Source organism: Orcinus orca, chromosome 15 (genome assembly GCF_937001465.1).
Source record: "Orcinus orca chromosome 15, mOrcOrc1.1, whole genome shotgun sequence".
Classification (NCBI taxonomy): Eukaryota; Metazoa; Chordata; class Mammalia; order Artiodactyla; family Delphinidae; genus Orcinus; species Orcinus orca.
Window position 1 is genome coordinate 62542125 of NC_064573.1, and position 136516 is coordinate 62678640.

At 58.4% G+C, this 136516-nt stretch overlaps 5 protein-coding genes and 1 long non-coding RNA gene across 25 annotated transcripts in view; 4 read left to right on the top strand and 2 right to left on the bottom strand.

Moving 5' to 3' along the window:
* Window positions 1-795: 795 nt before the first annotated feature.
* Window positions 796-36712, top strand: ARVCF (ARVCF delta catenin family member). 7 transcript variants are annotated; one of them, XM_004275993.3, is made up of 19 exons: window positions 796-848; window positions 17458-17685; window positions 25934-26092; window positions 26201-26721; window positions 27663-28162; window positions 28717-28900; window positions 29690-29807; window positions 30155-30326; window positions 30824-30841; window positions 31855-31926; window positions 33184-33311; window positions 33517-33667; window positions 33764-33962; window positions 34078-34189; window positions 34290-34380; window positions 34596-34649; window positions 34999-35084; window positions 35556-35675; window positions 36039-36712. In XM_004275993.3, exons 2-18 carry the CDS (start codon window positions 17476-17478, stop codon window positions 35661-35663), a joined length of 2883 nt encoding a protein of 960 aa, XP_004276041.1. In that variant the 5' UTR covers window positions 796-848; window positions 17458-17475; the 3' UTR covers window positions 35664-35675; window positions 36039-36712. The 7 variants fall into 7 exon arrangements, 6 of the variants coding, with proteins under 6 accessions (XP_004276041.1, XP_033295420.1, XP_033295419.1 ...); XM_033439529.2 differs by lacking the exon at window positions 35556-35675; XM_033439528.2 differs by lacking the exon at window positions 30824-30841.
* Window positions 36713-37602: 890 nt separating this feature from the next.
* COMT (catechol-O-methyltransferase) lies at window positions 37603-56138 on the bottom strand. 2 transcript variants are annotated; one of them, XM_004275994.4, is made up of 5 exons: window positions 56034-56138; window positions 43030-43318; window positions 42118-42311; window positions 41751-41882; window positions 37603-38385 (listed from the first exon to the last, which is right to left on the bottom strand). In XM_004275994.4, the coding sequence occupies exons 2-5, from the start codon at window positions 43316-43318 to the stop codon at window positions 38185-38187; spliced, it is 816 nt and encodes a 271-aa protein (XP_004276042.1). In that variant the 5' UTR covers window positions 56034-56138; the 3' UTR covers window positions 37603-38184. The 2 variants fall into 2 exon arrangements, with proteins under 2 accessions (XP_004276042.1, XP_012390762.1); XM_012535308.3 differs by having other exon boundaries at window positions 43030-43359.
* TXNRD2 (thioredoxin reductase 2) lies at window positions 56124-90656 on the top strand. 11 transcript variants are annotated; one of them, XM_033439533.2, is made up of 18 exons: window positions 56124-56222; window positions 58931-58996; window positions 63712-63768; window positions 64077-64218; window positions 64676-64750; window positions 65289-65367; window positions 65809-65871; window positions 68228-68298; window positions 73885-73904; window positions 74589-74680; window positions 76293-76467; window positions 84115-84251; window positions 86523-86618; window positions 86855-86947; window positions 88278-88349; window positions 88431-88528; window positions 89375-89593; window positions 90445-90656. In XM_033439533.2, the coding sequence occupies exons 1-17, from the start codon at window positions 56144-56146 to the stop codon at window positions 89496-89498; spliced, it is 1539 nt and encodes a 512-aa protein (XP_033295424.1). In that variant the 5' UTR covers window positions 56124-56143; the 3' UTR covers window positions 89499-89593; window positions 90445-90656. The 11 variants fall into 11 exon arrangements, with proteins under 11 accessions (XP_033295424.1, XP_033295426.1, XP_033295425.1 ...); XM_033439535.2 differs by having other exon boundaries at window positions 90449-90656; XM_033439534.2 differs by having other exon boundaries at window positions 89375-89580.
* A 5878-nt stretch (window positions 90657-96534) lies between these two features.
* LOC125961294 (uncharacterized) lies at window positions 96535-100088 on the bottom strand. The gene is made up of 2 exons (XR_007471808.1): window positions 99957-100088; window positions 96535-96851 (listed from the first exon to the last, which is right to left on the bottom strand). It is a non-coding gene; the product is annotated as an uncharacterized LOC125961294 (long non-coding RNA).
* Window positions 100089-100250: 162 nt separating this feature from the next.
* RTL10 (retrotransposon Gag like 10) lies at window positions 100251-104256 on the top strand. Its single transcript, XM_004276076.4, has 2 exons — window positions 100251-100391; window positions 101953-104256. The coding sequence occupies exon 2, from the start codon at window positions 102178-102180 to the stop codon at window positions 103318-103320; it is 1143 nt and encodes a 380-aa protein (XP_004276124.1). The 5' UTR covers window positions 100251-100391; window positions 101953-102177; the 3' UTR covers window positions 103321-104256.
* Window positions 100253-136516, top strand: part of GNB1L (G protein subunit beta 1 like) — a 44420-nt gene continuing 8156 nt past the window's right edge. The window contains exons 1-7 of one of the 3 annotated variants that reach the window (XM_049698242.1): window positions 100269-100391; window positions 118265-118349; window positions 123794-123927; window positions 124293-124418; window positions 128295-128457; window positions 131443-131541; window positions 134744-134959. In XM_049698242.1, the coding sequence (XP_049554199.1) occupies window positions 123803-123927; window positions 124293-124418; window positions 128295-128457; window positions 131443-131541; window positions 134744-134959 (729 nt within the window). In that variant the 5' untranslated portion in view covers window positions 100269-100391; window positions 118265-118349; window positions 123794-123802. Of the gene's footprint in view, window positions 100392-104193; window positions 104329-118264; window positions 118350-123793; window positions 123928-124292; window positions 124419-128294; window positions 128458-131442; window positions 131542-134743; window positions 134960-136516 lie in introns of those variants that run through there. The other 2 variants (XM_012535267.3, XM_033439555.2) reach the window with 2 other exon arrangements.

The following is a 136516-nucleotide window of genomic DNA, read 5'->3' on the forward strand; positions in this document are numbered from 1 at the left end:
GGAAAACCGCTGTTCACCGAGGGGTCCCTTTCTACCCTTGAAAAACTGCCAGCCCCACCCACTCCGGCCTCCACAGTGGGAACCCTGGGGCAATGAGAGTGGGAGAGCGCCCAGGCCCCGGAGTCAGATGGACTGGGTTGGAGCCCCGGTGACCTAAAGCTAGTGAGAACCTCTCTGAGCCTCAGTTTCCCGTCTGTAAAATGGGAGGGCAGCAGAACGCTCCCTCGCGGATAGTGGGGAATACACACAACTGACGCTGAAGGGAGGGCGTGGCGCCCAGCGCCGGGCCAACAGCAGGCGCTGGAGCAGGATACCTGGGAACTGGGGGTGGTGATAGAGGCGACCCGGCCCGAGTCCGGCGATGGGGCGTCGGGCCTGCTCCCTTCCCCGCTCGGGGCGGACGGTCCGGGGACGTCCTCCAAGGCGACCGGGAGGGGGCGACCCGCCGGAAGGGGCGGCCCGCGCCCGGGCCTCAGCCGCAGAGGTCCCGGCAGGTGCCCGGGCCTCCGCTACTCCACGAGGGGCCGTGGTCGGCAGAGACGGACAGCCGGAGCGCCCAGTGGCAAGCTGGTGTCTCCCCGCGCCCGTCCAATCGGTGCCGGCTGCCGGGCCTCCCGACCAATGGAAACACTGGCGGCGGCGGGGCGGGGCGAGGGTCGCCGCGCCGGCAGGCCCTCTTTGCGCACGGGCCGCGAGAGGGGCGGAGGGCTGCCACGGGCTGCACTGGCCTCGGGGAGTGAGTCCTGCACCGGTGCGAGCGGAGGCCCCGGGACAGTCACTTGCGCCCGACCGGGGACGCCCGTCTGGGGCGGGGGCCGCGCTGCGGCGCCGCCCACGCCGCGCTCCAGGTAGGCTCGGGCCGGGGACCGGGGTCGGGGCCGGGATCGGGGCTGCGGGATGGGCAGGGGCCCGAATCGAGGTCCGGGCAGGGGTCAAGGTCGGGGGTCCAGACCGGCTCTGCTTCACCCGCACCGAGCCCGCGCCGCGGTGCGCAAGACCCCGGACCGACGGGGGCGGGTCCCTTTGTGCGCAGCCTCGGGTCCTGCCTGACCGGCCGTGCGCTTCGGTCCGCGCGCCCCTCAGACCGCGGCCCAACATGAGCCGTGTCCTCCCCCTGCTCGACCGGGCGCCTGGAGCTGGCGCCGCTCAGCCACGGAAACTTTCCATCGGCCGGAGGGGCCCGGGGCAGGGGAACTTTCCTGGGGCGGCGCGCCGCCGGGAAGCACCGGCACGGCCGGGCCGAGGGATGTCCCGGCGCCGCGCTGCTCCCGCCGCCCAGAGGACGAGGGAGGGAACGCTGCCTGGGGTTCCTGCCCGGAGCCCCAACCTGGGTCCCCCTCCTCGCCACCCCTGCGCCCTGTCCCCTGGCTGAGGCGTGTCCCCTCCACTCGTAGTGGGACTCGGCCCAGGTTTGCCGTGGCGTTACCCTGGGCGGGCAGCCGGAGATCACCAACCTTCCTATTTTAATCTTAAATAATTAAACATTGGGTTATTACAGTATGTCACCGTTTCTAACGTCTGTATAACGTGTCCCAGTGGAAACGGAACTTGGGGACTCCAGCGGCCTTTCCCTTTAGACCCAGGCGTGTTTAGGAACAAGGAAAAGAAAAGAACTGCCCCAAGGGTTTCATTCTTTAGAATCGATTCATTTTATAACCCCTCACTCACACCCCTTTCCCGAGTCACCGAGCAGGGCACACGGCGAGTCAGGGTTTATGAACCCAGGGGGTTGGATGGTGACCGGCTTAGCACCTGTGGGGCAACCTCCCCCGTGAGGACACACACAGGGCTGCACTGGGAACCTCCACTCCCAGGTCCAGGCTGCCAGAGGTCTGCCCACCCCAAGCAGGTCCCACCTGTCCTGGGCTCAGTGTATCTGGATCTGGGACAGTGCTGGACCCACAGCAGTTCCCGAGCTGGACCTGGGGTCTGGCCACAGCGTGTGGGGCTGTGAATTGGGCACTCGTGCTTCCCCCCAGCCTTGCCTTGTCCCATCCACAGTACTCTGTCTGTTCCCTGCCGCCCCATACCCCCAACTCTGAGGTCCACAGGCACCTAGCACAGGGCTGGGCACAGAGCACTTGCTGTGCTCAGGACTCTGGTCCTGGCCTGGGGAGGAGGTCACATAAGCACAACCCGGCCAGCCGTCACCCCATTCTCCTCATGGGCAAAAGTGCCTGTTGACCAGGTGCCTCCTGTGTGAGCTGGGCCAGCCCTCAGTCCTGCCAGGTTAGAGATGCCCCCCAATCTGGGCTGTGTGCCTCCCCCAGGGTGGCCTCTCAGGGCTCCCTTTGCATCTCCCAGTTTCCATGGGGGCTGCACCTCCATCCCTCTTTGTGCTGCACAAGGATTCAGGTGGGTTCACTCCCCTTCATCCCAGGAGACAGGCCTGGGACCACGAGCAGTGGGATCCTGCACTTCCAAGAGTAGCCAAGAACTGTAGTGTAGAGGGGGGTGGGGACACCAGGCCCAACAGAGCCTCGGCCAGCCCCTAGCATGTGCCCTGGGCTGGCGTCAGCAGAGGGAGGGAGGGGGCAGAGCTGGGGTGCTGTGGGATGCCAGGGAGGCAGCGAGGGGTTCTGGGACCTTCCCCAGCAGTGGCTCGGGTTGGGGAAGACATCTGTTCCCTTGCTGCCAGCTTCCATCAAGACTAGGATGAGGCCTCAGCCACTCTGCAGGAGCCCCAGAATCAGAGAGTAACCAAGAGAGACTCAGGGTCAGGAATTCCTTCCTGGGGCTTCCCGAATGGGAGAGCTGCACAGCTCAGCCTATTTCACAGGTCGGAAAGAAGAGCCCAGAGCTGGTGGACATCTACATCACCTACAGGGCCCCCAGCCCGGGCTGTGTGTGTGTGAGGCACAGCGCTTACCACTGCCCCAGTGGACCCTGAGGGGCCAGCGGCCTCTAGCAAAGCAGCAACAAGCTGAGTGCAGCCACCAGAGGGCACCCAGGACTGCCATGGCCAGCAAGACTGGCTCCACCCAGCTTCCCCCAGAGGTGGGACCCTTCCCAAGGCACCCGCCAAGGCATCCGCTGGGAGGCTGGAGTTCTGCTTTCTCCAGGCCCCCTGTTCAGGGTGGGGAGCTGGAGAGGGGCAAGGACCCTGGGCAACTTCCTTGCCTCAGTACCCTGTGCCCTCACCGCCTCAGTACAGCAGAGGGAGGCCGAGGGCTGGGTGACGGGGTTGTTGAGCACAGGCTCCAGCAGGGACCGTGGAGGTAGGGTCCTCCTTCGGGCATGTGCCCTAGGCGCCTCCCTGGCCCCCATAGGCCATCTTGCCACTGCCCAGTGGTCCGGGCAAGGTCTCTGCGTCTGCCACTCAGCGCAGGGCTGTGCCTCTCTCTGCCTCAGTGTCCTCTGTAAAACAAGGGTGCAGCCAAAGTGGTGCCTTTTCAAGATGTGCACAGAGTGACCAGCGGCCTGGAAGGGCACGTCAGGATTTGCTGTGGTGGAGCAGGACTCCAGGCTCGAGTGCAGAGCGAGCTCTCAGTCAGGCCGGCCTGACCCTCACCCGGGCTCCTCACCACCCACTGCGGCCCTGAGCTGCCTGCCCAGCATCCCCCCAGCCTGGGCCCTGTCCCTCCGCCAGACTCGGTTTGTGCACATGGGGGCTGCCTCATGCTGTCAGACATCTGTGGTCTGTGCTGTTCTGACTCTTGGCCAGCCCTTGCAGAGGCCTCCTGCCCCAGTCGGGGACACAGCAGGCCTTTTCAAGGCTGGGGGTGGGTCCCTTGGCCCCGAGGCTCTTGGTGCAGGGTCCTTGGCCAGGACCACCTCTGAGGGATGCTAGAAAGGGCTCCCTGAGACAGGTACCCCCACCCTCTCGGCACAAATCCCATCAATGCTTCTACCTTCGTATCTCAGACCTGTCCGTCTGTCTCTCCATGGCCCCAGGGCTCTTATGAGGTTCTGTTCCCCCCACCCCCCATCTGTACAGTGCTGCTGAGATGAGGCACCCTGGGGACACAGACTCCACCTCAGGTCCCACCACCACCCTGCATCCCCAGACCCTCCCTGCCCCCCTGCTCCCACCCTCCTGCAGGAAGCTCCCTCGGGCCCCCTCCCCACCTGCAGCCCTGCAGATGCCCTCCCGCCCCCCACACTGGCATTGACTCCCGGCCCTCCTCTGCATTTGTGGAGTTATTGGCCTGCTGGAGTCCCACGAGGCGGGAACCACGTTCTTCCTGTGGCTGGATTGGGGGGAGTGTGTCCTAGGGGCAGGAAGACCTGAGTTCAAATCCTGGCCCAGCACTGCCTTGCCTGGACCTGGTTTCCCCATCTGTAAAATGGTGTCCTGGGCTGACCCCAGGCCCCTAGTGAGAGTCACCGAGATGATGGGGCACAGCCAGCACTGGGGAGAGGCTGGCGGTTATCAGGACTGATAAGAAAAGCACGTGGTTCTCCATGGAACAAGGTCTATGTGAACGTTTAAGCCAAAAGCAGACGTGCCCCAGAAGCATCACATTCTAAGCAAAAGCTGATCCCTGAGCCTCAGACCTCAGGGTGGGAGCAGCAGGTCCTGCTGTGGGTGGGGAGGGTGCAGCGGGTGGGTAGACTCCCAACCACGCCTCCCCTCCCAGGTGCTCACTCACACACATGTACACGCATGCACACACACGCCTGGCTTGAGCTCCCCGTTCTTCCTTGCCTCTGGCCCTGGCATCTTGATCTCCCCCCATGATCCCACCCTGACTTGAAGCCCCTCCCCGTGATGAAGGGGCTACTGTGAGGCAGAGAGACCCACCTGCAGGCCCGCAAATGAGCCATGTCCACAAAGGAAGGTTGGACAGAAGCTTGGAACAACCTGGTAAACACTGCAGAGCCAAGGGGAGAGAGCTTCTGCCACTGTGATCTGCCGGAGGTGGCCTCCAGCCTGTCTGTGGTGCCCTGTTTTTCATTTTTACAACACAAACACTTTGGCAACATCCCCAGACCTAGACACAAGGAGAGGGAACGTGTCCCCAGACCACTGGCCGAGACAGGAAGCTGCATGGTCCTTGGTCCAGGACTGGGAGGCTGGCTGCTGGCCTAGGAGGGACATGGATGGGGGCTGGCCTCGGGGAGCTTCAGGAGAGGCAGGCAGCCTGTGCCCCAGGGCAAGTGAGGGGGGCAGACCCCTGGGGGCCATGACCCCCTGAACAGGCCAGTGGGATCCTGGTGTGGGAGTTTATCACAGCAGAGCACACCCAAGCTCTGGAGAAGGGAGACATTATCATCGGCTCAAAATGGTCAGGGTTTTGAAAGATAGTTAACAGCATAAGAAACGCCCAGGAGGGACCATGGCAGCCGATGCAAACTGTAGACGTGACAGTCCCAGTGGGGTGGGGGTGAGAACACGCACGGTCATGTGGGAGCGAGTCTGTGTTGGAGCACCACCAGACGCCCTTGGGTCAGGGATGACAGTGTCCAGCTGGGGCTCTGGCCCCATGCAGAAGGGACTTAACCCCGCCGGTTGGCTTCACCAGGTGCCCTCTGGTTCCCTGCAGGATGTGGAGCCAGCCGGATGGGTGTCTGAACATGCTGACCTCCTCCAGGGACGTCCCCTCCTCACACGGGTGGTGGGCCGGTGGGTGTGGTCCATGGAGGGATGGACTGTGGCCTGAGTGGTGTGTGCTTCCGGCCAGCCTCAACCCGGGTGGGCACAGGGCCCTGGGCTGGACAAGGCTGGACGTGGGGCCTCCTGCCACCCCTACTTGAATTCACCGATGGCCTGGGTATGGACCACAAATACCGGCTTGAGGGACGTCTGGCTTGATGGACAAGCGTGCACTGGGGACAGCCCACCAGGACATTAGCTGGACTGGTCCACACCCTCCTTGACTTGGATGCCTGGCATGGCAGTGTCTGGTGTCGCACAGGCCGTCAGATTCGCTCCCGGCTCAGGGTAGTCCCTGCTGCACCAGGGAGGTTTGAGCTGCCAGGCAGGACAGGCAATGGGCCCACATGCTGCAGCTCCTAGAGGAGGGCACTGAGGCCGGGAGGAGGCTTTTTCTGAAAGGGCCAGATGGCCTCTGGCACACACAGCCACCCTGGGCCACCGTTGGAGTGGGGAGGGGCCGTGACTGCTGTGATCATGGCGAGGGCGCTGGTGCTGGCCCTGCTGCGTGGGCTTCTCTGCTCATCACAGCTCCAGGGGCACGAGGCATGGTGCCCAGGAAGTATAGGAGGGACGGAGGCTGAGTGGTCCCTGTGGCCCCCAGGACCCTGTGTGGTGGGAAGTGAGCCCTGCTGGTACCACTCTGTCAGTTTGCTGTGTTGCCTGATTTGCAGAGTGTGGTGGCCACTTGTGCTGCCCCAGTGCGGGAGCCCAGGCCCCAGCCCGGCCCTCTGCCCCTGCCCCGCCCAGCCCCGTCTCCGTGGGAGGCTCAGCCCACCCAGCCTGTGGATTCTCAGTGTCCCTGGGTGTCCAGCGCGGATGGCCTGGCCCAGCCAGCACCTTACTTGGGTGGTGGTGAGAAGGCAGTGGCTACAGACTCAGGAGCCTCCAGACGCCTGAGTGTCCTGTGCTGAGGGCTGTAAGACAGGAGAGGGCAGGGGACCTGCTCCTTCCTCTTGTGTTCCACAGGACCTCGGGTGTGGCAACCTGCCAGCCAGGCAGGTGGGAGGACCAAGGTCTGGCCAAGCATCTCAGTGGCCAGACTGCTGGGCCACATGGGGGCTTGTGGATTGGGATGAAGAGGCTCAGCCTGTGTCCAGGGCTTGCTGGGCCAGAGCACCAGGCCTTGGGACGTGGTGTTGCTGGTGGCACAGGTGGCATGGCATCTGGGGCTTAGGGTGGTAGGTGCTTGCCCCCACCCCCCTAAGCTTCTGATGGACCACCGTGCCTCAGATTGGCAGGCCAACCAGACACCAAATGGCAGGTAATGAGGTCTGTAGGAGGCTGCCCACCACCTCGCCTGCTGTGCCTGCCCTTGCTGCTCTTTTCCTGTCCCTGTTTCTCCCTCCTCCCTCGTGCTCCTCGTTTTCTCCCTGTTTCTCTCTGTCCCTCTCTCTCTGTCTCTTCCTGTTACCCCATCTCCTGCGCTTCTCGAGTCTGGTAACGGACTCTTCGTGTCTGCCGTAGGCACTTAGGCACAGCCTCGCGGGCACTGGTTCCACCAGCCTCACCCGGGCTGAGGGAGGCTGGGCCTCTGTGGCCGCGGCCCCTGTGGGGCCTCTTGGGGTCGCAGTTGCGCACAGAGTGGGTCCTGCCTTCATCCGTCTTTCTTCAGCCTTTTAATTTTTGCTTATGATGGCTTTCGTGTTCAAAAATTGTTCAAAGTTTTCACGTTTTGGTGGAATCTGTGGAATTCTTCCTCCTTCAATCCTTCTGTTGTTCCATGCGTTGTCTAGCACGTGGCCAGATAAACACACATCTGTCTTCTCCTGTCGGTGTTTCCAGGTCAGCGTCTACACTTGAGATTTCATCCGTCTAGAATTTACTGTGACATAAATGTGAGGCAAGGGCTGAACTGTGTTGATATGGTTGTATCTGAACAGTTTCTTGACTGATGTTTTCTATCACCAGGAACTATAAATGTGACATACCGCATCCTCAGGTTCGAGGTGCCTGTGGCCCTGTTAGAAGATCAGGTCGGGGCCTCCCCTTGACTAGTCTCTGTTCTGAAAAGTCACGTGCGGCCTCGCGCTTGCCCTGCAGATGCAAGTTGGTCCACACAGTCGGGGCCTCCTCCCCGGGACCCATGGTGTGCTGGCCTGTGCGCGTGTGCATCCCGCTCTGGTTTCCCCAGGTCTCCAGCCCCCCTGAGCCTCCTTGGTTACTGAGAACAGGTCCCTGCTGTGGGAAGGCCCCTCAGAAGCCCCCACAGTGATCTGGGCCCCTTTGCAGCATCCAGCCTGTGAATGTGTGACTCCCTGTGGCTGGGAGGGCATGGGCTGTCCCATGCCCTAGTGGCTTTGTCATGCTGTGGGGGGTGAACGGGCCTCTTCCTCTAGGGTCACGGGCTTGGCACCCCCAGGGCCTCCAGTGGCAGCACCACTGGGCCAGGCACACGCATGCCTGTTTGTGTCTCAGTTCGGGTTGGGTCGGCCGGTCCACCTGCCTCGCAAGCATCTTGCCTGCGTTGCCAGAGAGCGAGGTGCTGGCCCTCGCCTGTGGGTGGCTCTCAGCCAGGCATCCAGGGGTCTCTGTGATTGGACTCGTGGGTCATTCCCCGGGTGGGGGGGCTCAACATGAGAGGCAGGAGTGAAGACCACGGCCCCAGGGACGCCCCCAGCCCCTTCCCACTCTGGAGCACATGCTTCTCAGGAATAACATTCTACGAGGCGGAACTTGGGTTCAGACCTGGCTCTGCTCGCCCTGTGGGGCTCGCACAGGTGGCACTTCGCGCTGGCCGCTGTGTTATTGTGCGAGAGCCATGCCAGCTTCTGGCTGTGCCATTCCTTGCTCAGGGTGCCTCCCGGCTGGTGGTGTGACTGCGCTGCAGGGCCCAGGCCACCAGGAGGGACAGTGCCACGCCAGCCGTGCTGGGTGGTCTGTGCAAGCCTGAGGTGGCCACTGGCCTAGTGGCTCTTGGAGCAGCCCCTGCCCCTCAGATCACCCCTGGGGCCTCTCCCTGCCACGCCAGCCACAGTCAGCTTCTGGCTGTTCGCTGGCTTGCTGTGCTTTGTTCTGCTGCCTGGACTGGACTGTCAGGCCGCTGAGGGGCCTTTCTTCCCCAGGCCCTGGGCGTCCGTCTCCGTCCCTGCGTGACCTTCCACCAGGGCACCCAGAGTTGTCAGTTCCGCCCTGAGTTAGGTCTTGTTCTGTGGGGACACCCCCCTGCAGCTCTGATTTGGGTAGGCTGAGGCCCAGTTTCTTTCGCCCACAGGGAAGGCTGCCCATTGTCAGGTGGGGAGAAGGAGACACCCCGCCCCCCTGGCACATCTTGCCAGGTTGTCGTTTGCAATTGATGAGTTTGGTATTTCAAATATGCCTTTAGTTAAACTTTTTCTTTTCAAAATATTTTCACTCTCCGTGAAATCCTAATTAGGCCATTCATTCGTCTGAATGTACTTGCTGCTCTCTGCATTTTGCAAGATAACGAGGCTTCGAGCGGGCTGCCAGCCAGTCCTCCGGGGCCTTTGCTCTGTGCCCTGCAGGGAGAGGCTGGCGCCCTGTGACACCTGCACCCATGAGCCCTGGGCCGCAGTGCCTGCGGGACACCGAGTGTGCAGATGGGAACACTGAGGCCTGGGGTGGCAAATCGTCTCTGACAGCCCGGGAACTTTGCACGATGTTTCCTTAAGGAAGTACAGAGCTGGGTTTACTCTTTCAAGATCCCAAGTTAAGGAAGAAAGGGAAGCACCCTGTTAACAAAGCTGTCAGCTGGTCCTCGCTGTAGAAGAGCTTCTGCAAACAAGAGACGATAGCTGGGCAGCAGGGTCCTGCAGCTGACATCTGTGCATGGATAACGTCCAGCCCCTCTGGGATGTGGGCAGCTTGGTGGCAGCGTGGACCCTCCTCAGTGCCGCCTTGGGTGTGTCCGGTGCGGGCCAGGCCAGGCGGCCTCCTTCCTGCCCTGTGGAGGGACAGCAGCCTGTAGGCTGGGGCACAGAGCCCAGGGAGAGCGAGTCGTAAAGGCTAGGGTTGACATGACTGCAGTCTGCTCAGCTTCTTTCTGGGCAGAAAGCTCAGACCCCAACCCGACCCTGACAGCCCTGCTGGAGGCCTCTGTTGGGGGTGGCTCCTGGCCATTTGTGGGGTCCCTCGGGGACCTCCCGTGCCAGGGGAATTTGTTCCCAGGATCCATTTTCCACCACTCCTGTCTTCCCTCTTGACAACTTTGTGTCCTTTTCTGCCCGTTTGGCAGGTCTGCCTTGGGTTTGCATCCTGCAGCCTGGGGACAGCGTCCCGGCTGCTGTTTAGCTTCCGCCATGTTTTTCTTCAAATCCCCACAGGATCCTCATCACCCATGATCGGTCCTTCTCCTTATAGTTTGTTCCCAGCTCATCAGTTCAAGGCCATCTTTAACCTTTTGAGGGCACATCAGCTGTTCCCTGATGTTTGTGCTGGTAAACGGCAGCTCTCCTGGGTCCCCGGGGGGCAGCAGGGTCTGCCCTGGGCCCTGGGGGCTGGGGCAGGTCTGTGCAGCCTCGGCATTTCTGTCCAGGGTCCTGGCCCGGCCGTGGTCCCCACTCCTGTCACAGAGACACTTTGGTGTGGACTGAGGCTGGGCACCTTCAGGCTGTGGAGCCAGGGCAGGCCCGGCCTCACAGGTCTTGGCGGGGGCAGCCTTGCCAGGTGTTCAGGACAGGAATGCAGTCTGCCCAGAACGCTGACCCCCAGGAGCCTGAGTCCTACCTCCCCCAGCACAAGGACCTGTCAGGAGTGTCAGGTCACCTACCATCCATTTTCTGGGGCAGGTGAGGCCCCACAGGGCAGCCTGGGTGCCTCTGGGGGGGTGTGTGCATGACTTTGTGGGTGGCTGCATGCGTGAGCCTGCGGGTGGATTTAAGGAGGTCCCCAAATTGTCAGCATACCAGCTGCAGTGTTCTGCGTCCTGGCGGGGGCAGGGCACACAGACAAGTCCGATTCCCAGCAGGCTGTCATGGTATGTGGTGTGGGGGGGTGGGGAGCCAGGCAGGGACACTGTGGGGCCCAGAGTCTGCACTGGGTAGGGGTGGGGTGAAGCCCCCTGCCCAGTTCCACTGGGTCATCATTTGCATATAAAAGGCAGGACTTTGCTGTCTGATGGAGGCTGGTGGTGTCTGGACCTGTGTGCCATGGGCACTCCCGGGCTTCAGGAGCACTGAGCTGGCTCCCAGGCAGGTGAGGGGTTCTGGAGCAGAGAGACTGGCATCCAGCTCAGCTTCTGGGAGAGAATGGGAGTTCCCAGGGGCCCTGGGAGGAGCCAGTGCTGGAGGCCACACAGGACCCTGGGCAAGGGCAGACCAGAGGGGACCTGGCTCTTTGATGCTGTGGCTCAGGAGCAACGATGGAACCTCCCTCCACAGGGCATGCTCTGGTCTCTTCCCTGCACTCCCCTTTGATCCATCCAGGGCCAGGTGGCCACAGCTGCCCTGCCTCTACCCTTGGCAGCTGGAGGGTCTTCCTGACACCTGTCACCCCCTGGGCTGTGGGTACTGTGCCTGCAGGGCCTGGAGTCTCCCTGCTGGACCCCGGTGTTGTTCCCGATGAGGGAACAAGGGACCAGTTTCTCACTCTCACACTTCCCAGGGAACCTCCTTCTGGAAGCTGAGCCCCAGGCCCCATCTTCCTGGATGGCGAAGGCCCAGGCTGGGCTCTGTGGGGAGGTGGACCTGGTATTGCTGACGATAGTCTGTGCAGGCCCGTCCCACTGCCCAGAAGTGTCAGCAGCTTGCAGGAATGCTGGCGGGGAGGCAGGCGGGCGGGGTGTGGGGGCGTGAGACGGGGCCTCCGTGGGGTGCAGGGGTATCTCATCTGCTGACCACGAGGGGCACTGCCATGTCAGGGTTGGCCCCTTGGCAGCCCCCCACCCCCGGGCCCTGCGTGGATCTGTCCACAAAGGGGCAGATCTCTCCTGGGGCCTGCTGTGCCTCGTGCTGCCACCCGGGGGCTGTGACCCCCAGCCTGGGGGCTTAGTTAGCAAAGCCGCAGTGGGTCACATTGAGGTCACTTGGGGAGGGCTGCCCGGCAGGGCGCCCAGCATGTGAGGGCACTGCAACGTGCCTGGTCAGCAGTGGCCAGGGTGGCATGGGCCTGCAGACTGGGACGGGGAGGGGCTCCATGGCTGCGGTGAGCCTCCCTGACTGCGGGGCCGGGGCACAGATAGGGCAACACTCTGCGGTGGGGGCAGGGAGCTCTGCGCTCGGTCCCTGTCACTGTGCCCTGGACCCACATTGCCCTCAGGGTCCCATCTCCCAACCCCTGGAGTGAGCCCAGCCACAGCGAGGTTCCTTCTTGCCCAAACCTGTCCTGAGGTCCTGGCTGCAGCAAGGCTACCCCAGGCCACCCAGCTGGCTGGCTGTTTTCCCCCAGGGCAGGCAGGCGAAGATGGGGGGCCCTGCAGCAGGGCAAGGCAGGCCCGGATACATGGGCAGCCCCTCAGCAGGCCTGATGCCAGGCCGCGCCATCTGACCCGCTTGCCTCCTGAGGGCTCCCTGTGCCTGCTTCCCACCCAGTCCTGAGTCTGGTTTCCCGTCTGGCAGTGAGTTTCCCCACTGCCAGTGCCTCTTCCACTTATCCAGGGAGAGCACGTTTCTTGTCAAATGGTGGAAAGGCCGTGGGAAGTCCTCAGACCCCCACAGAGAGCCTCTCCTGGGGCCCTGGGGCTCATCCCAGAGACCCTTCCGTGGGCAGCTGGGCAGGTGGTGCTGGGGTGGGTGTCTCAGCCCCTAACCACCAGGCTCTCCTGCTTCATCTTTCTTGGCTCTGCAACCTTGGTGGGGGCTGGGCTGACGAGCCACGTCTTGCCCCCCAGAGACTTACTGGCCACAGGCTCCCAGGGGCTGAGCCCCCACTGCCCCTCAAAGGGGCTTTGTGCCACCACAAAGAGGCTCTGTCCCTCAGAGAAGCTTGGGTGTTACCATGGTGACAGAGGGGGCCTGGGAAGAAGGGGTCCAGCGTCTTGAGGGAGAAAGGGTGTTCCAGGCAGACGGCACTGGTGCACACAGGCCACCGGCCCTCAGCCTGACCGGACAGCTGCCCCACCTGTGCCTTCGGTGGGGGGGTGGTCCTCGGGGTCTCATGGACCCCTTGGCCCCTGGGTAGGAGCTGGGCTCCCAGGCCCCGGTGCCAGTTGGATCCGTCGGGTTTGGTCCCAGCCTGGCTGTGAGCCTCAGGCTCCGCCTCAGGAACGCCTTGGCTCCTGTGCCCACCCCAGAGCACGGTGGGGTGGGGCTCTGAGCCTGGGCCCTCAGAACTGCCCCCTCGCTGCTCTGCTCTCCCTGAGATGGAATGGGGGGTTGGGGGAGCCACCTCCCAAAGGGACCCTAGGGGAAGGTATGGAGGCAACAGGCCAGCCCACCCCACACAGTGGGGCACCTTGGGGTTCCCCAGCCTTATGCCCGGGCTCCCCTATTGTGGCCAGGCTGGAGTGGGTAGGCTGCTGGTGTAGGCAGAGGGACCACCAGCCCCAGCCCTCCCTGCCCTGCCCTTGGGGTGCCCCTGGCCTGGCTGCTGCTGTAGAGACTGTGGAGGAGGTGGGTCCTCGCTGCCCAGACCCCACACTTGGAGCCTGTCAGGCATTGCCCTCTGGCTGCAGCTGCAGCTGGAATCTGGGTCAGGTGCAGGAGGGGCAGCCTAGGGCTGGGGGACTGCTGTCCATTGCCATCCCACAGGTCCACCCAGAGAGGCAGGGAACCCGGAGACTTGGAGCAAGTGTCTGTGACCTGCCCTGGCAGGAATCTCAGACTGAGACCCTTTGGGGGCCTCTGGTGGGGGCTCCCTGTGGCTCAACCCCCCACTGAGGAGGGGCAGCAGCTGGATGCTCACCTACACCTGGCCCACCCTCCTGCCAGGGCGAGGCCTCCTCTGCCATGTCCAGCCTGTAGTTACCTGGCCGTTTCCCAGCCCTGGCCCTGGGCCCGGCCCCAGGCCCTTAGCTCCCAAGACCTCGGGCTCCGTGGGCTCCCAGAAGTGTCCCTGCCTTGACCTGGCTCCGAGCCTCCTGCATCAGCCTCCCCATAGCCCCTGGTCCTCCTGGACCACCAGTCCAGCGGCTCCTGCCCTGGGGCTGACCAGTGCTGCCAGGGACCTGGCTCTCCCTTAGCCCAGGGCGCCCCATCAGTGCAGGGCAGGAGCCCCTTGGGAAGAACCGCCCAGACCGTTCCCCCTGCACAGAGTAGTTGTACTCTGTGTGGTCAGTGGGTGCTGCTGGGTGTCCACAGGGACGGTTTGGGGGCAGGAGGAGGTCACTGAGGGGCCATCTGTGTCCACCTCCCACCTCCATGGTGTCGCGTCCAGGTGGCGATAGGGTCACCTCCTCTGCTAGGGAAACCCAGTTTCCAGGATGAATTCTGTTACAGTTCTCCCAGCTCCCTGAAAACCTAGCTGCTTCCCTCAGGTGGCGGGCGGCAACGCCCAAGCCCCTGGGGAGAGTTCCCTGGCCTCGCGCTCACTTGCCTGGCCTGCTGGGGTGGGGGAGGGGCACCTGCTTTCCCATTTCTTACTTGCCTCTCGCGAAGGCAGTAGCTCTTAGAACATGGGTACGTGCAGAACTTCGGACCTGCTGCAACCTGTGGGCCAGGAGCCCTCCACCCAGAGCACCGCTGCAGCCAACACGCCCTCTTTCCAGTGCGTGTGTATATGTGTGTGTCTGCGCGCGCGCGCGTGACCATTTCCACACTCATCCTTCGCACCTCATCTCTGGGCCACATGCCTTTTTGATGACCTTTTCCCACCTCAAGTTGGGGTTCGGTTTTTCCTACTGACTTATATAATCACCGTATAGATGAAGGATATCACTTTTCTACTGGATGTTGTGAAGACGATCCCAGTACGTTGACAGTATTTTCGTTTTCTTTGTCGTTTTCTCCTACTTCCCATATCATGGAAAATTGCAAACACAACAGTGGAGAGTAGTGTGACGTGTCCCCACGTGCCCACGCATCTTCCGCAGCAGTGGAGCCGTGTCTACATGTACAGTCCCACTTGTTGTCTGTATGAAACGCTCGCTACACTTGAAAAGCAAGCCACAACCACAGCACGTGGCACTCTTTCTGGATGTTTAGAAATGTTTCATTCTCACAAAGACAAGCTGGTCCTTTTTCCTTGGCAGTTCCTTCCACTGCTTTAAGGTCAAGAACGGACTCTTCCCATCCAAGCCCCCCCTCACCCTGCGACCCCCGCATTACACCAACTACGGGTGACCCTGTGGTCCTGGCCGTGGCACAGTGCCCGTCCTCGTGGGCTTGGCCAGAAGCTGTCCCCGTGGCTGTGGGCACCATCCAACCACAGCAGGGGCGGTAGGGTAAACATGGGCACTTGCAAGGCCTGAACAGTGCTGGGAGCATGGGGGGGACACCGTGCATTCCCAGGTGGGTGGCCTTCAGCACCCCTGCTGCCTACTTTCCTCCCCATCAAGTGGGTGGGGCCAGGGGTGTGAAAGGAGGCTCCACCCGTAGCCAGTCCCCTCCCTCCCCTTGTGAAGGTTGGGGCAGTGGGCAGTGTACCAACAAATGGCCGGCGAGGGGTCAGCACTGAAGCCCAGGCCTCCTGCCAGCCTGACCCGTAGGAAATTCCTCTAATTCCTCAACCCAGATTGGACTCTGTCCCCATAATTTCTGGAGCAGGGTTTGGCTGGACTCCTTCTGAGGAGGAGCGGCTGATTTAGCAGGAAGACGCTGAGTGTGGGCATGGTTTCGGGGGAGGGTGGGCATCTCCTCAGTTCCTCCGTGTGCCTGCACCCTCATGGGGGAGCGGGCGCTGGTCACAGTGGTGCCCCAGCGGGTTTGGGGGCCCCTTCCCAGGAGTGTTTCTCAGCCTCACCCTTGCTCACCCATTCATCCACCCAACTACCCGTCCACTCATTCCTCCTGCCCGCCTCCCATTCTCCCCCCACCCTGCTGCCTCCGTACTCACCCACCCTCCCATGCAGCCCCCTCCTGGCAGCCTCCATACGTCCCCTCACTGATCATCTGTGTCCCTTTCCACCCGGTCTCCTGCCCTTCCATCCCTCCATCCACCCAACATCCACCCACCTGGGGCCACTCCTGGGGTGCCTAGGCCTGGACACGTGTCCCAGGACAGGCTGCCTGTGTCTGCATGGCACATGTGTCCCTGTCCTCTTCCTAAATCCACCCCATGGGTGACGGGCAAGCGTGGTGAGGAGCAGCCTCCACCGAGGACTCAGGAAGCTGGTGGCTTGGTCTGGGCAGGGGCGGGAGGGGCCTGCCCAGCAGGCAGTGTGGGGCCCTCGCAGGGGAACAGAGGCTGGGAAGGCATTGGCCAGAGAGGAGAGTGAGGGTCATTGAGGTCCCGCACATGGCACTTCCCTGGCGGCCCCCAGGCCTCCCGGGACAGCAGAGGAAGCAAGTCTGGAGCCGACCTCTACCCAGGATCAGCTGGGTAAAGCATCTTTGAAGTCTCATGGTCCATCTTAAAAATTCATGCATATTTTGCCTTCCATGTTAGCACGTGGGTCTGCAGCCAGCCCACCGCCGCCGTGCTGACCACCACCTCTCCCAGTAGGAATTCAGTTCGTTGCTGTTTCATTTGTGTGACAGGTGCTGGGGAAGTGGAGCCCAGCCCTGGACCCACGCTGGTCTCTTCCCTCGATGGGCCTTGATTTCCCCAGCTGTTGCGGGTGCTGAGGGAGTCACTGTGCTGTCCTTTCACCTTGAAGTGCACCCGCACCCCTGGCCCAGCTGCCACTGGTATGGCCAAGCCCAGCGCTGACCCTTCCTTTCCAGGGCTCTGTCCTTGCAGCCGGTTCCCCGGGGGCCCATGAGCAGCAGAGCTGACCCTTCAGGGGTACTGCCAGCCATGCCCAGGCCCCATGTTGGTATGGCCTTGGCGGGCTGGCCTGGGTCAGGCTTTGTGCTGCACATGGAGCCCCCACGTGGCCTGCGCCCCACCCGCTGCCGTGCCGAGAGCCTGGGTCTGAGCACACATACTTCTGCTGCTCTTTGCCCACAAAAAGCAAACATGCTGGTCAGCCAGGGAGCAACTGGTAAGGAAAAGCGCTGGCTCTGGCTCGTCTTTGCAGCTGCCAAGCCCCCACTGCCCCCACCCGCTCCCCGGGGGCCCACAGGGGCAGCGCTGGGCTGGGGCCCGGGCAGGCCTGACTCTCTCCAGACGCTGGGCCTCAGGCGCCCAGGTCCCTGCCCTCAGCCTCCTTCGGGGTCAGGCGTCAGGCACATGGGCCACTTCTGGACACGGAATCTCAGCCAGGCTGTATGCATGGGGTAGACACCGCCCTTGCTCCCAGCCAGCGTGGCTGGGAGTGGAGGTGGGACCACTGGTCTGCAGGCCCGCGTCATCCCCGCACCTGCCTAGGTGGCCAGGCACCCAGCGGCTGCGGAGCAATTTCTCACTCCCTGCCAACTAGTGTGCCAGCTCTGCCATGCGAGCTGTGTGGCTACAGACAGGTCCCCCACCCTCTCTGGGCCCCAGCGCCCACCTCAGTGAGATGGGCCTGTGCTGGTGCCATGAGGGTGGGGTGAACTGGCATGTGCTTTGGACAGCAGAGGGCCTGGGAGGTCTGAGAGCTGGTCACACGAGCTCTTTCTTTCCTTCCCTTCCCTCCCCTTCCCTTCCCTCCCCAGCAGGCTCTGGGACACCCATGGTCCGAGGTTCTGCTGGGCCTGGCAGGAAGCAGGGAGCCCGGGTCAGAGCCCCACACACCACAGGGAGGGAGCCGGCTGCTTCCGGCCAGCCTTGGATTAATGGCTTTTAATTTAGAATTTAATCAATGTGGCTTCTCTCCAGAGAGCTGGATGCTGTGGTCTGGGAGTGAGTCATGTGATCTGTGAGTGGGGTGGGCAGGGGGCCCACGACGGCCTCTCCAGTCCCCCGCCCTGGCCCCACCCTGACTTGCTCTGCTTTGCCTGCAGTCAGCCAGCATCCTGGTCATGGAGGACTGCAACGTGCACTCGGCTGCCAGCATCCTGGCCTCAGTGAAGGAGCAGGAGGCCCGCTTCGAGCGGCTGACACGGGCATTGGAGCAGGAACGGCGCCATGTTGCCCTGCAGCTGGAGCGTGCCCAACAGCCTGGCATGGGCAGCAGTGGCGTGGGCAGTGGGCAGCCCTTGTCGATGGCCTGGCAACAGCTTGTCCTGCAGGTAACAGCCCAGGGACTCAGGAAGGGTGAAAATGGCCAAGTGGGGAAAAAAATCAAGGGGCCTAGGTGGACCACAAGCCAGCATGCAGTGGCTTATTGCACGACCTGGGGCCTCTGGGGAGGGAAAGAAAGTGGGATTCCAACCCCCTTGGGTATGCAGGGCATCATGTGACAAATGGGCAGGACACAGCCCAACCCTCAGAACAGCACTTTCCACTTGTGTGAGCCCTCAGGGCCCAGACAGCTGGGCAGGGTCTGTTCTGGGCGGCTCAGCAGTCAGCCTGGTGACACTGAGGGTTTTGCTTCCATGGAGTCTCTCTGCCTTCGTTGCCGGCATCAGTCAGTGGGTCAGCCCCGGGGGAGGCTTGAGCAGGGCTGAGGCTCTGCCTGCAGCCCAGCAGGTGACTGGCCATTGCCCCTGCTCAGCCCCAGGAGGTATAGAGCCCAGTCTGCTCTTGGCCAGGCCCTGAGAACTCTGAAGTTGGGATGTACAGTGAGGTCAGGAGGCCTCGTGGGGTCCTCCCGACACGAGCTGTGCCCCAGTACCGAACCTTCAGATGGGGCAATAGCGCCTGGCTCCTGGGGTGCTGGTGGGGGAGGAGGGAGTTTGCTGTGATTGTTGCAGTTCCTGTGATTGACTGAGATGCAGGGCAGGGCACGGGCAGAGCTCCAGGGAGCCAGACGGGCTGCTGGCTGTGGGGGCCCGGCACATATGTGCTGGCGGCTTGGGGCGGCCTGGACCTCTGTGGCTGGAGAGAAAAGGAGGGGGTTACGGGTCTTGGTGGAGACTGGCCCAGTGCGCTAGCTTCATCTAGCCTGGGCGTTTGGGGCTCAGAAGCAGTGGTCTGTGTCAGGCTGGGGGACCTGGCCAGTAACTGCCCCCAAGCCTTGATGTCCTCATCTACCAGTGGGTGATCCATACGCACGGCCCAGCATGGTCCACAGTCAGAGCTGAAGGCGCATCTTCAGTGGGCCCATACACACTGGGTAGCTGTCTTTCCAAGCCAGCTGGTGCTGACGTGGCCGCACAGCCAGTTCATGGGAGGCTGGAACTGAGGCCAGGTGGGTCTACGTATGAGGGCCACCCCTGTGGCCCCCTGGACCCCAGGCACTCCAAAGGGTGAGGCCTGCACCCCCAAATTTGGGGAGCAGAACAGCCCGCTGGGCCACACAGGGACAGTGGCAGCCCATGACCCCAAGGCCACTCTTTAGGCTCCAGGCCCTCTTTCCAGCCCTCCCAGGCCAGAAAGGGCTCTGGCCTCCAGCCCAGAGGGTGCTGCTGAAGGTCAACGCCCCTGTGGGAAGACATTCCCATAGCCTGGAGCTGCCCTGGCCTCCTGAGGGCTGCAGCCTGAAGATCAGGCCACCACCCTCCCTGCCCACTACCCCTCCCCACCCAAGGCCCTCCAAGACCTGCCCTTGGTTTTCTCTCTTGGGAGGAGATGGTTTCTCAGGCTGAGATCAGAGAGAGTGTGTTCCCAGGGCTGTGGCTGGACTAGCAGGGCTGATGGGGAGGCAGCCACATCCAGTGGGCCAGGCCTGGCAGCCTCCATGCCAAACCTGCTTCCCAGACCCATCTCAGCAGGAGGTGCCTAGTGACCCACCTGTGAGCCACGGCTGCCTGGACCTGGTCCTCAGTGTCAGAGCCCGGATCTGTGCAGCTTAGAGGCTGGTGGCAAGGCAGGTAGCTGGGGCTGGGGAGTCGAGAGTCTCGGGGTGCTGCTCCACAGTGCTGGCTGCCTGCCCTTCATCCTCTAGCAGAAAGGGTCGCCTCCTCCAGACACCTGGAGCAGGCTGGCTGGAGCAGGACTGACCCTCAAGCAATGTGTGTGTGTGTGGAGGCGGGGGACACCTTTAGGGACCTGGCCAACTTTGGGCTGGGCCAAGAGGGGGATGAGGCTAGGGCAGTAACAGATGGTGAAATTTGGGAGAAGACAGAAATGACTCACATGTAAGCATTCAGGCCAAGTTCTCTCAGGGCAGTGGTACAGTCTTCTGCTCCTGCCCCAGGTAGCTCCACGGATGGAAGTTACAGGGGTCCAGTGGTAAGGACAACTCAAGGGAAACTGAGACTCAGAGGAACATGCAGTGGACACCCAGAGTGCTTGAGCATGCTGGTTGCATGGCCTATGTGCATGGAGTGTCCTAGAAGAGGAGTGGGGTCTGGGGAGAAGCAGGTGGGAAGCAGAAAGCCAAGGCTAAGGCCCCCTCTCTTGCCCAGCCTGCTGAACCTTTGTGGGCCGGCCCAGCTCTGTTCAACCCAGAGCATAAGCCTCTCGTTCTTGGTGTGAGAGCCGTTGGCTTGCGTTTGCGGGGTATGACCCGAGAGGGCCCCAGCCCAGACCCTTCCCTGTGTCTACGCTTCCCTTTGGCCAAGCCAGACCCCCAGGGTGGCTGCACCTCCAAGCCAGGCTGCTGGGGGTGGGGAGTGCACCATAGTAGGAGAAGCCCTGATTAACCGTCCCCTCTAGCTCCCACTTCCCAATAGGTCAAAGACATGGAAGGGAGAGGATCTGAGGCCAGCTGGGCCCCACAAGCTTTCGCCCAGGGTCACCCAAGAGTTGTGCTCCCTCCCCTCCCTTTGATCTGCTCTGACACCTCTCAGAGGATGGGGGACCCCTGGACCTCTGTGACTTGATGGGGAGAACGCAAGAGAAAGTGGGTCAGTGCAGGCCCGGGTTGAGCTCTGTGGGGACGCTTACTGGGGAGGTGCTGGAGGGTTGGCAAGAGCCTGGAGCCAGATCTAGGAAACCTGAGCGACATCGCCGTCAATACTCTTATAGGCCACCATTTCACAGCTAGGGGAAACTGAGTCGCAGCCGGGATGGGCAGCTTGTGCCAGGAGGGTGGTCTTGCAGGATGCCTTAGCCACACTGGCCCCTGCATTGCCAGAACTGTTTCCTCAACTGCAGGGGTAGGGCTGTGGGCTCTTTTACTGGGGGTAAACCGAGGCCTGGGAAGGAGGACTCGGCCGGAAAATGCTACCTCCGCGGTACGGGGGTGGGGAAGCCCTGACTGACCTGACTGCAGGGGCAGAGGGCGACCCCGGCCCAAGGCTGCAGGCAAGACCCGCTCCGCGCCGGTCGGGGCGGGGCTTCGCCCCGCCCAATTGGCCGCCCGCCGCCCCTCCCCTCCCGGGTGAGACCCCAGCCGATTGGCTGCTATCCACCCCGCCCCAGCTTGGCCCCTCCCGATTGGCTGCTCGCCTCACCGTCCCGCCCCTCCCGATTGGCCGCTGGTCGCGCCTAGCCAGGTCGGCCCCGCTGGGAGCGAGTCCGCCTAACCCGAGCTGAGCGGCCGAGGCACCGCAGCTGAACCCAGTCCAGCCGCCGCCACCGCCGGCTCGCGTCCCCCGCGCCCGGCCCGATGCCGGCCGAACTCAGACAGGTTGGAGGGAACTTGGTCCCGGGAGGGGGCACTGTCCCGGGGGCCGGTGGCGGAGGGCGGGCCGCCGGCCCTCCGGGAGGACCCGCTTTTGTTCGTGGAGCCGCCGGCCGGAGGTGGCTATTGTCTGCGCCCCCGGGCCGGGGCCGGGCGGGGCGGCGAAGTGAGCGCGCCACCGGGGGTGCGGGGAGCGGGTGGAGGGGTGGGAGCGGGCGCACCCGGGCCAGCGCCCGGGACAGGTGCCTGGGACGGGGTGGTGGGCAGGGCCTTCCCGAGCAGACCCTCTGCGCAGGTGGGAGGCCGAATCTGGAGAGGGCGGCGCGACTAGGCCTACCCCAAATTCACAGGGCCCCGGCTCTGGGGGCCGCGCAGGAGCTTCGGAGCTTTAATGCAAGCCGGGTCTGCCGCGGCAGCGCACGTGGGGAGAGGGCTGGGGGACTGCCCTGCCCACGTGCGGAGGCGGAGGGGGGCTTCCTCCCAGCACCAGCATGGGGGAAGGCTCGCGGGCAGCCTGCACTCTTGCTCAGAGGGGCGGGGTCCCCTAACAGGCGGGGAAACTGAGGCAGAGTGGAGGAGCAAGAGGTAGGTCTCCTACACACCTGCTCACCTGGACAGCTAGGTGCCTGCCTGCCCCAGAGATGGAGAGGCCAGTTCAGGGGAGCTGGGGGAATGTGGGGCCACTGTGTGCCTGATGGGTGTGGGCTGGGCTTGGGAAAGCTAGGGTGGGTGATGGCCCACCTTGCCGTCGCCCACAAGCTTGCTCCCCCAGTCTGCTGGGCACCTACTGCCCCTTGGCCTCTTGGCCATTCATCCTGGGCCTGCGCCCTTGCAGGTGGACTGCTGCTGTGGAGCGGGGAGCTCCCGGTCAGCCAGGGCTGGGTTCGCCACTGTGGGCACCAAGGGAGAGGACGTCTGTAATGGCCAAGGACTTGCTCCATGGTGGGAGATGCTTGCCTGGCTTGGCCTGGACTTCATCCAGGATGGCCGCTCTGGATGGGGGGCTGGTATTCCTCCACCCCTCGGTTCATTCATCCAGCAGCAGCCGTCTCGTGCTCTCTGAGAGCCTCGACAGGGGGTTGTGGGAGCCAGGGGTGGGATCCCACCTTAATCTATCCCTTACGTGTGCTGGTGGGGCTGTGGACAGGGTGGGACAACCACCCCACATCTTGTTCTTCGTGATCCAGACCATGGGTGCTCATCTCTCAAGGGCAGACATTGCAGGTGGATCCGTGCCTCTGGGACCCCAGTCCAGCTCCCCACCAGTGGTGACTTGGCTTGTTTCCTCTGTCCCCTCCTTCCGCCATTCCCACATGCGCCCCCAGAGGCTGCTGTGGGCTTTTGCCCAGGGGTGGCCCCTCTGTGTCTTGTCCCATGTCTCAGTTTTCTGAGCCTCACACACCTTAGATCTGGTCACAAAGTCAGGACTGGCACTATCCCACCTGTCCTGTGGCCTGGACACCCCGGGTCCTTCTTGTCTTCATACAAGAAAGCTGAGCCCAGGTGTGTGACAGGGCCAGAGCCCTCCAGCTCTGGGCCTCTGGAGACCCTCTTGAGAGCAGTGGTTGGGTCCACCTTTCTGGGATACTGGTCACTCCCGCCCCTGCTTGGAGTCCTGGGCTCGGCCCCTCCCACAAGTTCACAGGAGCTCATGGGAAACTCCAGAAGTGTACAGCAGCCCCTTGCTGGTCCAGACCCAGGGCCCCTGGACCAAGTGGACCATGGATAGGAGGACCATGGGACAGATTTGGGCCCTGGGGAGAGCTGATGGGAGGCTGGACAGTCATCCCAGTGACAGAGGCAAGGATGGTGCCAGGGCAGAGGGAGGGTAAGGCAGTTGACAGGACTTGGCGGAATTTGGGGTGTGGGGGAGGCTGCAGGTGTTGTTCATGTCTAGGGTATGAGGGAAATCTGGGACTGCAGGGCTGGGGGTTCCTGAGGTGGGCCAGCCTGGGTAGGTGGCCATGGGACATGGGGCCCTAGAGCAGGGCCTTGAGGCCAGACGAGGATCCAGGCAGCCTGGTCAGCAGCCTCTGTTGAGAGCTGACTGTGTCCTGGTCAGTCAGTCTGTGACCCCATGTTCTCACCCCAAAGACATTTCAGAGGCCCAAGGCAGGGGTCGACCTTGGGCTCCTTCTACCCTAGGCCTTGGGTCCCCCACCTGCCGGCTCTGAGACTCCCATGGTAGATGCTGCATAGGTGGTTGAGGAAGTCTGGACATGCAGGTAGAAGGCAGGAGGGGATGTCGGTGCTGGGTGCTGTCGGGAGAGCCTGTGAACTGACGTGCCTGGGCCGGGGAGCTGGGATGGGTGTTCGTGCACATGTGTGTCCAGGTCCCTTTCTGCATGTGTGTGCCCAGGCGTGTGTAACGGGGGCCGGGCCTCCCTGTGATCGCCGGCTGACTCACGCTCCCGCCTCCCTGCCCACCGGGGTGAAGTCATCACCATTTTTAGCTCCCTGAGGTCATTTGCCAGTCAGGGCTCTTGGGGCCTTGGGATCCCGCTGCCGGGCTGCCCGGGCTGGGTGTTGGTGGCTGATGCTGCAGGGTTGCCAGGCCTTGTTGGGCCACTGGCTCTCCTGGACCCCCATCCCCTCTTCCCCCAATTCTGCATTGTGTCTGCAGGCTGGAGTGAGAAGCAGCAGCCAGGCCCCCCTGGCACTGAGGTCCAAGATGTGCACCCCCTGTGCCACCCTCTAGCAGCCCAAGCCTGGCCAGGGGGTAGTGGCTCTTCTCGGAGAGGGGCAAATGTATGCAAATGTATGCATACCTACTAAGGGGTTCGTACTCCTGGCAGTGTCCTGGACAACCTGGTCTCCTCCTGTCAGTCCTGCTCCCTGCACTCCCTGTTCCCTGTGCTTTGTAGCCATGGGGCCTTGCTTCTCCCCCACTTCCCCGGCTGAGCAGAGAGCTCACTGCCAGCCACACTTTTGCTCCCACAGTTGCCAAGTGCAGATGGGGCGGCCGAGGCCCCAGCAGGGGCATGCTGTCCCTGAACCTATGCTCCAGAACCGCCCCAGCTCCCCAGTGCCCTCAGAGAAGAGCCAGGCCACCCTGCCCAGCCGCATACCAGCGTGTCCCCACCCCAGGCCTCAGTTTACTTCTCTTTCCCAAGGAACAGCATCCTTCCTTCCTGGCCAGGTCCCCGACAGGCATACTACTTGCATTCTAGGACTGAGAAGGCGGCAGCCAAGGCTGTCGCCCCAGAGGGGTGACATGTGACTGAAAGCCCTTCCCTGTGGATGCCTGAAATCCCCCGTTAGCAGTTTGTGCAGTTCTGGGTAGTCCTTTCTCCTCTGTCAGGCCTCAGTTTCTCTTTTTCATAAAATCACATATTGTCCTCCGAAGCCCTGCTTCTGGGGGAGGGGGCACATTCTGTGACCTCTTCCTCTGTCACCAGAGCCTGAGGGATGCTCCCAGCAGGTTGGTGCAGGCTTCTGGGACCCCTGAAGAGGCTGCAGGGGCCCAGAACCTTAGCACTGTGTGTATTTGGGGGGACATGCATTCCTTTAGGACAGGACCCCAACCTGGGGAGACTTCACACCCGAGGCCCTCGGGAGGTAGGCCCCGAGGGCAGCCCTGGGCACCTTGCCTTGCATGCTCCTGGGCCCGGGGACGGGAGCAGAGCAGGGCTCTGGTGCCAGGCAGATGCAGGTTGAGCTGCTGGCCTTTCCTGGGCCTCAGCTCCCTGTCTGTGCAGGCTTCAGGGGCCTGGGGCCCAGGCGGGGACCCATCCCACAAGGCACGGGCCTGGGCCCTGGAGCAGGACCTGTCCTCCTCCTGACCCGGCCCTGGCTGCCCGGGAATGTGCTCCCCCGCGCCCGCCCACTGCAGCTTGGGTTTCAGCTCCTACCCGTCCTGGCCAGACGCTGATCCTGGGATGTTGGCATGGTGGGGGGGGACCCAGGTGGTCAGAGGCCTGGGGTCCCCATGCCACTCAGCATAGCAGGGGTCCAGCCCAGCTGTGCTGTGGGCTGGCCTGGCCTCTCTGAGCCTCAGTTTCCCCACTGGTGAATCTGGCCAGTAGGCCTGTGGGCTTTAGAAGAGCCTCTCTCCAGCACCATCTTGCCTGTGGGGATGTTGGCAAGGGGGGCTGAGAGCTGAGGGCCAAGGCTGGGGAGACCCGGGGGTGTGTGGGGGAGGGGACACCAGGGTTCCCATCAAGGATCAGCTGGGCCCACATTGGCCTGAATCCACCCTCTCTGGGCTCTCTGATATGACACCCAGGGCCTCAGTGAGGGGTACCAGCCACTGGCCCGAGTGAGGTAGGGCCAGGCCCTGCCCACTCAGCACCCCAAGAGTATCTGGGCCGGAAGGGGCAAGGGTATTTTGGTGTTCTGAGTGCGCAGGGCATTCTGGGAGTTGGGTATTTCTGTCCTGCGAGGGTGTCTAGCTGGCCTTGGGGATGGTGGGAGCCTCGGTGTGGCCACAGGGAGTCGGTGAACAATGCTGAAATTGCCACCCCCTGCACCCAAGGTTTCTGGGGTGGGCAGGGAGGAGGCACAGGAAAGAGCCATCCTTTAGGGAGGGCACAGGCAGGGGTGATGAGTGACGTCAGGAGAGCGTCCTGTGGGTGTTTGGGCCTCCAGGAGCTGTGGCAGCTGGGCTTACAGCTCAGACAGGGCTGCCCAAGACTGCGCCGCTGGGCCCAGGGCCTTATCCACTAGATCAGCCCGAGGAGGACCTGGGGTGGGGACCAGCCCCTCGGCTTTCAGAGGCAAGAATGTGCTGCTGTCCTCACCAGCCGGGGCTGAGACAGGCCCTGGGGCAGGGGAAGAAGGCCCTCCTGGCGTCCAGGCCAGCACGAGCTTCCTTGCCCCAGGGCTGCTGAGCACGGGGTCCTCCCACCAACACCTGCCCCCTTGCCCAGGAGCAGAGCCCAGGCAGCCAGGCCTCTTTGGCCATGATGCCGGAGGCGCCTGAGGTGCTGGAGGAGACAGTGACGGTGGAGGAGGACCCTGGCACCCCCACCTCCCATGTGTCCATCGTCACATCGGAAGATGGCACCACTCGTCGCACTGAGACCAAGGTACACCTCGCCCTGGCCTCCTGCAGGCCACCCATTATTCAGGTGGAGGGCTGAGGCCACCCTGGCCTTTCAGGCTGCCAGCCCACAGGCTGCCCCCTCACCCACCAGGTCACCAAGACAGTCAAGACGGTGACCACTCGAACAGTGCGCCAGGTGCCCGTGGGCCCTGATGGCCTCCCCCTGCTGGACAGTGGCCACCCACTGGGCCCCTTCACCGATGGCCCCCTGGACCGACACTTCCTGCTGCGCGGGGGTGGCCCGGCAGCCACTCTCTCCCGCACCTGCCTTGGCAGCGGAGGCGGCTTTCCTGACGAGCCCCGCGACGTCCCCAGCTATGGCAGCCTGTCCCGCGGGCTGGGTGTGCGGCCTCCGCGCGGAGGCCCCCTGGGCCCAGGCTCTGGTGATGGCTGCTTCACGCTGCCCAGCCGCCGGGAGGCCTTCCCCGCGGGCCCTGAGCCTGGGCCACCAGCCGGCCGCTCCCAGCCCGAGCGGTTCCAGGCAGAGCCGTATGGCTTGGAGGACGACACTCGCAGCCTGGCTGCTGAGGACGAGGGGGGCCCGGAGCTGGAGGCTGACTGTGGCACAGCCGCACGGAGGAGGCCAGACTGTGGGCGGGGCCTGCGCACCAGGTGAGCCCCCATGCGCTGTCACTGCCTCCGAGAAGCCTGCCTTCCACTCCTTGCAGAGTACCACACGGGTAGTCTCGCTGCGGTGCTGTGTTAATAACGCACACGTTAGTTTGAATTGGCCTTGGCTCTTCTCAGGGACAGCGGCAAGGGCGGGCTCTGGGCTGTGGGATTGCACTGGGCACCCTCCCTGTGGGTCTGGAGCAAGAGAATCTGGTGACGCGCCCATGCCTGCTGCCCCTGCTCCAGCCAGATGGCCCGGAAGACACAAGCCCAAGGGACCCAGGGCATTTTTCTGAGCTTGGGCCCCAGCCCCTTCCCCATCACAGGAGCACCCAGAACCCAGGCCCTCGGTCCTTCCCTTCCCTCTGCAGCCTTTGGTTCTGTCTCCCCTGCCCTCAGCTTCTCTGTCTGTCATGTGGGAACATGACCACTGCCTGGGTCTGGATTATGCTTTGTGGCCACAGGCGAGACACTCGCCCACCCCCAGCCCCAATCCCTCACCTAGGAAGTGGGTTTGACATCTTGTGCCCTGGAGAACTGGTGGCCTGAGGCCCCTCAGATGGTCCTACCAGGCTGGCTATGTGCAAGGGGTGCACTAGCCAGACATGGCCTCATGGGGAGGTGGGACCCCAGTCACAGACAGATGTTTCGTAGACACACATTTAGCTGGGAGTCAGGGAAACTGCCTGGTGATGGGAGTGAGTGAGCTCCCATCTGGGAGGGATACAAGTTCTGATGAGATTGGCTGGGGTTTGGCTCTGTCACTGGCTGTGAGTTAGTTCTTGCTGGGTCGGGTATGACCCTCAGCACCGACGATGCTCTAGGCTCAGCCCTGCCCCATGGGTTCATGGTCCCCCGGAGAATGTGTGATGGGGCCGCTTGGGGGCAAGGCCAGCCAGCAGCAGCGAGAAGACGGTCATGCACCGTGCTCACCTGCACAGGGCCTACGAGGACGTGGCGGACGATGGCGGTGAGCTGATGGAGGAGCGGCCCCCCTTCCCAGCCACGACGGCGCCCCTGGCCCAGCCAGAACATGGCAGCCTGGGCAGCCTGGACCGGGCAGTGCGGCGCTCACCCTCGGTGGACAGTGCCCGCAAGGAGCCGCGCTGGCGGGACCCCGAGCTGCCCGAGGTGCTGGCCATGCTGCGGCACCCCGTGGACCCCGTGAAGGCCAACGCGGCCGCCTACCTGCAGCACCTGTGCTTTGAGAACGAGGGTGTCAAGCGCCGCGTGCGGCAGCTGCGGGGGCTGCCGCTGCTTGTGGCCCTGCTGGACCACCCGCGGGCGGAGGTGCGGCGCCGGGCCTGTGGGGCACTGCGGAACCTCTCGTATGGCAGGGATGCTGACAACAAGGCCGCCATCCGGGACTGCGGCGGAGTGCCTGCCCTGGTGCGCCTGCTGCGGGCTGCCCGGGACAGCGAGGTCCGCGAGCTTGTCACAGGTGAGGCGCCCGGCCGCCTGCATCGCGGTTCAGTCGGGAGTCAGGCTTAGGCACTGTGTCAGGTCTCTACCGCTGGACTTGGCCGCCACAGGTGGGGCTGGCACTGGCCCCCTCCCCGCCAGCTCCCATGTCCCCACCATGACTACTCTGGGTCCTGCCTCTCTGGCCCCCCCAGCAGGGCAGTGGTGGGGACCATGGCTGGTCAGGGTCATGTGATGATCCCCTCTTGGCGTGGCCCCAGGAGCATAGTCCCACCTGCCTGGGTGGCTGGGAAGGGGTGGGGAAAAGAAGGCACATGCCAGCTCCAGGCTCCCTGCCAGCCCCTCCTATGTGTCCTGGCCTCTAGGGGGCTCCTTCCCCGCCCCGGGGAGCCCCCTCTCGGTGTGGCGTGTGCATCTCACCCACACCAGAGCAGCACCCAGGGCCTCTTGTGGCTTTTGTCACTCCTGTCTTCCGGCGTGAGCTGGGGCCCGAAGAGGGCGGGGTGGGTCCTGAGCTGGTCCTGTGGGGACAGTGCCTGTGGTCAGCACTGGCGGGTCGATGGCACCCTGCAGGCACACTCTGGAACCTGTCGTCCTACGAACCCCTGAAGATGGTCATCATTGACCACGGCCTGCAGACGCTGACCCATGAGGTCATTGTGCCACACTCGGGCTGGGAGCCAGAGCCCAACGAAGACTCCAAGCCACGGGATGCTGAGTGGACGACTGTCTTCAAGAACACATCAGGCTGCTTGAGGTGTGCATGGGGCCTTGCTCAGGTGCCCCTCGAAGCCTCCCAGGGCTGTTCCCACCCAAGGAGGCAGGAGCCAGGCACCGGAGCCTGCATGCACACCTGGGGACAGCTGTCCTAGGAATAGCCACGTCCCTGTGTCCCAGATAACATGGAAGACAGCTAGCCACCCAGGCCTCGGCGTCAGAGCCAGGTTACAGTTTCTGCCCGAGTCCCGAGAATGTGCCTGATGGGGCTGTACTCACCCCCACAGGCAGCCTCTGGATGTCTGCCACCCTCCCATGTACCCCTGCTCCATCCCTGCCCAGCTTCGACCCATCCCTGTGACACCCAGGGAAGGGGAGCTAGGATCCTCCTCTCCAGTCTGCCTCAGAGGCCTCATCCCACCTCCTTGTGACCCCTGCCCTCCCCCCACCACCCTTGGAGGCCCTGCAGAGACCCCACAGGCAGTCCTGCGTCCCCTCGGTCCTGCCTGTCCATCAGGATATGCCCCCATGGCCCTCTGGGGTCCTTAGCACAGGGTGGAGCCCTGAACTGCACAGATTCAGGCGTCTGGATCCACTTCTGTCCCTTTGCAGTTCAGCTGAGAGTCAGGGGACCCCCCACCCCACACAGATGCCAGGCCAGGGCCCCCTCCTGGGGTCTCAGCAGTCAGGCCATTGCTGCTTCACCTTCACTGCTAGCCTCTTGTCATCTGCTAGCAGCCCTAACGGCATGGCACAGAGCACGTTCTGCAGATAAGATGAGACCCCGGAGCTGGAGCTGGGGTCACAGGGCTTGCTCTTGGCCACACAGGAATGTGAGCTCAGATGGTGCAGAGGCCCGGCGGCGACTCCGTGAGTGTGAGGGGCTGGTGGACGCACTCCTGCACGCCCTGCAGTCGGCCGTGGGCAGGAAGGACACGGACAACAAGGTAGGCAGGGAGGCCCTGGCAGGCCCCAGGCAGGGTCAGTATCGCAGCCTCCCATGAAGGGTCGGGGAACGGAGCAGGAGCCCTGGACTATCCAGGCGGCACAGGGGACGGGTGTGTGGTGCAGGGCAGCAGGTGTGCCCTGAAGCCCTGGACCAGGTCCCGCGTGTGGTAGGTGCTCCCCGCTCCTTCCTCAGCCCCTCCCTGGGTTTCGCCCGAGTGGGCCCCTAACCCAGGCCTCCCCATCCTACACCCGGTCCCTTCTGCACTCACGAGCTGTGCCACCTTCCCTGGGGGAGCGGTCAGTGTCCCGTGCCCCCCAGCGGTACCCTAGCCCCCTCTCCCTGCAGTCAGTGGAGAACTGCGTGTGCATCGTGCGGAACCTCTCCTACCACGTGCACAAGGAGGTGCCGGGGGCTGACAGGTACCAGGAGGCCGAGCCCAGGCCCCCGGGCAGTGCCATGGGTGCCCAGCGCCGGAGGAGGGAGGACGCCGGCTGCTTTGGTGGCAAGAAGGCCAAAGGTGTGTGGGTGGGACTGGGGTACTGCTCTAGGACCCCCGACCCTGCCAAGCCGAAGGCCCTCCACACCCACCGGGGACACATTCAGGGAGCCAAGGAGGGTGCCCAGGACCACCTGTGCAGTGGTCCCCCCTGGCGCCCGGACCCAGGCCCTCAGCTCCAGGAAGGGCTTGGGGGCCCAAGTTTGGAAGTGCCGAGGACAGCGCCGCCTCCTGGCATTGGCAGGACACCCGAGGACCCTGGGGAGCCCAGGGGGCAGCACCCCACCTGCCTCACGCCGTCCCTACCTCGGGTGCAGCTGCCAGGGGTGTGTACACTGCCTTCACCTGCCCCACTGCGTTGGCCTTTTCTGATCCCCGTCCCACTTGTGGGCACTCAGCCCCCAAAAGTAATCGGGGTGAGAGTCCCCGTCCCTCTGCCCTACATTTCTTGGGAGGGAATGGGGGTGCTGCCCGCTCAGCCTCCTCTCCTCTCTCCTGTGCTTCCTCCGGCCGCCCAGAAGAGTGGTTCCATGAAGGTAAGTCCCTGTTTGTCCTGCTGTGCAGGCCTGGCGGGTGCAGTGGGCACCAGGGACCCCTCCCCGCCCCCATTGCTCAGGCAGCCATCTCCATGACAACTGTAGGACCTTTCATCCTTGGGAAGTCCCGATCCCAGATCCTTCTCTAGGCAGCCATCTCCATGGCAACTGTGTGGACATGACAACTGCAGGAATGTCAGCCTGGGGCTGGTTGGGAGGCCGAGGGGCTGTCCCTCTGTAACCTCAGAGCCAAGGGTGGATAGGGCCTGGCCATGTCCATTCCCAGGGGCACTGGGGAGCAGGGTCTGCCCCTCTGATGGGATGGGCCAGGTGTGGCTCAGATGGAGGGACCATGCAAATGCCCCAGGAGGCTGGGTAGGGCAGGCCCCTGATTGTCTGAACTCAGCTCTGCCTTCCAGGAAGGGGAAGGTTCCTCATCCGAGCAGGAGGGCAGCCGGGAGGTGGTGAGCTGGCTCTCACGGAGGTGTGCAGGCCGAGGCTGACGGGTGTTAGGTGGGGCTGCTGCAGGGACCTGCGAGTGGGGGGTCTCCTGGCCAGCAGAGCCCAGGGCTGGGTCCTGGCCCCAGACAGGGGCCAGTTTCCCCATGAGTGGGATTCTTGGCTCCAGCCCCGCCTCACTGTGCAGCCAGGCAAGTCCTGTCCCTGCCAGCCCTTGGCTTCCCTGTCTGCACCTCCCTGCCCCAGCCTGGGCTCCTGAACCCCTCAGTTCACCCACATGGTGGGCCCAAGGAGCCCATCGGGAGGATCTGCAGTGCAGCTCCCAGCACCCGATGGAGGATGAGTCCTGGCAGCTCAGGCAGGGCTCGGACCTCCCTAGGCCTAACTGCCACCACTGCCCTTTGGGCAGAGCTGCCTGCCTGACTCAGAGCAGTGCTCTGTTCCCAGGCCTCTTGGTGCCCAGTCTTGGATGTGGGGGTGCTGTCCTCACCCCTCCTGACACATACTTGCACCCTGCAGGGTCCACCTCACCTCCCACTGCCCTTCTGTTCCAGGGAAGAGGGATGGTGAGATGGACCGGAACTTTGACACTCTGGACCTACCCAAGCGGACTGAGGCTGCCAAAGGTGAGCAGTGGGAGGTGGAATCCAGGCCGAGGCCTGTCCAGGAGTTAAGCTTTGTACCACCAAACGGCTGAAGGGCCTTGGGGATCTCGTGGGGAAACTGAGGCCTACAGGTGTGGGGTTCCTCGGAGGACTGTGCAGTCCCTGGGCACCTGCTCAGGGCTCAGAATCAGGGTCTGTGCCACAGGTCATTTCAGGCAGGGTGTGGGCGCAGAGGCAGGGAGGAGCCAGGCACTTGCCAGGTCACATAGCACATGAGAGGCTGGCAGGGATTGGAGTGAGGCCTAGCTGGGCAGGGCCTCCTGTGCCAGCCGAGGAGCCCGGGTTCACTCCTAGGGATTTTGGAGCCCCGAGGTGCAGTCAGATCCAGTTGGGAGGCTGGGCAAGATCACCCAGGTCATGTGGGGGAGCGGTTCAAGCTTGTCGCTCCCTGTGTCCATCGGAGCCCCACTCTGTGTGGCACTTCTCTGTGCACTGGGAATCCAGCCTGGGCGAGAGAGGTCTGCCCTGCAAGCCCAGATGCCCAAGAGCAGGGTGCAGCAGCGCAGCCGTGGAGGTCTGGGGGGAAGCATCACAGGCAGAGGGACCAGCCCATGCAAATGCCCTGCAGGGGCAAGTGCTTGGAGCATTTGGGGGACAGGAGGCTGGAGTGGAGGGAGTATGGGACATGAGAACTGGAGAAGGGGTGATGACACGTGGGGCGTGCGGGGGAGGGGAGGAAATGTCCAGGGACACAGAAGCCTAAATGTGGGGGCAGACTTGGAAGGCTGCTCCGCCCTCCTCTCTGGAGCACTGTGGGGTGGCTCTGCTGCCAGGCTGGAGCCTCAATTGATGAGGAACGAGGAGTGGTTGAGTGGCTCTGACAGGGAGGGTGGGCCTTATATACGGGTGGGGGGGCTGTTGCTAGGGAGTCTGAGTCCTGTTGCTAGGGGAGCAGCTGTGGTTACTGCCTCCCTCCCCACCCCAGGCCTCCCGGAAGCTCCAGCATCAGGCAGGTCCCATTTCTTTGGCAGTGGAGTCAAGGAAGAATGACCTCGCCTAAACCCACTGCTACCTCAGAGCTTGGGTTGATTGCCTTGTGAAGTGGCAAGGCTTTTTACTCTTCGGTGGCTAAGGGGTGAACATGTTGCTGCTAAACATTCCTGATGATGCCACAGCCATCCTGGGCCACAGCTCGCCCTTCCCTGGGAGGGCTGAGGAGGGGGTAGGGGGTGATGGGGCGGCCTGGGTGACTGTGGGCTGCGGGTGCTCCGTGCGCAGGCTTCGAGCTGCTGTACCAGCCCGAGGTAGTGCGTCTCTACCTGTCCCTCCTGACGGAGAGTCGGAACTTCAACACTCTGGAGGCCGCAGCCGGTGCCCTGCAGAACCTCAGTGCCGGCAACTGGGTGGTGAGAGGCCAAGCCTGGCAGGGAGGAGGCCGAGGGAATCCCAGGAGCATTCCCGGTGGAGATGCTGGGGGAGCTGCTGGGGGAGGGCTTTGTCAGGCGGGGGAGAAGAACAGTCCAGCCGGAGGAGCGGTCAGGGCTCAGGTAGGCGAGCGTCTGGTGTGTGCGGCGCGGCCAGCACTGAGCACACCTCACACCCCCGCCGCAGTGGGCCACGTACATCCGCGCCACAGTGCGCAAGGAGCGCGGGCTGCCGGTGCTGGTGGAGCTGCTGCAGTCAGAGACCGACAAGGTGGTGCGCGCCGTCGCCATCGCCCTGCGCAACCTCTCGCTGGACCGGCGCAACAAGGACCTCATCGGTGAGGGCGGGGACGGGGGTCTGGGGCCCGGGCCACCCGCTCCTCGCGGCCCCCCTCCTGCCGGCACCGGAGTGTCCTTACAGCCCCTGCCTGCAGGGAGCTACGCCATGGCCGAGCTCGTGCGAAATGTGCGCAGCGCGCAGGCACCTGCGCGGCCCGGGGCCGGTCTGGAGGAGGACACAGTGGTGGCCGTGCTCAACACCATCCACGAGATCGTGTCTGACAGCCTGGACAACGCGCGCTCGCTGCTGCAGGCCCGCGGCGTGCCTGCGCTGGTGGCACTTGGCGCCTCCAGGTGGGTGGGTGGGGCTTAGGTGGGCAGGAGGTGCCCCCAGGTGGGCGGGGCGGGGCCTAGGTGGGGCCAGAGCAGGGCCGTCTTGGCCAGACACTGACCCCAGCCCGGACCGCAGCCAATCGGTGCGCGAGGCGAAGGCCGCATCCCACGTGCTGCAGACGGTGTGGAGTTACAAGGAGCTGCGTGGTGCTCTGCAGAGGGACGGCTGGACCAAGGCGCGCTTCCAGGTTCGGCCCACCCGGCCCTTCTCTCTCACTTCGCCCAGGCTGGGTACCCCGTGGGAGCACCCCGACCCACCCCGTCTGTTATGTGCCCTCCTCCCCCTAGTCGGGTTCTGCTAATGCCAAGGGCCCCAAGGCACCACCGAGTCCCGGAGGCTTGGACGATAGCACACTGCCGCTGGTGGACAAGAGCCTGGGTGAGTATGAGGCAGGGGTCCATCCTGAGGTTCAGGAGTGTCCTTCCACCCTGCTGAGGGGTAGAGGGAGGCCGACCTTCCTCCAGGAAGATGGCCCCCTCCCTTCCCCTCCCCAATCCTCTCCACCCGTGGTGTTCACCTTGGCACCAGGCTGAGGCCAGCCCTGGTCCCCTGCCACCGCTGCAACCAGCCAGCCACCCGCTCGTACCTTGCAGACGGTGAGAAGCCAGGCAGCCGGGACGTGATCCCCATGGAGGCACTTGGCCCAGGTGAGGGCAGGTGCAGGTACAGGCTGCTTATAGTCTGTGTGGGGAGGACATTCCGAGGAGGTGTGGTTGGAAAAAAGATTTGGTTCAGGGGTGAGGGGTGGGGCAGCCAGGGAGGGGTCACTGCCCAGCCAGGGTGTCCTGTCTGGCAGCTGAGGGGGCAGCTGGAGGGTTCTGAGTTGCTGGTGGGGAACAGGGGAGAGGCTGCAAGGCCCACCGCACGGGAGGGGCCGTGAGAAGGCCTGGCTCAGAGCGGGCTAGGTGGGGGCCCTCTCCAGAATGCATCCTGGGCTGAGAGGGAGATCCACGCCTGGTGCCTGCCTCAGAGTCCTCTCCTGCCTCCATCCCACAGATGGATACTCCGCCGTTGACCGGAGGGAGTGCAGGGCTCGAGGCAGTGAGCCTGCAGGGGAGGCCTCTGAGAAGGAATCGTTGAAAGTGAGTGGCTGTGGGCAGGTGTCCAGGGAGGTGGTGTGTCCGGGGGTCACCTGGAGAGGGGCCCAGGCAAGGTTTGGTCTGGGGCCTGGGGTGGGGCTCACCTGCAGGGCAGTTGGGCTAGGAGACCCGTTCGGGGTGTGGCCCTTCTGCCTCGGGAACCTCACGTCAGAGCCAGCCTGTGGGTGCAGGTGGTTAAAAACTCGCACCCACTGGGAGGGAGGGGGCCCGGGACAGAGGGCGCATCTGCACCCTCCTTTGCATGGTCTTGCCTCCAGGGCAGCCCCTGCCATCTGCTCTGTGCCAACCCTGCCTCTCCGAGCCCCGCTGGTTCAGCTCCCCCGGCCCTCAGGCCTCTCCTCGCGTGCACCCCGGCTCTCACCCTGCCCTGCTGACCAGCCCAGCCCCAACTCGCCAGCTCGGACTAACCTGCTCTGTTCTGCCTCTAACGCCCTCCTGCCCACCGCCCTGCAGCCCGACCCCGGCAGGAAGGTTCCTCCTCCCGGGCCCAGCAGACCCGCAGTCAGGCTGGTGGACGCCGTGGGGGACGCTAAGCCTCAGCCTGTTGACTCCTGGGTCTAGCTTGCATGCCTGGTACGTTCTTGTTCTCATCTGGTGTTCGTCCTCTGGGTGAGGGCTTCTCTCCATCCCGTCTGCCTGCCTGCCTGCTCCACTCTCCGCACGCTCCCCGCAGGGCCACCTCGAGCTCAGCAGGCCTGAAGGCCCAGCGGAGGGATGCCCAGGCTGGGGGCTGAGGGAGGGGCCCCCTGGCCTGCAGCCTGGCTCAGGCCCTGTGCCATCAGGGCCTGGAGGTCACGGGGTGAGAACAGGGGTGGTCCACACCTTCCAATGCCCCCAGCACAGGGCCCCCCGAGGACCACCCGAGGCTGCCGCCTTCACCCACGCGTCCATCGCCCTGCTACCAGGCCTGCTCAGCCTTCCCCTCTTCCTCCTCAGGGCCTGGGCCCAGCCGTTTGCTCTTAGGGTCGGATCTCGGAAGAAGGGACCTCGGGGAAAGGACCTCCAGGCGGCCTGCGCAGACCCCGCCGTGGAGCTGGGAGCCCCTGGTGGCGGGGGTAGGCAGCTCCTCTTTCCCTGGAGCTGTGGGTTCTGGACACGCCTGCCCTCCCGCCCTCGCTCCCCGCTTCTAACTCCCAGGCGAGTTAGTTTACTGATATGGTGCTGTGTGCCAGTGGGAGCCCGGTGGGGCCCAGGGCCGGGCACCTGGCTTTGCTTTGGGGCTGGCGGGGCCCCTGAGGAGCTGGGTGGGGGTGGGCCCCTGGGGCCCCGCAGCCAGGCAGGGAGGGGGCTCAGTGAAGGGAGTCTGAACCCAAGGGTGGAGGGGCTTCCCTGGGCCCTGAGTGGGGGGCGACCCACAGAGAGGCTTTGGAGGGCCCCGCCCACCCCCAGATGCCTGGAGCGCCTTCCCTGCTCGGCTCTGGCCCCTGAGTAGCGCCTCTGGGACTGACCTTTGGCAGCAGCAGTGGGGGACTGCTGTTCAGTGCCTGCTGTTTGTGACTTAAAAACAAGAAAAACACTAATGAAAACAATTAAAAACAAAACCAAAATAAGACTATGGGTAAACATCTAAATTTTTGTAAGAAAAATTAAAAATTAAAAAAAACAACAAAGGAACCTCCTGTCTTCCGAGGCTCAGCTCTCTCCGTGAGCTGCTCCCATCGTTTGCTGGGTGTCGGAGGTGGCCCTCGGTGTGTGTCTGCTGTGTCCAGCAGGGTTTCAGCTCCGAGTCCCCAGGGTTGTTTTCCCACATGCGTCCCCTTTCTACACACAAAGAGGAGTGGGCTTGGTCCTGGGTGGTTAGCTGGGTCCTGAGGCCTGGGGTGGAGTCCTGGCCAGTGGCTGGTCTTGGGCACAGGTGGGCCTCAACCAGGAGGGGTGATCCTGGGGTCTAGGACCCCACCCTCTGCTGGGGCCCAAGGGAGCCTCCGAGGTGGCCAGAGGTCCAACCACTTGGGGGCCTTGGGGCTGGAGCACCAGGTCAGAGCTGGGGGCACCTGTGGATTTAGGTGGATGCAAACCAACTCTGCTTCATCCCTTGCCAGCTGGGCACATGCAGAAGTGCTGCAGCTGGTCTGAGTCTACTCTCTCTTCCCCAAACAAGGCCGAGTGGGACTGGGGACGGTGCTTCCCCTCAGAGCCACACACGGGCCCCAAAAGGCTGGGCACTGGACAGACCACATCTGGCACTGCTGTAGGGCCGTGTCCACCTTCCCCAGCACCTGCTTGGTCAGAGATGGACCTGCAGGCTGGCTGACTGCCTTGTTCCGGTTTCCCAGGTGGGGGTCACCCCAGCCTGCAGACATCCCCATGGGGCTGTAACAGGTGCCCTCGGCCTGGCCACGGGAGCAGTACTGAGCAAGGCCGACCTCCGGCACTGCTGCGGCCAGTCTGCAGTGTTAGCATCTGGCCAAGGGGAGCAGCTTGTGTTTGGTGCAAAGCTGGAGGACGCCAGGGGAAAGCAGCAGCATCACAGTGGCTGAAAAGAAGCACTCAGTTCATCTCTTACCTAAATATTTAGATCTTTAATTTCTATTTTACCATCTTTTAAACATGATATTGGTATATAAGATTGTTAACAGATGATTTTAGTAAAGAAGTGGCATTTCATTCTTAAAAAGGAAGTGAAAGAACTCAGGAGTCCGAAGTGTGGGGTGAGTTGTTGGTTATGGTGCCATCACTGAGGCATTGCTGCCACCTGGTGACGGCAGACCTCAAGGGCAGGCTGTGTGAGTGCACAGCCCCAGTTCCCTGACTTCTGACTTCCTGAATCAGAAGACTGACGAATGCTGGGGGGTGGGGGTGGGGGTGGGGGTGTGACACTGTCATGGACACCACCTGCCTGAGCTGGCCTTTACAGTCAGATACTTTTCCAGATTTACTGTAGTGATTTTGCAAGGTGAGCTGGTCACGCTTGGGGTGGACCCACATGCAGGGGCCAGCGCGGGCAGGCCTGGGCCTCGCAGGCCTTGAGGGTGTTGCACTGAGGACAGATGCACACATTGCAGACACGGGGCAGCTAGGAGTAGGGCCACCACACCCTTCAGAATCCAGCTTGGCCAGGGAGCTGGGGCAGGGTGGGCGGTCAAGGCTGTGCAGGGCTGCCCGGGCCCTTGTAGACGACCTTCTCCATGCCATCCACCACCTGTGAGTACTCAAGGAACGAGCTGAAGTGCGTGCACTCGAAGCGGCTGTTCCCACGCACGTACTCCAGGAACTCTGGTGTCCCCGGACAGATGACGTTGTCGGCCAGCAACACTGTCCCCTTCCGCAGCAGGCCACACTCCTGCAGGGACAGACGGACGGTTGGAGGAGGTGAGGGTGGCCTAACCTTGGGTCAGCCCTGCACCAGCTCCTCACTGGCAGCAGCCACAGCAGGAAACGGCTGTGCTGGGCCGGGGTCTCCTTGCTCCTCCTGCATCCTCAGTACAGCAGGTGCTTACTAAGCACTAGCTGGAAGTGTGAGTGGAGGAGGTGACGGGGCCAGGATTGGGAAAGCCACAGTGGTGACTGAGGCCAGTGGGTCCCTTGGTCACCGGGTGCCAGGAACACGGGGCTCCTCCAGATCAGATGCCTGGTGCCCAGTGTGTGGGCTGCTGTCAGCGGTCACTGGAGGTTCAATCCGGCCTGACCAGGGTGACTGTTGGGGGGCAGAGATGGGGCACACCTCCCCACCCACCCACAAGCCTGGCCCTTGGGTCCACTCTGAGGTACCCCATTTCCACCAGCGCCTGGGCCCTGGGCAGCTGGCCAGTGTTCCGGGCCTGGGCTCTGCAGAGGGAGGAGCGGCTGGACCTCCCGGGTCCCTCTGCAGTCTCTCTAAGCTGGGGGAGGAGATGCTTAGATTACATCAAAAATCAAAAGAGGAAATACCTCGAGAGGAAATGTTTGTCTGGGGGAGGGGGTGAAGGGACAGCCCAGTTGTTCTGTTGGTAGCTCAGAGTTTTCTTTACATGATCATTAAATAAAAGTGAGGAAAAAAAAAAAAGCAATCCCAAACACAGAAAGCAAAATCAAGCAAGGGCCCCAGGCGTGTCTTAAGTTGCCAGTTGCCAGCCGGACCACAGGGACAGACGGGCACCCCCTGGTGACTTAGGAATGCGAGGTCCACTGTGCAGCCCTCGAATCTCCCTGGTGGTGGCTGCCTCCCTTCCGGCCCATGGGCTGAGGGGGAGGCCAAGGTCCCTCAGGCCAGAGTGGAAAACACAGCTGTGAGATCAGTGAGGCTGGGACAACCCATGAGCCAGAATTTGAACAAAGTACCTCTATTGAATCATGGAGCATTTCTCTTAGAAAAAGAAAAGGAACTTCCCAGCAATCTTGATGAGAAAGGGCAGCCTGGGAGCAGGCGCCCCCCCACCCCCGCCCTGCCCAGCCCCAGGAGGGCATCTCAGGTCTGGGCAGGAAACGCCCAAGGCGAGCTGGAGCTCGTTCTGAAGGACGCAGGTGGACAAGGTGGGCTCAACAAGTCAGGCGCTAAACCCACAGGTTACAGAGGAGGGATGCAAAAGCCGGGCCGCCCGCCTGGGGACAGAGCCCTGGAGAGTTCTGGCCAGAAGCCCACATCCGAGTAAGACTGTGTGCTGGCAGCAGGGAGGGAACGGCATTCAGAGGACCAGAGCCGGGTCCACTGTTCCCTGACCCCTCCCTCCTTCTGCCCAGGGTGTGGGCTGGGCTGAGACTCTGGCCACTGTGTGGCTTCTGTCTGTCTCTGGCTCTGGGGGAAGCCAGCTGCCCTGCTGGGAGGACACCCAAGCAGTCTGTGGAGAGGCCCGAGCAATGGGGGACCGAGGCCGCCTCGAAGCAGCTCCTGGTCTGAACGGCCACCTTCCCTGCCAGCCCCTCACCCCAGCCCAGGGGGAGCAGCCAGGCCCAAGAAGAGCCCAGCTGCAGGGCTTCAGAGTGCACGTTCCCAATTCACAACTTTTCTTCTTTTGAGATAATTACCAGCTTTGAACAAGTGGCACTGAGAAAACTATTAGTTTCCTAGTTACTAAGGGCAATATTTGCTGCTTTTCTATCAATGCAGGCCCCGTAATTATCACACACCCCAAAGCTGCTGAAACCTCCCCTCCCGGTGACGCAGGCCCAGCTGCTCAGTTGCCCAGATGTGCTCCCTGCAGCCGCCCCCGCTCTGGCTCGAGGGCCTCTGTGCCAGCACCCCCACTGCCACCTGTTCTCAGCCAGCACAGGTCCCCGTGCAGCTCCTGGTCTGGGTCCCCTGCACCGCCACCCCTCCCCACTCCACACAGCCAACAGGATCTCTCTGGAAGACAGGTCTAGCCTGCCCTCACCTGCCTGAAGCCCTCCTCCGTGCCCTGCCTGTGTGGTCAAGCCCTCCACACACAGCCCTGGCCCACTGCCCCCACCCTGCCCAGTCCCAGACCATCCTGCACCCTCTCACACACCCCCAGCCAGGGCTGGTTCCTTCTCGCCACGTCCAGGCACCAGGCCCACCACACCCACGCCAACACCACTGGTGCAAGGTCCTGCCTGGCCCCAGCTATGGCTCAAGCAGCCGTGCCCCCCACGCCCACAGTCCCCCTGTGCCGGGTGATGCCCGGCCTGTGGGGGAGCTGAGGTGGGCGAGCAGGGGACTGACAAGGGTCAGCCCCATGTGGCTGCCGGGCTGGAGGCCGTGGTGGGGCAGAGCGTCCCCAGCTGCTGTGTCCCCTTGACCGCCCGGGAGGGACAAGGTGGTGGTCATCAATATTGAGCTCCACTCACCTGGGTGCGAGGCAGCCCCCTGGCTACCACGTGGTGCCGGAGGAGCAGCTGGCACTGAGGCTGGACAGCCTGGGGGTGGGCACGGGGGGGGGCGGGGACGCAGGGGGCGTACAACAAGGAGTCTGGGGAGGAAGGTGGGCAGGAGACGCGTCTTTCCCTGGCCAGCACCTGCCACCCAGTCAGGAGAGCCACGTGGCCACTAGGCTGCCTCCCTCTTGCCTCCCCAGCCCAAGCCCTTGCAGCCCCAGGTGTTCACCCCTCCCAGCCACCCCGGCACAGGCTGCCCTGCAGGGATCCCCCTTCCTCCAGTCTCCACCCCACCCAGGGCCCCGCACTCCCCTCCATGTCCTAAATGCAGGCAGGCTGGCCCAAGCCTCCTGGGCCCCCAGGGCCGCCCTCGGCAGGGCCCATTCCGGCCAGGCGGGCGCAAGGCTCCTGTCAACTATGAATTGGCATTTTCCGTTGGCACTTACCATCTACCTCTACAAGGATTAAATCATTTACTGCTGCAGCTGCTGACTGTCAACACTCCCTGAAACGAGTTCAGGTAGAGAGCTAAAATAAGGCACTCTGTGCTCTGGGAAAAACTGGCAGAACAGGTCTTCAGATAGATACTTTCAGGAGAAGATTTTATGAGCCCAATTCTTGTATCTCCTTGTATCTAGAAAAACACTAAAATCCTTCATGGTGATGACTGCTCCTCGTGACTAGCAGAAACATTTGGCAAAAAAATATGCACTCGATTGCATGTACTCCCCCTTCACCAAAATCACATATATACTGACCTTCCCCCCCTACCTCTTTGGAACAGTTTCTCAGAGCTATCGGGGGTCCTGTCTCCCAGGCTGCAGCTCTCATGTAGCCCCAAATAAAACTTAACTTGCTACTCTCACATTGTGCAATTTTTTTTAAGTAGACACTCACCTCCAGGAGGAGCATGTCTGGCAGGTACCGGTCCTTCCAGTGATCGAGGAAGACCATGTCCACAGTGTCCACGTCATATTTCTTCTTCAGTTGGGGGATGATGTCCTCGGATGCCCCGACGACAACGGTCACCTGAAACAACAGACCCCCACCCGGACCCCTGAGAGTCCAAGTGGCTTCTGGGAGACAGGTTCCTGCTCTGCCCCTCCCTCTGGGGGCCTTGGGAGTCTCCTGCTCTGTGGACTGGGGCTGTGGGCCAGCTGGGTAAATGTGGCCTTGAGCCGCCGGGGTGTGGCCCAGGCCCTTCCTGCCCTCCTGGCCCCTGGAACCTGTGTCCACATCTGTCACCCTAGGAATGGTGCCGCACCCTGTCCTGCAGGCCTGCGAAGTCCACCATCTGCTGGGTGATGGCGGCGTAGTCAGGGTTGAGCTCAATGGTGAGCAGCCGGGCGCCGGGCAGCAGCAGGCGGGCCATTCGCACGGCCGAGTAGCCACAGTAGGCACCCAGCTCCAGCAGCACCGAGGGACGCTGCTCCCTCAACACAGCGTCCACGATCTGGCCTACGGAGGGGAGTGGGGTGAGCAGGCAGGGGGTGACCCACCCCAGTCCTGGCCCATCTCCTTCCTGACTGAGCAGCAGCCCCTCCCAGTGCCTGGCCCCTCAGGCCTCTGCTTTTGTACACGCTGCTCCCTCTCTTTTCCACCATTCCTCCCTGCCCCCAATTTGTCCTAACCCAGAGCTGCCCTCTGTGGAAGCCCCCAGACGTGACAGACGTGACAACCACTGTCCAGCCCCCACTCTGCCCCCAGGCTGCACTCAGAGCCTCCCTGGCTCCCTTGAGCTGGACACTGTCAGAAGGTCCAAGGGGGCTGGACAGTGGCTGTCATGTCTGTCCCCAGGGCCTGACTCCAGGGGGTGTAGTGTGGCACTTGCCTGTGCCCCAGGCTGGAGTCCAAAGGTCAGGAGGCAGCCCGGGGGGCTGGTGCCTGTGCCTGGCAGAGTCCAAGGGTCTCCATACACCGTCAGGCCCAGCCAGGACAGCCAAGGACCCACTACCCACCCTGTGCTGACACCTGGCTCTGCCTGACGGCCTGCGAGTGCAGGGCCCACGTGGAGACTCTGCTGTTGCCTCTGACTGGCGATGGCAAGGGGCCCCCTGAACAGCACCTCCTGGAGGGGGGGTTTATCAAATGTCCCACCCTCCCGTGGGGACAGTGACGTGGGCGTCGGGGCTCTGCACAGCCCCTGACCCTCACCTGTGCCGGTCGCACTGCCCACCTTTCTTGTCGCCCACGTTCATAGCCCACTCCTTCTGCGAGCAGTAGGCGTCGATGGCATCCAGCACGCTCTGCGGGTCCCCGGCCACAGCGTGCTGCAGCACATGGTGCAGAATGCGCTGCTCCTTGCTGTTGCCCATGAGGAGGTTGCGGACGGGGTGCAGGACAAGCTCGTTCCAGCCAATGATGAACAGGCCCCAGAGTCGCAAGGCCTGCAGCAGCCACAGCAGCGCCAGCAACACCAGGCCAAGGGCGCCAGCTGCCAGCAGCAGGGGTGGGGCCTCCAGCATCTGTGATGGGGCAATGGGCGGGGCTCTACCCGGCGGGACTCCTGGGAGCACGTGGTCACCACGGTGTTAGTAACCTGCCCTCCTGGCTGACCCACGCTCTCAGTCTGGGGGTGCTGCCACTGCCACCCCCCCCCCGCCACCCCCCTGTGCTGATGGGGGTACAAGGTTCAAGAGGCCAGCCACATGCCTGGTGGCCAGCTCCAGGTGAGCACAGCCACAGCCCCGCCCACCCACAAACCACTTCCTGCTGGGGCTGCGTCCTGGGGGTCGGGAGCGGGCGTGTCTGGCTTCCCCCAGCCCCGTGGCTTCCCAGACAGCCCTGACAAGGGACACAGCTGGCCTGAGGCTTGTTTACACAGCACAGGGGAAGCCAGCCTCACGCACAGCCCCCTTGGGCACTCACACTCGGGACAGTCCAGGAGCTTGTGTGGCCCTGTAAGTTTCCAGAGAAGGACACAGGAAGCCCCCAAGTCAGGCACACAGGGCACAGCCCATTGGCTCTTCCCGTAGGGGACGACCACACAGGGTCAGTCTGTCCCCTCTTCCCCTTTGAGGAGGAAGGCCACCCTGCCACCCACACCACAGTGGAAGCGAGACAGGCCTCCCCCTGGCAAGTGACCCTTTGGGCAGGTAGCTGGGGTCCCAGTCAGATGAGGGGCCCGGGGCCCCTGAGACACGGTAAGGCTGAGCTGGCACAGAGCAGAGACCTTAAAATGGAAAAGGATGAAAGACAGAGGAAGGTGGGAAGCTTCCATCGGGGCTTGCGGTCACGCAAGGGTCATGCACAGGAAGGGGCCACACAGGACCCCGCTCCCCGAGAAGCTCCCATTGGGAAAGGCACATGGGAAAGCGGGCAGGCCAAGGATCTTGGAGGGGAGACCCCTCGAGGACAGCTCAGGGCTTCAAACCCCAACACCCTGGACCACGAGGAGGGGGCCTGGTGGGCAGAGCAGGGATGAATAGGGGAGCATGGACATCCAGATGTCTGAGTGGTCTCAGGCCACATGGCCTATTTACACCAGGCACAGTGAGCACGTGGTCAGCAGGTCAGAGTCTGCACACACAAAGACCCAGGTGGGGCCCACGCCCTGCTCTGCTCCCAGGCCACTGACCAGACCTGCCTCCTCAGACGGCTCTGCCCACCACGTCCCTCCTCTGAGCTCAGCAGCAAAGCAGATGGAATTTGTGCGCGGTTCTCCTGCCTTTAGGTAATTTAAGCAGGAACCATAACCTGAAGGTGACCAGAGTCCTGGCACGTGGGCCCCTCCCGGAGGCCGGCCTGGCCCTCAAGTGAGAGCAGAGAGGCAGTGAGACATAGCCTGGAGCGTCCCCCAGTCCGGACACCAGGGACAGCCTCCCTGGTTTCCCTGGTCCTGGCACTGCCCTGCAGGCTAAGGAGGCACATGCCCCATGGGGCAGGACGCACCACCACCCAGGAGGCAGGTGGGGGAATCACAGGGGAGGCGCCGTGGGTTAAGGCACAGCGCTTTCTTCCAGGGACAGGTGACAGGACTCAACAAGGAGGGGCCGAGTGGCCTGAAGTGACCAGAACTGCTCACTGTGCTCCTTTCTGCGGGCTTAGGAGCCCCTAACCACACCTGTGTTGCTTTATGTATCATGACTATCTTCACTAGCGGTGGTGAGATGTTGGATCATTTTGATTTATTCTCTGGGTTGATGAAAAAAACTAATAAATGTTACACATAAATATCAAAAATAAGAAAGAATATTCCGGGGACTTCTCTGGTGGCTCAGTGGCTAAGAATCTGCCTGCCAATGCAGGGGACACAGGTTCGTGCCCTGGTCTGGGAAGATCCCACATGCCGTGGAGCAACTAAGCCCGTGCACCACAACTACTGAGCCTGTGCTCTAGAGCCCGCAAGCCACAACTACTGAGCCCATGTGCCACAGCTACTGAACCCCACGTGCCTAGAGCCCGTGCTCCGCAACAAGAGAAGCCACCGCAATGAGAAACCCATGCCCGGCAACGAAGACCCAACGGGGCCAAAAATAAATAAATTTATTAAAAAAAAATAAAAAGAATAAAGCCACTGAAGGAAGCCACACTTGGAGGAAGCGCTTCAGGGCCGTGGAGAACCCTCTGTGGGGAAACAAAACATGGAGGGCTCCTCTTGTTTCAGGTCTTCGTACCCAAGTGTCTTCTGCTCTGCCCTTCCAAAGAGCCACGGTGAGGTCACTCGGTATACCCAGCGGTGGCCTTGGGACCCTAGGATCCCAACACCCTGCTTGGCTCTGGGCCCAGGGTGGGAGATAAAGAGCCCCAGTTACCCTGAGAGGAGGACAAAGGGGCCGTTGGCCAGAAGGTAAGAGCCGATGACCGAGGGGCACCCTCAAGCCCTCTGTTTCTGTGTGTCCTAAACACGCATGATGGAAGGTTTTAAGGGGCTTGCAAAGTGCACTTTCCAAACATGGTTCCCGACCACAGTGAGGGGAAGGGGCAAAGCTCTGTGCAGGATGCTGTATCCTGTTCCTGGTGGCTCTCGCCTCAGGACAGGGGCAGTCCTGGGAGAGGCTGCCGTGGAGATCCGGTTTTGCTGAGGAGGCAGGACCTTCATGAGGCCTCCACAGGTGACACATTTAGCATCATAATAGCGAGAGGGAAGTTGAGGGAGACACAGATAAATGAAAAGACATCCCATGTCCATGGACTGGAGACTTGACATTGTCAGGATGTAAATAGTGCCCAGCGTGACCCTCAGATACAATGCCACTCTCACCAAAAAAGTCCAATAGCATTTTTGCAGAAATAGAAAAATCCATCCTAAAAGTCATATGGAATCTCAAGGGACCTACAATAGCCAAAACAATCTTGGAAGAGAACAAAGTTGGAGAACTCACACTTCCTAATTTCAAAACTTACTGCAAAGCTATAGTAATTAACACACTGTGGTACAGAGACATAGAACAAACGGACAGAACTGAGAGGCGGGAAACAAACCTTCACGTCTATGATCAAAAGATTGTTTTACAAGGTGCCAAGACCACTCCATAGGACATGGTTCTGGGACAACTAGAGTTCCACCTGTGAAAGAATGAACTTGGACCCTTACCTCACACCATATATAAAACTAACTCAAAATGCATCCAAAACCTAATTTTAAGAGATAAAACCATAAAACTTGTAGAAGAAAACGTAGGAGTAAATCTTCATGACCTTGAATTTGGCAATGGATTCTTTGATATGACACCAAAACCACAGGCAACAAAAGAAAAACAGATAGACTTTCATTAAAATTAAAAACTTTGTGCATCAAAGGACACTATCTAGAGAGCAAAGGACAACCCAGGGGATGGGAGAAAATATTTGCAAACCACATATCTGATGAGGGTTTAAAATGCTGAATATATATAAGAATTCCTACAACTCAAAGACAACAGCCCAGTTAGAAAATGGGCAAAGGACATGAATAGACATTTCTCTAAAAAAGATACACCAACAACCAATAAGCACACAAAAAGGTGCCCAACATCACTAGTCACTAAGGAAATGTAGATCAAAGCCACAAGGTACAATTTCACACCAATTAGGATGACTTCCCCAAAAAAAGGGAACATAATGAGTGTTGGCGGGGATGTGGAGAAATCGGAAACTCGTGCACGGCTGATGGGAACGTAAGATGGAGCAGCTGCTGTGGAAAAAAGCTGGTGGTTCCTAAAAATGTTAAATATAGAGTCACCATATGACCCAGCAATTCCACTTCTGGGAGTGGACCCAAGAGAAGTAGGAGCAGGGACTTGAACCTGCACTTGTCTCCCCACGTTCTGAGCAGTGTGAGTCACAGCAGCCGAGGGACGAACGAATGGAAACGGACGAACGGACAAAGTGTGATCTATCTGCACACTGGGGCATCACTTGGCTATTAAGATGAATGCAGCCCTGATTCATATTCCACAAGGAAGGAAGTGCTGACACCCTGCTACATCACGGATGGACCTAGAGGACATTATGCTCAGTGATATAAGCCAGACACAAGAGGATAAATACTGAATGTTTCCACTCATATGAAATACCTACAAGAAGCAAATCCACAGAGACAGAAAGCAGAACAGAAGTTGCCAGGGGCTGGGGAGGAGGAGGGTAATTACTGCTGAATGGGGACAGAGCTTCTGCCTGGGATGATGAGAAAGTGCTGAAAATAGCGGCAATGGTTACACAACTATGTGAATGCACTTAATGCCACCGAACTGTATGCTTAGAAATGGTTAAAATGGTGAATTTTAACTTATGTATGTTTTACTACAGTAAAAACAGTGGAAAACCAAGAAAACAAGCCACCTTGTTTCTGGTCCTCCCTATTCCAAAAAGAAAAAGGGACACACCACTCCTCACTAGGAAGCAGGATCCAGAAAAACCAGCCCAGCTCCCAGTCTCTCTGTCCTCTGGCCACCTGCCCCCTGAGACTGGGTGCCTGGCGGCAGCCTGCTGCCCGCCCACAGTGCACACTCACCCGCTTCTGGGAGGAGGGGAAGGCCTTCTTGTCCTGAGCTTCCTCCGACACCTCCAGTGTATGTACATACCCTGCATCCATCTCCCCAGAGACAGCACGTGGACCTGGGTGAGGGGCAGGCCCTCTCTCCCAAAACCACTACAGCAACAGCCCACCCCGCAAACCTTCCTTATTATAAGCCCGTTATTTTTATAGCTGCGTTGGGTCTTTATTGCTGCTCACGGGCTTTCTCTAGTTGCGGCGAGCAGAGGCTACCCTTCGTTGCGGTGTGCAGGCTTCTCATTGGGTGGCTTCTCTTGTTGCGGGGCCCGGACTCTAGGCACACGGGCTTCAGTAGTTGTGGCTCGTGGGCTCTAGCGCACAGGCTCAGTAGTTATGGCGCACAGGCTTAGTTGCTCCGCGGCATGTGGGATCTTCCTGGACCAGGGCTCGAACCCATGTCCCCTGCACTGGCAGGCGGCTTCTTAACCACTGCACCACCAGGGAAGTCCCAAGCCCGTTCTTAAGTGTTCTCCCTGCAACCCCCAAACCACGCCCTCCCTCATCTCCTATCACCACTTATCCTCCTGGAGATAATCCCCCTAAGGGCCCAATGCAGACACTGGCCAGGGCCCTGGCCCCCCTCAGACCCAGGTGGGGACCGGCATTCAGGGCACGGACAACCAGAGCCATGGGATCTTCAGTCCCGGGGTTCCAAGGCTTGTCTGAAAGGTCCATCAAGACACTGGGAATGCCTCTGGCCCCTCTGCAAAGAGCTGAATGTGCTGTGGCACCCGGGTGGCCCTCCCCCTGTCTGGAGAGCAGCAGACGCCTGGGCCTCAGCCACACTCGTGGGGCAGCCGGGGGGGGGCCATACGGCACTTGTGTGGGGGCTCCAGGAGCCACACAGGGCCGGCCAGCCTCCCGGAGAAAGGGCTTGAGGGGCGCAGCGTCCCCAGAAGGCAGGCCTCAGAGCACAGGCAACAGTTGGGGACAAAAGGGTGGGTTGGCCAGGGTCCTTGTGAAGGGGGTCCAGGGGCTGGCTGCCCAAGCTGGGGGTCTGCCGGGGACACGCAAAGCTGTGCGCTCAGGCACTGCCCGTGTACACCCCGTGGGACGCGGAGGCCCAGGGACCACAGGCTCATCTCCCTTCCTTGTGATTCTGGCTCCAGACATGTCCGCAGACCACAGTGAGGACAGGTGCTGCCCCTGAAGCAGGGGGCAGGGGAAGGCCAGGGCACCTCCTGGGCTGGAGTCCCTCCTGGCCCTTGGGGGCCGCTCTGCTCCTCCCTGGGGACTCCCTGCAGCCCCGCTGATGGAGCAGCACTCGGGCTGCCTCTGCCCACTTCCTCCTGGTCGACACAGCATCCTTGCTAAGGATAAGGTGGTCTGAGTGGCTCCCCTTCGCACTCCCTCCTCCCCCAGCCCCTGCCTCCTCTGCCCTCTGTCCCTTCCCAGCATTTTCCCTCCCCCCAGCCCCTAAAATCCCCCAGTCCCTGAAACCTTGGGCCCTGCCCCACTGGGGGCTCTCAAGGGACTCAGGGACCCCGGAAAGCAATCACTTGAGGCTGAAAAGGAAAAAAAAGTGAATTGGAAACATTTAGTCTACGCCTCCCTACGTATATATCAGTGAAGAAAAAGTCTTAAAGGTGTCCCCACAGATGCTGGTGGGAAGCTTTAAGGCCTCATATGGAACGGGTAATTAGCCTGCCCCACCTGCCACAACATGATTCGGATAAAAATATAAAACGAAGCAAAGACAAGGTCCAACTCTTATATAAACTAGTGAGTTTTACATAATTGTATTTATGCCTGACGCATAGCTAAAATTTTTTTTAAAGAAAACCATCCCTGTTTGCATCTGTCTATATGTTTATATAAGATTGTATGTTTATATATATATATATATATATATGATATTTCCCTACCTCCAGATGGTATTACCAAATCAGGTTATAAAATTCCTTAAAGGAGTTCTATCCTAATTGGCTTCGAGAGGAACAAGCACTTACATAAATTAAATCTTCCTAAAACTCCCGAAATATAAGAACCAACTCAACTGTTTTTCCCGTAATTTGGTAAATCTTTGCTAAATAAAGTTCCCGTAATTTGGTAAATCTTTGCTAAATAAAACTAGTTTAATATTGTTCATTTCATAAAACAGGTGTATCTTTAGAGTTGTCAACATTAAACATAGTGCAAATATACATTTTTATTCTACTTGGTTTACTGGTCAAATAGCTAATATTTTATCCACTAGACATTTAAGATTTTACACATAAGTTTGATTTTAATCAAATCTAGTCACTATTCTGACAAACTTTATTTCAATAATAATTGTGTTTTATAATGTGTCTGCCTAAAAACAGTTTCCAAAATCTTTTTGGTAACTTGCAACCTTAGAGTTATGCCAAGTTAAGTTAAATAACAGATATTCATTGAATATCTAAATAAGATAAAGTGTTGAGGATTTCCCTGGTGGCGCAGTGGTTAAGAATCCGCCTGCCAATGCAGGGGACATGGGTTCAAACCCTGGTCCAGGAAGATCTCACATGCCGCGCAGCAACTAAGCCCGTGCACCACAACTACTGAAGCCTGCGCGCCTAGAGCCTGTGCTCAGCAACAAGGGAAGCCACCGCAATGAGAAAGAAGCCCACGCACCGCAGAGAAGAGTCGCCCCCACTCGCCACAACTAGAGAAAGTCTGCACACAGCAACGAAGACTCAACACAGCCAAAAATAATTAATCAATCAATTAATTAAAAAAGATAAAGTGCTGAAACATTCATTATTAGGCATAAGTTTATATACTTTTGGCTTCTCATGTTTATATGATACAAAGAAGCTAAAGACATTTGGGTGTGTTAATAAACATATTCTTGCCACAGTTAAACAATTTGTACTGTCAAAAGCATCTACGTCCAGATTACGAGATGTTATATGCATAAAATTTGCTAATCTGCTACAGAATACTGGGATATGACAGACAATTTGCAATTGCCTACTTCCTAGTTTTCTCTGTAAAATAAAGGTTGCTAATGGTTAAAAATTATAATCAATGTGTGAGAATAAAACTACTACTAGATACAAAGCAAAGGGAAACAACTTGGTACACAAAGTTGGAAAATAGGATATGTTCTTATGTGAAAAGTATGCAGAGAATGTAGGATGTGTTTTTGTTAGGGAAGGAGAGTCGTTTTGTCCTCAAGTAAAATAAAAAAGAGGGAAACAAACCTGAATGGACATAGAAAGTGGTGGAAGCTTTGTGGAAAAGGAATTTTGTGTTGTGAGGTTACAGCTGGCTAAGGTTAAATGGATTTGTATACGAAGTTTTCTTAAATGAGCTTTACCATCAATAGCATACTGATACAAAACTAGAGCTTGGTTTCCTCTCTGTTAAAATGAGATTTCTTGGATTATTGGTCTGCTTTTAATAAGAGATTGTAAAAGGTTTCTCTCTACCTTTTGAATAATCTTCCTAGGAAAAAAATCTGTGTCTTAAAATAATTCCCTGTACCCCTAGTTGCCACTCGGGAGAACTGAGTGTCCCCCCTGGTCAAAAACCCAGGTCTGCAGTCCTGTTTCCTCCTGTTCCTACTTGTGAGCTCCCATATTGTCACTTGGTTAAGGAGATAACTGAGTCTTGTTCTGCCATGAGCTGGGATCCTATTTAATCAAGTGTTCAAACCTTCTGACATTTGGGACAACTCTGTCTTCCCCAAATCAATCCTAAATGAAGTCTGGATCTCAAAATGGCTTTGGGATTTCCCAGAGGGTCCTTGGAAAATCTCAGTGGTTTGTACTTTTACCTTGCAAAAGAAGGGATGTTAAAAATAATTAGGTCTGTCTGTTATGGTAAACTGCATGGGAAGCACTGTCAAATAAGAAGTGAATCTTAACTTTCCATATGTTATATTTGTACAGGTAAATGCTATTAATATAAATATTTTAGAAATTTTGCTTGTTTTCCATATGTTCTGGTATAATGTTATCACTCATAATTATAGTTAATATTTAAAATGGTGTGTATGTTACAGAAACACCCAAATTTCCTTGTCAATTGTGTTTTTATGATGACCTCTCATCAGTTGTTTTTTTTTTAGTTTTTAGTTTTGGGTGTGTTGGGTCTTTGTTGCTGTGCATGAGTTTTCTCTGGTTGCGGCGAGCGGGGGCTACTCTTTGCTGCAGTGCACGGGCTTCTCATTGCAGTGGCTTCTCTTGTTGCGAAGCACAGGCTCAAGGCGTGCGGGCTTCAGTAGTTGTGGCATGCGGGCTCAGTAGTTGTGGCACGCAAGCTCTAGAACGCAGGCTCAGTAGTTGTGGCGCACGGGCTTAGCTGCTCCATGGCATGTGAGATCTTCCTGGACCAGGGCTCGAACCCATGTCCCCTGCACTGGCAGCCGGATTCTTACTGCACCACCAAGGGAAGCCCCTCTCATCAGTTCTTTAACCACAGCCATTTTAAGTCTTTTGTCAGCTGCAGGTAACTTTGTTTCACTCTGATGTTTCTCCAAAGCATTTGAAATCAGCTACAGGCCAGGGGGCTTCATCCTCAACAAAAAGGGCCTGCCTCAGAGACCTGCGGAAGGACTGGGCAGGGACCTCGGGCAGCGCCATCCCTCTGGACTAAGGATCAGAACCCAGAACCCAGAACTCTAGTGGAGAAACCCATGGGCCCAGGAACTGCTCTCCCAAGATCAAGCAGAACGAAAACTAACTACATGACACAATGTTCATTGCAGCTCTATTTACAATAGCCAGGACATGGAAGCAACCTAAGTGCCATGGACAGATGAATGGATAAAGAAGATGTGGCACATATATACAATGGAATATTACTCAGCCATAAAAAGAAACGAAATTGAGTTATTTGTAGTGAGGTGGATGGACCTAGAGTCTGTCATACAGAGTGAAGTCAGAAAGAGAAAAACAAATACTGTATGCTAACACATATATATGGAATCTAAAAAAATAAAAAAATGGTTCTGAAGAACCTAGGGGCAGGACAGGAATAAAGACACAGACGTAGAGAATGGACTTGAGGACGCGGGGAGTGGGAAGGGTAAGCTGGGACGAAGTGAGAGGGTGGCATGGACATATATACACTACCAAATGTAAAATAGATAGCTAGTGGGAAGCAGCCACATAGCACAGGGAGATCAGCTCGGTGCTCTGTGACCACCTAGAGGGGTGGGATAGAGAGGGTGGGAGGGAAATGCAAGAGGGAGGAGATACGGGGATGTACGTATATGTATAACTGATTCACTTTGTTATAAAGCAGAAACTAACACACCATTGTGAAGCAGTTATACTCCATTAAAGATGTTAAAAAAAAAAACTACATGAGACTAAGTAAACTGACAAAGCATGATTATAATTTTTATGGCTTCTGTTTAGAATACTGTAGGCTCTTTTCTTTTTTAAGAGTTATTTGTTTATTTTTTAAATTATTATTAATTTGGTTGTGCCAGGTCCTAGTTGTGGCAGGCCAGCTCCTTAGCTGCAGCTCGAGGGATCCTTAGTTGCGGCTCACTGGCTCCTTAGTTGTGGCATGAGAACTCTTAGTTGCAGCATGCATGTGGGATCTAGTTCCCTGACCAGGGATTGAACGCGGGCCCCCTGCATTGGGAGTGCTGAGTCTTATTCACTGCACCACCAGGGAAGTCCCTTGTTGGCTTTTTAATGTCCCATTTTCTGGATATTAGAGAAAAAAAAAAAACTTTCCCTTTTCTCTTAAGCTATCTATGACTCATAACAATCTAGTAAGTTATACTTCTGTAAACAAAATTGAAGCATTTGTTTTTCTCTGCACCTGATCCCTCCAAAAATCAGAAACTATTATTGGGTATCCTTATTTTCATGGCAATATAGTTATTTGCATAGGTTTAATAAGACTCTGTCTTCTTTGTGATAGGACATAACTGAAAACATTGGTTGTATTACCAAGGAATGTCATGTTTGAAAATGACACATGGACTCAGCTATGACCAGACGGTTCTAAGGAACTGCAGTCACTTTATGGAACCAAGGCTTAAAAAGCCCTCTGGGAAAACCCAGCCTGGTGCTGGGCATCCAGGGTCCCCAGTCTCCCAGGGAGCGAGGAAGGTCGCCTCCTACAGGTCTAGGAACCCTGGGATATTGGGGGAACCTTGAGCAGAGAGGAGTTCACTCGAGTCTGCAGGTGAATTCTGCTGGCACTTTCTTGACTTCCTAGTCTTGGAAGCTTTTAAATGTCCAATCTGAGATTCCCTGCAAAAAATTCCACGAGGCAAACTTTAAAAGGGCTGTGTGTCAACCATTATTCTTGCTGCACTTACATAAAGAATCAGCCCAAATCTAGTGAGACCGGAGCTATTTTGTAAACAAGAATAATCTTACTTTATTTTTGATCAAAAATGGAAGTGACTACAGACAGAAATTTTGTCTCAGTGGAGATAATAATACACCTTGTGGGTCATCAGAGTCCAGTCCTGTCTGTTGCCTTTGAGGTTTTATTATCCACCTGTTCGCTGGACTGCACTGCCAACTTACACATTTGTCAGCATTCAACAGATCCCCAGGCCTTTCCATTTCCTTCAATATCTGATACACCTCTCCAAATATAAATTTTTCCCATTTTCCTCCCTCTCTCCTGGTGTGACTGCCCAGACCATCCTGGTACTCAGGTGTCGTGTAGCTGCCCTTTTCCTCCAGGGTCTGAAAAAGCCCTGGAAGCTGAAGGGAGATAAGGTGGCAAGAACTTCAGAGAACCGGTCACCACTGCCCATCACATGTGGGCCACTGTGTGAGCCCACTGGGATGCCCACGTCTCCCGGGCTCTGCTGCGGATGGAAGTAGCCTTGCCTGCGACTCTGAGGTCTCCACGTCACCACAAACATTCACAGGCAAACCAGGAAATCTAGTGGACTGCCACCGCAGCCTCACTCCACCACCTAGAGACTTGAGAGCTCAACGTCTAAAATCTTCTCAACTGGCCAGCCTCAGGACTCAAAACCCGGGTTTACTGTTGGCTCCGACCATTCACTAAGGAGACGCTCCCTGACAGAACCCAGCCAGGCCCCTCTGAGCCCTCTTCTCCAAGAGGCCTCCTGTAAAGACTGGTACAAACACTGACTGCGTTTCACAGCTAGAGGCCACTTCCCTACAATGCCCTGGCCTCCCACGGTGCCCACCTGACAAGCTCATCGCTTCTAGCAACACCGCCCAGCTTCTGCAGGAGGGCAGGAGTCCAAATCCAGTTGGCAAGCTCAGGAGGGAATCACATGGACCCACACCTCTTGGCACTTTTTGTATTTTCCACCCCCTGAGTCTCGAGCCCCGATGCCCCCCCACCCACACTTAAAAGGCCCAGTTGCCTCTGAGCAAGTTTGGAGGGTGCTGGGGTCTTTCCCCAACTGTGCCATTACCAATGTCCTCTGTGTTTATCTGACCCACTCTCCTGGCAAGCCCCTCGGACCCCTCCAGTAGTGGAGGCAGCAGCGTGCAGGAATCCCACTGTTCAAAACTCAAAAGGCTGGTCTGGGGCAGGTCCGGGCCCAGGCTTCCCCTCCCTGGTAGGGCCACCATTCCCACAAAAGGTAAGGCCCCAGGGCACCCCGGGGCCTGTCAGAGCTGCCAGTTGGCTGAGCCCCTCGCCCAGGCCCCCACAGTTCTCCCTCTCCGAGGACCCAAGGACTGTCAGACCCTGACTCTGCAACCCATTCCCATGGCCAAGCCCTCCCAGAAACCACCACGCCTGGGGTCGGGGTCTCCAAGCCCTGTGGTGGCCTCTGTGCCCAAGTGGACTTTCTCTCTGCAGCACGACTCCCCCTTCCTCCACCAGCCTGGTGCCACCGCCCCCACCCATGTCAGGAGACCCCACCTCTTGTCCAGAGAGCCCCTCACCCCAGGTCCTGGGACCCCCCCCAACACCCACCCCACTTAAGGTCTAGAGACTCCACCTCATGTCCGGAGACCCACTCCAGATCCGGGGACCTCGCCACCCTAGGTCCCGGGACCCCACCCCAGGTTGAAGCCCCCCTCCATATCCGGAGACCCCGCCCCAGATCCGGGGACCCGCCCCCCCTATTTAGGGTCCGGAGACCCCACCTCACCTCCGGAGACCCACCCCATGTCCAGGGACATTCCCCGCCCAGGTCGGAGCCCCCACCCCCAGGGGGATACCTCCACCCGGATCCGCCCCCCATTCGAGGCTCCTCGCCCCGGGTCGGAGCCCCTCTCCCCGTCCGGACCCCGCCGCCGGGTGGGCCCCTGGCCGCGCACACCAACCTCTCGCGTCTCCGTCGGTCGTCGGCGCAGGCAGCGCGGCGGGCAGCCCGACACGGCCGAGGCCCCAGGCGGCGGCGGCGGCGGCGGCGGCGGCGGCGGCGGCGGCGGTTATGGCGGCGCTGCTGGGACCTGTCGGGCGCTTCCGGTGGCGTGTGCGGGCGGTGCCGGGCGGAGCGCGGGGCGCGGCAGGTCTGCGGGGCGCGGGCTGACGGGCGCGGGATTGGGGTCCGCGCGAGGAGGCGGGACGGGGGCCGGAGGGGTCCGCGCCGGCGCCCTTACCCGCTGGGAACAGCGCGGGGAGAGTGGCCGCCTCCCGATCCCCCGGCCCAGCATTACCTGTGGTCCCGACGGTGGCTCATCTCCCGAGGTCACCAGGTTTCGCGCCCTGCGCACCCCACTAGCCAGACCTCCCACCTCCTCCCCAAGGCCCCGTGGGCGCACACAGCAGGTGCTCAATAGATGCACGTGCAGGGAATCAAGGAGGGGACGCTGAGTCCGGCGGTCTGCGCTCTGGGTGCCATGGGGGAGCGGAGCACACTGCTGGTCCTCCTGGAGCCACCAAGGGTCATGGACCAAACCAGACAGCAATCCGATGACCGCAAGTGCTGGGCCTGCTAGGGTCCTGAGCACCGGCTGGGCACACAGGGCGTGTGTGGGGTGGGGTGGGGTGGTGGTTCCCGGTTGGGGGGCTCCCCCAGAGCTGGCCACAGTGCCACCATATCTGCCACCATAGTGTGGCCGGTCCCACGCATGACAACATGCTCCCCACCACATCCCTGCAGGGACCATCCCCCAGACCCTACCCCTGGACTGCCCCACAGGGAATGAGTGCTGAGGTGCTGGAGCAGGGACAGGGGGAGGGCTCCTTCACAGATAGGGTGCTGTGGGAGGAATATTGGCAGCCCTGGCCAGCTGTGTGCCACCCTGGCCTTGGGGAGCAGGGCTAGGTAGCCCTGCGGAGTCTGGGGAGGCGGTCACCAGCTCCTGAGGTGGGGACGGAGGGCTGCTCTTGGTGGCTTTGCTGGCCCCTGGGCCCCCCCTTGCTGCACGTGTCAGGCAGGACCTTCACGATTAAAGCCCTCAGCCCTCATGCTGCAGCTGCTGTGACAGCCCAGACCATGCAGGCTGGCAGGAGGCCATGCACCCCGAGTTCTGCCCCCACGCTCAAGGGCAGAAGGGGGACCCCCAGGGCCAGGGTGAGGAGGAGCCAGTAGGGCCTGGGGACGGTGCCAACACCTAGTCAGCAGGGTCTGATTTTGAGCCTCAGCCTCCACTTCAGCCCCAGAGCTCCTGATAGGAACATGCCTGCCCCATCCAGGCAGGGGGGTGGCAGAAGTGGCCCCTGAACAGGAGCCAGAGTGACCATGATGCTGGTGTCACCTGCCCCCGAACCCCTGCTGCCAGCAGAGAGCGAGCAGGGGGGACAGCTATGCGGACGCTCCCCCAGGTGGCTCCCGAGGTGGCCAGCGGCCTGTGGGTTCACGGGGGCCTCCACCTCCCCAGAACGCTGTGCCCGAGGCCTCGCCGTCCTGGCGGGGCTCCGCTCTTTTCAGGCCCTGTACCAGCCACTGAGTTCAGGAAGGAGCAGAAAATCAGAAGAGGGTGGGCTCAGGACACAGGGGCAGACACACCTTCCCGGCTGAGCCCCTGCATGCGGGGAAGGGAGCCAGGCTGTGAGGTGCCCCAGGGTACCCCATAGAGTGCACGGGTGCGTCCCCAGCTGACACCCTAAGGGCAGCACCCGCCCTGCCCGTCTTAGGGTCCTTCAGAGTCCTTCCTCCTCCACAGGCTACCCAGACCCCCCAGGTGTTTAAAGGCAGATATCCTGCAGTGGAGCCTACAGAGGCCCCACGGAGGCCTCTGCCAAGTGCTTATCAGACAGAGAGGGCTGCTGGGTGTGCATGTGGGGAGAGCCCACCGCCAAAGATAAGCCCACAATCCACGCGGCCAGCTGCTCGCGCTGCCCTCTGCCTGATAGAGTGGGGCTGTGGGGTGACACAGCCTAGACCCTGTAGTGGCGGCAGGAGGGATGGGCATCTGCCATGGAAGGTAGGGATATTCTCCTGGTCAGAGCTTCCCTGAGCAGCGGATATGAGAGAGCACCTGGATGCAGCCCCTAGCTGCCTTGACCTCCCTGCCTCCCTCCCCACGTCCTGATGATCTTCTGTTATTTCTTCCTCCCTCCACGGGGAGCAGGCCGGAGCCTGGTGCTGAGGGTCCCCAGCTCGGGGCTCTCACAGTTTGGCCACACCTAAGGACACACCTGCCCTTGCCGTCCCCCTGCTTCAGTCGTCTCTGGCTTGCCTTCTGTGCTAGCATTTACAGGAGACGGATAGCGGCTTCTGCAGGGAGGAAGGACTCCAGCGGCCTGTGTGCCGGGGGCAGGGGTGGAGGGTGCAAATGGCCTCCAAGGAACCCAGAGGCGTTTCAGAGCCGCTGTCCTGCCAGGCCCTGCCGGGCACTGAGAGAGGCCAGGCCGTGTTGCCCAATGCAGGGGCCGCCCTTGTTCTCCCTCACTGGTGACAGAGGGTGACCTTTACAACGGAAAGACAGGTGGAGTCAAGACAAACGTTTTAATCCCGTGTCTACTAGAATGTTGGGTGAAGTTGAGTTCAGGGCAGTCCTGCCAGTTCAATTACCTTCCTGATGTGGGGAGGTGGGGACTACACCCCTGCCAGCCTCACCTGCTTAGTCTCGGGATCTGGGCAGACAACATGCACCCCGTCATTGCCTCCTGCCTGCTGGGGGATGTGTGGTCACCCCATACCATCACAGGACGGGACTCCGATCCCCTAAAGTGGACCCTGTACCACATTGGAAACTGTGGCCTCCTGGGGGATCGCGCCCCAGGCTGCTCCTGGTCCTTCCTTCTCAACGTCTCCCCCTCACCCCTGCAGGGCGGCAGTGCTATGACCTCCTGGTGATTGGCGGGGGATCCGGCGGCCTAGCCTGTGCCAAGGAAGGTACGTGTCCTGTGTCCTGCATCCCGCCAGCATGGCAGGGCCTCCAGGCTTCCGGGTCCCCTGGAGAGGGCAGTGGTGCTCTCCGGGCTGGGTGGGGATCCTCCTGAGCAGCTACGAGCTGAATGCATTGTCTCTGCAGTTGGCCCACTCCTCCCCGCTGCAACCCCGGACAACCACTGATCTGCCTTCTCTCATTGTAGATTAGTTTGCATTTTCTAAAATTCTGTCTAAGTGAAATCATGCTGTGTGTATTCTTACTTTCCGGGCTTCTCCCACCAAGCACAATTATTTGGAGATTCATCTGTGTTGCTGTGTGTATCTAGAGTTCACGCCTTTTCATTACTGATAAGTATTCCACTGTATGTCTAGACCATGTTTGGTTGGTTCATTAGCCTGTGGATTGGGTTGTTCCAGTTTTTGGCTGTTCTGAACAGTGCTGCTATGAACATTCGTGTGTGTGTGTGTGTGTGTGTGTGTGTGTGTGTGTCTTTGTGTCTTTGTGTCTTTGTGTGGATGTGTGTTTTAAATCTCTTGGATAATCTCCTAAAAGTGGACCAGCTGGGTCATGTGGTGTATCTCTCATTTAGGTATTTTTTCATTTCTTTCAGCAATATTTTGTCATTTCAATATACAGGTCTTTCACATCTTATGTCAGATTTATCCCTAGTGTTTCATATTTTTAAAACAGCTTTACTGGGCTTCCTTGGTGGCGCAGTGGCTGAGAGTCCGCCTGCCAATGCAGGGGACACGGGTTCGTGCCCCGGTCCGGGAAGATCCCACATACCGCGGAGTGGATGGGCCCGTGAGCCATGGCCACTGAGCCTGCACGTCCGGAGCCTGTGCTCTGCAATGGGAGAGGCCACAACAGTGAGAGGCCGCATACCGCAAAAAAAAAAAAAAAACAACAAAAAACCCCAGCTTTACTGAGGTACAAGTCACACACCATACAGATCATTCATTTAAACTGCCTATTTCAGTGGATTTTATATTCACAGTTGTGCAACCATCACCACCACCAATTTCAGAACATCTCATCACCCCCAGGTACTCTGTACCCACTGGTAGTCACCTGTCTCCCTCCCCTCCTCAGCACCAGGCTACCACTAGTTTCCTTTCCGCCTCTATGGACTGGCCTGTGTTCTGGATGTTTCATAGAAACGTGTGGTTTTGCTCTCCCTCAGCATGATGTTTTTAGTGTTCATCTGTGATACAGCGTGTGTTAGTACTTCGTTCCTTTTTTAGGGCTGAATAGTGTGGATGAACCACATTGTGTTTATCCACTTGTCTGCTGGTGGATCTTTGGGTTATTTCTGCTTGGGGCAGTTATGAGTAATGCTGCTCTGAACATTTCTGCAGGTTTTGTATGGACGTGTGCTTTTATTTCCCTTGGGCAGATTCCCAGGAGTGGAATTGCTGGGTGATAGGGTAGCTCAAGGTTTAACCTTTTGAGGAGCTGCCAGACTATTTTCCAAAGTGTCTGCACCATTTTATATTCCCACTAGGAAGTGTGGGGTTCGAATTTCTCCACATCCTCGCCAGCACCCGTTACTGTCTTTTCTATCGTAGCCCATCCTAAGTAGGTGGGAAGTAAGTGGTATCTCATTGTGGTTGACTTATATTTCCCTCATGGTTAATGAAGCATCTTTTCATGTGTTTATTGGCCATTTCTGTATTTATGGAGAAATGTCTATTTAGAACCTTTGCCCACTTTTAAGTTCGGTTGTCTTTTCATTATTGAGTTATGAGAATACACACACACGTATATTCTGGATATTAGATCCGTATCAGATGCATAATTCTCAATTACTTTCTCCCATCCTAGGGGTTATCTTGTCACTTTCTTGATGGTGTCCTTTGCAGCACAAAAGTGTTTAATTTTGATGAAGTCAGTTGATCTGTTGTTTCTTGTGCTTTTGGTGTCACATCCAAGAAACAGCCGATCCAAGGTCACAAAGACTTAGGCCTGTCTTCTTCTGAGAGCCTCACAGCTTCAGTTCTTACATTTAGGCCTTTGGTACATTGTGGATTAACGTGCAGACGTGGTGAGGTCATTGCCTCCGGGTTTGAGACATGCACCTTTCCATGTCACGGTCCCCCTTCAGGTGACACTCTCCCACCAGTCACGTTCCACTTCTACATGTTACAAACCCCACAGCACATTGTACAATTTTTGTTTAAACAGTGATCTTTTTTTTTATACTGATTATTTTTTTGTTGTTTTTATTTTTATATATTTATTTATTTGGTTGCTCTGGGTCTTAGTTGTGGCAGGAGGGCTCCTTAGTTGTGGCTCACCGGCTTCCTAGTTGTGGCATGCAAACTCTTACTTGCGGCATGCACGTGGGATCTAGTTACCCGACCAGGGAACGAACCTGGGCCCCCTGCATTGGGAGCGCAGAGTCTTAACCACCGCGCCACCAGGGAAGTCCCTAAATAGTGACCTTCTGAAGAGATTTCAGTGATAAGGAAAAAGCTAACACATCTGCCCATGTGGTTGTCATTTCTGGGGCTTCCGTTCCTTTCTGTGGATCTGAATTTCCACCCGGCATCATTTTCCTCCTACTGGAAGGACGTCCGTGAACATTTCTTGTCGTGTGGCTCTAGGGGTTATAAATTCTTTCAGCTTTTGTGAGTCTGAAGACATCTTTACTCTGCCCTCATTTTAAAAAGATATTTTCTCTGAGTATAGAATTCAAGGGAACAGTACAGCCGGCCCTCTGTATCCACAGGCTCCACATTCACAGATTCAACCAACCACAGATCAAAAAATATTTTTTAAAAAATTCCAGAAAATTCCAAAAAGCAAAACTTGAACTTGCCGCATACTGGCAACTATTTATCATTTACACTGTATTTACAACTACTTACACAGTGTTAACGTTGTATTAGGTGTTATAATCTAGAGATGATTTAAGGTAAAGGTTATTGCAGATGCTGCACCGTTTTCTATAAGGGACTTGAGCATCTGGCAGCTCCGGGTTGTCCCAGAGCTCATGAGAGCTCTTGCCATTGTGGATAGTTTCTATTCCTGTTTTCAAATTCACTAATGAAAGAGTGTGCGACGTCTACTCGACCATGAACCCCACTCAGTGCAGTATTCATCTCTACAGTTCAGCTTGGGTCCTTTTTTCTATCTTCCATGTTACTTCTTGACTTTTTGAACATGTGGAATACAGTTAAAACACCTGTTTTACTTTTTTTCCCACTAATTCTGACGTTGGTGTCAGTTCTTGGTCAGTTTCCATTGACTATTTTTCCCTTTAAGGGCTGTATTTTCCTGCTTCTTGGCGTGCCTGGTAATTTTTGTTTGAGTGCCAGACACTTTGGACTTTTACCTTGCTGGTTTCTGGATATTTTTATCTTCCTAGAAATATTTCTGAGCACGTTCTGGGATGTAGCTGCAGACAGTTTGATCTTTTTGAGACTTCTGCTTAAGATTTGCTAGGCGCTCTGGTGCTGTGCCCAGTCTGGGGCTAATTATTCTCAACTGCTGAGGCATGACCTTCCTAATGCTCACCCAGTGCTCCAGGAGTTAACGTTTCTCCAGGCTGGCTTCTGGGAGCAGCACTGTCCCGGCCTTAGGTACTTTCCCCTCTCTCTGCTCTGTCCCAGGAACTCTCAGCCCGAGAGCCTGCTGGGCCCCCTCCATGCTGTGTCCTGCAGACTCTGGTCGCGGGGCTCACCTCGTCCCTTTCCTGTCTCTCAGAGATCGCTGGCCTTTGTTTTCGTTTATTCAGTTTCTTGAAACCATTATTTCACGTATTTTGTCAGGATTTTTGGTTATTTTGAGCAGGAGGCTAACTCTGGTCCCTGTTGCTCCGTCCTGATCAGACCTGGGAGCCGGACGTTGGTATGTCTGAGGTGTCCCCTTGGCCGGAGACTTCAGATCAAGCACTGGGATCCCATCTTGATTCAGTTGAATGAAATGGTTTTGTTAATGAAGACTTCTAAAATTTGGTTCTAATCTTGGTAGCTGGTAGCCATGAATCAAGCATGTTCTGTAGTGTTTCAAACACTCGTGGGCTCGTGACATACAAGTGGGGCGTGCCCTCGGGGCCGTCACGGCCAGGGACCAGGGCTGGCTGATGCAGTGCCACAGGCGAGCCAGCAGGAAGCCCGTGATTAGTCCTGGCCTCAGAACCTGGGGCTTGTGGCTGGGGGAGCCTGCTGATAGCTGGGGGCTCCAGGCAGGGGTGCAGTTTGGAGCCCTGGTCTTGGGGCCTGGCTGACCTGAACCTGCCATTTGACCTCCGAGCTTCCATTTCCTCACCCTGAGAGGAGGCAGCAAACGTCCACCTGGGGGCTCTGACCAGCGTAGACCGAGGGCCACCCCACATGGTGTCTGGGGAAGAGAGGAGTAAGGGAGGGCCTGGGGAGCGAGCCGGGGGCCTCCCTGTGATGCCTCCAGGGAGTGTGCTTGGGGTGGGCCCTGGGCCTGTGCTGGACCTGCAACCAGGTTGCGGCGGGGGGCGGGGCGCATCCCAGCACTGCTCTGGTGGGTGGTGCAGAGCCTGCGGTCAGGAAGAGGTCGGGGTGTCCATCTAGGGGCAGCATAGCTGGGAGCAGAGGCAGTGGGAGACCCGGCTGCATAGCTCATGGGCGGCTGCTGGCCTGGTCCTTCCCCAGCCTCCTCTGGGCCTCATGGGCTCCTGGGGTCCCCGACCCTGAATCAGTCCCTGGTTGTACTCACCTGCCTGTTTCTCTGGTCCTTCCAGCCGCTCAGCTGGGGAAAAAGGTGGCCGTGGTGGACTACGTGGAGCCTTCCCCCCGAGGTAGGCAGCCCCTGCCGGGAGCCACGTGTCCTGGGGAAGGTGGGGGGTCACATACAGAGGGTGGCTGAGCCCTGGACTGCTGCCCAGTCTCCGGACAGCGTCCTGCTTCTCGGGGAAGCTGCCATCACTGTAGGTTCCTCATCCTCCTCGTTTAAACCAAGTCTGAATGCAACCGCAGCCGGCGCGTCCACACGGCAGGTTCACCTGGGCCGCGTTGGAGTTAAAGCAACTAAAAGGAATTGGAAACAGCTATAGAGCAGGGCTGGCCTGGCTCACCTGAACCCTGTGTGCTCTTCCCACCTCCCCAGGCACCCGGTGGGGCCTTGGTGGCACCTGCGTGAACGTCGGCTGCATCCCCAAGAAGCTGATGCACCAGGCGGCGCTGCTAGGGGGCATGATCCGCGACGCCTCCCACTACGGCTGGAAGGTGGCCCAGCCCCCGCACGACTGGTGAGGGCGCGTGGGGGATGGCCGATCCCATCAGCCTCGCAGGAGCTGTGGGCGCGATTCTCACCTGGGGGCACCTCTGGGCCCCCAGCAGTGGGCAAAGTCTAGAGACGTTTTTGGTGATCTCCACAGTGGGGGCTGCACATCCCCTGGGTGGAGCCTGAGACGCTGCCACTTGCCCCACGGCGCCCAGGACACCCCTGGAAGGACGCTCGGCCCAAAGGCTGCAGTGCTTCAGGCCTGGCGGGTGGCGCATGGTCCGCTTGGAGCCCCTCGGTCTGAAGCCCCAAACCTGGCCCAGGGGCGGCAGCCGTGGGGACAGACATCACCTTTACCACCTTGAGAAACCCCTCTGCCTCTGGGCATTTCTGTTAAGGGCTGTTTGCCTCTAATAATCTGTGGCGGGACCCGCAGCTGACACTTGTGTGGTGGCTTTAAGCATCGTGCTTTGTGTCAACAGGGGGAAAATGGCAGAAGCCGTTCAAAACCACGTGAAGTCCCTGAACTGGGGGCACCGGGTCCAGCTGCAGGACAGGTACTGACGCCACGCTAGGCTCTGGGCGGGTCCTGGGGCACGTGAGGACTCCCCAGGAGGAGGAGGCGTGAGACCCGGGTTAGAAAGCCCGGCCACCCTCGCCCCTCGCAGTGCCTGTTATCCTCACTGTCCCCTCCCTGCTGGGCAACCCCTCACCAGCAGGAGGTCCATGGGTGTTTTGGGGGGAGGGTAACTGGGTGCATGTGGGGGCCTCCCCTTCCTGGTGGAGGGTGTCCAGGTGACAGGACTGACCTCGGGGGAGGCCCGGCCACCTCCGTCCTCACACACCAGGGCTGAGCTTGGGCCCTTAAGACGCCCCTGCATGGCAGCTGTGGTCACCACGTACCGAGGAACCCTGGGGAGACAGCAGCTGCGCCCCATGCTTCCCGGTGCGGGTCCGCACACTCCTTTTGCCCCTCGTGAGCCGTGGGTGGCCCGAGCTCACATTGTAGCCATCTGCCTAGTGCTCCCTATTTAATCCTGAGGTGATGCCTCATTTGCAGAGGAAATGTTTGAACATCCTATTTTTATTTTGCAGAAAAGTGAAGTACTTTAACTTCAAGGCCAGCTTTGTCAACCCACACACGGTTTGTGGTGTCTCAAAAGGTGGGGAAGAGGTGAGCGCCCTCCTCCCGGGGCCCCTGGGGCAGCACGGGCCAGTCCGTGGGTCAGTCTGTGGCCCAGGCGGGTGGACCTCAGCTCTGCTCGGTCTCAGTGCTGTCCTTGGAGATCAGCACTGCTGGGATTGATACGACGTTCCTCTGGGCTGAGGCCAGTCTAATTCTTTGTGAAGGAGGAAGTGACCACGCCAGGCTGCCCGCTGCTCGGGCGGCTGCAGCCCTGCAGGGGTTTGCGGGGATTCCAGGAGACCTTACCACCCGTGCAGTGCTGTGTAAACTGTGAAGTGCTTGGACTTAGAGGCTCTCCTGCCAGTGTCTGGGGCTGCTGCCACAGGGTCCACACTGCAGGGCAGAGCCTGTGATGGGGAAGCTGGTGGAGCCCTCGAATGGGGACTGCAGGTGACCTGGGTGACTGTGGCTTTCTCGGTTTCTTCTCAGACTCTGCTTTCGGCCGACCACATTGTCATCGCCACCGGAGGGCGACCGAGGTACCCCACGCACGTGAGTGTCCTCAGGAGCCCCCACCCCCCTACCCCGTTCATGGTCTGGTGACATGCACCTCCCACTCGCCCCTGTCCTCCAAGTGGCCCTGTGCTGACAGCTGTCACTTTCCACTGCCCGTGCTCTCGAGTGCCCTCTGCTGAGCCAGGTTCCCACATCCCCACTTGGCTGAGTCCGGAGAGCGGCTCAGCTGCTGGGCCAGCCCCCGCCTGCCCTCTTCCTGTCCCCACATCACCTCTCCTCTATCTCCCTTGTTGATTCCTCCTTTTTAGCCTCAGAATGTTGGAGCCTTTGGGACTTAAGCCTGGTTCCTCCTCCCCCAAACCCAAATCTTGTTCTTTAGTTGATGTGAAACTCACATACCATAAAATGCACCCTTTCAAAGGGTACAGTCCAGTGAGTTCCAGTTTATTCAGAGTCGTTCACCCGTCGGTCCCACTACTGAATCTCAGAATGTTTCATTCGCCCAGAACGGAACCCTGGCCCCATCAGCCGTCGCTCCTGCCCCCCTCCCCCGGCCCCAGCAGCCTGCTCTCTGTCTCTGTGGATTTGCCTGTTCTGGACGTTTCACATCAGTGGGATGAGATGCATGGCCTCTTTGACCAGCTTACGGCTGAGTGATGTTCCGCGGTGGGTGTGACATTCTGTTGTCCGCTTGCGTGGTGGACCTCTGGGTTGTTTCCATTTTATTATGAGTGATGCTGCTGGGAGCCATGTGGATGCGAGTTGTCCCTTCTCCTGGGCAGACACCTGGGAGTGTCTGGGGGTGGAGGTCCCAGGCCCCCGGAGCGGGGGGGCAGCCTCACCGTTTACATCCCCACCTGCAGTGCGTGGGGTTCATCCTTTTTGGTTTCTTCTCGTGTCTTGTGATGTTTTACTGAAAAGTGATCATTTCAAACAAAATGACATGTTCACTCTGGAAGCTAGGATCTCCCTCCACTTTGGGATTTCGTTTATTGCTGCTTGTCTGTTGGGTGATTTTTCTGGACCGATTTTGTAAACTTTTTATTCTGTGTCCTGTGAGGCTACTGAGGTCTCTGCTCAGTGGCCAGCCAGTGACTGGGCAGAGATGTGCTTAAACACCAGACCCAGGAAGTCTCCCCGTCTTTGCGAGGCTCCCCACCCTCAGTGCTCAGCCTGGTGGGGGGCGCTCTGCCTTCGCCCCCACCACCTGCTTCTGCGGGGCCTGGAGGCCAGTGCTCAAGGCCGCCCCAGACCCAGACATAGGCCCAGACAGGTGGATGGGGAGGACCAAGGGCGTGGTTCTGCCTCCTTGCAGACTCTTAAATCTGAACCTCCGTCCAGTTCTGTGCTTCCACTGGAAACAGGAGCTGGGAGGGTGCCAAGGCAAGTGCCCACTCCAGTCCTCAGACTGCGACGTGGCCCCTGCCGCTGTCAGCCCAGCAAGAGCAGCCTCCAGAGGGGACCAGACAGCTGTGCCAGGTGGCCCTGGGCAGGATGTGTGGCTCCGTAGGAGGGGAGGGCTCTTGTTCCAGTAGCCACACAGACAGGGGCCAAGTGGTGACCATTAGTGATCCTTCACCCACAGCTGGGCCCACATTGGCTCCACTCAAAGCCCCTGATGGCCGAGGTCAGTTCCTGGGACCCAGAGATCAGCTCAGCTCCACCCTGCACGTGGCTGCCAGAGTGCCTGCGAGGAGACTGGCCTGGCCTCTCCCTGCTGTCCGCTTGCCTGAGGGGCGGGGGGGCGGTGGGGGGGTGGGTGAAGTGGGAGCCTCGGGTCCTGGGGAAGCCGCTCAGTGGCCACTCTGCTCTTGGCTGCCCGCCCCGGAGCCTGCCAACACTTGTGTTTTAGTCCCTTTGATATCCAGACCTTTCGATCTTCTTGAGCAAACTTAAGAAATTCCTGACTTTATTTTTTTTGCCAATTGGAACCGTAAACTGTTTGAAATCCGTTTCCTCTCTCCCAGCACATCTGACTCTCAGGGGCCATAGAGAGAACGTGTCCTGTGTCCCCCAGCTGCTGGGGTATGGGGTGACCTGGACAACTCCCGGGCACAGGGCCCACCATGCTGTCCCTCAAGGGCCCCCGGATGGTCGCATCCAGCCTCCAGCCTGGCGCCCTGGGAGCCGGCCCACCCCGCTTCACCCCTTGTTCCCCACAGCCCTGGGTCTGGATCTGGGGGGAGTCCTGGAGAGCGAGAGGAAGGAGCCGCTGCCCCGGGCCCCCAAGGGAGCGGCCGTATCCCCTGTCCCAGAGGCCGCACCCGAGGAGGTGCAGCCACATGTGGGCAGGTGGTTCTGGCCCAGTTGTGTCTACAAACTGGGCGTCCTCAGAGGGAGCCCTGGGGGCAGCCGGGGACGCAGGCCTCACATTGACCCTTTTCCCGGATAGATCGAAGGTGCCTTGGAATACGGGATTACGAGTGATGACATCTTCTGGCTGAAGGAGTCCCCTGGAAAAACGTAAGGCCTGGGGGTGCCCAAGGGGCCCCACTCCCCTGTGCACACAGCCAGGCGGGGAGCACATGCTGCTGCCCCTCTGTAACGCATTCTTTCCCACCTACCTGAGGGAAGGGCAAAAAGCCTGGCCCTGTGCCCATTTGGGGCTGACACTCTCCCAGGACTGAGTCACAGTGCGTGGCCGTTATTGTCTGGGGCGCAGGTTTTCACCAGGGTTCCCAGGAGCCGCAGGTCCCAGTGGGTCCTCAGGGCCATCTGGGTATGCGGGTAGGTGGGTGGGCCCTGGGGGAAAGCCCTGGTCCCCCTCCGGCTCCAATCGAACGTCCCCGTTTTCATGTTTGTCACCTGGGCTTCCCTGAAATCAGCAAAGGCTCGGGCTGCCAGAAACCAGAGCCCAGCTGTGAAGCCAGGCCCGCAGCGTGACTGGCACCCACGTGGCCAAGGGCTGGGTTCACTCCTGGCATGGGGTCCGGGTCTGGGTGCTGCTGCCAGGGCACTGAGGAGACCTCATGCTCGCAGGGACCATAGAGGCCACCAGAGGGCGACAGAGGCTCGGCCGTCACAGTGCTGGGCTGCGGGGGACCAGCTGCCGATGGCCCGAGGGCATGCCCCAGGGTGGGCAGGCGTGTGCAAGTGTGCATGTGTCAGCATGGGTGAGGGCATGTATGTGTACATGTGAGCACGTGTGTGAACACGTGAGCACACGTGTGAGAGCTTGCGCGTGTGCTCGTGCCGCGCTCTGCTTGTCCCTGCTATCCCAGCCTCACGAGGTGTCCTTTTTCAGGGCTGGGCACGGCCCCTGGCATGGGGGTGGCTTGGTGTGACCTCCCACCACTCGCGGCCACCTCTTTGTGAAAGGCTGCAGTGAAAACCCCGACGTGCGTCTTCTTGTTGTCTCAGTGTTTCTTATGTGTCGTGTGCACGGTCAGGGCTGTGTCCACGGTAGAGAACTGCGGTCCCGGCTGGGCGCCTGTGCTGCTCTCCCTGCCTGATGCTGCCTCGGCATTTCCATGGGGCCTGAAGGGAAGGGAGCCTCTCCTGCTCCCTGTGGGGGGGTGGAGGGAGCACAGCCACTTCCATCTGCGGTCAGGCTCCTGGCCCTGGCCACCGCCTCGCCTCCCACAGGGCCCCCAGGCTGTGGTTGGTGCTTCGACTTGGCAATAGTTGTTAATTTTTCTGATGTCACATTTATCACGTTTTCTCTTTACGCCATAGTATCTGGGTTATTTGTTGTTTTGTCTCTGACTAGTAGGTTAAATGTGGCCTGGTTTCATTTGCATTTGCTATTATGTGGTCTTTTGTGTAATTATTGGCCGTTTAAAATTGAGTGTGTAAGTTGTGAGTGTGTGTCTGTGAGTGAGCGTGTGTCTATGTCTGTGAGTGTGAGTGTGTGTGGCTGTGAATGGGGGCTGCTCGCTCCTGGGCCTTCTCTCTGGCTTTTCTCTTTCTTATCTTCCTGCGGGTTTGCTGTCAGGGCTGAGATCCCGTGTTGTTTACAATTGCAGATTTTCTCAGCTTGTCCTTTTAACTCATGTAACATACAAATGTGACATACAAATGTTTTGGTCTTATTTTTTTTAAGTATAGCTTAGGCTCTTTTACACTTAATGGCTGTTAGATTTATTGCATGTTCAGGAGGGCCTTTCCCCACCAAAATCTTTTTTGACAAAAGCCCTGGATTTCCTGTGGGTCCCAGGGCCTTGGGGCGTCTGCAGCACATCTGTGGCAGAGACGGGGTCCCATGCGTCCACCACCAGCCCCTCCCACCAGCCTGGAAGCTCCTCCAAGCAGAGCCCAGTCCTGCTCTGGCCCTGATTTGGGGTCCCTACCGCTGCGCAAGTGCCCAGCGTGGTCTTCAGACCTGCATAGTTTTCTTGCGCATTGATTTCTCTGGGTCACTGAGGCACTTTGCCAGCCTTTCCAAGGTGGACTGTGGAGACTGTGGTGCCGATGGCCTTCAACCTGCGGCCGCCTGGACACTGGCTCCCCGCTCAGTGCTTCTGGCCTGGCCGAGGCCACCCGTGTGGCCCGGTAATCTCCGCCCATCACCGAAGGCCGGCAGTTTCTGAATCCTGGTCTTTTCTTAAATTAGTCCCTGTGTGTTTTATTTTCTCTTGTTTGCTATTTCCCCGTTACATTTTGAGAGCCAAGTCCACCTCCAGGGGGGCCGGTGTCTGCCCACTGCTCACCGGAGGCTGGTGTGCGGAGAGGCCGCACAGGCCGGAAGGAGGCCCGGGCTCAGGGGCCCCGCGCAGCTGCCCCCAGTGACCACGTGCTGGGGCAGCGGCCTGCGCGGCCAGGAAGACAGCCCCAGATATTGGGGTCAGGAAAGTGTTTATTTTCTTCAGAAAAAAAAACGTTTAGAAGACTTTTTTTTAAAAAGCTCTTTCGTTTAGAAGGAATCTAGGTATGTTATTGTTTAAGGAAAAAAGTGTTTGCAATGTATCAGTCACCCGTTCCATTCTGAGCATGATTTATGTGAGGAAATGGTTTTTTTAAAAATTAAGCTGGAGATATATCCCTGTACGATGCTTCTGTGAAACGCAGCTTTTGTGCGGAGCTGTGGATGCAAGTTGTAACAGTGTGATACGGGAGTCAGTGTTTACTCCTTACATTCCTGCCCGCAGTCAAAATAAGCCCGAGGGTCTACAGTAGCATTTCTGTATTTTATCAGCTTGGGCTGGGCCGGGGGGGCCTCTGCTCACACTCTGAGGGGCTGTTTCTGCCAGATTTATTTGCCTTATAAATATTCCCCGTGTTTATTTTAACTCGCCTTTAAAATGGAGCTGAAATGAATATGGACCCGAGGGCTGCCCCCGGCCCTGGAGGCCTCCCGAAGCCGGCCAGGACCTTCCCACTTGGCCCCGGCCAGGAGGCCAGCCGGCGGCTGAGGGTGCCCAGTGTGCCTGGCCTCGGCCTGCAGCGGTGGAACCTCCACTAGCCGGCTCCCAAGGGCCCATGGGCTCCGTGGCGTCCTGTCTTCCTCCCCACGATAGGGTGCGGGCCGCGGCTGGCGGCTCAGGGGCATCTGCATGAGGCTGGGTGGCCAGCAGCTCAGGCCTGGAGAGCCGGCCCTCAGCCTCCGCTGTTGCCCCACCCGCCTTTGCCCCCAAGGGTCTTGGTGCTTTCTGGACATCCTGTGTCCAGCTGCTCCTGGGGGCCCCGAGCTCTGTGGCCCCAGCATTTCCTGTGCTGGCGGGACAGCTGCAGGGCCCCCACGCTGTGTGGGTGCACCCCCGGGGAGCGGATTGGGGCCTTCAGACTCAAGAGGCAGGTGGAGAGCTCTTTAAGCTGGGGCTCCAAGGCCTGAAGGAAGGCTTTGTTTCTGCTTCCTCCCCCTTCAGACTTTAAGGAGAGAGCCAGCCCTGTGATCAGGCTAATCCCACGGCAGTTACACCTTGGAGTACAGTGTTTGCAGCACCGAAGGGCACACAGGGGGGCTCCCCGAACACACACACAGCTGAGTGGGGCTCTGGGTGCAGGTGGAGCCCCCGTGGGGTGTCCTGCTGCAGTGTGAGGCCGTGTGTCCAGTCCTCAGAGGCCCCGCCGCCCCAGGTCCTCCCTTTGCCGGCAGGGCCTGCCGTGGGCACTGTGCCTTGGCACCAGCCTCAGCCCCACCCAGGCTGGGGTCTCCTAGGTGGCCGGCAAAGCCCATCTGCAGCTTCAAACCTGCCAATAAAAACGCAGCGTCCCTTCAGGGCTGCCTGCACCCCACCTGCAGGCGCCAGCTCCGTTTTTGCTGTTTTCTTACTCCAGTCCATTTGAAGGGAGTTCTCTGGTTGAGACCTTGAATCCTGCATTTTTCGAAGAATAATACTTATTTGATGAATTGGGGGCAGGGTGGAGTGAAAACCAACACTGTTGACCGTCTTTCCTCTTGGAGACAAGATGAGGCCCAAGGTGACCATCAGGGCCAGTGGATGCCTGCCCGCTCTGAGGTTTCAGCCACCCATGCTTGGTCAAGGACGCCCACTGAGGCCCGGCCTGGCTGGTGCCTATCCCCCAGATGTGCCCTCTGTTGGCGGCTCGGAACCAGTAGCCTGGGGCTGGGGGTATCATGACCTGGAGGTGGGAGTGGGGGGCCCACCCCGCCTCCCTACCCTGCTCCCTGCAGGGCTTGAGGAGGTGCCCAGGGGCTGCAGGAACAAAACGCTTTTGCCAAAATCAGGAGACCATGTTGCTGCCTTGCCTGAAGCTGGGCTGTGGGCTTCAGGCTGTAGCCACCGCGCCCCCCCCCCCCCAAGAGGGTCTGCTCTACGGAGACAGGAAGGCTCGGACGAGCAGGACAGCCCAGCAGGCGGGCAGTGGGCTCCCCGGCACCTGCATGTCACGGTTGCCCAGGCCATGGCCACCCTGAGTGGGAGCACAGGGCACTGTGAGGTCCACACAGATGCTCTTCATTGGTGCTTGCATTGGGGCAGGATGTTCAAAGCAGCTCAAGCCTGTTTGCATTTTAAGTAACTCGTAGTTTCATATTTTAAAGAAAGGCTTGTCCCCTCCCCCATACACGTCGAGACTGAGGGAGGGCAGATTGTGTAACGTTGAGTATACCCACATGCAGACATGTGCATTGTGCCTATGTGTGTGTGCCTCACACGGTGAGCTCTCCCACTCACCCTGCACAGGATGCCAGCACTCCTGTCCCAGCTCCTGAGAGGAAGCCGTATGCCAGTTGCTTCCCGCAGGGCACTGGCAACAGTATTCCCAGAGATGTGCTGCTGTTTGAAATGGAATTATATCATTAGTACCTGCTGGGATCAGAGCTGACATTTGCTTATCCATCCTTGCATCACCTCCTCTCGTTCAAAGGCTGAGGGGTGATCTGACAAGCCCACCCACACGCCGCCCGGGCTGGGAGTCTCCACTCTGTGTTCAGTTCTGTTCATGTGTACACGTGTGCAAGTGTGTGTGTGTGTATGCACGTGTATGCATGCAGAGTGTGTGCAGCTGAATAACAGGAGAGGATCTGCTGGGTCCCAGCATCCTGTGTCCCTCTCCCTGGCTGCCCTTGCTCGGGGAGCTGACTCTCCCAGCCACAGGCCTGTGTGCAGTGGGGCTGGGTGGGCATGGGGTGGGCCGTCTGCCTGGGCCCCGTGGTCCCAGAGTGTTCTGCCCACAGACAAGGCTTCCAGGAGCCGCCCCACGTCTGGCGCCTCCCCGTCTGTTTCCAGCCTGGCTGCAGGAGGTCCAGAGGAACCCAAGGCAGAACTTTCCTTAGGAGAGAAGGAAAATCCTCCTGCTTCTTCTGACTGGGCTTCGTCCATGTTTGTCCCGCCTCCAGTCCCATCCCCGGGACGTGCTGTTTTGTCCCTGGCCACTCATTCCTTCGCCACCAGGCAATTTCCCAAACCAGCAGCTCTGTTTGTCATTCACAGCTGGAGCTCTGGGAAGTGGGTTTTGTACATTGGGACAGCCTGTTTGAACAGTTAGCCGCAGGGACTCTGCAATAGTGACATGTCAGCTGACAGGCGCCCTGCATGAAGGCTGCAGGGCCCCGTCCCCCTCAGAGCCCCACCAGGGACGGCTGCGTGCATCATGGCGGCCACGTGTGAGACTCAATTTCTCTCTCTCTGTCCATCTCTCTTACAGGTTGGTGGTTGGGGCCAGCTGTATCCTTTGCTGCGTGCAGGTGACAGACAGAGAGACAGCTGTGTTCACCATCCTGAGAGTGGAAGCTTGGGCCCCAGGCCCACCTCCCCCCGTCACTGCACTCTCTCCCATGGGGCTTGCCCTCTGCCACCTGGAACCAGGCACTTACAGGCACTTACAGGCCCACTCAGGGCGGATGACCTGTGCTCGAGGGACAATTTGAGGTTGACCTTTGAGGCTGGGGCTTCCTGGAGGCTCTTCCTGAGTCACTCGCTGGCTGGGCAGCTGGACACAGCCGTGAGGCAGACGGTCCTCCCTGGAGAGCAGCCCCACTCAGGCCGGTTCCTTAAGAGGGAGCAGTAACACCAGGGAGGGTGGAGGGTGTGTCTGCAGGAAGATGGAGACACTGAGGTCTGGGCACGTCTCCTGTCCTTCACCACACAGGCCCCTTGGTTAACCTCCAGGGAGTCTGGACAGAGGCCCTGTGGAGGCAGAACCCGCCTGGCCTGTGGGTGCTGAAGGGAGCCTCCACCTTGCCCTGGACGTGTGTTTGAGAGATGGGGGCGGTGGGGAGAGTGTCTCTGTGGCCAGTGTTGGAGACCCTTCTGGGCTGCTGGGGACTGGTGGAGACGGGGGCTGATGGCGGGGGCACTGGGGGTCTTGCTGCCTAGCTTCCGTTAGCGTTCCTTAGCCTGCTCTGGCAGACGTGGCCCTGGAGTGTGCTGGCTTCCTCACTGGGCTCGGCCTGGATACCACTGTCATGATACGCAGTGTCCCTCTCCGGGCCTTCGACCAGGTAATGCCGGGCCGGTGTCCCCTCCACCTGTGGCCCCCCTGGGCAGGTGCAGGTGTGGGCTGGGAGCGAGGTCTCAGTCTTTAGAAACTGGCCCTTGAGTCGAATGAGGAGATTGTTGGCAAAATAAACACCTGCCAGCGTATTGCAGCAAGGGTCAGCACGTGGGGAGTGTGGCAGGGACCAGAGGGACACTGTGGGCATGCTGGCCAGCTCACGGGCCGTGAGGTCAGGTCACTCAATAGTAAGCGGCCGGTGGGCAGAAGTGCTGTCCTGGCTTCCTCGCTGAGCCCCCTGAGGTCCGAGGAGCTCCACTATCCAAGGGTAGCATGGACAGGGAGCAGGCGGCAGCTGGTGAGGCCCTGGGTGACCATCACGGGAGATGGTGGCCCGGCCACCATGGACTGGAAGGATGTGATGCTGAGCCAGGCCACTGCAGCCTCACCACCTCCCCGTCCACCGCACGGGGCAGCACCGGCCCTGGGGCGCAGACTCTCTCCCTGATGGTGGACGTGCCCACATAATGAGCGCGTGGAGTTTTTTTTAAACCAAAAACCCTCCGAGGAGATGTCACTTTAAAATCCAGGTCTGGGTTGTCATTGTCAAGACACCAGGCTCCCGGTGCCCTGCAGAGATGGGCACTGTCCATTGCACAGCTCTGGGGCAGTGCACCCCTCAGTCCTGTCACCTGCTCAGTACACACGCCCGAGCACCTGTCACGGGGACACATGTCCAGAGAAGGCCTCGAGCCTCATGCTGGACGCAGGTGGAGATGGGGCCCGAGAGGCAGAGGCCCGCAGGGACGTGGAGAAGGGGGCCGATGAGGCTGAGCTGGAGAGCCCGGTTGGCGGGTGGTCATGGTAGCAGGAGAGGGAGAATCTGCATGTGGCTGGCACACAGAGACAGTGGGGTCACCAGGCTGGAGTCGGGGGAGCGGGGGGAGAGCAGGCTCCAGGTGAGGCCTTGTAGCCTGCCCACCTGTTCCTGGGGCACAGACAAAGCTCCTCATGCTGGGGTGGCCCCTGAGTCAGGGGAGTTAAACAGTGACTTGTATTTTCTCCTGATGGCTTGTTCGAGCCCCCACCGTGGCCCTGGGGGCACAGCTGCCTGGGCTGGGAGGGAGGAACCCCCTGCAGCGCCTCCTCATGCCATGCCACCTCCCCTAGCAGTTCTTGGTGGGAAGCGGAGGTGCCCACCTCCACTCCCAGCTACCCCACTGCTGACCCCAGCCGGGGGGCCAGGCAGGCAGAGCCCGGGAGAAGGGGTGCGTCTCTGCCATTTCAGTGAAGACTCAGTTAACTAACATCTAAAGAGAGTCCAGAGATCACATGCACCCTAACCGAGGGGCTTGGGTCCTCAGATTTGGAGGGGGTCGGGGCGCCAGAGGCTCTCCCGGCTCGGCCCTCAGCTCCGTGGAAAGCAGGGCACTCGGAGCGGGGCGGCCTGAGTGAGTCATCCTGGAAGAAGGCGTGGGGCCCTGACCTCTTCCATTGGACAGACTCCCCTGGGGCCCCGGGCCTTTTCAGGCTGTAGGCCCAGGTCCTCTCCACAGGCCTCAGCAGTGACACTCCCACTGCTGCCCGGTCCTCAAGGCATGTCCTCTTGTGCTTTGCAGCAAATGGCTTCCTTGGTCACAGAGCACATGGCTGTTCACGGCACCCGAATCCTGAGGGGCTGCACCCCCTTGAGGGTGGAGAGGCTCTCAGACGGGCGACTCCAGGTCACCTGGGTGGACCTCGCCTCCGACAAGAAGGACACAGGCACCTTTGACACCGTCCTGTGGGCCGTAGGTAAGGATGCTCGGGACCCCGTGCTCCTACGCGCACTCAGGGACCAGGTGCTCCTACGCACACTCGGAGGACAAGGCGTACCGCCTTCCCCTCCATTGGGCATCTTGGCCCCCTTCTCGCCACTCCTGGCGCTCGTCACCCTGCTGGCTCTTGGGTGGGGGCTGGATAAAGGCCATGAGACGGCCCTGACCAGCCTCGCTCCTCCTCCGTCCGAGCACACTGTGCTCTCCAGGTCTTTCTTCCCCAGCGCTCCTCGTACTGGAAATGAAAACCAAGGAAGAGCTGTGGATGGTGGGTCGCAGGCAGCTGGGTTTTCGTCGGGGAGACTAGTTAGTCCTATGGGCAGTTTATCGAGGCCTCGCGTACATTTCCTACTAACTTTAAACCTTGGTGTAGATGTGTTTTTTTAGTAAATTAGACTTGTTTTCCACCGTAGCTTCAAGATAGCTGTTTATAACATACAAACGATAACGGAGTTTTTACCTTTTTTAAACTGTTTTAACGTGTGAGTAACATAATATTTACTATCTTGGGCTTCCCTGGTGGTGCAGTGGTTGAGAGTCCGCCTGCCGATGCAGGGGACACGGGTTTGTGCTGCAGTCTGGGAAGATCCCACATGCCGCGGAGCGGCTGGGCCCGTGAGCCATGGCCGCTGAGCCTGCGCGTCCGGAGCCTGTGCTTCGCAACGGGAGAGGCCACAACAGTGAGAGGCCCGCGTACCGCAAAAAAAAAAAAAAAAAAAATTTACTATCTTAACCATTTTTAAGTGCTCAGTTCAGTGACATTAAGTACATTCACACCACCCTCCATCTCCAGAACTTTTCATCGTCCCAAATGGAAACTCTGTCCCCATCAGATAACCCCCCACCCCCTCCCAGGCCCTGGCCCCCACCCTCCTACTTTCTGTCTCTGTGACTCTGATGACCAGGTCCCTCAAGTGAGTGGGACCCTACAGTGTTTCCCTTTTTGTGTCTGACTTACTTCACTGGCATTGTGTCCTGGAGGTTGTCCGTGTCATAACCTGTGAAGGTGGGCAGTGCTGCATATGGCACACTAGGCTCATCCGGGCATTTGCCAGTGGACACTTGGGTTGCTTCTATCTTCTGGGTGTCTTGGAAAATGCTGCTGTGGACAGTGGCATGCAGAAGCCAGCTGCTGTTAATACGTGAACGTAATGGAGATGCGAACGTAGTGGAGACGTGTAGCTTCTAGCCAGCTTCTTGTTGCTTCTGACGCGTCCCCCTGGCTGCCTTCAGCTCTGTGGGTCATCTCGTGTTGGGAGTGGGTGTCCTCCCAGCCTTGCCAGAAATCACACTTTGCAGATTTGCAAAGGCAGCGTCTAGTGATAGGGCAGAGGCCCCGGGCCTTTCCCAGCAGGCGTGGGCTGGCCGCCACCCTGCCTCCCGTTCTCCGAGAGGCATGGGTCCACCTGTTTGTGGGGGTGAAGGCCGAGCAAGTGTGGCCATGCAGAAACGGCTTGTTGGTGACCTTGTCGGGCACACTCCCTCCCAGGCTGGGCCCTCCCTGCACCCGGCTGCCCCCACAGAGAAGGGGAGAGTGGATTTGGGGGGCCCCTGCCAGGGCTGGGACGGTCAGCCTGGAGAGGAATGGGCTTTGAGGGTGGAGCAGAGAGTGCAGGCGCTGCGAGGGGCTCCCCACAGAGGGGCTGCGGGTCCTGCTCCCGAGGGCGTGTGGGCTCACCTGCCGGGACACCCACCTGCCTTGGTGCCTGTGGCCCGTGGGCTTGGGACCCTTTTTCCTGATCTGTCAACTTGCATTTTAAACGTAGGGACGGTCAGTGTCTTCGTTCTCCCGTGTTTCCAGCCCGTGGGTCTCTTCGTGCTGAGCCCGGTCACTCGTCCCCCGTCTGGGCCTGGGCTCTGAGTCCGTGTGGTCGTCAGACTTGTTGTCCGGCTCCACAGCACTCGGCGAGTGTGCCGAGCCCTCAGAGGGCCTGTCCCCCAGCGTTTGTCCACCCCGGCTCTCCAGGCCCCCATGTCCCCGGAGGTGGGCCCGGGCAGCAGTGCACTTCTGAGAAGCTGCGGTGCTTAGAGTAGTGGGAAATCAGAAAATGAAATAAACTCTGGAGGAGTCAGCAATTCACTTCTGAGGAACGAGGCAAAGATCTGAAATGCCCCGGAGTGAACTTACTGCCTCTTGACCAAGATCCGCTAGATTACCAGAGGAAATGTTCTTGACCAAATTGTAAAAGTAAATCTTACGTAGGTTTATTTTGATGAACGCTACTCAGACCCAGAAACATAAACTGATTGTTATTAATTTAAAATCCGTTCTAACTGGCGAGGTGGCTGGTTCCCCCTCCCACTCGCACCCCATCCTCCCGCTTGGTCCCCAACGCCTTTGTACTGAGGCGCGGGCCTGCACCCAGATGCCATCAGCTGAGCCCACGCTGCTGGCAGCAGCCAGAGGGTGAGGCGCCGGGCCCTCGGAAAGCCTCAGGGTCCTCCCAGCGTCCAGACGACCCTGGTGGGCGGCAGGCAAGGCCCCGGGAGCCCTCCCCAACTGGTTTTGTTTTCTGTATTTTCAAAAAGAGCATCCCCCAGACAGTCTGCCGGGTGTGATTGATGCTGGGGGTGGAAGCTTTTCACAGTCCTTGGCCTCTGACCTTGCTTTCCGAGGCGGCGCTGTGGTGGCGGGTTCCTGGCACGCCTCCTGGGTCTGCACGGGCAAGTGCTGGCGGGGCCACTGCTCCCGCCGGGTTTTGTAAACATTCAGGAACCATTTCCCAGTTTAACAACCGGGAATGTTCTCCGCCCGTTTACCAGGTAAGCCTTGAACCAAGCATTATTTCTACTTGCAACAAAGGGTGATCCTGGAGGTCAAAATACAACGACCTGGGCGGCACGGCCGAGGAGGCAAAGAGCTTGCAGACTGTAGGTCTGCCCAGACGCCAGTGCTGCATCCACACCGTCTGGACTTGACGTGTTAAAAATGAAAAGGGAAAGATGTGCCTCGTGCCCTGTGGACGGTCCACGTGGACGGCCTTGGCCACAGTCGACGAGGCTCACAGATGCGGGGATGGGACGTGGGCCCTGCAGTCTGCCAGCCTCTTCCTCGGTGCAGCCTTGATCTCCACGTGGTGGATTAAACACATTAGCAGCTAAAGCAGTTAATTGCTGTGCAGGGGGCCGGCTCATTGTTAGTCTGTGAATCACCCACCCACACCAGGTGTCTTAGATAACAGGCTGGGAACTCGCAGGAGGAGGATTTCCTGTCTGCAGATGTGCCGATTACGGTGCTGAGTGAAGACAGTCAGCCCGCCTGCCGCAGGCTCGTGTTCACCCGCACAGTTAACCACTTGTGGCCTGGAGCCTGGCTGTGGTGGTGGGGGGGTGGGGGGTGGGAGCAGGACTGGCTGGCCCTGAGTGGACACCTCCGAGCAGGAGCCTTCAGCTTCCTTGTAGCTTCCTCTTATTTTAAAGAATGGCTAGAGCACCATGACCTCGGAAAAACCAGGAGCTGAAACGGTCCCGGGCCCCTCAGCATCTCCAGCCTCCAGGGAAGGATGAAGGCTCTGGCATGTCCATCCCTGGGCCACAGGAGCCCTGCCCAAGTTGGAAGAGCCCACCCAGGTGGCCACTGTTACGGGGCCCAGAGTGCCTGCCTCGAGACAAGGCAGGGGGAGTCAGCCCCTGAAGCCATCTCCTCTTCCTCAGGCTTTGTCTTAGCAAAAAGCCATTGCCGTTTACCTGTGTCACGTTTGAGCCTCAAACATGGGAAAAGGGAGCTCGTGAGATCTGGCTCAGGACTGGAGGCCAGCTTCCCAGCAGCACCCAACGACCACACTGAAGCCCTTGGGCCCGAGGACACAGCCCCTTGTGTGGCTGTGTTCTCTTAGGTGGGGACCCCACAGTGGCCTGGCTGTGCCCCCTGGGAGGGTTGCCCAGGGTGGGTCCCTGCCTCCCGGCACTTTGCTGCCTGTGCACCCTCGCTGCGGTGTCTGACCACAGCCTGTGCTCACCATTCACACTCCTGCCGGCACTGAAATCTTCCCTCGTTACACGATCCCCCTGCTCGTCGGGAAGTGTGCTCCAAGGAGGCATGAAGTTGGAGGGAATGCCCGTCTTCCTGTAACGGGAGGCAAGGGGCACGTGAGAGGACGTGTATCTGGTTGTCTGCGTCCCCGTGTGCTGAGGAGCAAGTAGCCATGACCAGCTGGTGGTTCTCCCAGTGCGACCAGAGGAGGCTGGACTGGCCCGGCCGCATCGAGCGCTCTCGGGCGCAATGCTGCCCTGGGCAGTCGGCGCTGGGAGGGAGGGCCATCCCAGCTTCGAGGCACCGGAGCTCACACAGTCCCCCCAAGGGACTCCGGCCAGCAGGCGAGGGGCAGCTCCAAGGGCAGGGTGTGTGGACATCGCCTCCAAGGAGGAAGCCGGGTGTCTGCTCGTACGTGGAGTTCTAGTGCTCTCGTCATTTGTAATAAGCACGGCAGCGAGTCACGTGGGTTTTAAGGAAGAAACTCTTTCAAGGGAAGAGAATCACGAGGATGCGTATAAATGAATGAAAAGGGCAGTATCAGACATTCTCAAGAGGAGATACAGCTAATTTAACATGTGGCCAAAAAAACACCGAATTTTACTAGTAGTCAAAGAAGCGCAAATTCAATCCTCACAGTCCCCCCTCCACCGCCCTGCAAATGAGCAGAGCCCACTGCCACTGAGGAGGGGGCAGCCCTGCCTGCGCCCCGAAGCCCCCCTGAGGGTGCCATCCTCATCCTGGGGGCCCACCAACCCTGTGCAGGGCGAGGAGCAGGCAGCCCGCGTGCCGGACAGGGCAGTGTGTGACCGTGACATGCAGGGTGACCGGGACGGGCCTCCACCACTCGTGGGAGGAGCACTACCTGCACACAAGGTGCGAGGGAGGCAGTCGGAGGACGACGTGACCGTTGCCATGTAAGCCCAGCCTGGGCCTGAGCTGGCGCCCGAGCGACCAGCCACTGGGTAGCCCCCCGGACCCCACACCCGTTCTCCATCTTCCTCTGGGGCTCTGGGCCTGAGCTGAAAGGGAGGGCATGACCCCCTGCTCTGAGCACGGGGGGGCAGCGCGGCAGAGGGCGTGGGCCTGTCCCTCCCTGTGTGACCCCTGTTGAGGGCTTGCCCACCCCAGGCCTCACCCGCAAGGCCCAGCTTCCAAGCCCTGAGGTGCCCGCGGCTGCCCCTGGGGCTTCGCCTGCTCCAGCCCCTCCCTTCCTTCAGTCTTCATTCTGGAAGCGTCAGTGGAGTGCCTGCTGCATGCGGCCTGTTCTTCACTGTACTGCCCCCCACCCCCCATGAGCCATCCATTTATTCTTTTTACCAGTGGCTTGGCTCACACATCCCACATACTTTCCAAGTTCATGTATGCAGAACGTCCTAAAAAATCCTGGCTTCAAAATGGACTGCAGAGGCCACCTAACTCCAGCATATGTTACCGTCTCCTGTTACTACTTTCAAATTTATCTTTATTTCCTTCGGGATCTGGGATATGGTTTGCTGGCATCTGCAAGGTGTGTAGTTACCATGGTTACCACAGGCGCAGGAGGAAGCACTCTTGACCTCCTGTGACCAGCCAGGCAGGGGTGCAAGGGAGAGCCTGGGACAGCATGGCCGGCGTCAGAGCAGCTGGTCCAAGTGCTGCCGGCTTTGCCCTTGGACTCTCCAGCCCCAGCCCAGAGTGTCACCGGGAGGCGCAGGGCCCGGGGGCCTGGGGAGGAACCTGAGGACTGAGCTATGAGCCCCTGCATAAGGGACTGTCGCCCACTAAGCCCATGCCCTCCAGTCCTGCCTGTGGGGCCAGCTCCCTCCTCTCTGGGAGCACAGTCCAGTCCCCTCCCAGGTGCCCATTGGGTCCCCAGGCACCTTGGCAGGATGCTGGGCAGGCGGCAGGTCCCACTCTGCACTCATGGGTCTCCATCAGGACCATAGGGCCAGTACTGGTGCCGTCAGAAGGTGGGGCCCTCCTGGCCTTGCACTACCCGTGTCCAATCTGACGACGAAGGGCGCTAGCCCTCAGTCCCCGATTCCTGGGGCCGAGCCGAATGCAGAGGCCAGAGCCATCCGCTCAAGAAGCAGGCTTAGCTGAGCCTGTGTTTTGACTTCCCGCCAGGAGAGCAGCTGGAGACTTAAGGCTCCCCTCCCCGGGCTCCACCAGCCACCACCCGACCTCTGGGGCCTGAGCCATGGAAGCTGTGGGAACTGTGCCTTTGAAGCCATGCGTCCTGCCGTCGGAATCCCCCAGCCACGGTGATGGGGGCCACCCGCTGCCCCCCTGGGGTCGGGCAGGAAGAGTGGCCCTTGCCGCCCTGGCTCAACGAGGCCACATCGTCTGAACTGGGAGAGAAAGGGTGGTGAGGCAGCTCAGCTGTGATGGGGCGCAGGCTGTGAGGACACGGAGCCGGCAGTGCCTGGCACTTCCCCTTCTGGCCTCTCCCCCAAGAGCAGGGTTCGTGCGCTGACTGCCTGCAGGGATGGGTGGGTGTGCAGTGTAGGCCCTGGAGGTCTCGGAGCTGGGGCTGCCCGGGGAGTGGGGGGGTGAGGTTGTGCGCACTGTCTGCCTCCTTTGGGTCAGCTCGTGCGCCATGGGTGCTGGGGGAACGGCCGCTGCCAGATGTGGGGACACGAGGCCACAGCCTGGTGGCAGAGAGAGGTAAACCCACGTGGAGCACCGTCCTGCCTCGCACAAGCTGCAGGAGGGGTGTGTTGGTGGGGGCGGAGGCCAGCCCGGGGGACCACGTGAGGACCCTGAGACACCCCTGCCGGGAAATGCACACAGGGGATGGGGCCCCAGTGTCTGTGAGGCCTGGGTCCTGTTTCCGACTTCCCCTTGGGCTGATGCCTTCAGAGGCTGCAAGGTCCTGTCGGGCTGAGCCTGCGGCCATGCTGATCCTTCCTGTCCATCACTCCACCATGTGGCCTGGGGTACCTGGCCCCGCGGAGTCCGGCCCCTTCCGCGGGGAGGGGCTTAGGGATCACAGTCTGGGGCTGGGGGCACATCGCCCTTGGTTGCTGCTGCTTCTACACCGTTTCTGTGGTCAGAGCCAGGAGCCTTGTATTTTTAAAAAATCATGAATTTCCAATTCAAAGTTGACGTTACGGAGTTTGAACCATCCTCTTTGAGTGACACGTAGGACCTGTTAGTATCTTCACTTGTGGGGACGTGACCCTCGGAGGTACAGTTCCAATGTGGGTTCGCAGGGTCTCCCGAGTTGTCTTTCCACGTGTTCTGTTACAATAGGCCCCTTTGTTTTAGGTTGTTTACAGGTTATAGGGATTTTTTTCCATGTTTAATTTTACTTTTTGAATATGTATACGTATAAACTGTGTATATGATTTAAAGAAACAAAATTGTATCATAGGATGTGTTTAGGAGGGTCTTGTTGCTGACTCTCCATCCACCCCATTTCCTCCCCATTCCTGCTCCGTCCTTTCATTGAGTCTCTATGCAGGTGTTTGTGTGTGCACATGTATACACACGTGTGTGTGTACGTACATACATGTGTGAGCGCGTGTTTGAGGCCCTTGGTGCTGTTGGTGCTTGATGTCTTACCAATTCTAAGTGGACATTCTGAGAAGGGTTTTAAATAAAACAAGGAATCTCGGTCAGAACCACTAATGAAAACCTCCCAGCCTTGCTCTTTGTGTCCTTCAGGCCGAGTTCCAGAAACCAGAGGTCTGAATTTGGAGAAGGCTGGTGTGCGTACCAACCCCAACACTCAGAAGATCCTGGTTGATGCCCAGGAAGCCACCTCCGTTCCCCACATCTATGCCATCGGAGACGTGGCGGAGGTACGGCCTGCGCCACTGCCTGCCCCCACCCCGTCCCCCGACCCTGTACCCCTGCCTTGTGGCTCACACGGGCTCTGCGCTGAGCCCCAGGAGGACTTGGCATCACCCCCGCCTCCATGCTCCTCCTCTCTGTGGACGGGTGGGCGGACAAGGGGGCACCGTCCACAGATCCTGCCGTGAAGCTCCTCACGGGTCAGCTCTGAGGGATGGTGTCTGTTTGCACACCATGGAGTGGCCTCGACCTCCTGGCCTCGGTTTACCTCTGATCTTGGGCAGTCCGGACCCCCATGAGCCCGGCTTGGGAGGCATCTGTCAGTGGCCCCCCCTTAAGGGCCCAGAAACACCGGGGGCTGCTCAGCTATGAGCCCTGGTGCCTCAGGATCGGTCGGCCTGTCCTGCACACGTGCATCGCGTCCCGAGGAGGGCAGCCAGGGCAGGGTCCCAATCATAGGCTGGGCCCCCAGACCTAGCAGGCCTCTCCACGGTGCCGCCACAAAGCGCCACGAACTGGGTGGTCAGAACAGCAGAATTTGTTCCTTCCTGTTCTGGAGGCCCAAAACCCGAGGTCAAGGCATCAGGGCTGTGCTCCCTCCTCTGGGGAGGACCCTCTCACCAGGTCCAGCTTCTGAGGCCCCGGGTATCTTCACAAGCATCTCCTCTGGGGCCTGCCTGTCCCTGGATTTAGGGCCACCTGAATCCAGGCTGACTTCATGTCAATCCTCACTTTAATTATCCCTGCGAAGACCCCAACTTCCCAGGAGGGCACAGTCTGAGGTACTGGGGGGATATGAGTTTGGGGGTGCTGTGAAACCCACCGTGGTGTTAGTTTATGTTTATTCTTCACACATTGAGCACCAGGCACTTTTCTGGGTTCTGGGGTCACTGCAGGAACAGACAGAAGTCCCAGCCCTCGTGGAGGTGATGTTCTGTCACAGTCACAGATGACAAGCAAATGAACTATTTCAGGTGTCAGGAGATGCTCAGTGTGGGGGTCAGAAAGGCGGCAGTCGTCATCGATGCTGTGGGACCGCCCCTCCCTCAGCCTCCCCAGCCTCTGCTGCAGCTTGTGATAGGTGGGGGGCTTCCAGAGAGCCTGGCACACACATGGAGATGGGGCAGGGGGCGCGGGGAGGCCATGCACGGCTGGGCCTCCCTTTGTTCCTGAAGGGCCAGCCTGCTCATCTGGAGACAGTCTGTCCTGCACTACAGCCTGGCCCCGGTGTCCCCATTGTACCAGAGGGGCCGCCCCCGCCGTGGCCAGTGCTCAGATGGGAGCCAGTTGGCTGCCGCTTGAGCCTCAAGCCCCCCATGAACCCAGGCTCATGAGATGCTGTGTCGGAAACAGCCCCCTGTGTCGCGACCACGGGGACAGCCCGCTGGGTGTGTCAGAGCTCCAGCCGCTCCCCCCGCTGGGTCATCTGGCCACCTAGTCGACCCATTGGTGTGGACGAGGCTTCATGCTTGCTCACTGCCCTGGGGACCTGGCTGCTTAGCTGGGCAGTGCTGTGTCTTAAAACACTCAGCCTGCTCCCTCAGAAAGGTCACTCTGAGCAGCAAGAAGCGTTAACCCCCAGGGGTCTGGCGAGGGGAAGCCGTGCTTCAGGGAGACCTCGTGTGCCGTGTGGGCTGTGTCCCCGTTAGTCAGTTAGTCAGGCCGGTGGAATGCACGGGCTGCCTACACAGCTTTATCGCTGCCGATCTCCATTCATTTCTGGAATGTCAAACAACATCTGCATTTCCTGCTGCTGCAGGGGTGATTGGCAGCCAGCCCCAGGCCGATGCGTGTGGGGACACGGGGGCTGTGCCACCCCCTGCTCCCCGGCAGGACACACCCTGGGGCAGAGGCCTCCATGAAACGGCGTCCGATCTGGGCTCGGTAATGGGCTTGACGTGCCAGACAAGCTGCGTGTCGGAGCCCACTGCTGCTCCCAGGGCCCGTCTTAGCCCGAATCCGTTAGTGCGAATGGGTAAATGGTGGTTGGGTCCCTTTTGAGCTTTGTTGTGGGGGCAGCTCTGCAAAGGCACTGACGTGAAGAAGGGGTCCTGAGAGAAGTCACAAGTGGGTACGGGCGGTGTGGCCAGGCTTGTTAGCGGCTCACCCCCTTTTCCAGGGAAGGGGCCGTGACCACAGCTGTCTCCCCCCTGAGCAGGACAGAGGGGAGCATGCGGGGACAAGTAGAGGCAAAATGCGTCTGGGGGAGACGCCCCCCTGGGAAGGTGGTACCCCCACTGAGGGTCAAGCTGAAGTCACCCCATGCTCCCACCTCCCAGGGACGGCCAGAGCTGACGCCCACGGCTATCATGGCCGGGAGGCTCTTAGCCCAGCGGCTCTGCAGTCGGTCCTCAGACCTGATGGACTATGACAACGTGAGTGCCCCTCCTCTTCAGACGCCACTTCCAGCCTGTGGGAGCTGCAGCTCGTTCTGGGGGTGCACGTGTGTCTGTGCATGCAAGCATGTGCGTGTGCGTGTGCACCTGTGTGTGAGGTGCAGCCCGGGAACAAGAGAGGGGGTTGCCTGTCCAGGGACTAGCCTGCAACTACCGCTCTCGGTGTACCCCAGTGGGGTCTTCGCTCTGGTGCCTAATCCCGGCCCACCCTCCAGGTCCCCACGACGGTCTTCACACCGCTGGAGTATGGCTGTGTGGGGCTGTCAGAGGAGGAGGCCGTGGCTCGCCATGGAGAGGAGCGTGTGGAGGTGAGTCAGGGCCCCAGGGAGGGGGCTGCCAGGACACAGGCCTGTGTGGCCCTCCACCCCATCATGGCTGCCCCCCACAGAGGCCTGCGGCAAGCGGGAGTGTTGGCGTCCTGCTTCCTGGGGCCTGCAGCTTAGCAGGGCGGGGCGTGGGGCCCGGAACGATGGCTGTGATGGGCTGGCGGTGCTGGCGGGCAGCCCCGGGAATGACGGGGCCTTTGGGCTGCGGCCCACCTCAGGGGGGTGCATGTCTGCCTTGACCTGAAAGGCTCCTCCTGCCCTCCGACCTCTGCTCGCCTCCACCCCTGCCCTTCTGCCCCCGCCTGGCCCTGTGCCTCCTCCACGAGTCTGGTCCTCGTGGGCCTCTGTCAGCCCAGACCCAGGCACCCACCCCGGAGGGAGGGGTTTCTCTGGGGTCTGCCTGGTGGGCTGTGGGTGCTGTGGCAGCTTGCAGGCGGGCTGGGAGAAACCGGACCCACGTGGCCACCAGAGCGGCCGGGGGCCCTTTGGGAATGAGCGCCCCGGGCTCCAGTGCCTGCCCTGCATCCCTGCGCCCCGGTTCCCTCCATCAACGGCACTTTATTTGCTATTTTTGTTCGATTCATCACAAGTGCCCTGGGACATGTGTCCGTGGCACTCCGTGATGTTGTTTTATGTTTCACAATGTTGAATGGCCAAATGCCCTTTGTTTGTTTTCTTTTCAATTCTGTCTTCGTTAGAACAATATTCTCTGAAGCTGCATTAATTAATAATGGCTGTGCAGCACATGTGAGGGCTCTGCTCATTTTTTACTCGGCCGCAGCCCCGAATGCGCTATCGGCCCTTCTCAGGCGCTGAAAGCCTTTGTCCAGCAGCTCCGGTGGGGGCCGCGCCCGCCCCGCCTGCTGGCTCGAGTGAGGGCCCGGCAAGAACCGAGGTGCCCGAGGGAGGCCAGACGGGCGGCCAGGCCCCCTTTCCACTGCCTGCGGTTGCCCCGTCCGTTCTCTGCAGCGTCCACCTGGGCTGTGCTCCTGGGCGGTGCCCGTGCCTGCACTGAGCCTCGGGCTCTGGGGCAAGTCAGAGGGTGGCCAGTCTGGCACCCGTTCCGCTGCTGTAGTTCTTGGGGGTCTTGGGCCTGGTGGGAGAGCGTCTGTCTGCAGGCTGCCGTGCCGGGAGGAGAGGGGTGCCTCCGAGGCCAGCCGAGCCTTGTCCTTGCCCCAGACCACAACCTGCAGGCTGAGCGGGCAGTTCCGGCCCACCCCCCACTGTGCCCACAGCCTGTCGAGCTGTAAAATGCCCCCGGGGCTTAGTTTGCTGCAGCCGCTGACCCAGGAATCCGTGTCTTGTCACCCAGGTTTATCACGCGTATTATAAACCACTGGAGTTCGTGGTGCCTGAACGGGATGCGTCCCAGTGTTACATAAAGGTGAGCATCCCCGTGGGCCTGGCCGGGATGAGAGAGAGCCCCCACAGCTGCGCACGCCCCTGCTGACCGTGTGCCTTTCAGATGGTGTGTCTGCGGGAGCCCCCACAGCTGGTGCTGGGCCTGCACTTCCTTGGCCCCAGTGCTGGCGAAGTTACTCAAGGATTTGCCCTGGGGATCAAGTAAGTCCACAGGAATGTGGGCCGTTACATGACACTCAGGCTGGGGTCCCCCGAAAGTCAGCGGCACCGCTGTTGGAAGTCTGCCACATCAGGGTCACTCATGGTCATGTTTTCAGAGAGTGTCTGCCCAATGGGACAGGTCCGGTCAGTCACCTGAGAGGTGGCCATGTCCATCTCTGGCCGGGCCAACCGGGGGGAACAGGCTCATGTCCCCAGCCAGGCCTGAGGGGCACAGTAGGTCTTCTCTGCTCAGAATGAGGGTTGGGGGCTGAGTGCCCAGTCAGTCAGGAGCAGGGCCTCGGCATCAAGTGTGCTGGGAGGGCCTCCCGGGGGGTACGTGTCCTGTGGGGCTGGTCCCAGCTGCAGGCTGTGCATGGCGGGGCCCCGGGGCCCATGCTGTGGAAGCTCTGGTGGGGGTGGGTTTCTGGGTATGAAGAGGCCAGGCAGCTGGTGAGGGGCTGTCAGAGGCAGGAGGGCTGGGGTGAAGCAGAGGGAGGGGGCTGAACTCAGAGAGGAGGGCGAGTGGGCCTGTGCCTGGTGGGCTGGGGGCAGCAGGAGGCCAGGCCAGGCAGGTGGGAGGTGGGCCCCAAGGTGGGGCTGCCTGGCTGCTGCAGGCTCGGGGTGTTTGCTCCAAGGGAGGTGGGGCGGGGCCAGCATAGGTGTTGGCAGGTGTTCCTGGCTGCCAGCTGGAGAAGACAGGAGGGGGGCCAGGGCTGGGGGACGGTGAGGAGACCGTGACCTCCCAACTCTCCCCCGTGTGCTACCACCTGAGGATGGAGGCGGGGGGACTGGAACACGCCTCCCTGCACTGACTCGTCCCCCGAATCCCCTGTCCCCGGCGTGCAGGTGTGGGGCCTCCTACCAGCAGGTGATGCGGACGGTGGGCATCCACCCAACCTGTGCCGAGGAGGTGGCCAAGCTGCGCATCTCCAAGCGCTCGGGCCTGGACCCCACCGTGACCGGCTGCTGAGGCTAAGCGGCCATCCCTAGACCCAGGGTGCTCAGCATGACTTCTGCCCCCACGGCCAGGCTCAGCAGAGGCTCAGAGCCAGGTACGCATGCCAGGTAGGTCCTATGTTTAAGGGGAGTAGGGTGCCACTGTGAATTGCTCTCCAGGTGCAGGAGAAGCTGCACCTGCCGAGAGGGCCCCACCCCCCACAGGGCACTCCAGACCCCAGCCGGGTTGCTGCTGCTCCTCATGTACAGGCGGTGTCTGGGGGCCAGGGTCACCCCGTAGCGCCTGTCCTGGGGGCGGGGGGGTTGGGGACTCAGGGTGTGGAATGCTCAGTGGGCCTCCCTACCACCTGCCCTGCTCAGAACAGCCCAGCTCCTTTCTCTATTGCCCAGAAGGTGGAGACGCAGGCTCGTGCTCAGAGCCACCCGCAGTCTGGTTCTGTTAGACTTTGCAAAGCCGGGCTGAGTGGGCTGCCAGAAGCCCCGGGGTGTGATGTTTGTCCTGAGACTCATCTAGGAGGAAATAAGCAAGTCCCTGCCTGACCCCAGCCAAGGGGATGCCTGTGGTTGGGGCCTTTCCGCCTGTCAGCCTGAGAGGGGCAACCCCTGGCCGTCGGCTCCTCCTGGGTTGGGGTCCCGAGGGCCCCGGGGGACTGTGGACAGAGCAGTGGGCACCCACGGGATGCCCACAGGTGGGCGTGAGGGGCCAAGCCACGGCAGAGGATCAGTGGGCCAGGCCCAGAGCCTCTCCTGGGGCACCCAGGGCACTGGCTCCTCCACACCTCCTGGACAGGGCTGCCTCTGATGAGCTTTATCATTTCAGGGTGTTTCTAACAGTTATGCACGACCTGGTGGGGCAGGGCCACCCCTTGGCTGGTTTCTTCTCTGTCCCCCGAGAGTCCCTGTGTGCGGGCGGGTGTGGGGACGTGGGGCCACCCCATGCTGACCCCCATCCTCGGCAGGCAGGATGCTGGAGGCCGAGCCCGGGTGAGCCTCGCCCCTGCCCAGTGCATCTGGACCAACGCCGAGCACCCTGCAGGGATGGCCCAGGCCTGCATCTCGCACCCCCACCCATGCCAGATGATGACGACTTGCTCAGAAACCCCCCGCGGGCTGCCCACGTCTGAGTTCACTGGCGTTTCCAGGGCACAAATAAAGAGGGTGTTTTCCGGAAGTGTGCCCTGCCCATGATGTCCCCGACGCACCCGGGGTGGCCGCCCATCCGTCACCATAGGGAATCCCTTCCGAGTCATACTGTGCTGGGGTCAGCGTGCGGGGGCTCCCCATCACCCCGCCCCGGAGGACCCTGCCTTTCCTCCTGGAGCAGAGCCTCCTGGGAACGCAGGCTGTGTTCCAGAGCCACCTGCCAGTGTCATGGCCGGTGACAGGAGTGGGATGGTGCTGAGGCCCTGTCCCCCGAATGTTCCGCTTTCCCGGGCCCCATCCAGCTTGTCGGCTGGGCTCAGGCTAATCCCGCACATGGAGGCTGACGGGGAGGGAGGCCCCCAGCACCTGTCAGTCACCGCGGAGAGGTGGCGCTGACAGCGACGGGCAGGGCCCGGTATTGTACTGGGGCTTTAGCGGCGGTTAATCTCGTGTCTTCCCAAAGAAAACATCACTTAGTCTGCCGCCCGGGAGCCCTGGGTGGGACCCTGCTTGTCAGCGAACAAAGGAATGTCTTTGCGCCTTAATGGGCCTGCGGGAACTCAGACGCCGCTCGCGTGAAGCGTGTGCAGCGGCCCTCAGACGCCCCATTGAGACGCCAAGTGCCGGGAGGGGCCAGGCCTCTTGACAAATGCAGCGCGATCAGCCGTGTCCCGTTTAACGCCCGGCTGGTGGCCCCACGAGGAGGTTCCCTCTGCGCTGGGCATGGCCTCCCAGCCTTGGAGGCAGGGGGCGGGCTTTGCGGGGTCAGCTGACCGGGATGGAAGGGGGGCCCTGGACACTGGGATGGCCGCATGGGGCCAAAAGGGACCTGACGCGGCCTCACGGCTTACTGTGATGCCGGGTGATGCAGTCGGGCTGGGAGCCCCACGTACCTGACAGGCGGCCGCCCCATGTCAGTGCCCCTGCAGCCCCTTTCCCAGGGCAGCCTCGATCCAGCTGTGCCTGCGACATCCTGTCTCTGGCCAGTTCACGCAGCCTGTGTGGCCACCGAAGGGAGAACAAAGCCCCCACGGTGCTCGGGAGAGCCCTGGGGCGCCGCCAGTGTGGAGGCCCCTCCCCCACGCGGGGCTCACCCCCTCCCCGTCCCAGGCAGGGGCCTGGCCCTGTTCCCAAACATCAGGAGCCACAAAGGGCCCGGCCATGTCCCCCATCCCCCTGCCCTGGGGGCTCCAGTGGGGTGGTGTGTGCAGACCCAGGCTTCCCTCGCTGACCCCCAGTCCCCCGCCCTGCACTTGGGGAGGCACCTGCTGTACTCTTGGGTCTCAGGCCGGAGCTGGGCACAGGGCATTCTGTCCTGCTTGTGTGTCCCTCGGGCTTGCCTGGCTCCAGGTTCGCTCACTGCGTGGCCTGAGACCCCTCCCTGGGCAAAGCCCGGCTCCAGTCCCTCCTCCCAGGGAGCATAGGGAGGGGCCAGAACCCCACAGGCCAGGTGCTCTCCACCTGGGCCCAGGGCCGCCTCCTGCACCTTGGCATGTTTTTATGGTGCAATGAAAATATGACTTTAATTCCTCAGATTGTTCTGGGTAACCTACAATGACCCCGCGATGTCCTGCACTCATCTGTGGCTGCGAGTTGTGCAGTGACGTGGGGGAGCTGCCGCTGGGGCCAGCCCACCCCTCCCCTGCCTCTCCCTCCGTTGGGAAGCCCTCTGCCGCCACCCCAGTCCTCTCCCAGCCCCCTGAGGTGCTGTCCCCGAGGTCCTGGGCCCCCAGGGAGACGGATACACAGGGGAGGGTGACCAGTCCTCAAGGGCTGGGCTGAGGGCTACACACCCTCCACAGGCCGTGGGTGCCCCCCAGCATCCCACAGCCGTGTGGTGACCCCCAGTGTTGCTGGGTGGGTAGCAGGGAACACCCACCCCACACATGCCTCAGCCATAGTTTCACGCGGCGGCAGGCCTGGCTGAGTAGGTGACCGCCAGGTCCAGCCAGGGGTCCTCCAGGCGGAGTTGCCCTGTGAGAAACAGCCATTGTCAGGTGGTGCCCATAGGTTGGGGCATCTGTCCTGTGGCCACAAGCCAGGCAACAGCTCAGAGACATGGCTGGTGTCCTGGCCTGAAGCAGGCCCTCACCCACCACTCACTGCCTGACGCTGAGCTTCCAGGAGCTGCCGAGGTGCAGGTGGCCCAGGGCCCTGCAAGAGGGATGCCGTGAGTAGGCTGGGCAGTGCGCTTGTCCAGAGGCCCAGGGCCACCAGGCTGAATGACTGAGCCCTGTGGACCCTGTTCAGGCTCTGGGCGCCCGGCTCACCCCAGTCAGGGCACCGCCCACAGTGAGGCCTCAGTGCCCCACACTCACATCACTCACGGAAGCATCTGGTTCTTACGAGTCCACCATGAGAGGCTCCTCCGTGCTGGCCGGGTCTGGGCCAGGCCACCAAGAGCCCCAGGCTGCCCCCACTCATCCCTGAGCCCCTCTGGGAGCCCAGGGCCCCTGGCTGCCCTCACCTGAGCCATGGCCTCTTCCTGCCCAGCTTGACCAAGCCTGCCCTGACCTCCACTGCCCACCTCCTTTCTGGTCAGCGCCCACCGGTCCTGCTCGGTCCACCCTTGGGTCCTAGTCCGGGTGCACGTGGGGGGACGCTGTGGGCCAGTCACTGCCAGAAACAGGTTGGGAGATGCCCCCACACACCCCCGGGGCAAACAAGCCCAGCAGGGTGCCTGGGCCCGAGGTGGCCACATCACAAACAGCCCCATGAGTGTCCCCTGCCCTGTCTCTGCTGTAGTGCCAAGGTCCCACAGCACATCCCTCTGCTGGCCCAGTCCTGTCGGGATGCATCTTTGGTGGAAGTGATGCCTGATCCCGATGGCCACAGATGGCATCCCCTTGGGCGGGTGCCATGGTGCCTGGGGACAGTAGCTGGGTTGTCCGCCCCGAGTAGCCAGGGTCCGGCAGGAGACCCGCTCCTGCTGACACATTGGATCTTTTGGGCAACACTGGGAGGGAGAAGACTGTTTTATAGATGCTGCTTCTTGGTCTGCAGGAGCTCGGCCTCAGGACAGGTGGGCTGTGGCCTTCAGACCTGGGTCTGACGTCTGTGGGGGGAAGCACAGCCTAGTCTGCCCCGAGGCAGACTCCTGCTCTCCCCGTTTGCTCTCCCCAGGCCCACTCCTCCCCATTGGCCGGCCCTCCCTGCGGCCCAGCTCCTGGAGATCTCTCGGGTTTCTGGGCCTGCCCCGAGGGCTCTGGGAACCCTGCACGTCCTGGGCCCCAGCCAAGCACCTGTGCCTTCCCAGGGCCAGCAGAGCATCTTAGAGCTGAGCCCACCTAATCCCAGCCAAACGTGGCTTATGGTGCTCGGGTGTCCCTAATCCTGAAACCCAAGCCCGGGTCCCAGCAGCCATACCAGCACCGTCCAAGTGGGCAGCAGGAGGACCACCTCCCTCTGCGTGCCTGTTGTTTGGAGCTGACCCCCACTGGGGACAGGGCACCCGCAGGGTGAACACCCAATCCTGACGAACGCAGGTGAGCTCAGGAACCACCGAGCCCTCACTGCCTGGCTGGTCCTGCTCCAGCCTTGCCCCCGGGCTGCCCAGCGGCGACAGCAGAAGCAAACAGGAGAGGCAGGCCTGGCTAAAGCCTTGAGACTCTGGCCTCTAGGGTTTCATGGGACAGTGATGCAGCCTGCAGTTCCATGAAATTAAGTTTGTTGGGGTTTTATTTTCCTAATAAATTTGGGATCTTTATGGCATAAATCTGATGATCAAGTAACACCAAAAGCTTGGGAATAAAGTAGAACCATGAGCAACAGGCACTGTGGCCTTGTTACGTAGCAGCTGGGGGTCAGGAGCCTGCAGGGCCCAGCTCCCTGCCTGGCCGCCAGCCACTGACCCGGCCAGGGCTCCAGGCACTGGGCATGGCCCCCCACAGGCCCCCTTTTCATAATTAGGTTATCGAGGCATGCAGCCCATGATGGCAAGAATGGCTAGTGGCCCCTGATGGTCTTAGTATCTTTGAAGAATTTTCATACCCATAAGTTCCCCCAAAGCAGATGTAAGTGGCTCCTGAGCTACCAGGGTCAAGATGTGGGACAGAACAGGAGGCAATCGAAGCAACATCTGGACGTGTCTTCTTTGGGCCCCCACCTGACAAGTGAGAAGACTGATGCCCAGACCCCCAGGTGCCCCGTGGGGCATGAAGGTGCAGCCAGGCCCCTGCCTGTGGGAGAGGGTGGGTGGGAGGCGAGCCCTCTGCGGCCTCAAAGGCGCATTGTCCTGCCCCGGTGGCTGGAACTGGGCCGGGTGATTATAATAATAACGTCCTGACGCTCAGCAAGCGGTTGGGTTTCCATAGCCCAGGGAGTATCTGGTTTTCAAAGGGGAGACATTGTACAAGTGGAGTGTTGTTCACATCAGCCGTTCTCTGCAGGTCAGAGGCCCGCCCGGCGCCTGCCTCCTCCCAGAGGTGCATGCCTGGGCACACCGGGCGAGGAACTGCACCGGGAGGCCCTCCCCACCTGCCCTACAGGGCTGCGAGGACCAGGTCCTGCCGCGGGGAGGCAGAGAGTGGGATCACTTCCCCCACGGCACTCGCCTGGCCCTTAAGCCTTTGCCAGGCTGTGCCTCCAACCTTCTGCCTGGCCAGCCCCCCTCCTTGGTTATGATTCAGTGCAAGGCTCTCCCTCCAGGAAGCCTTCCTGGAATGGTGTTTCTCTCTTGCCCTAAAGGAGCCTCCCTTCCTCGTGTCTCTGTCCCCAGCATGGTGCCTGGTGTGTAGTAGGTGCTCGAGGCACAGCTGTTGATGAACCTGGGTGTGAAGCCTTTACGTTGTGTTTTCCATCCTGACAGGTCCGAGGAGCCTGCTTTGCAAGGTCTGAGCTCCACACACCATGTGTCCGTGGAAAGGGGTGCAGCTCAGAGCTGACCTGACTTTCTGCAGCTTTCCTCCTCCAGCTCTCATGTGCCAGGGCCACACAGGGTAGCAGGAGGCCAGGTCTGCTCCAAGTGTTCCACTAGGTGCTGTGTGTCTTAATACAGGCAGGCGTAGCTGGATTGGTGCTATTGGAGACAGATGTACAGGGGGCAGAGGGGCTGGTCTGGGTGGTGTCTGAGCAGCTTGTATAAAGCTAACTTTTTTGCAAATAAAAGTGATCAGCTCCACACAAAATAGAAAAGATACTGTCTGAAGGCACTGAAGATCAACCAAAAGCAATAAAAATCTAGAGGGAATCCAGCCACTGGAAAAAGAAATGTACTGAGTGAGATTTGCGTGTATATGCTTTTCCCCTGAGGGCCCTCCCTAGGGCAGGGCACCAGTGACCAGAATGGGAATAGGAAGCTGTAGTCCTGTTGGCTTGAGGTGCCAGAGAATAGCTGGGGTCAGCCAGAGCATCTGGAAATGAGGGAGAAAATCCCTGAAAACCTGCATGTAAACTCCCGTCAGATCCTTGGTTGATGACTGAACTGCTCGTGTCGGAGCGAGACTCAAGGAAGAGAGAGCAGAGATTTCAGTGATCATCCACTGCAGGGGGACAGAGTTTGGATCTCAAGTCCCACCAAGTCACAGGGGCTGTGCAAGCACTGTGGGCTTTCCCCTGAAACTACAGCAAGTCCACACCTTGGGAGAAAAAATTAGGTTCCAAGACTAACGGGTTTGTGTAGGACTAAAGGCAAAACTGCAACAGAGCCACCCTCACAAAAATAAAACCATGCCTCCAAAAGTTCAAAGTGGAAGGCCTGATGAAACAAAGGCCAACACACTTCAGAAGATAACAGACTCCAAAGGCTCTACAAAATGCCATCAGTGTCCAGAACGCAACTAAAAATGACTAGATGTGTGAGGAACGTGGAAATGTGATTCCTAGCCAGGAGGAGAAAGCAGTTCCTAGAAACCAGCCCCAAGATGATCCAGATGTTGGAATTAAATTTTTTAAAAATAAATTTATTTATTTATTTATTTGTGGCTGCATTGGGTCTTTGTTGCTGTGTGCGGATTTTCTCTAATTGCAGAGCAGGGGCTACTCTTTGTTGCGGTGTGCGGGCTTCTTATTGAGGTGGCTTCTCTTGTTGTGGAGCATGGGCTCTAGGCGTGTGGGCTTCAGTAGTTGTGGCATGCGGGCTCAGTGATTGTGGCTCACAGGCTCTAGAGTGCAGGCTCCGTAGCTGTGGCGCACGGGCTTAGTTGCATCGCAGCATGTGGGATCTTCCCAGACCAGGGCTCGAACGTGTGTCTGCTGCATTGGCAGGCGGATTCCAGGGAAGTCCCTGGAATTAAATTTTAAAACAGCTTTTATAAATATATGTAAGTCCTCAAGGGAAAAATTGGCCATAATGAATGACCACAGAGAATTTTAGCAGAGAAACGGAAATGGTCAAAGAGAACCAAATAGAAATTCTAAAACTGAAAAGTATAACAATAAATGAAAATGTAACTTGATGAACTTTAACGGATTTTAAGAACAGTTTGGAGATGGCAAAAGAAAGGGTCAATGATCTTGAAGACAAATAAATAAGAATTGTCCAATCAAAAGAATAGAGAGTAACAATAGAGGTAATATGGATCTGAGAGACCACAGTAGAAAGTCTAGGGACTTCCCTGGTGGTCCAGCGGTTAAGACTCTGAGCTCCCAGTGCAGGGGGTCCAGATTCGATCCCTGATCAGGGAACTAGATCCCACGTGCCGCAACTAAGCGCCTGCATGCCGCAACTAAAAGATCCTGCACGCCGCAACACACATCCTGCATGCAGCAACAAAGATCCCATGTGCCGCAACTAAGACCCGGCACAGCCAAATAAATAAATAATTATTTTTTAAAAAAAGAAATAAAGTTTAATATAATCGTGCTTCGGAGGGAGAAAAGAGAGAGAATGGGGCATAAAAAAAATTTGAAGAAATGATGACCTGAAATTTCATGAATTTTGGATCAACTTATAGATCCAAGAATCCCAACAAATCTCAAGCAGTATAAACATAAAAACAAACAGCCAGGCAGGCAGGCATGTCACAGTCAAGCTCTTGAAAATCAAAGACAAAGAGGAAACTGTGAGAACAGTTGGAGGAATAAGGACACGTTACATGTGTCTGACTGCACATCGAAAAAATGAAGGTGAGAAGAAATGGAATGAAATCTACATTCAGAAAGAAAGCCAACCCAGAAGTATTATTCAAAAATGAGGGAGAAATGAAGACACTTAGGTGACAGCTGGAGTGATTGCTTGCACTACAAGAACTAAGGTAGGAGTGACCAGAGCAAATTTGAACAAAGAAATGGCAGGAATGGTTCTGGGTTCTGCTGTCCACCAGCTGGCTCTAGGGACGGGCCCTGAGGAAGGTCCAGGGGCAAGCAGCACAGGCAGGCTTAACAGGCTGGCAGTCCTCAGGCAGCTGGCGTCACCTCTTGGGCTGCGTGTCCCTGTTTCCTTGCTGCCCTGGCTCTGGGGAGCCACAGACCTGACACCAACCCTGAACACTTCAGAGCCTGACGACTGCCTCTGGGCCTCCCAGTTCAAACACACATCCAGGTCCAGTAAGCACATGAAAAGATGCTCAACATCACTAGTCACTAGGGAAATGCAAATCAAAACCACAAGGTACCACATCACGCCCATTAAGATGGCCATTATTTTTTTTAAAAAAAAAAAAGAAAGAAAAAGAAGAAAAGAACACCTGTTAGTGAAGATGTGGAGAAATTGGAACCCTTGTGCATTGCTGGCGGGAATGAAAACTCATGCAACCACTGTAGAAAATTTGGCAGTTCCTCAAAAAGTTAAACATAGCATTACCATATGACCCAGCAATTCCACTCCTAGGTACATACCCAAAACAATTGAAAGCAGGAACTCAAACAGATATTTGTATACCCACATTCACAGCAGCATCAGTCACAACAGCCAAAAGATGGGAGGAACCCAAGTGTCCACCAACAGATGAATGGATAGACAAAATGTTGTATATATGTAGAAAGGAATGTTATTGTCTTAAAAAGGAACAATAAGTCTGATAGGTGCCACACCATGGATTAACCTTTAAAACATTCTTCTAAGTGAAATGGCAAATAATATGTGATTCCAACTATACGAGGTACCTAGAATAGGCAAATTAATATAGACAAAGTAGAATAGAGGTTACTGGGAGCTTGGGAAAGGGGTGGTGAGGAGGAGTGTTTAATGGGGACAGAGTTTCTGTTTGGGGTAATGAAAAAGTTCTGGAGATGATGGTGGTGAAGGTTGCATAATAATATGAATATACTTAGTGCCACTGAATGTAGACTTAAAAATGGTTAAAATAAATTTTATGTATATTTTACCACAATTTAAAATATATATATACATAGAAGATGGCCTGAATAACAAAATAAAGTTTTGGACCCAAAAAGGTATTTTCTGATGGTGTGGCCCAGTTGGGTGGGTGTGGTTGGGTGTTTTGCACAAGTCCGCTGCCCACTCTCTGCTGACTGCCCTGAGTTGGCCTTAGCTGCCAAACTGTCGGGAACTCTGTCGGGAACTCCCCTTCTCCTTTGAAGCAGGAAGTTTAAATTATCAGGTCAATTAGGAAAGACACAACCGAAAAATACAAGTTTCATTCACACTTCCAGGAGGCGTTTCCTGGCTGGGTGCCACCTCTATTATTTTTGGCGAGGCTGCTGAAAGCCCCACAAACCCTGAGAAGGTACAGTGTAATCTTTGATTCTGTTTCAAGGATCAAAGCAAGTGAGTTTGGCTGTAAATGCAGATAACATTTCAGAGATGGTTTCATGAAAGAAGTCGCTAGACCAGGGCAGAAAGGGAGCTGGTGTTACATCACTTCCAGTGACCTCGGCCGCCTTGGCCCTGGTAACCTGTCCCCACCTGGGGGGCCCGGGGCACGAGGTGCTAGAGGTCTCGCACGTAGGGCAACAGCGCTCCCCCGCACCGGCGCCTCCTGTGCCGGGGCGCTGGCTGAGCAGCCGCTCAGGGTCCAGCCTTGAGGGGTGAGTCGAGCCAGCCCGCCCACGGCGAGGGAACCGGGCCCCTCAGGGGACGGTCCTCGGGGCCAGCCCCGCCCCGTCGCTCCTAGGCGCACGTACGCGCCCGGCCCCTGCTGGTCTCCAGCTACGGGTACTCTCCGGGCACTCCGTCCAGGAAACGCTGCAGCCCCTCTGTGCCAACCCTCCCAGGTGCCCTCGGCCCCCAACATCCCTCCTGACGCTCAGCACTAACTCAGTGCAGTTGTCGCCGCGTCTGTCCCTGAGTCCCAGCTAGAGCCAGGTGGGCGCCACGATTCCGCCGCACCGAGCCGTTCCTCAGCGCAGCGCGCCGCCGGCGACTGCGCACGCGGCCCCGCCCGCCCTCCGGACCCGGCCCTTCCTGCGCCTGCGCACGCGGCCCCACCTGCTCTCGTGGCACTCCGCGCGGCGTCCGGCTGAGCGCCCTCCCATCAACCCTCGCGCCCTGCTGCCCCGCTGGCAGGGCCCGGAAGCGCCTGCGCGGCCGAGGCTTCACGACGCAGGGCGCAGGCGCAGCGCGGCTGGGAGGCCAGCGAGGGGCGTTTCGGGAGCCGGCGCGGGGACGTAGGGGTCGGCCGCGCGCACGCAGGGGGCGTGGCCGCACGACAAGGCGGTGCTGGGGTTCGCGCTGCTCGCGGCTGGGGTCGCTGGCAGCGGCCGGCGGGTTAGTGTGTTGGGGTCCGCGCCCTTCCGTCCCTTCCCGACCCCGGTCCGCGCCGGCCCTGGCCTCGCCTCACGGCGGCCGGTCTCGTCCGTTTTGTAGGTGCGCTCGGACTCGCTGTCGAGGGAACCGGACCGTCGTGGCGCCGCGTGGCCGCAGGTAGGTGGGCTTCGTGCGGCGGCGCCTGAACCGGGCGCGGCCTCGGCTCCGCGGGCGCACGCTGTCCTGTCCCGGGGAAGGGCCGGGTCCCTCGGCGCCCGGCAGGCTGGGGACCTCGCTCCCCGAATTAGTGAGAGCCAGGCGGGGCGGGGTCCCGGGCGCGCACGGCAGCGGCTGCCTCCCCTCACAGGGGGCAGGAGCGGGAGTGGTTCGTGGTCACCGTTTTTTCAGCGCTCGGTGAGGAACTGGACTGGACGGCATTTACCTGCTGTCTTCGGTTTTTGCCTCCCTAGCGTGTTTTTAGTGTTAGGATGGGACGGGCTTTCGGGTGGAAGACCCACACCCCCCGCCTCGCCACCAGCGTTGGGGGTTGGGGAGGCAGGTGCTGGGGCCCCTGGCGGCTCCGAATGCTGCAGGCCGCCCTGGGAGGTCCTGGGCGGAAAGACCAACAGGCCGTGCCCCCTGGAGGAGCTCCCGCAGATGGGGGTAGGTAAACACGTGGGAAGCCGCCCCGAAGGTGAGTGCAGACTGGCGCCCCTAGGTGGGAGCCGGTTGAGCAGTGGGGGGCAGGGTGTGTGTGTGTGTGGAGGGCTTGTTGGGGAAATCGCGCCAGGAGGAGTGAAGCAGAGAGCGCTCTGTGCAGGCCAGGAGTAGACCTCGTGTGGCAGGGAGACTGGGGAGGTGGCTACCCTCAGGCTGGACTGCGGGAGGACTCCTTGCATCCGACGGGAACTGCACCTCCTTTTTTGTTTTGCGTTTCTTTGGGCTGCTCAGGGGTGATGATGGTCACTGTTCTCCAGGCCCTTTGCAGGGACCACCTTGGGGTGGGGAGAGTAGACAGAGCAAGTGGAATTTAACTCGGGTTCGGATTCTGGGCTGTTGACAGGGAGGGGAATGCAGGGAGGATGTGTTTGGGGTGGGGGTGGCTGCACTGTGAGTAGCGACATGAGTCTGGGAGACACAGGACGGGTGTGGGGGTGGGGGGAAAGCTGGAAGGCACACAGGTAGTGCTTGCCATGCTTCTGGGGCTGTGATGTAAAAAGATCTTATGACACATTCTGCACCTGACAGTACGGTGCTTGGGCGGCTGGGATACGGTTCACAGGACTGTGAAGCGTAGCTTGTAAATGGCGTGGTGATGTGTGGTGGGGTCAGCTGCCTCTGCCACTAACTGGTTGGTGTGTGTGGCCACAGACGAGTGACTTTACTCACCACCGTGCCTCGGGGTGAGCCTCATCAGGGGTCATTGTTGGCCATGACTAGAGCCGTCAGTGAAGGTTGTTATTGTCACTCCTGAAATTCTTTGACAGCCATCCAGGCTGTCCAAGGAAGCCCAGGGGGATCTGATCTGGCCCCCTGATCTGGCCTCCTGGGATTGACATCACCGCCATCACATCTTGCCCTTGAAACATCCCAGGTGGCGTGTACCTGCTTTCTGGGACCTCCCAGGCAGGCCTCTGGGCCCCCTTGCATGGAGAGCTCCTGGTGGGGGCCCAGGGTCGGCTGCCCAGTGGTGGTGGTTGGGCCTAGTTCCCACTCTTCCCACCTTGTTTTTGGACAGATCGCCTCGGATGGTGGCCTGCGTCTGACAGTCCCATCAGCTCTTCTCAGCTCTTCTGAGGCCGCAGTGGTCAGCTCCCCGCTCAGCACTTGCCTGGAGCACCCCTTCGCAACCGTCTGTCCCGTTGTGTCTGCGCGCCGCTTCTGCCCACCCTCTGGGCGCCGTCCCTCCCTCCTCTACCCCTTCTTTCTCTAGTTGACGTGACAGCTCCTGTCTGCTCCCAGCATGCCTCGTGGCCGGCGCCAGGGCCCTCGCAATCCCATCCGGGCGGCAGCCAACTACGCCAATGCACACCCCTGGCAGGAGGACGGGGCCACTCCTGGGGTTGCGTACACCCCCCTAGTGGATCCCTGGATTGAGCGGCCCTGCTGTGGGGACCCTGTGTGTGTGCGCACGACCATGGAGCAGAAGAGCTCAGCGAGTGGTGCTGTGGGCTGTAAGCCCGCGGAGAGGGGCCCCCCGGCAATGCGCATGGGCCCGCGGCCCCTCAGGGTGGACTTCCACTGGGTGCCCGGCTCAGACCCAGGCACCTTCGATGGCTCCCCTTGGCTGCTGGACCGCTTTCTGGCCCAGCTGGGCGATTACATGTCCTTCCGCTTTGAGCACTACCGGGACAACCTCAGCCGCGTCTGCGAGATCCTCGGGCGCCTGACGGGCCGAGCCCGGGCGTGGGCAGCCCCCTACCTCGATGGGGACCTGCCCCTGCCTGACAACTATGAGCTTTTTTGCCAGGATCTTGAGGAAGTTATTCAAAACCCAAACAACTTTGCTGAGTACCACGCTGCAGGGCCCTGTTCTTTGCCTCTGGCCTCGAGCCAGCCACCAGTGGCCCCACAGCTGCCTGTGGTGAGACAGTACTTAGCTAGGTTCTCAGAGGCCTTAGCCCTCAACATGGGCACTCCCCCCAGGTCTGTCCCCGCTGCTCTGGCCACCCCCACTGTTTCTAGTTCCAATTCCACATCTAGAAATGCTCTATCTGAGCAGCTGCTAGCCATGGAGAGCAGCTCTGGGCCTGTGGAACCTTCTGCCTTGTCCAACTCTGCAGGCAGTGCTGGTCCTGGTCCCGTGGGGCCATCTTCTTCCCAGCCAGGGGAGGCGGCCCCCAAACCTGTCCTTGCAGTTGCAGAATCTGCTGAACCCCCTGCCCAGAAACCAGGTCCCACTAACCCAGGGGGTCCAGGACCCCAGAAAACAAAGGAGGAGGTTTCTGAGACAGAGGCAGGCCAGGAGGCATCCTTAGGTACCCCAGAGGGGACAGTGGACACCCCAGCCACCCTAGGAGAGCCACCATTCTGTCCCACGCCCCAACCCACAGCACTGGATTCCGAACACGGCCTGGGCAGGTATGGCAGTGCCCCCTTGTCATGAAGTGGTCTGCGTGACCAGGGAACCCCACGGCCCCCCTGTCAGGACAGTGGGGTATTGCCAGCTAACTCTAGATGGGGTGCACCAGGTAGTGCCCTGTCCACTTGCCCCATTGCTGGGCAGGAGATGGACTTGTTTGGCGTCTGCCATGTCTGAGCACAAACAGCTCCCCTTAAACTCCCACCTCAGGGCACAGCAGGACAGTGGCCTCTGCCCTGTGCCCCTCATTCTCCAACTCACTCAGTGGCCCAGAGGCTGCCTCCCACTGGGCTCTTGGCTGCATCCCAACACCTTGTTGGGAAGCGCCTTCTCACCTGGCCTGTTCCCGCTAGTTGGAAAGAATTGCGTAGATCAGTCCCCATCAAGTTTGTACAGTCCTTGTAACTAGTCCCCCACAAACCCACCCCCTTCACTGCTGGCTGGGACTGGACTGGGTCCGCTGTGCCAGCCCTTTTGGATCTAACTCCTGTGGTGTCTGCCCCAGTCTCTGCTCCCTGTGTCCCCTATCCTCTGGACTGGAAGTTAAGGAAGGTTGCGTGGAGGAAGCAGCTGCTTTCATTATTCAGTATAAGTGGGAGGGTGTCTTGGCAGAGAAGGGTGCTTCCCTACGTACGGGCTTACCAGCAGCCCTGGCCCACTGGGACAGCTTTAAAGCAGGAGGGTGGAGTGGGGGCCTCCTTGCCAGTCTCAGCTCCCTTTCAGGCATTTGCCTGCAGTGTTAGCATCTAGTCTTGTTTTGGCCCGCGCTGCCCTCCCCTCTGCTCTTCAGCATCCTGCCTCCACGCCCACTCGTGCACTTGGCTGCTTCAGCACTCAACGCCCAGCGCTGTAATGACTTGTGCCTCTGGATGGACTGTGAGTCCCTAGGGCAGGGCTCCATCAGTCAACCTCGTGTCCCTGCTACACAGTCGGTGCTATTAAACATGGGTTGGATCCATGGCTGAGTGAGTCCTTGTCCATCAGTGGGAGCAGAGTCTGGGCCCAGCCGCGAGCACCCGGTCAGCGTTGCAGGTGTGGTTCATGGCAGGGACTTGGATCCTTGCAGGGTCTGGCTGAATGGGTGGGAGTGGGAGGCTTGGTGGGAGGGGTGTGGCCTTGAGAACTATCTTCCAGGCCAGCGGTGAAGTGAGCAGGCAGCAGGCCAGGGCTGTGAGTCCCCAGGGCCGAGGGTGGAGTGAAGGAGTACCTGCTCTGCACAGGGAGGGTTTTCTAGTAACAGAGCTGACTGGGAGGCTTCTCCAGCCCAGGTCAGCACAGGACAGGCACAGTGCATCTGCTCTGAGGGACAGATAGGCAAACATTTCAGGCCCCTGTGGGTCCTATAATTGGGAAAACAAAACACCTTCCTGGAGAATAGGAAAGAAAACGAAGTGGAAATATAACTGCAATCAGAAAGTCATTTTAGGAAGGAAAGTAATAAGCAAATGGTAAATTTTAAGTAAAATAGACATTGTTGGGATTACTTCATTAGTAATTTGCTTGAAAATGTTCTGGGTTCAGGTGGTTTTATTTCTGAGTTATTTTACGGCACAGACACCTCATAAGTAAAACAGCTGCGAGTCTTAGAAGTAGGTGGGAAGCTGATGTAGCCCCAAAGCGAAGCAAGCAAGTTGATAAGAAATCAGTGTGCACCCTTGGTTCTGATCCAGTGGAGGAATTTGGATGTTCCAGCCCAGCCTGGTCACACTGCTGCCCCCATGCTATTGCTCAGGCCCGGGCCCTCCTCCTGCAGGCTGTCCTGGTCAGCTGTGGCCTGGCCCATGTATGGGTCTGATGTCGTTGGCAACATTGGGGCCCCAGAGCTGCCCTCTGGGGCGGGTGGCCCAGTCAGCAGCCCTCTGCACAGGCTGCCTCTCCCGTCTCCACTTAGTGGACCTGGAGTGAGTTCCCTCAGCCCAAGATTTCCATCTTCCCTTTTGACCCCCGGTCTCACTGGGGGCCTTTTCCCCCTCGGGCCCCAGACGGCTCCTGCAGGCTCGGGTTATGGTCCAGCATACCTCTCATGAGGGTCATCTGCAACGGCAGGCCCGGGGGCTTTGGGGAGAGACTGGACAGATGACCTGCGGAAAATGGGTTCTGTTGGTGTGCCCTGGCCATGAAGAAAAGGACGGGAGGGCAGGCCTCAGTTGTGAGGGCAAGGTCACCCATTCCTGGGGTCCGGAGAGGGTGGGAGGGCGCTGGCCTTCCAGACTGGCAGCGCCTATGGTTCCGCAAAGTGACTGCCCCATATTTAGCTGGCACTGTGCCCTGCCTTTGGGCAGATGTGATGACCAGCTGCTCTCCTCTGGGGGGAGAAGGAACACAGAGGGCCAGGAGAGGGGGCTCTGCTGTGCGTGGCAGGAGAAGGGCCCTTGGGTCATGGCCACTGCCTCCACGTAGGCAGCCCACCCGGAGGAGGGTGCTCTGGGCCTGGCAGGGTTGCTGGATGTGCTCAGGGTGGGCTGTGCTGGGGCGTGCATTCCAGACCATTGTGTCTGTCCCTCGCTTCCCTTGGAAATACCCGGAGGTCTCATTTTCTAAAGCTGGGACACGATGGGCACTGTGGGAGGGTTTGTAAAGCGCCCGTGTCCAAGAAAACTTCTAACACCGGAAGTGTTGAGGATGAGGTACTGTGAGATACAGAACATTTTTTAAAGCTGCAGGAACGAAAGGACGTGGAAATTGGTATCGAAGGATGAGCAGAGAACTTGTAAATAAAGCCGAATAAATACAGGGGTTTAGTTCACGCTGGCAGGGCTGTTTCCAATTAATGGGGGTAAAGTGGATCATTCAGTGAGAGGACTTGGAGCAGCTGGTCAGTTGTCTGGAAAACAGTGAAACTCACTATGTGCCAGCCGTGCTTCAGGTGGATTAAAGATTTAACGGTAAAAAGTCACAAAAGCACCATGGGGAGGTACGGGCAGATTTTCTGCTGTGATTCCAGACATTCTAGGTGCCGTGAACCGCAGGAGGCCTCTGGGCGCGCTGAACCCTGGCCCGCGTGCAGGTGGCGGCTGCTCGCTCCATGGTCTCGGCTGAACCATGAGCCATTGGAATCACCCGTCCTCAAGGGGGCGGGGTAAGGCTGAGTGCCCAGTGGGGGTCACCGCCTTGTTAACAGCCTGGAGGTCCGGCAGCGAGGAGTGCGGTCACCAGGCTGCTGGCGCTGTGTTGGTCAGGGCGGGCCGACTGTGCTGCAGGAACAGAACCTCCACATCGTGGCCACCCCATCCATTGTGGTGCCTCGGGTCGTGCCAACAGGGCTCCACTGGCTACATTTCTCCATGACCGCAGAGACTGGGGAAGGACCGCTGTGAACCACTAGTGGTGCGCATCACTCCCCTCCGTTCACCTGGCCTGAGGGAGCTGCTGAGCCCTCCCGCGAAGTGGGTGGGGCCCTCAGCACCGAGCCACGGGACACAGCCGTGCAGCCGTGAGGGGGGGCCACATGGGCTGTGGGGAGAGATGCCCGTGCGCACCTGCTCACATGGGCCGTGGGGAGAGATGCCCGTGCGCACCTGCTCAGGCTGCGTGGCCTAAGCGACAGGAGGTGCTTCCTCCCGGTCCTGGAGCCTGGGCATCCGAGATCCAGGTGTTGGCAGGGTTGGCTGCTCCCGAGACCCCTCACCTCGATGTGTGTCCCCCGACGGTCTCCCTCAGCGTGTCTGTGTCCTCGCCCCCTTATGAGGACACCGGTCCTATTGGATCAGGGCCCACCATATGACCGCATTGAAGCTTAATCCCCTCTTTGAAGCCTCTGGACACAACCACGTCTGAGGTGCTAGGAGTGGAGCTTCAACATGGGAACTTGGGGGAGACAGCTGGGCCATCAGAATGCCCGACATGGGTTTGTTTGTTTCCCATCTTTGCAGTCTTGGGCAGTGCTGTCGTGAGCATCCTTCTGACGTCGCCCCTGTGTGCAGAGCTGCTCCAGCCCCAAGCAGGATGTGCCCAGTTCTGTATCTGGGACCCCTACAGAGGGTGCGAAGATGTTACTCTATATTCCCAAGTTTAAACATTCTTCCTTTCACGTGACTCTGGAATCTCCTGGCCTGCAGGGCGCCCTTGACAGCCCGTTCCTTCTCCCCGGGTGCCCTGTCTCCCTGTTGGTGGGGCCGTAAGAAGGTGAAGAGGGACGTCCCTGGCTGCTTTCCACCTGTGTGTCTGAGCAGTGCTGGCCTGGGCCAGCGGTCGGGAGTGAGCCCGCGCCCTTACACCTGCCTGTGCGGGTGGCAGAAGTGCAGCCACGGTGCAGGGACACCTGCTGGCCGCTGGGAGTGCCACATCGGCCCCCGAGAGGCCTCAAGTGATAGCGCCCTTCACCACCACCATGCTTAGGGGCCCCTCTCCAAGTGGGACTGGGTTCACGGGAACTTCCTGGGCACCAGCCCGCGGGCATCAGCCCCATCCCAGGCCCTGGGGAGGGCCATCTGGGCACTGATGTCAGCCCTACGGAACTGGCCCCTGTGGACCATCCCTCCTGGCGGTAGTGGGCCCCAGAGGCCGGTGCTGGTGCCTGGGAATGGTCCCACTTCCTGTAAAACATGGAGCTTTTCTGTGCATTCACCGGGAACAACCAGGGCGGCAGCCCATTGCTAGCCAGTCCCACCCTGGCCCCTAAGTGCCAGGCAGGCCGGCTGAGAACACCCAAGTGGCCTTCCTTCCTGCCATCTCCAGCTCCTGGACCAGTGGCTCCTCACCCTGGCATTTCCTCCTGGCCCGGCAATGATGGCCTGTCCCCCCATCCCAAGGAGTCCAATTGGTGCCTCCAAGCCCTCAGCTGTAGGAAGCCCTTCATACTTTGTGTTGGTCAGGCCGCAGAGGTGCTTAGGGGAGAACGGGCTGTGCTCACTTCTGCCCAGGCACCCATCATATCACGTGGACCTTGACCCTAGCGGAGGAGCCTGGTCCTCCGTGGCCATCTTCCCCAAACACGGGGCAAGTTGGAAAGGACACTCACAGCCCCCAAGGGGCTTCACACGAATTGCTGGCAGCTGCCCAAGGGCCCAGGATGCTGCCCCAGGGATGTGAGGTCAGCGCTGCTGCTGCCTGAGCAGTGGATCCTGCCAGAGGGAGCAGCGTCCCTCCCAGGCTTTGCAGGAGCAGGTGACTTGCTTCTCTTGGATTGAACAAGAGGCCCAGGACGGGTGGGTGGCTGTCCTCCCCGGGCCTCAGGAGCACAGCACTCAGCTCCACTTCCAAAACTCATGTCCACAGCCATCCCCGAGTTTGCTTGTGGACCCTCTGGCTCACAGGGAGGTGCCCCGCGCATGGGGGGCGGGGTGGGTAGGCTGTAGTCGGGACTCGGGGGGCTCCTGCCGGCTGGGCTCAGGAGTCTTCCCCGTGCACGTGCAGAACAGCCAGCACGGGCCTGCCAGCCTCAGGCCGTGCGCAACAGGGCGCAACTGAGGCCACCACCTGGGCTTCTGGGCGACGCTGTGCCAGAGGCGGGCAGGCCCAGGGAAGGGCTATGAGGGTGTTCCTAGTCTCCCCCCACCCCCACACACACGGACACGTCAGGCCCCGGGAGGCAGGCATGGCTGGGTTGGGGGAAGGCAGTGTAGGGATGGTGCCCGGTTCCCGCCTCCCCAATGGGCTCTGAGGCCCGCTAAGCATGGGGCCACTTGTGGCACCGTCCTCCTCCCCACCCCCTTCCCGGGCCAGGGAGCTGCCTCCCCGGAACCCCTCTCCAGGATCCGCATCTTTGAAGCCATGGATACTGACAGAGGATTCAGTGAATCCAAGGTCGCCAGCCGGGCGTTGACAGATGCCCGGCCACGATACTATTTCTGATTTAATAACCGAATGGGAGGCTGGCCCTTGGTAATAATTAGGGCTAATTACTGAGGAGGTGTTGACAGAAAGGCTGAGAGGAAACAAACTACCTTTATCCCGGGGCTTAGAGTCAGGTTACACTGTGCTATCTGCCTCTCAGAAAGGAGACGCTTCAATCACTCACCAGAGGCTTCAAAGGGGAAGGGGCCCTGGCCGTGCACGGGCTCAGGAGGGCTATGAAGCATGCCTTTGACTCCGAATGGCCACGCAGAGCCCACTCCAGAGATGGTTTCTTTGTGAAGTTTGAGTTCCCTGGGCAAACCTGCCGCTGCACCCGGGCCTGGGCGGGGCTCTGCAGGCACGGGCGGGAGGGGGGGCCAGGGCTGGTGCTGAGGCCAGGTCCTCCCTGGGCTGGGCCCATGCGTGGCAGTCCGCAGGAAGGCAGGGCGGCTGGTGCGTTTTCCTTGGCCCAGGGAGCGAGCTGCAGGGAACAGGGTAGGGCTGTCACCCAGCAGGCTGTCCCTTGTCTCACCTGTACCCCTGAACCGCAGCTTCTCCACAGCATTGTGGGCCAGTCCGGCCTCCTCAGAGGGGGCTGTGTCCTTGGCCTTACTATTGGGGGACCGCTCCTGGGGGCCTGGGTGTCACTCACTGGGCTGCCCTCACCCAGTGAGCCAGCACCGTGGACAGGATGCTGACCCACAGGGACCTCGGTGACAAGAGGCTAACTACCTAGAGGGTTGTCCTGTGTCGTGGGCTTGTTGCTCACGCGCTGTGTGCCAACTCCCCTGGACCTCCCTGCGTTTCAGAGATGGGGGAGGGGTGGTGGTCAGACCTCCATGTCCTGTGAAGCAGGAGGCTTCCCAGTGATCTGGCCTGGACCGCCCTGGGGCCGCCACGTCTGTAACGCGACTTCCAGGGGCCAGTTCTGGGATTTGGGCCTTGCTGTGGTCTGAGCTGATCAGGAAGGTGGAGGGCGACGGGGCCTACTCAGGATGGCCTGTCCAGGTGTGGCCTGGGAGGTGCAGAGGGACTGGGTCTCAGTTCCTCCTGGCCTGGAGAACCGGCCAGCTCAGAGTTTTCCTGCTAGAATGGCCGTGCCGCATGAGAGAGAGGGGACTGCTGGGTCAGCATCTCCCTTCCCTGGTGCTACTCTGCTTTGGGAGTAACAATGAGCATGAAGATGATAAAAGTTACCAGTAAATTGCTTAGCTGAGTACTGACTACCTTGTGTTGGGGGTGCTATTGATGGATTTAAGTCTATTTATATTAGGGCAAAAATAGGATGGGAAATCACTTTAAATAGGAGAAGCACTTAAAAATTGGCATTAAATCTGTTTAAAGTCACCTTAACTGGAATGAGAAATTGGATCTAAAGCCAGAAAAATCTACACAGGAAACTGGGTTTTCATAATACCTTAGTGGTAAATCAAATACCATTAACTGTAGGTCAAGAAAAAATAGCCCCCAAATATTGTTCAATATATGTTATTTGAAAAATAGCCTCCTCGAAAATGGCCAGGAGGGCGGCGGCCCAGTGGTTGCCCCATGCCTGGAAGGTGCTGGTGCCCTCCCCTTGCGACTGTTGTGCGTGGGGACGGCACGGTCGTCCCGTGATGAACAGCCTTGAGCACTGTGATCCACCCAAGTCTGGAGCTTATTCCGATTTCCTTAGTTTTCCTCTTGTGTCCTTTTCCAGGACCTCAGCTAGGACTATGTGACACTTGGTCACATCCCCTTGGGCCCCTGTGGGCTGTGATGCCTGAGACAGTTTCGAGGCGAGTACCCTCCGCTATGATTTGCCGTTTGTGTTTCTCGAGATCAGCCTGGGGTCTGGGTTTCTAGGAGCAAGACCTCCAAGATAAAGGGCCATTGCACCGTGTCAGACCCAGGGGACGTGCTGTCAGCATGACCTTGATCGCCTGGACGGTGGCGGTTGTCGGGTCTCCCCTGTGAGGAGGGCTACCTCCACGCACACCCTCGCAGGCAGGGGTCCAGCTCCGCCGCCTTGCAGGTCACTTGGAATTCTGCTCAGATTTGTCTGCTCTCCCTGTTGATCTATTTCTTCAGTCGTTTCCTTCATCACTGTGGACTCACGGTATCGATCAGGACTGATTGTTAAGACACGAACTTACAGGGAGTCCCAACACATGTACAGAAACCTTTCCATGGTCAGAGCCCTCCTCTCGCTGCCCCTTGGTCATGAGCCCACCCCTGACCCCTGACTCTGGCCCCTGGCACCTCCAGTCACGCTGTCTACCTGGTCCTGCCGTTTCCAGAATGCCGTGTGAATAGGGCCAAGCAGTATGTAGCCTGTTACTCGCTCTGATTTTCTGGGGAGGCATCCATGGTGTTGCATTCATCAATACTTTCTTCCTATTTTATTGCTCAAGGGTGTGTTGTCATTTCGCATTCGGGCGATATTCTGAACAGAACAGACCAGTCAGGTACAGGTGTTTGTGTGCACGTATGTTTTCATTTCTCTAGATTAAATATCCAGCGGCGGAGTGCTGGCAACTTGACGATCGGCTGTTTTGTGCTCCAGAGACCTGCTGGGCTGTCATCCAGGGCGTGTGTGCAGTTTGTATCCTCACCTGTGGCTCAGCAGCCGTTGGCTTCCTCGGGGGTTTGTCTTCTTCATTTGAACCGTGTTGTTTTCATTTGCATTTCCCTAGAGGCTAAGGATGCTGAGCGTCTTCTTGTGCTTATTTGCCATCTGTACACCTTATAGGTGAAGTGTCGTCTGTTCAGATCTTTTGTTTAGTTGCTGTTGAGTTTTTTTAAATATTACTGATATACTAAAACGTGCACATATTTAAAGTGGATAATTTGATAAGTTCCAACACCTGTGTAAGCATCACCATACCCAAGACATGAATGTGCCTGCTGTCCTTGGGAAATCCCTAGGGTTTCCTCCCAACCTTCGACCTTTGTAAGGCCTCTCCCCACTCCCTGCAGCGCCCCTCCCCAGGAGCCACTCATCTGTTTCCTGTCGCTACTGGGTAGTTTGCACTTTTTAGAAGTTTATGTAAATAGAATAGAATATTTACTCTTTTTTTCTGGCTGCTTTTAGTAGATATATGATTTTGAGGTTGATTCGTGGGGAGGCGTGATCAGTGCCCCTTTGTTGTTGAGTATGGGTATACCACCGTTTGTTCAGCCTTGATGGATGTTTGGATTGTTTCCAGTTTGGGACTTTTTTTGGAGAAACAGCCACGCTTTATTCCAAAGCCATTGTACCAGTATGTTCATAGGAGAGTTCTTCTGCTTCACGTGCTTCCCAGCGGCCAGGGGTGTGGTCAGTCTTTAATGTGGGCCGCTCCCATAAGCGTGTAGTACAGGTGACTGTGGCTTTCGTTTGTGTTTCCCTGATGACCAAAGCTGGTGAGTATGTTTTCAGGTCCTAATTTGGCATTTGCATATCTTCTTGGCTATAGTGTTTATTCACATCTTTTGCCCTTTCTTTTAAAATTTACTTTGTTTTTATTTACTTTTTCTTTGCTTTCCTCATGAATTTTGAGGATTCTTTATATATTGTGGATGCATGATTTACAAATATTTTCTCCCAGTCTGTAGTTTGTCTTTTCATTTTCTTAACACCATCTTTCAAAGAGCAGAAGTTTCTAATTTTCTTGAAATGAAATTTATCCGTTTTTCTATTGTGGATCATGCTTACTGATAGTTTTTAAAAATCATGAATGGATGTTGAACTTTGCTGGATGCCTTTTCTGTATCAGTGTAGCTGATATGGTCTTGTGTTTTTTCTTCTTTAGTGTGTTAATGTGATGGAGTTATCTCTATTGATTTTGGAATATTGAATCTGCTTTGTGTTCCTGAAGTAAACTCTAGTTGGTCATAGTGTATTCTTTTTTTTTTTTTAACTTATTTATTTTATTTTTATTTTTGGCTGCATTAGGTCTTCGTTGCTGCGCACGGACTTTCTCTAGTTGTGGCAAGTGGGGGCTACTTTTCATTGTGCACGTTGTACTGGCTTCTCGTGTTGAGGAGCACAGGCTCTAGGCATACAGGCTTCAGTAGCTGTTGCACATAGGCTCAGTAGTTGTGGCTCACAGGCTCTAGAGCACAGGCTCAGTAGTTGTGGCACACGGGCTTAGTTGCTCCGCAGCATGTGGGATCTTCCCGGACCAGGGATTGCCACCATGTCCCCTGCATTGGCAGGCAGATTCTTAACCACTGGGCCCCCAGGGAAACCCCCGTAGTGTATTCTTTTTATATACTGCTGGATTTGATTTACTTTTTTTTGAGGATTTTTACATCTGTATTCATGAGGAATATTGACTTGTGGTTTTCTTTTCTTGTACTGTCTTTATCTGCTTTTGGTATGAGGATCATGCTGGCCTCAAAATGAATTGGGAAATGTTCCCTTTTTTTCTGTTTTCTGGAAGAAATTATATAGAATTGGGGCTATTTTCTCTTTAAATGTTTGGTAGAATATGCCAGTCAAGTCATGTGGGCTGGAGTTTTCTTTTCTTTGCAAAGATTTTAACTAAAAATGCAATCCCTTTAGTCACTATAGGGCTATTCAGGTCATTTCTTCTAGGTGACCTAGAAACCCCCTAGTCTGTGGTTTTCAATTTCTATTTCATCTAAGTTGTTGTATTTATGTGCACTGAGTTATTTATGGTATTTCCTTATCCTCCTTTTAAGGTTAGTGGTGTCTGTAGTGATAACCCTTCTTCCATTATTATAATTGGTTTCTTCTCTTTTTTCAGTTGTCAGGCTAGCTACCGATTTATCTATTTTATTGATCTTTTTAAAGATCCAATCTGTGGTTTTGCTGATTTTTCTCTGTAGTTTTACAATTCTCTTGTTTTATTTATTTCTTTTCTGACCTTATTATTTCCTTCCTTTTCCTGGCTTTGGGCTTATTTTTCTTCTTTTTCTAGTTTCTTGAGGTAGAAGCTAGGTCATTGATTTGAGACTTTTCTTCTTTTCTTTCTTTCTTTCTTTCTTTTTTTTAAAGAAAACCTTTATTTTAATTTTTTTTTTTTTTTTTTTTTGCCACACTATGAGGCTTGCAGTACCTTAGTTCCCCAACCAGGGATTGAACCCAGGCCCACTGCAGTGAAGGCACGGAGTCTTAACCAGTGGACCACCAGGGAATTCCCCCTTTCTTCTTTTCTAATTTGGCATTTGATGCTATAAATTTCCTCGAAGTCCTGCTTTAGCTGCTTCTGACAAGTTTTGCTATTTTATATTTTCATTTTTATTCAGTTCAAAATATTTTCCAATTTCTGTTGGGACTTCTTCTTTGCCCCATTGATTATTTAAAAGCATGTTGTTTGTTTCCCAAATATTTGGAGATTTTTCCAGTTGTCTTTCTGTTATTGATTCCAGGTTAAATCCATAAGGTCAGAGAACATTGTGCGCTTTTGGTTCTTCTACATTTTTTTGAGATATAATTGACATATAACATTGTATTAGTTTCAGGTATACAACATAATGATTTGATAGTTGTATATATTGCAAGATGATTGCCATGATCAGTCCAGTTAACATCTGTCACCTCACATAGTAACAAAGGTTCCTCTACATTTTTTAAAATTTTGTTTTTTTTTTTTTTGTCTGCATTGGGTCTTCATTGCTGCGCACAGGCCTTCTCTAGTTGTGGAGAGTGGGGGCTACTCCTCGTTGCAGTGCGCGGGCTTCCTATTGTGGTGGCCTCTCTTGTTGTGGAGCATGGGCTCTAGGTGCGTGGGCTTCAGTAGTTGTGGCACATGGGCTTCAGTAGTTGTGGCTCACAGGCCCTAGAGTGCAGGCTCAGTAGTTGTGGCGCTCAGGCCTAGTTGCTCTGTGGCATGTGGGATCTTCCCAGACCAGAGCTCGAATCCGTGTCCCCTGCATTGACAGGCAGATTGCCAACCACTGCACAGCCAGGGAAGCCCTTAAGGTTTGTTTTAAAACACAGGATATGGTCTATCTTGATGAACGTTCCATGTATATTTGAGACGTATGAGTTGTTCTGTTGGTGGAATGTTCACTTCATGTCAGCTCAGTCCAGTAGATAGATAGTATTAGGTCTCCTGTACTATTTTCTGGCCATTTGTTGAGTTGATTGCTGAGGAGTTTAAGTCTCTAGCTGTAATTATGTATCTGTCTACTTCTGCTTTCATTTCCATCAGTTTTTCCTTCATGTGTTGTGAAGTTCTGCTGTTAGCGGAGTACATGTTTAGGACTTTCATGTCTTCTTGATGAATTGATGCCTTGTGTCATTGTGTGTTTTCTTCTCCCTGTTAATAGTCCTTGTTTTGAGGTCTGCTTTCTCTGATAATAATGTATCCATTACACCTTTTTTTTTGTTATTTGTATAGTATATCTTTTATATTTTTACTTTCAATTTATCTATGTTTTTATTTTTTTATTTTATTTACTTATTTATTTTTTGGCCACTCTGTGTGGCACGCGGGATCTTACTTCCCTGACCAGGGATCGAACCCATGCCCCCTGCATTGGGAGCACAGAGTCTTAACCACTGGACCACCAGGGAGGTCCTCTATGTTTTTATATTTAAAGTAGGTTTCTTCTAGATAATTTACAGTCGGGCTTTTTAAAAATTAGCTTATAGTTGTTGGGTCTTATAATAGCATGTTGTGAGCATTTATGTTTATTGTAGTCGTTTTTATGGTTCTATTTAGGTCTTGCATTTTGTTTTCTCATTTTCCTGATGCTCTGGCCCTCTATCCCTTCTTTCCATCCTTCTTTTGGATTATTTGGATATTTTGGATATTTTCAAATACTCTGTTTAAATTTTCTGTTAGCTTTTTGTCTGTATCTCTTATATATTATGTTTTTAATAGTTAGTAGAAGCCTTACATCCATATGGGTCCCCTTACCCTCCCCCCTTCATGTTATAGCTGTCAGATTGCAAACCCCAACAATATACATGTTCGCTTAAGAGGTGGAAATTTGTCTTTTATGTTTACCATTTCTCTTCCTCTATCTTCTTGGAGTTCCACATTTCTTTCTGATATTTCTTTTGAGCTGTAGAACCTTCTTTAATATTTCTTTTAGGGAATATCTTCCCGCAAGAAATTCTCTTGGTTTTCCTTCACCTGAAAATACCTTTATTTTGCCTTCATTCCCAAAAGATAATTTGCTGGATATAGAGTTCTTTTGTTTACTCTAAAGATGTTCCACTGTCTTCTGACTTCCATGGTTTCTGATATGAAATTCACGTTCACACAGATGATTATTTCCCTATGTGTAATATGCCATTACTGTCAGGATTTTACTGCTGTTATTTTTCAGCAGTTTAATTATGACATGAGTATGGTTTTCTTTGAGTTTATCCTGCTTATGATTCATTGAGTTCTTGAATTTATACATTTTTGTCTTTTCCCAAATTCGTGACATTTCGGGCATTATTTATTCAGGTAATTTTCCTACCCCATCTCCTTCTCTTGTCCTCAGACTCCCATGCATGAATGTTAGACCTTTTTCTATTATTCTGCAGTCCCTGATGCTCTAATCATTTATTCCAGTCTTTTTTCTTTCTGATCTTATATTGGATAATTTCTTTTGACCAGTCTTCATGTCACTGACTCTCTCCTTTGTCGTCTCTGATTCCATTATTGAATGTCTTTGTTTCAGATATTGTATTATTTAGTTCTGGAACTTCCTTTTTTTAAAAAAATTTTTCTCTCTGCTGGGAACTTACTTTCATTCATTTCAAGTGTGTTTACCTTTGCCTCATGGAGTATAATCGTAAAAGCTGCTTTAAAACCCTTATCTGATATTCCCAACATCTGAACTGTCTTGAGGTTGGCATCTGTAAATTGTCATTTCCTTTGAGAATTGACCTCATTTCGTGGTTCTGTGTGTTGAATAATTTTGTGTTGTATCCTAGACATACCCTGGACCGGGTATTACATTGGGTCCTCTGGAGAATGTTGAGTTTCGTGTTAACAGGCATTCAACCCAGTTAGATTGTCTCACCCTCTGTGGGCTACAGTTTTACTTTCATTTCCATTTTCAAGGCTCTTGATACACTGCTTTGGGTCTGTCCCACTCACCAGCCACTCTGGGTTCAGCCTGAGACTTGGGCAGTGGTTTAAGTCCTAGTTCAGGTCTTAAAGCTGGTGCTGCTTTGGGTCTATCCCACATGTATGCAGCTCAGAGAAGAGCCTGGGGCTTTTGTGGGTTCATTCACAGAATTAAGGGATCTTTTTCTTTAGCTCTCTCCTCTCTGCCATTCTTATACCCACATAGGATCTGGCAGGGTTCTTTCTCCATGGTTCCTCTGACCAGAACGACAGGGGTCTCTCAGAGTCACTTCTTCCACAAAGCTCCGTGTCCAGGGCCCATCCTTGGGGCAGGGCCAAGAGAGAAGAGAAACACAGGCCATCAGGGAGTCAAACCCTAACTTTTTAGAATCTAGGATTCTATTGGCTTTTTGACTATATTTCTTGTATTATATATTATGTTTTTAACTCAATCTAGGACTTAAACTAATCTCAGTGCAGAGAAAAAGTGTCTCTCCAAGTTTTAGCTACCACTGCCTTGCAGCAGTGCAACTTAGACCCACCCTCAAGGCAGTGCCCCAAGACATAAAAATAAAAGCAGGAAGCTTGTGCCCATTCAGATCAATTCTCCAAGTTTTTGCTTGCCTCCAAAGTCTGTCTGCTATTGTTCACTTTTCAGAGTTTTCAAGTAATTGCTGTTTATATTTTGTCTAGAGTTTTTAGTTGCAATCTGCCAGATAGAGAGGAGAGAGGCTGTAGTGAGCCTGCTTCATCCTGGCCAGAACCAGAAGCCTCTTTAGGTGGTATTAATTTACATTTCTCCATGAGTGAGGTTAAGCATCTTTTCTTATGTTTAAGGGCCATTTTCATATCTTTATTTGTGAATTGTCTATTCATGTCTTTTGCCCAATTTTCTATTTGGTATTTAGTCCTTCTTTAATTTTGAAGACTTTATGTGTTTTAAAGATACTTTGATTTTTATCTCTTTTGATGTGTAAAAGTTAAAAAATTTATTGTTAAGTACTTTATCTTCTTAGTTGGTATTGTAAGTGGGATTTTCTGTGACGGGTTATTGGTTGTGCACATGGAAGCTGTTGAGTTCTCTTTGCTAGTTTTATTTGCTGCTACTATCACTGAAGTTTTCCTTTAATGTTTGTTTTTTCATTTGTTTGTTTGCTTATTTGTTTTTTGGCCGCAGCCATGGTGCACAGCATGCAGAATCTTAGTTCCCCGAGCAGGGATTGAACCTATGACCCCTGCAGTGGAAGCACAGAGTCTTAACCACTGGACCTCCAGGTAAGTCCTGTTCAATGTATACCATCATGTCATCTGGAAGAGAATTTAACATCTTCTTTTCCAATTCATATGCCTCTAATTGATTTTTCTTGTCTAACTGAATAAGCTTAAACCTCCCATACAATGTTGACTAATATTGTAGACAGTGGGTATCCTGATCTTAATAGAAATACCTCTGATATTTCTTCATAAAGTAATGTGTTGGCTTTAGAACTAAGGAGGGTGTGTGTTTGTGTGTGTGTATGTGTGTGTGTGTATGTATTATAATCATTTTTAAGAAACCCATCAGTTTCTGTTTGCTTAAGTATTTTAATTAAAAATGGGTATTGAGGGCTTCCCTGGTGGCGCAGTGGTTGAGAGTCCGCCGGCCGATGCAGGGGACACGGGTTTGTGCCCCGGTCCGGGAAGATCCCACATGCCGCAGAACAGCTGGGCCCGTGAGCCATGGCCGCTGAGCCTGTGCGTCCAGAGCCTGTGCTCCGCAACGGGAGAGGCCACAGCAGTGAGAGGCCTGCGTACCGCAAAAAAAAAAAAAAAATGGGTATTGAATGTTGTCAGAGGCTTTATCAGCATCTATGGAGATAATCATATGCTTTTTCTTTATAAATCTATTAATATGATGTATGACATTAATGGATTTCCTAATTGAACCAACTTTGCATTCTAGGATAAATTCCACTTGGTCAGCATGTATTACGTTCTTAATTTGATGTTGTATTTTGTTTGCTAATATTTTATTTGCTATTTTTGTATGATAAGTGATATCAATCTCTATTTTTCTTCTGACCAAAGCTTTAAATATATCTGATGAATCTTGGTATGTAATGTTGTTTTGTCATTTTAAAAAATTTGTGGTTTAAGTATTTCCCCTTTTACCTAGAAATCATTTAATAAATTTTAAAAAATTTTTAGTTGGAAAGATCTTTTTGGTTTTTATTTTGTTAATTTTTTGGTTTAATTGCACTGTGATCATAGAATATTGTTTATAATGTTAATATTTCTTCTTTGCGGAACTTACTGATGTTTCAATTGTGACGCAGTATATGATCACAGAGAATGCATTCATGTGCCCTTGAGGAGAAGGTATAGTGTCTGTTGTCAGAGTGTGGAGTTCCCTACAGTTCCATACTGTTTACCTTGTTGAGTCTCTGTCTCCTTACTTATTTTGTCACTTGGTCTGACTTGTACTGACGTTAGTATATTACATTCTCCAATTACTAGTGAGTTTTTTTCTGTGCCTCTTTGCATCTCCTGTAGTTTGTGCTTTATAAAGGTGTTGTTTCTGTTATTTAGTACATAGATGTTCATACATTCATTGTGAACCGCAGCTTAGTATTAGAAAGTGTCTGGCTTTGTCAAATCTGATGCTTTTTGGCTAGAATTAAACTTTTTTAAAATTAATTAATTAATTTATTTTTGGCTATGTTGGGTCTTTGTTGCTGCACGTGGGCTTTCTCCAGTTGCGGCGAGTGGGGGCTACTCTTTGTTGCAGCGCGCGGGCTTCTCATTGCGGTGGCTTCTCTTGTTGCGGAGCACGGGCTGTAGGCGGGCGGGCTTCAGTAGTTGTGGTGCACGAGCTTAGTTGCTCCGTGGCATGTGAGATCTTCCCAGACCAGGGCTCGAACCTGTGTCCCCTCTATTGGCACATGGATTCTTAACCACTGCACCACCAGGGAAGTCCCTAGAATTAAACTTTGATGTCAGTGTTTCAACTCCTATTTTCTTACTGTTTCCGTTTGCCTGACATACCTTTGTCTATCTTTAATTTCAGCCTTTTGGAATCACTTTAACTTGTTTCTCTTATTGACACATATTCTGAGTATGAGTCCTTTATCAGATATATGTTGCAACTATTTTATCCTTGTTTCTAGCCTCATTTTTTACTTCCTTAATGTCTTTCGAAGAAAATCATGATTTTGAACTTCTTCTGTGTGACACTGGAGTTTATTCATTTTCAGTTCTGTGGAGTATTCTGTCAATGAATGTGCCAGAAGCATCCCATTCTGCAGTTGATGGTTATTTGGGTTGTTTCTGGGTTTTATTATTATGCACAATACTGCTATGAACACTCTTGTACAAGTCTTTGTGTGCAAGTGTGCAAGTTTCTTTAGGGTGTTTAAGCGTGGGGTTGCTGGGTCATAGGGCGTGCCAGGTGGTCCCTGATCATTTTCCACGGTGATTGGTTCCACATAGGCCCCTCCAATGTGGTACACGGCTCCAGTTGCCCCACATCTTGGTCAACATTTGCCAGGCTGTTTAATTTTTGGCTAATCTGCTAGGAGTGAAGTTATTTCACGCTAGGGTTGAACAGGCATTTCCAAGATTATTAATTAGGTTAAACATCTCTTCCTATGTTTGTTGGGTATTTATGTTTCTTGTGAAACATCTGTTCAAGTCTTTTGCTCATTTAACGTTTGGTGTTTGCTTCTTTATGTTATTGACCTGTGTCTTTATCTATTCTGGATACAAGTCCCGTGTGGGTTTGTGGCAAGTGTGGAGTAGTGAGTACTTGTGTTCACCGATGGCGGGCATTTTGCCACATTTGCTTTACTTCTCTGCCTGTGTACTTGTATGTAGCTAGACACAGGTCGAGGGTTTTTTTTCTGAAACGTTTGAAAACAGATTGCAGGCATAACATTTCATCCCTAAAATACTGTATCCTAGGAATAAGAATACTCTTCTACATAAAATACCATTGTTTTCCCCAAGAAACTTAGCAATATTAATTCTATATTATCTGCAGCCTGTATTCAGATTCCCCCAGTTGTGGCCCCTGTTTCTGATCAGGATCTAATCAAGGTTCACACGTTGCATTTGGTCGACATGCTCTTTAGTCTCTGAATTTAGAAGAGTCACCCTGCTGTTTCTCTCGCTGTTTCTCTTGACCTTGACCTTTGCCATGAGTCTGAGCTGGGTGTCCTGTCTGGGCCCCTGGTGGGTATGTCTGGAGGTTCCCGAACGTTGCTGGCATAGGTGGACGGCGATGGGCCCTCGGGAGATGAGTGATGCAGGCTGTTTACTGTGGGTGACCCGCTTCAAGGACAGTGCCAGTGGTGACAGCCCGGTGTCCCCTCATGAAGGAGCATTTCCTCTGTGATTCATAAACGACCTGTAGGCACAGCAGATCTCCTGTTCCCAATAGCTTTTCCCCAGTCGGGTCATTTTCTGGATCTGAGAGGTGATGCTCTCTGCTTGTACATTCAGTTCCATCTTTTTATTTCTTTAAAGCCATGAAGCATTATATTTCACAGACCTGAACGCTCTGCTCGGGTCCAGGTCTGCGCCTGCGGTTCCTGGTGCTCCTGGTCCTCGCAGGGCTGGGCCTCCTTGTCTGCTTTTACAAGTGTTGGCTGGGAGCCGGCATTTCTTAGGGTTTTTCCTGTGAATTCACTGAGGCCTGGGTTGAAGGGGTCCTTCTGAGAGATGCACGGCCTGCAGTTGGGGAGCCCCAAGGTGGTGTGATTTGGAGCTGAGAGCTGAGGGCGGTGACGTTCTAGAATCTCTGAGCACAGCTTTGGTTCTGGTTCAGCCTAACACTTGAGCCCATGGCCCCGGGGACCTCATCTGTAGGGGATACTCCTTCGAGATTACCCACCTCCAGAGGGCTCAAACTTTGTCCCTCATGGACCTGGGACTCCAGGTCCCTAGGGCAGCAGGTGCCCTAGGGCAGGGCCAGCTGCAGGCTCTGTGGCCCTGCCCACGCTGCACTCTGCTCCCACACCAGGGTAGTGGGGAGGCCGGGTCCCCCCTCCACAGGAGTAACCCTGCGGCTGTCCTCCGTCTGTGGGCCGGGCCTGGGGGGCTCTGGGGGCATTTGTAGCAATGGTGGAAAGGCTGTCAGACTGTCTCTCTTTTTAATTTTTAAAGGAATGTGTCTTGCAGAACCCAAAGTTGTGCTCCATGGATTAAGTTTCAGGCTCCTTTGCCCTCTGGATGGGAGGAGAATGACAGGCCAGTGGAGGTGGGGGCAAGGCCAGCGGGGGGCAAGGCCGGTGGGCGGCCATCGTGCTCACCGCTCCGGGCGGCCTGGTGCCAGGAGATAGGATAATACGATTATTCTCAATTAGATTAATAAAGAATAATTAGACGTCATAAATCAAGTCATCATAGAGTATTGTCATGGGAAAAATATGTAGCTAGAATTAATTAGTTTTCAAATAAAGTGTTTACTTTAATTGCTTGAAATGATGGAGCCCTTAATTGCCGAGGCTTCGTCTTGGCCTGAGCGTCCGGCTGTTGTAACAACTTGACGGGTTTATTCCCTACGTCCGGGGAAAACAGTGGAGGAGGACTTGATTTCATCACCTGGGAGCTAGCCTGGTGCGGTGAGGTTGTGGAAACGCCCGTCAGGCCGCAGGCAGGTGGCAGGTGTGGGCTGGGTTTCTGCTGGCGCTGCCCAGGCCCACCGTGCTGCCTGTGTGTGTGTGTGTGTGTGTGTGCGCGCGCGTGTGTGTGCGCGTGAGCGCCTGTGTGAGCACGTGTGTGTGTGTGTGTGTGTGTGTGTGTTGGGGGGCTGCACGGTGGGAGCCTGTGCAGGGGTGGCCTGTCCCTCTGTCCCCGGAGCCCCTTCCCGAAGGCCCACTCCGGCCCTTTCACTTCCCCCCTCTGGCAACTGTGTGGGCGCCTTCCCCTTGCTGTGTGCAGGCTGGGTGGGGGCTGTCCCAGAGCCCAGCAGGAGAGGCCCCCCCCAGCTGCCGCAGCTCCCGGGGGGTCCGCTCCTAGCCGTCCCCTCTACACCCTCGGCCCGGCCCAGGGCCTGCGGGCAGACATACGTGGCCCTGGCTGCCTGTGAAATTGGGGTGGCGTGGTTGGGGTGGGCTCGGGGGGGCCCTGGCAGCTTCTCCTTTGGGGTGGGTGGGCCCAGCAGGCCTTACACACAGGACCAGTGATTTGAGGAAGGGTCTGTCCTCTGAGAGCAGCCCTCCAGGGGAGTGGCTGGGTAACTGGGCCCCGCCCCTTGCCCACACACACACCTGTGCCGGCCCTTCTGCCCCTTGGTGGCAGCGTGCAGGCTCTGGAACACTTCGAACCTGAGCCTGGGAGGCCTAGAGCAGCTCACCGGACGGTTCCTTGGGTGGCTGTAACAGTTGGAGGTTGTGATGAGCAGGACCGGGACCCGGCGGGCTGTGTTTGCAGCCCATGTGACGAAGACCGTGGACCCCATACACCTCTGACTTGGCTGGGAGGGCTCGTTGGGGAGGGCCCCCTGAGGGAGAAGCTGGAGCGAGGCCTGGGCAGAGGGCAGGACGAGTGCTCCCAGTGTGTGGACAGCTGGGACGAGGAGGACCCTGCCCAAGTTGGTGGGGGGTGTGGGCACTGCTGCCCTTGCCTGGGGACAGTACCTGTTGGGACAGAGGGTGCCGGGGTGGGCAGCATCCAGGGATGCTCCGGTGCCTTCCCGAAGGAGGACAGGTGAGTCATTCACGCCCTTCCTCGGTCCCCAGGTGACAAGCATGGCAGCCCCACCGCTCCCACCACCAGACCCCCAGTTTGTCCTCCGAGGCGCCCAGTCGGCGGTGCACACACTGCATTTCTGGGAAGGAGCCCAGGGGCAGGGGCGCCCGCTGCTCCTCTCAGGGTGAGTACCCCCGGCCCAGGGTGAAGTCGGGGGGTAAGGGGCTCAGGCTGCCCATCACCCGGGCACTCGCCCTTTCAGAGCCCTCGACGCGCTGTCCCCTCGGGCCTCCCCCGTGGAGGACGCAGGGACATGGTCTCCGTTAGAGGCGCCAGGCAGCTGGCACTGTCAGTGGCGGCCTCCCCACCTCTCCAGAGAAGAGGCTCCAGGGCCCTGCCACCCTCCCTGTAAGAGGAGCACGTGTCCCCTGGTTATGTGTTCAGAGCTGTCCCCTGAGCTGGGAGCTGCTGGCTGGAGCACCCACCAGCTGCGTGGTGTCCAGCCCGCTCCCCCCCATGCCCGAGCCTGACTGGAGCTTCTCTGAACAGGTCCCTTCGTGGGCTGGTGCACATCTGGAGCCTGCAGACACGGAGGGTGGTCGCCACCCTGGATGGCCATGGGGGCCAGTGTGTGACCTGGCTGCAGACACTGCCCCAGGGGCCCCAGCTCCTCAGGTGAGTCTTGGTGGCAGTGAGCCAGGTTGTGGCCTTCGGGGGGGTTCCGTGAGCTTTCCAGGGGAGGCCCTGAAGGCCTCCCCCAGCTGCCAGAACGGCCCCAACAATGGCAGAACCGGGTGACTTGTCGAGGGCAGCGCAGCCCGGGTGTGTGGGCCTTCCGGGTGGGTGCCCATTGAGAAGAGCCCGATGGACGCTTAGGACGGCTCTGTCCGAGCCCACCCTGGCCTGCTGGGGCCCCCAGGGCGAGGGCTGGGGGCCAGTACTTGGAGGAGCCTCCACTTCCCTCCTGCAAGTCGCGGGCCCTGGTGTCCTCATAGCCGCTCTGCAGCGCAGCCTTCTCCCTGGCCATGGAGCCACCTTCCTGCGAGGCAGGAAGGACTGGTCGCCAGGGTGGCACAGAGCTGAACCTAAAGCTCACCCAGGCTGATGGGGCCCCACTCCCTGCCCAGTGCGGCTGCCCCAGGGGGGACTGGGAGGCCGTGCAGGTGCCAGGGTCGTGGAACTCTGGGCTGCCAGCGTGGGTGGGTGGGAGATGGCAGAGCGAGGGGTCTGGCCCCCTGGCAGAGGAGATTGCATGTGTTGACACCATGGTGGGCCGGGACTGGGGAGTCTGGGGGCTGGGTAGCAGTGAGGGAGGGTCCTGTGGAGGTGACGGGCTGGGACCCCAGGTGGAAGGTGGGCCAAGAGGCAGCAAGAGGGCGCTGGTGGGTGAGGGAGTAAGTCAGGGGGCTTCCCTCCTTCCCCTGGAGAGGGGGATGGTGAGGGAAGGGCACGGACAGGAGGGAGCGGGGGCCACCTGGCAGCCGGAGCGACTGCTATCTGGGGCGGCCCTGACATCTGCCCCTGTACAGGGGTCCCAGCTCTCCCACCCCCGTCAGAAATCTGCCAAGTCAAAGAGGGCTTTCCCCGGCGCCCTCTGCCCCAGAACTCCCAGATGGTCCTGCTCTCCTGCTCCAGACTTGGAGCTTGGACACCTGGGCACCGTGGAGCCCAGTCCCCATTAAACAAGGCCTCTTGGGCTCCCAGTGGCTTCAAAGCACTTTTGTGTGGGACTGAAGCCGCTCCCACTCCCTGCAGGTGGCTGAGGCCCCAGGAGTCCTGGAGGCCATACCCTGGGCGTGTGTGCTTGTCCATCCATCTCAGCGCCTCGCTCCTTCCCTGCCCAGTTGCCCAGACGCACCCCTCACTGCAGGGCCCTCACATGGCTTTGCTCTTTCCCTGATGATTAGAGTGGATGCTGTGTCTGAAGACCCCACAAGGCTGCTGGAAACTTCCTCCTGAGGTTTGAGCCGAGGTGTAAGCCCTTCTGGACCTCATGCTCCTCTGCGCACCTTGGGCTGGCCTTGGGGAGCCTCGGGCCGGGAGTTCCACCCCTTGGAGAGCTGGCTGGTGCTGTGCGGGGTGGCAACTCCAGGGGCACCCTGCTCACGTGCATGATGGATGGCGCCGGCCCGCCTAGGCAGGCGCAGACCACGCGGGTGCTTGGATGCTGCACTAGAGGCCGGGGCCCAGCTGTGTTTGGAAGTCAAGCCTCCAAAGTGGCCCTTGAGGGGGAAGGTGCCCTTTCATGTCAAGGGGCCGGAGGACAAAGCTGGGAGCCAGGGCTCCGCAGACACCCCAGCCACACCTGTACCCCTGAGGATGCACCTGTGCCTCTACAGCTGCCTGGGTGGGCTTGTTTCCTTCTTCCTTTATTGGGAGGCGTGATGTACTTACAGGAAGGTGCCTAAGACGAGTTTCAGACCATCTTGTCATGGGTGGACACCTGGGCAGCCACTGCCCGCCCCACGCCCGCCCAGCGGCCTGTCCTCATCCTCAGGAGGCAGCCCCTCCACCTCATTCTTGCTTTACCGTCTGAATATGCATCTCCAAAAAGCATAGACTCATTTTATGTTTTTTTTCTTTTAACCTAAATGGAGCGACATGGAGCAGCTTCCTTTGTGTCTGATTCTGTGTTTGCGAGACCCGCCAGGGTGTGCACGGCTGCAGTGTGTTGTGTGGGACTTTCTGTCTTATTCCTCTGGACGTGTGTACCCAGATTCCTCACCTTTCTGTGTCGGTGGAGATCTGGGTTGTCCACTTGGAGCTGTTGTGGATGAGGCTTGAGAAGACTCCCACCGGGCCTCCCGGTGCTGGGGGCCCCCGGATCCAGCAGTGGGGCTGCTCAGAGGCCACCAGTGTCCTTGAAGGGGCTCCCACTGGCCAGTCTGGGATGGTTAGGGCACAAAAATCAATGAGAACTCTGGGTGATGACCCATCAGTAACACAGGAATGTGTGAGTCCAGACTGATGGGAGGAGGGGAGATAAGAGGCGAGAGCCCGCTGTCTGGTGGGTGTGCCTTGTGGACGTGGAAGATGACCGTCTGCAGGGCTGACGGGCAGCACCACTGTGGGTGGAGGCGCTGGGTCATCTGAGGCCAGGGTGGCGGATGTCACAGTGTCTTTCCCAGAAGTGCCCACGGCAGGGGGAGGGGCTTTGAGTGAACACACGTGGCGGCCGCCTCTGTCCAGGTGATCAGGGTGGGCAGTCGGCCTTATGTGCAGTGTCATCCCCTTGCTGTCCTTCCCAAACGTGGAAATGTCACCCTGGGGATGACACGCACACGCACAAGGGACAGGGAAAGGCGTGGCCCGTCCAGTCCTAGGGCCTGGTGAGCGCTGACCAGCCCAGTGTTTGTCCCGGGGCCCCGAGCTCGCCTCTCCGTGACTGGCACTGACCCACATGGGCTGTGCCAGGGTCCCTCGCTGTGGGGGAAAGCGTGGAGGTGGCGGCGCAGCTGGGCGCGTGTACAGCGTTAGCAGTTAGGGGTCCAGGTGAAGGAGGCAGGGAGCCACTGTTCTGGGGGTTCCTCAGATACAGGACAGCCCTCCCTCCCTGTGTGGGTGCCCTTGGCCGGCGCCTCTGTGTGAGAGCACGGTTCCCACTGCTGCTTCTCTCCTGAGCTCCACTCAGACACGGTGTCGAGAGGCCTCACGTTCTCTCTCTCCCGCGTCGCTGCCGCTTCAGGCCGAATGACTCCTGCTCCCCAGGGTCCAGGCGCATCCTGCCAACACCAGCGGTTCTCCAGACAGAGCTGGGGTCCGGATCAGGATCGGGTGCCCTGGGTCTACCTGGGGGGCATCCATCCACGCAGCACCGAGGTCTCCCAATGGTGCAGGTAGATTCCGGGCCCCGCGTGCCCTCCTGTCCCCTTCCACAGCTCCAGGACTGGCCCACTGTCCTGTCCCCTTTGTCCCCACTGGCCTATGCTGCTGCTTCTTCCCTTGTTTGTCTGGACCTCACCCCTTGGGAGGAGGATGGGAGGGCGGTTCTGTGGGGTGACCCTCACGTCGGCTCAGCTCCGGGGTTTCTTGGGGTCAGACTGGGGAGGTGGGCTTTTGGGAGGAAACCCTTCTCATCCCCTTGTCGGGGGTCTGGAACATCTGTGGGGCTCATCCACCTGGGGAGTGTGTCCACGGTGTCCCACCGGCAGGGACCGTTCCCTCTGCCTCCTAGGCTCCTAGGAAATGAGTCCTGAGGCCCAGCGAGGAGCATTTCTGGTGAGTGTTAGAGCCGCGCAGTGGATAGTGAGCCTCAGGGCTGCAGATACCCCGTCCCTCCATCCTCAGCGTCTGCCCAGGGGCTCTGCCCCCACAGCTGTGCCTGGGCTGATCTCACGGGGAGGGTTTCTCCTCCTTTTATAGCATTCTACTTTCACTGGAACTCTTCTGTTTAATGGGAATTCTCCTCCCTGTGTATATATGTGTTCACTCATGGGTCTGAGCTCGTGGAGATTTCTTTTATTCTTGGGTTAGAATTTCATTCTACCCACAACACACTGACATTTGTCCTCACCCGGGAGGGTCACGGCCCGTCTCCTCTTATTTTGGCAGCCAGGGCCGCGACCTGAAGCTGTGCGTGTGGGACCTGGCGGAGGGCAGGAACGCCGTCGTGGACTCCGTGCTCTTGGAGAGCGTGGGCTTCTGCAGGGGCTCTGTGCTGGCTGGGGGCCTGCAGCGCTGGTTGCTGGCTGTGCCGGGGAGAGGCAGCGATGAGGTGAGTGAGCCCATTCACCCTTGGCCCCTGGCTGCAGGAATACTGTGCCCCGAGCGGCTCCTCAGGCCAGCCTTGGCCTGGTCACCTGAGGTGGCCCTGGCGCTAGGGGTTGGGAGAGGGGCCCGAAGTGGCCCAAGGTCTCTGGGAGGCCCTGGCACCCAGCCAGGAGCAGCACGGGATGGACAAGGTCAGGGCCCGAGGCTGTCAGGGGCCTTGGGAGCAGGCAGGCATGGAGGGAAGCCCCAGGCAGACCCCATGAGGTCGAGGTAGGCCTCAGAGTCAGGACAGCAGGGGAGGGCGGCCTTTTGGGGTCAGAACTGGGCACTGGCGTGAGAGGTCTTGGGCAGGGCTGAGACACAGGGTGTAAGGGCTGGCACCAGGGTGGCAATTGCAGTCACAGATGAGCGGGGCCCGTCAGAGGACAGGGCTCCTGGGGGCAGTGGGTGGGATGGAGCCCCAAGGTCACTGTCAGATGGAGTTCAGGCTGAGTGTCCAGCAGTGATCTGTGGCAGGGACTGGTCAGTCTGGACAGTGTTATTCACACCCCAGGGACAGAAGAGGCAGAATCCCCAGGGGAAGCAGAGCCCAGGACGGGGTGCTGGCGGGGAGCGCCGAGGGCAGGGGGATTGGGGTGCTGGAGGCAGTGGGGGAAGGAGCCCCAAGTGCAGCGGGATGGCCTGGTGGGTGGGGGCCTGGGGGCGCCGAGAGTGGGCGTGGGCCTGGGGTACATGTGCAGGGGGAGGGAGGCCCCTGCCTACCGCCCACGCCCCGTCCTTCCCGTGTCCCCTGCTGCCCTGAGGGCCTATGCGGCGGGCGGGGCTGGGCAGGGACACAAGCCTTGCACCCGGGAAGTTTGGCCCCCACCCAAGAGGAGTCTTGAGTCTTAAAGCAGATTCAGCTCATAAATAATGAGGCAGGAACAGGCATCTATTTGTTCATGATGGCGTTTAAGTCACCAATTAGGAGCTACATGCGATTTTCTTGCCAGTTTGCCAAAAACCTGTTAAAAGTTTTATTAACGTGAAAAGAGAGGGCTCTGCTTTCTCCTGGTGGCAGCAGCCGGGTGGCGCCGAGCCTCCTCAGTGGTGGGGGCCGGACCACACTTCTGCTGAGGTTGCCTTCCGCTTCCCCCGCCAGCCTGGCCCAAGACTGCTCGTCCCCTCTGCTTCTCTCCAGCTCCCCAGCTTCTGGTACACCACCACCCCCCTGCCCGGGAGCCACAGGTCTGGGAACCTTGCATATCCTGGGAAAAGGGCTGTTTTCCATGTTCCCACCTGGAATCAGCACCACTGGCCTGTGCCCAGACAGAGCCAGGCCCGGCCGTCTGGGTGGCCACACTTGCCCGAACCAAACATTTTTCCTTCTGGAAACAAAACTTGCCCTTGAATGCCAGGTGGAAGCATCCCGGTGTGAGGAAGGCCCCGGCAGAGTGCAGAGCCCCTCCTGGGACCACAAGGACCAAGGGGCACTTGTTCTGGATGCCAGCACTGTGCCCCCTCTCATGGCGCCTAGCCCAGGCCTGGGCTGCCCTGGTGTCGCCCTCACTCTGGGCCACTCACCTCTGCCCGATCCCCCCGCCCTCACGTCTCTCCTCACTGCCACCAGAGGGGTCTTCCTGAGCCCCCAGATCAGGGGTGGGGGCATCCCTCTCTGACCCTGGACCCCGCTCCCCCATCGCCCAGCAGCTTGTCCTCCTGACGTAGTGACGTTTTAGGAAACTGGCATCGGAGCAGAAATAGGAAGGCAGGCATCCAGCCCCCAGCACCACGTTCCTTGACCTTCTAGGTCCCCCGCCTTGGCCGGGACGGGCTTGGGTGCCTGAGGCCCAGCCAGTCCCCACCCCTGCCTCCCTCCCGCTGACTTCGGAGGACAGAAGGGCTCCGAGGCCCCCTCCTCTTTCGTTTGCTCGGTCACTTCTGGGCCACACTCCATGCCACTGCATCCTCCTGTACCTCCTTCATTTTGCTGGAGCTTCCCCTGAGCTTCGTGGGTGCTACAGGAACTCCTTTTAGCAGCCTCTAATTCATGGCGGGATGATGCTCACGTCACTTAGGTCCTTTTCCGTCTCTTTGGGGCAGTGAGAACGAGGTGTCTGGGGTAGGTGCTGGCCCTGCAGGCAATGTGATACCGGCGGAGGGGGCTGTGTGTGCATGTGTGTGGGCATGTGTGTACACGCATGTGCACGTGCGTTAGTGAGAGCAGCAGCAGGGCTACACCCGTTCCACACTGTGTATTTACACCTTGAGTTCACCCTGGGGTTTCCTCCTGGGGGTTCTGTGCCCCAGGTGTCAGAAGTGGACCAGCAGGTGTAGGTTCTGTCCCCTCGATGCCCCATCACGTCTGGACCTCAGACTCCTCATCTGCAAACCTGGGGCTGCCCCGTGTCGACGAGGGGTGCCTTGCAGCTCTGCGGTGCACACACTGTTGTTGGTGGAGTGTCCCCAGGAGGGTGGCTGGAGCCACCAGGTGGGGACATGTCACCCAGCCAGGCGCAGGAGGGGCTGTGTCAGCGTCAGGCGACACTGAGCACAGGCCGCACACGGTGGAGGAGCAGGCGCTGGGGCCCCAGGTGTGCAGGTCTGGGTGCCATGCGACAGTCCTGGAGAGCTCAGGGTCATCCACGTGTGGGGCCCGACAGGGAAGGAGTGCCAGGAGGAGGGCGGGAGGCCGAGTGAGCTGAGTCAGCGCCGTGGGCCAGGCCGCCTGCTTGGCCAAGAGGTCAACGCAGAGGAGGCCTGAGGTAGCTGCAGGGCAGTGACACCGCTTGAGGGACCTGCCAGTCACTCATGAGTGACGCGTGCATTCCACACAGCCCGGCAGTCCCCAAGCCCAGGAGCCCGTGGGTCAATGCGGGAGGCACGGCCTGGGTTCCCGAAGGCGCAGACAGGCCCACAGTGGCCGGGCTGAGGCCTCAAGAGTCTCCTGTTTGTGCAGCACAGACTTGACTTGGCTCTGGCCCAACTCAGCTTGTTTTCTTACTGTCAGGTTCAGATTCTGGAGATGCCGTCCAAGACGTCAGTGTGCTCCCTGAAGCCCGAGGCACAGGCCAGGCTGGGCATGCCCATGTGCCTGCAGCTCTGGCAGGTAAGGCCCAGCGCCCGCCAGCCACGCCCACCACCACACCTGCCGGCCACGCCCGCCAGGTGTGAATCATGCCCATTAGGGACTTGGTTCCTCATCACCTACGGGCACTGGCCCCTGGGAGGCGTGTGCACAGCGTCCTCCTCAGCCTTGGTGTCCCCAGCCCTCCAGCCCTCCTGCTGCGAGGACGCCTACAGACCCTTTGGGGATGCCGGACTCGTCCTCGTCTTCGCATGGCGGTGTGGGAGACAGCGACCCCCTCCTGGGGGAGCCACATGCTCCCCTCTGGTCTGCTCACCGGCACGGCCTGGCGTGGGGCCGGGAGGGGGTGCTGACTAACCCTGCAAGCCTGCACGGCCCCTGCGTCGCCAGGATTAATTTTTGTTACTTCTTTGCCTTGTTGAGGCTGGAGTGGGCTTAATGTGCTGGCTTTCCCTGCGGCCACACTTGGAATTTCTGATCCACGCCATTTCCTTCTTTCTTGGCTGTTCTCTCTGATTAGAGAGGGTCTGGAGGCATCTCCTGAGGCTGCGGCAGAAGCTGGGGGGCAGCGGAGTCCCAGGCCTGAGTCCCTGCAGGATGGGTTCTGGCTCTGGGGCTGAGCGCGAGGCCTGGGAGGGACCCTCCTGACCAGAGGGGCAGCTTCCCACCCCCAGCGGTCAGCACCAGCTCAAAATGGGCGTCTACTCCTGGGGGCAGCAGAGCAGATGGTCCGGTGCATTCATGTGGAAAGAGTCTCGGCAGCGTCTTTACAGCTGCAGAAGCCATGGGGAGCAGGTCACTGACCAGGGCTGTCCCGGACCGCTGCCTGGGGCCTGTTTTTCAGCTCCGAGCAGCTCACCTGTGCCTCCTCAGAGCCACCCCGGGCTGCCTGGGACCAGGGGGAGGCCGTTCCTGCCCCTGCTGTGACTCTCCATACGAACCCGGCCAGGCTCGCATGGTTTGGAGGTGTCTGTGCCCGCAGGGTCCCTGGGCCCAGCTCTTGTCCCTCCAGGGCCCTGCCCTGTCTTGCAGTTGGTGTCCCTGCCATCTCTGAACTGAGAGAAGCCCATGGGGGAGGGGCGTGAGGAAGTGGGGGCTCTGAGACTCACCTGGATGGCAAAGCTGCTGGTGCCAGCAGGCAGGGTGGGGGGGCGCCTGGAGGGGCAGCGGAGGCTGTGGAGGTGGCCTGGTGCTCACAGGCCCCGGGCGGGACGGGGCTGCATCCGCTCACCCTCCCTCCCTGGAGATGCTGTCATTGCCTAATTGTGTAAGAATTCCATCAGAAAAATGTGCAGAAATGGGATGTACAAACTTGTCAAGGTAATTGACGTGGTTGACAGAAGGACAAATCGAGTTGTGTTAGTTGATACAGATCCAGCGCAAAGCATCCTGTTAAGAAAAGACTATGCTGATTTGAAATGTCCCTTTATTCCTCGCCAAGCCTGGAGGTCCAGGTTATAGCTTATTGATCTGAGTGTGGCAGAGTGGCCCAATGTGGGATTCCTTTCTGAAACATTCAGAGATTTCTTGTTTTGCTCCTGAGAGTGGATGGCTTGTGTTATTAGGATGATTGTCATGTAGGAGGTCAGAGGTTGTCCACACCAACCCTCAGAGCAGGTCCTCCAGTGTCCCCCCCACGCCCCCAGCTAAGGGCTCCCCGGGGAACCTCGAGGTGCTGGGGGGCGCCTCGGGCTGGCACACCTGGGGTGGGGACGGGAACGCAGAGTGAGCAGAAGTCAGCCTGGCACCAAGGGTGTGGTCGCCAGAGGACTGAGGCCCCAGAGCCCTGACCCGCCTGCAGGGTCTATCCTGGGGGGCCGCAGGGACCCTGTGTGCTAGGAGAGAAGGTGGAGGGGCCTCAGTGCAGGGACAGAGCCTGGCACGGGGTCCTGTGGCTGGTCTGGCTCCTGCCCTGGCCGCCCTGTGTGCCTGCACAGGGGGCTCAGTGGTGTGCAGCCCCCGCTCCAGCCTAGGCACTCAGAGCTCCCAGACCATAGGCAGTGGGGGAGCCCTGGATGCAGGAGGAACATGCCAGGTGGGGGCTGGGGAGCAGGCTGGGCCAGGCAGTGCGGTGGGAAGCTGGTGGGAGGACACATCAGTGCCCCAAGGGGGATGGACCCAAGGGGGCCCCGGCAAGTTCCTCACAGCTGCTTTCTTGGACTCCTCCTTGCTGCTTGTTTTTGGGAGCACATGTTATCATCAGAAAAAAGGGCTTGTGGGAGGCGTCCTCCAGATCCCAGAGCTGGTCTGTACGGGGCTCCCCTGGCTCCCCTCACTCTGTGGGGCCCTGAGACATACCCCTCACACCAAGCACGGCGAGCTCTGCTTCCTGGGGTTCAGGACGTAGCTAGCGTCCACTCATGTTAGACACTCACGGTGTGCAACACCTGGGCATGGAGCCCCTCTGGGTGGGCAGCGAGCTCCAGCAGGTGGGCCAGGAGGGCCCGCCTGGGTGCTGTCGGCCACGCCTAGGCACGCGGCTCAGCACCAGCCTTGCCTGCCAGCAGCGGGTCCCCATTGGAGCTGCAGGCGACCCTGGAGGCAGCCTTGCTGGCGGCCCCCAGGCCCTGTGCTCACCGCTGGCCATCCAGGGTTTGAGGGCTGCCGGCTGAGCTCCTGGCCTCGGGAAATCCTCCGCTGGCAGGGGGCGCTTGGTCGTTTCTGAGCCCTGGGAGCTCAGTGGAGAGCAAAGGTGCTGGGTCCTGGCGGCAGTCCCGGGACTGGGCACCAAGCATGGGGCGGCCGCTCTCAGTCGGTGCCAGGCCGACCCAGGGTCCCCATGCTCCCCTGCAGGCGGCTGCACAGCCCTCTGACCCACGCCCTCATCCATCACGCGGCTTGGCCGGCAAGGCGCTGACTCTGCAGCCTTGACGGTTGGGGGGCTTCCGCGGCGACGTTGACAAAGTACAGAAGGTTCATTTTTCATTGAGACGGAGCTCGAGATTTTCTTTGGCCGGCAGTTCTAGACAGGTGGCCGGCCCCGCCCAGGGGTGGCCGCACGTCTTGGCCGGTGGGAAGGAGTGGGAGGACCAGCCAGTGTCCCAGACCCCGACGGCAGGCACCCCACCCAGCCCGCACTGGCCCCAGTCTGGGTGTCGGCCCCCTGGGGGTGTGCAGACCCCCCAGGGCTCAGTGGGGAAGGCGGCCTATCTCAAGCTCCTTCTCCTCCAGAAGGCCCGGGACCCCCGAGCATCCCCCAGCTGACAGCGAGCTGTCCCCGCAGGCTGACTCCAGTCCCCGCCCTCTCCTCCTGGCTGGCTACGAGGACGGCTCAGTGGCCCTGTGGGACGTCTCCTCACGGAAAGTGTGCAGCCGCGTCTCCTGCCACATGGAGCCCGTCATGGGTCTGGACTTCGACTCCCAGGAGGCCAGGGGCGTCTCAGGCTCTGCGGAGAAGGCGCTGGCCGTCTGGAGCCTGGATGAGCAGCAGGCCCTGCAGGTCAGTGGGCCAGGCCCGAGGTGTCATTTATCCTGCTCTGCGCCAACAGTCTGATGGGCTGGAACAATATTTAGGCATGAAGAGGACTTGTGGCAGGTCCGCAGTTAATTAATCATCGGACCCGGCGCGGGCGGGCCTGGCGGGCGGCAGTAGAGGGGCTGGCGCTCGTGAGCCATTCACAGGGTTTGGGTTTCCCTCAGACCTTGGCTAATAGCGGTCACGTCTCGTCCATCTAGAGGAAAGGCATGTAGAATCCAGGACTGTGCAAGCCCGTTTGCAAAACTCAGAGGAATTTGGTCAGTAAGGAACTGATCAATCAAAAAGAAAAAAAAAAAAGAAAAAACCCCAAACCCTACATGGAGAAATCCCTTAGTGAGGCCCCTGTGGCTGTCTGCAAGCTGCCCGGGGGCAGTGGGAGGGCCGTAACAGCTCAGTGGCTTCCCACCACGTGGCTGGGGGCCCTTCGGGGCCACATCTGGGTGCCCAGTGCTCAGCCCTGTTGGGAGGGGGGGATGGAGTTGGCCGGGAGGGGAGCCTCCTGGCCAGGCCTCAGACGGGTGAGGTCCTGGGGAGTGAGGTGCTGGGTGTGCCCTGTGCCTGTCAGCCCCCTGAGGGTGGCCTGAGTGCACACTGGCTTCTGGGCGGGGGCGCCCCCATTAGCCAGGAAGCCTCAGAAGGCTGAGACCTGACCACGGCCGGCTCTGTGAGCCCAGGTCTGGTGGGGGAGTGGGGCCCCAGTGGGGAGCCGTGTATCCCACCTCCTGGAGCTCTGGAGGACAGGGCCTGTGGCTATGCCCTCTACAGGGGCTGCGTGGTCCAGGCTTCCCTGCAGACAGGAGACCGCAGGAAGAGGGCATCTCTCGGGCCCTCCCCAGATGGGAGGCCTTGCCCAGCAGCCCGGGGCCCCCACAGCCAGGGAAGAGGCTCTGTGCACTTGGGTGGGTGGGAGAGGGCAGGCATGGGTGAAAATCGGGAGAGACTGCCATGCCCAGCGGGCATTGCCATGCCCTGGGTGCAGGATAGCGAGGGGCAGGGCTATCAGGGGTGGGTGAGGGGTCCTGGGCAGGAGCTAGGGGCCAAGGGCGGACTCAGCAGGGAGATCTTCCATGCGGCAGCTGGAGGGACCGCTCTAGCTTCCTAAAAAGCACGGTCCATGGGAGGACCAAGCTAGAACCAGAGCGAGTGGCCATGGCTGCAGGGTCTGGGAAGGGTCCTGAGGGGTGAGCAGCCCTGTGGAGTCCCGGGGAGGGGGGAGGGAGAGGGAGGGAGGGGTCATGTGACACATGAGGACAAGGCAGGTGTTCCAACTTCCTTGGCATCACCTCCTGCCCCCCACGCCCCCCCCCCCACCACTGCAGACCAGCCTGTGCCACGCTCGCCTGACTTGCAGTAAAGCAGCTTCCCGTCCGTCTTCCTGTCCGGTGTCCCAGGGAGTCCACAGAGGCCCTGCAGGATGGGGTCAAACAGGCCTCCCCACGGGGCTGGGGCCGGCTGTGGGGGTGGAGCTTCTCCAGCCTCCATTCCAGAGGCAGCATCTCCAAGGCCTTGAAGTCCTGG

What these genes read in the sequence shown, in the direction of transcription:
- ARVCF (XM_004275993.3), top strand. Translation starts at nt 17,476, where the DNA reads ATGGAGGACTGCAACGTGCACTCGGCTGCCAGCATCCTGGCCTCAGTG. An exon ending in GGCAACAGCTTGTCCTGCAG is followed by an intron (nt 17,686 to 25,933) that starts GTAACAGCCCAG and finishes CCCCTTGCCCAG; the next exon opens with GAGCAGAGCCCAGGCAGCCA. An exon ending in AACACATCAGGCTGCTTGAG is followed by an intron (nt 28,901 to 29,689) that starts GTGTGCATGGGG and finishes TTGGCCACACAG; the next exon opens with GAATGTGAGCTCAGATGGTG.
- TXNRD2 (XM_033439533.2), top strand. Translation starts at nt 56,144, where the DNA reads ATGGCGGCGCTGCTGGGACCTGTCGGGCGCTTCCGGTGGCGTGTGCGG. An exon ending in CCTAGCCTGTGCCAAGGAAG is followed by an intron (nt 58,997 to 63,711) that starts GTACGTGTCCTG and finishes TGGTCCTTCCAG; the next exon opens with CCGCTCAGCTGGGGAAAAAG. An exon ending in CCATCGGAGACGTGGCGGAG is followed by an intron (nt 84,252 to 86,522) that starts GTACGGCCTGCG and finishes CCCACCTCCCAG; the next exon opens with GGACGGCCAGAGCTGACGCC.
- RTL10 (XM_004276076.4), top strand. Translation starts at nt 102,178, where the DNA reads ATGCCTCGTGGCCGGCGCCAGGGCCCTCGCAATCCCATCCGGGCGGCA.
- COMT (XM_004275994.4), bottom strand. Translation starts at nt 43,318, where the DNA reads ATGCTGGAGGCCCCACCCCTGCTGCTGGCAGCTGGCGCCCTTGGCCTG. An exon ending in GAACGTGGGCGACAAGAAAG is followed by an intron (nt 42,312 to 43,029) that starts GTGGGCAGTGCG and finishes TCCCCTCCGTAG; the next exon opens with GCCAGATCGTGGACGCTGTG. An exon ending in CAGACATGCTCCTCCTGGAG is followed by an intron (nt 38,386 to 41,750) that starts GTGAGTGTCTAC and finishes CTGTCCCTGCAG; the next exon opens with GAGTGTGGCCTGCTGCGGAA.